Source organism: Salmo salar, chromosome ssa28 (assembly GCF_905237065.1).
Source record: "Salmo salar chromosome ssa28, Ssal_v3.1, whole genome shotgun sequence".
In the NCBI taxonomy this organism is placed as follows: domain Eukaryota; kingdom Metazoa; phylum Chordata; class Actinopteri; order Salmoniformes; family Salmonidae; genus Salmo; species Salmo salar.
Window position 1 is genome coordinate 12,769,575 of NC_059469.1, and position 144,179 is coordinate 12,913,753.

Sequence of the window (144,179 nt, forward strand, 5' to 3'; positions counted from 1 at the left end):
AATAGACATCCGTTGAGCCATTGAAACAGCCTGCCCTTTTCCAGATATCACCCTACCCAGAAACTGAACGGTTCTCCTGCAGCACTGCACTTTCTCCCTCTTGACTTTATATCCCTTTCTTGCCACAAGAGCTAGCAACGCTGCCGTTGCTTGTAAACAGGACTCTGCCGTAGGAGCCGCAAGTAGTAGGTCATCTACATATTGCAACAGCGTGACACCGTCTGGGAGGACTAGCTCCTCCAGGTGTTCCCTGAGGATGGAATTGAAGATTCCCGGAGAATCGCGGTAACCTTGTGGAATTCGAGAATAGGTGTACTGCTGCCCCCTGTAGGTGAACGCAAAAAGTGGCTGAGAGTCTTTATGCAAGGGTATGCAAAAAAATGCATTTGCCAAATCAACAACGGTAAACCAGTCTTGGTTAGGTGAAATATTCTGTAGTGCCAGATACGGGTCAGGAACTGGCCGAACATCTGGTAGGGTTACCTCGTTTATCGGTCTGAAGTCCTGCACCATCCTCCATTTACCCGTATCCCCTTTATTTACAGGCAAAATTGGCGTGTTCCATTGTGAGACAGTAGGGTAGATAACTGCATTTGTTACCAGTCCTTCCAGCGTAGGCTCAATACCCCTTTCCTTTTCTTCACTTAACGGATATTGAGACCTCCATACCGGAACCGTCAATCTGGTATCTTCTTTAACGGTGATAACTACAGGCTCGACATCCACCAGTCCCACATCCTCAGCACTGGTCGACCACAGGCTTCCAGGCAGATTGGCAAACATATTTGGGGTGTCGGGGTGGTCTGTCATCTCCCTCCCATGGTGCCTAGACCTTCTCACCACTTCAGGTTGTGATACATCATCCACATTTAGTTTCACTCTCCAGACTTTAACACCATCCATAGCAGCTCCCTCCATTCTGGGAATTGCTGTCTTTTCCCATTTCAGGTAGCTAGCCTTCCGTATCGCAGGTCCAAGCGACCTAGCCTCGTATCCAAACCCGACCATTAGGGTGACATGTGGGATTGATCCAGCCTGTGAACCTTCAGTGAGAGCAAACCAATTATCTTTAAGATCCACATCACCGTCCATTACCATACAGCTTGTAGCCACACCTTCCTTGAGTATGTACATGTGGTTGCTAAGCACCACTGGTCTTCTGTCCTCCATGTCAGTTTCCCATGCTTCGTCATATATTTCATCAAGCTCACTGGTATAATTCATGGTCACATGGGGTGGGTCTTCAGGTGGATAGTAGGCATTGAGCGTTTGTATCCATGGCTTCCATTGTTGGAATTCCCTACAGACCCTCGGTGAGTCCAGGTCTGGGCTGAGAAGCTTCAGCCAGTATACATAGGCCTGATCCTCCTCTTCATCCTCTTCGCATCTACCCATGTATAACATTCGTGTAGTTTGCTCAGCAAGGGTCTGTCCAAGTAATTCCATCGGGAGGGTGGTTGCAAGCAAACCATCGGAGCTACAGTAGATGCTCCATCCTAATTTTGAAAGGAGATCTCTCCCCATCAGTCCAACTGAACACTCAGGGTTATGTAAAAATTGATGTGTGACTTCAAGGTTATCCCATACTACTTCTAGTGGCACCGTAAAATGCTTTCTCATTATAGCCCCGGAAACCCCGGAGAAAGCCTGTGTTTTGTTGGTAAGTTGATATGCTGCTTGCACAGAAGACCACCTGCATCCGGTGTCAATCAGCATATTCTGCACCTTTCCTCCTATCAGGCACTTCACCACCGGCTCCACATTCGGGGGAAAGGTGTAGATTCTAGTGGAGGGGAGTTTGAGAGTTTCCGGGCAGCTTCATTGTTCAGCATTATATTCTCCAGCCCATGCCATGTTGGGGACTAGTGTTTGGTTAGGTACGGGCTGATATGGCCCCTGGTCTTGTGCTGGCGATTGCTGGTACTGTTGTACCTGACCACCACGTCCTCGAGGAGCCCACTGTCCTCGTCCCCTAGGTTGGCTCACATATCCTCCTCCCCTAGTCTGGTATGGTTGTCTTGGCTGGTTGCAATTTCTAACCATGTGTCCGAATGCTCCACAGTTGAAGCACCCTTCGTTCCAATACCCGGATGTGTATGGTTGGTCTGGTTGGTTTAGAAAAGGCATGTACGCTGTTTGTTGATACCCAGGTCCTGAATATACTTGGGGAGCGGGGTTTGGACCAGTATAACCCATATTTACGGGTGGTGGCAGGGGTTGATACGGAGCGACAGGTGCCCGTTCCAGTGCCATCAGACCTGCCATAGCCTGAACTACCGCAGCTACTGTTGCCGCATCTGGAGTGGGTGTTAGAGGCCCAGTCACAGGTGTACTGGTCACAACCATTTGCTTACCGGGCTTCTCCTCTATCAGTTGTTTCTTCAGCACCTTCCTTTGTAGCTGTTTAATTTCATCTTCTTCCTTCCTTTTACCTTCTCGCCATCTCTCCACATGATGTTGGGCTATATCTGTGAATTCCAATACACTCTTTGCAGTGATGCCTACCACTTTCTCACATTCAACTCTCACGTGTTCTGGAAGCCCGTCCAGACAGCTAGCCAAAAATAAATATTTTGTCGTTTCCTTTCCTGGTTCCTCGTTCCAGGCCTTTCTCCACAGGCTCTTGGCCTTTTTCATATACACTGGCACACTTTCATCCACATCCAGTGTCAGAGTTTTCATCAATTGAGGTCTTGGTTGGGTCGGGTATTTGCATCTTATGGTCTCCCATACCTGTCCACGGTGCTGATCAAATCGAGTTGCTGAAGCCACCTTTCCTCTCACTCCCCCTGTTCTAAAGATGTCCCGGCATTCTTGGTCGCCCATACATCTGTTCATCACTGTTGCCATGTCTCCTATTGTCAGTTCATCTGCAGCAGTTAAGCTTTCAAAAGCTTTGATCCATCTATCTCCAGATTCCTCCAGGGCAGGGAGAGCATCCACCAGGGCTTTAACGTCTCTATGGGCCCAGGGCTTATAAACAGCACCACCCCCTGGCGTGTCTCTCATCGGGTATTGGCCCCTGGATTCCTTTACCCGAGCTCTTGCCCGTGTGTGCATAGCAGGAGCATCGCATTGCTCCCATACATCTCCTTGAAATGTTCCACATATTATCTTGGGCTCTTCCCCCATTGCCTCCTCACCTTCTTCCCCCATGTTTATATAGTGCCTGCTGGGAGGTGTGACAGGTCTGTGTATCGGTGATGGAGTGCTCGCTCTTCTTCTTCTTCATTTCTTTTTCTCGCTCTGATCTCGCACAGTTTGTTCGAATTCCTGCAACTGTATCGCCCCTCGTTTTACTTCCTCTTCCATCTTTTTCACCTCCATTATCCTTTCTTCACGCTCCCTGTTCTCCACTTCTCTGTTCTCCTGCTCCATCGAGCTCCACTCCGAGTTCACCAGGCCCCCTCTTTCACTGTCACCGGTTAGCCTCATACCGTTTTCCTCTTCCTGCATTCTGGACATGTTAGTAACCCCTTCTCGTATTGTTCTAGCTGCTTCTAGCATTACCCTTACCTCCTGTCTCCGATCGCCCAGATCACTCACTTTCACCCACTTCTCCCCCTCTTCCTCATCTGACCTCTTGTGATATTGGACCTGTCCCGTAATATCCAGTGTTGGTGCCATCAGCTTTGGCGCTTCGTACGGGGGTGGGGCCGTAGGTAAAACTGGGTATAATCTGTGTTTTTCTTTCTTATTCTGCTTCTCCTCGTTACTTTGTTTTTCTTCCCATATTTTCTTACGTTTTTCCAACATCGCCAGTCCTATTCTCTCCTTTAGTCTGGCTTTCTCCATTGTTTCCTTGATTTTACCTTTTCTGGGTTCTCCTTCTTTCTTCCATTCCACCTCTGCCTTATGGGTTTTTCATTTCAATGTTCCCAGTATTCGCCCTGGCTCGCCTCCTGTGGGAACCCCATCGGGGGATAGTACCAAACCATCCTCTACCCATTCCTTATAAAGTTTCTCTCCCCGTCTCTTCCATTCTTTCCCGTCGTTTCCTCCGTTGCTCTCGAGTGTGGATTTTAGAGCCTTTAATATTCTCTCCGCTTCTACACTGGAAGTCATGTTTTTGTTTTACTGTATTATCCCCGTGTATATTTTACGACCAATTTAATAATCAGTCCGTTATGTGAAGTATGTTAACCTATTTATTTAAACCCAATCGTTCCACTTTATTCAGTTAAAATCGACGTCTATTACAACCTAAATATTTAAAACCGGTCTTATTCAATATAAACAACCATTCAGCATTAAACTAAATAATAATCTAATACTATATTTAACCCCAATGTCCAAAACCGTGTTTCCTCACGTCAAACGGCAACCATCCAATAAAATGATAGTCTAAATTATTCCACCCTAATTAATTAAATCTGTGTTATACAATGTCAGACAGCAACCGTCACATCGAAAAATTATCTAAATTAGTCCAATCCATTTGTTTAAATTCAGATTATACAGCGTTCCTCATCAAACATCAAATCATTTAAACTCAGTGTTGTACAGTGTCCGTCAATAAAACATCAAATACAATCAAAATCAGTGTTATACAGTGTCCGTCAATAAAACATCAAATACAATCAACATCCAAGTCATTCCATCCCTATTAATTAATCTCGGTGTTTTACCGTGTCAATCACTAAACACAAAATTAATTGATAAATCAACCCGCTACTATGTTCGTACATTAGACAAACAACAAATATCAAATAAATTGAGAAATCAAGCCGTTCTTCACCGTTTAACATTTAAACATTAAAACAGCAAATGAATTGATAAACCAACCCGTTCTATCCCCCCTTATTCAAACATGGTGCTCATGCACCGTCAAACATTGAACATTTGAAACACCAATAAATTGATAAATCCCTAGCAGTGCCCACGCTTACCCATCAATGAAAACATATACTCTACAACCATAACCACACCCTTAGTATCTCAAAATCAGTATTATCTCTCCGTTAGCATCAACATTACCCCACCATTCAAAACATGTACGTTGCATTCCTCGGCACGCCCGCAGTACATTCCTTGCAAATAGGACACAATTGTCGCTATCTAAAACATTCCTCCAGTCCTTTTATTACTTATTCGTTAATAATTTCAAACAGTAAAATCTCCCCTTTTATTCCACACCGAAATTCTGCATATTATATTATCCTTAAACTTCTATTATGCTATCCTTCCCTTGCCTTTAAATTCCTAATTTATTAGCCCCCTTTTATCCCGCCTACAATCCCACTACCATTCCCAAGAATTACTCTACCGAACCCAGTCGTATCCTTTATGTTACGAACCTTGCCGGGCACCCAGTATTCTTATCTAAAATTTCCCGATCTTTGTCGTGGTAATTCCTCGAACCTAACCGCAGTGCTATATTTACGAATCATTGCCGATACCAATTACAAACCAAATTATTCCCTATATCATCGAACCTAATCGTAACCTCCCTTACGAATCTCGCCGATACCATTAAACCCTATATCATCGAACCTAATCGTAACCTCCCTTACGAATCTCACCGATACCATTAAACCCTATATCATCGAACCTAATCGTAACCTCCCTTACGAATCTCGCCGATACCATTAAACCCTATATCATCGAACCTAATCGTAACCTCCCTTACGAATCTCGCCGATACCATTAAACCCTATATCATCGAACCTAATCGTAACCTCCCTTACGAATCTCGCCGATTGATTTCAGTATTTTCCCTGAACCTAACCGCACCTTTCATATTTTACGGCTCTCGCCAGATGAATAATACTCCAGGGTACCATTGTAATAACCACACATTTACCACAGGTTTGCATGTCACAATAGTGACTTTTTCAAATTTCTTATCTACTCATTATAATTCATAAATTTGTTCACTTACATCGAACAGGTACTTCACAAAATTAATTTGGTTAAAGCCAATATGCAGATCTTTAGTTATTATAACAATAGGTGTCTGCTTACCTGTTTTTAGTTGTCCGGACACTTTGAAAAGTACACCGTTTCCCCGAAAGCGAAGTCCAATTGGCTGATCAATACTCAGCGAAAACGTTCTATATACCAGAACGTCGGGGTCACCATGTTAATGTTGCGACAGTTCTTTTCTGGTAACAGAACAAAATAGTCAGCACATAGTAACTTCTGATTTAGCTGTACTTTAACCTCTATGGGCTAGGTGGGACGCTAGCGTGCCACCCGTGGTGCACTCCATCAACAGCAGGTGCATTTCAAGAGCGGCAAATTTGAATCCAAATAAATGTCAAAATTCAAATTTTTCAAACATACAACTATTTTACACCCTTTGAAAGATAAACATCTCCTTAATCTAACCACGTTTTACGATTTCAAAAAGGTTTTACGGCGAAAGCATCAATTTAGAGTATGTTAGGACAGTACATTTACAAGAGTTGTGTGTAATGTTTTGTCAAGTTTGACAGGTTCACCAAAACCATAAAACCAGCTAAAATGATGCACTAACCTTTTACAATCTCCATCAGATGACACTCCTAGGACATTATGTTAGACAATGCATGCATTTTTAGTTCTATCAAGTTCATATTTATATCCAAAAACAGCGTTTTACTATGGCATTGATGTTGAGGAAACCGTTTCCCTCCAATAACCGGCAGTCAAGTCAACGCCACAAATTAAATAATTAAAATTAGAAAACATTGGTAAAATATTATATTGTCATTTAAAGAATTATAGATTTACATCTCTTGAAATGCAATCAACTTGCCAGATTTAAAAATAACCTTACTGGGAAATCACACTTTGCAATAATCTGAGCACTGCGCCCAGAAAAATACGCGTTGCGATACAGACTAGACGTCATGTTGGGGAGATCTAAAATCGAAAATACTATGTAAATAATCCATTACCTTTGATTCTCTTCATCAGATGTCACTTCCAGGTATCACAGGTCCATAACGAATGTAGTTTTGTTCAAAAAAGCTCATCATTTATGTCCAAAAATCTCCGTCTTGTTAGCACATGATCTAAGCCAGCCGGACTTCTCGTCATGAACGAGGGGAAAAAATATATTTACGTTCGTTCAAACATGTCAAACGTTGTATAGCATAAATCATTAGGGCCTTTTTAACCAGAACATGAATAATATTCAAGGTGGACGAATGCATACTCTTTTATAACGTATTGGAACGAGGGTACCCAACATGAACTCGCGCGCCAGGTGTCTAATGGGACATCATCGTTCCATGGCTCTTGTTCGGTCAGATCTCCCTCCAGAAGACTCAAAACACTTTGTAAAGGCTGGTGACATCTAGTGGAAGCAATAGGAAGTGCCAAAATATTCCTCAGCCCCTGTGTTTTTCAATGGGATAGGTTTAAAGTCAATACAACACATCAGGTATCCACTTCCTGTCAGAAAATGTCTCAGGGTTTTGCCTGCCAAATGAGTTCTGTTATACTCACAGACACCATTCAAACAGTTTTAGAAAATGTAGGGTGTTTTCTATCCATATGTAATAAGTATATGCATATTCTAGTTACTGGGTAGGAGTGGTAACCAGATTAAATCGGGTATGTTTTTTTATCCAGCCGTGTCAATACTGCCCCCTAGCCCTAACAGGTTTTAATCAATGCAAACACGTGCGTGGTATATGTGTGGTTCGTATATATACGGTCTCGCTCTTTTGCCTCGCAGGGTAAAACAGAGAAGAGAACGACACATCCTATTGTTCTCGCTTTTATACTCTGACAGAGATAGTTCCTGCTCAATGCTGGCCTGTCAGAGGGAGGAGGAGCGTGGTTTAAACTTGCTCCTCCTATCGTTGGCGTGCAGGCTGGTCTCAGCCTAGTGACGCACTTCCTGTCGCCGGTTGTAGTTCTTCTTGTCTTCAACAGTTGATTTATCCGTAGTTCATATACTTAATATTGTAGCATAGCGTCCCCAGTATATTATATAATTTATGCATACAAATAGCCAGTTCAACCCTAACAAGATCTTATAGGCTACTTTGAAGCAAGGTAAAGACATGCCTCATAATATATATTAAAACGTTATGGTTTCAAACAATTAAGTATGTTTTCAAGATGCATATCCTACTGCCCACAGCTCATTGCAAAGTGGCATGTGATGTGCTGATGAAGCCTGCCTTCTGTTGCCATTTGAGATGCTGCAGCAGCAGCAGCTCTCACTGTGTCTGACCGATCTTCCGCTGAAAGGCTCTGTATGTATATACTGTATGGGTGTGATAAACAAGATACATAATGAATATACTGTAGCCTACACACGAGTCAATTTAATTCCAGTAAATTATGTAAATTAACCTATAGACCGATAAGCATGACCAGTAAAATATATTTATATCGACTGGTTTTACCGTCAATGAATAAGCTAAAAAGCATTGTTTCGCAATGGTTTTTGCAATTTTCTTCTTCTCCTGGACAATTGGCAGGTGCCAATTTGATTTATCAGCTTTTCTATATTTTTATAAGCCAAAAGTTAACGGAAACCCTGGTACAGAGTGACCTTGGATGGGGTTTTCTCTTTAGACAGACAGTGATTCAAACAGCCATCCAGCTCTATATATTCCATTGCTGCATATTGAGAATGCCAGTCAAACAGAGCCGAGCGATGTGCTCTCTGTGTGCTAGGATCAGATACAGTCATGACTAGGGCTGTTACGGAGACCGTATTAACGCCACACCGGAGGTCACGAGTCATGACAGCGGTCAAATTCCACGTGACCATTTAGTCACAGTAATCAGGCTTCTCCAAGCTCTGATAATGCTGATGGTAATTAGTAGCCTACCAAACTCCCTCTGATTACTCTGACAACAGTGCAAATGTAATCGAAAATATAAACACTTCATGAGAGCCCATGAGCTGATGTTGCACATCCTTTCTATAGGCTATGCATTTGCGTGACAAAACTGAGTGATCGCCTCTATTAAAAAGAGGAGGATCCCATCAACTTTCTATAGGTTAGGCCTACTGTCACACCCTTATCTGTTTCACCTGTCCTTGTGATTGTCTCCACCCCCCTCCGGGTGTCGCCCATCTTCTCCATTATCCCCTGTGTATTTATACTGGTGTTCTCTGCTTGTCTGTTGCCAGTTTGTCTTGTCTACTAGTGTTTTTCTCAGCTCCTGCTTTTCCCCAGTCTCTTTTTCTTGCCCTCCTGGTTTTGACGCTTGCCTGTCTGGACTCTGAGCCTGCCTGCCTGACCACTCTGCCTGCCCCTGACCCTGCCTGCCGTCCAGTACCTTTGCACCTACTCTGGATTACCGACCTCTGCCTGACCTGAACCGGAGCCTGCCTGCCGTCCTGTACCTTTGCCCCACCACTCTGGATTATCGACCCCTGCCTGCCTTGACCTGTCGTTTGCCTGCCCCTGTTGCTGTAATAAACATTGTTACTTCAACACAGTTTGCATTTGGGTCTTACCTGAAACGTTATACCTCCTATATTTATTTCTCAAATTTCCTAATATTAAGCACATTGCTTCTCTTTAGAAACTGGAGTATAGCCTACCTGGCTGGCATGAAAATGAACCACAGAAAAGTGTCCTCCATTCGCATTTAACTGCATAGATGACATGTATTTTTTCCGCTGCCCGTTTCAAAACAGGTGCATGATAATTGTCCATTCAAATAAATAAATAAAAAAAATCACACATATATTATTTAGTAAATGTAAAGACAGGATTAAATCAAGAATAGTGTGATGTGTAACGATATCAGACTATCACTTGTGAATGATATATTATCACTTGTGAATGATGCCCAGCTTAAGGCAAACAGCGCATGCTTTTTTTGGCGACTTTATCAAATCATAGTCGCACACCTCATGTAGCCTAGCCCAAAGGCCTATATGTTTTGAATCACAACTAAAGTGGCCATATAACATCTTAAAATGCAGCACATTAATCCGCTTTACAATGGGTGTAGAACCTAACTGGCATGCATAAGCAGCGAGTGAGTTTCAAGTTTGGGGAAGATCATTAGGGAATTATAATTATTATATTCAGCCAAGGGCACAACGGCCACTGGCCGCAAAAGGCATGGATTTATTTAGGGGGCATTATGGCCACACAAAGGGAATGAAGCCAGGCATTCAAGGCATTATCAAGTGCTTGTCAAATTGTGAATGAGACAATGATGAAGTGTGTACAGCCTGCTCAAAAAACAAAGCAGAGCTCATGCCTTTCATGCAACTTTCATCATTAGTGACATCATGCAGCCTTAAAATGTATTCAAAATCAAATCATATAGCCCAACATTTGATCACAACATAGTTACATAAATAACTCTAAATTAAGCATGTCGGAGTACCTGTCATAATCCACTCACACATACTTCTCCATCAGGCTTGGGGCTTGCTATCAACGTGAGATGCACCTTCCATTCCCACTCACACTCTCTGCCACGCCCTGACCAGGTAAAGAGGTCATTTGCCATAGTAAAATGGTCAGGGCGTGGCAGGGGGTTGTTTTGTGTGTTTATTATTTTTTTTCTATGTGAGAGTGTTCTAGTTTTCTATTTCTATGTGTTGTTTTTCCATGTTTGGCCGGGTATGGTTTCCAATCAGAGGCAGGTGTCTTTCGTTGTCTCTGATTGGAAGCCATACTTAGGCAGCCTGTTATCCTTTGGGGTTTGTGGGTAGTTGTTTTCCGTTTTAGTCATTGTACCTGACAGGACTGTTGTTGGTCATTTTTGTTGTTTTTTGGTTAAAGTGTCTTCATTAAAGATTAAGAATGAGCACTATCCACGCTGCCTCTTGGTCTCCATTCCACGACCCCTGTGACACTCTCTCTAAAAAAACTAATATATTCAAAGCTGATCAATCGCTTTCCATTTGAGGATCGATAATTATTTCGCATAAGTTGTCTTCAAAATACTTGATTGTGATTTTTTTTCCTGAAAGGGTCGTAAGGGAGATAAAAAACTGAACTTAAAAATAGTGTATTGTGGTTGATATGTACTTTTAAAACAGTATTACAATTTTTTTAAATCCAGAAAGATTGTGCTTTCGTGATCCGTATTAAGTTTTATAGAGTTTGAAACGGCAAAGCTGACAAATTGCACTCAGTGCTTTGAGCAGCGCTCTCCAAAGACAGACTTGGGAGAGCAGAGTGCCGATCACCCTACTAAAGCCAAGGGTAGCGGAGTAAAAGTTTGGATAAAACGCCACTCACCTTGATTCTTTCAGCGCTTGCCACAGTCTTCGCTGCTACCACTTCAGTCATGGTGATCTGCCACTGCTGTGGGAACTGTTCTGACATTCTCATATGCTTTGCTGATTCGAAGTTACTGTTGTCGACTTTCTCTTGTTTCCAAAAACATTTGAAAATTGTTTCGCACATTATTTTTGCTGGCAAATGAGATTGATTTCTATTCATTGTACTGCCTGTCAGCCATCAACAATCACCCATCATCTTCGCACGTGAAAACACAGACAGGCCAGGGGGGAAAAAAACGTTGTTGACGTGTGGTTAGATTGGCCCATTTTCCACAGTAACAGTGCAGTAATTGGTCAAAATTAGGAACCCGCATTCGATTGGACAATTTTATGCACTAAAAGTGAGGGGATTGATCAACATTGTGAGCTCTCGCATAATATGAACTGATTGGTTGATTTTGGTTGATTTTGCATTGTATTATGCGGTCGCAGAATCGCAGAATCCTGGAGGGACTGATTAACGGTCAATTACCGTGAGACCGGCAGCTATTTGCTTGACAATCACTGGCTGACAAAATTTCATGACCGCCACAGCCCTAGGACTCATGACCAAATTATTAGCACGATTGATAAAGATGAGCAAAAAAGACTATATCAAATAAATAATACAAATACTGAGCAACGAAAAAAATTGGTAACTTAAATTGTTTTATACTAATAAAATGGCTCAGAGAAAAATATTTTGTTTGAGAAGAAAAACATCTCAAAAAGATGGGGGTCAAAACTATTGTCACCCCCGTTTGTACCCTCCCCTTGCAAGGATAATGGCTTATGTGGAGCGATAGGTAACGATGCTTCGTGGGGGTCAGTTGTTGATGTGTGCAGAGGGTCCCTGGTTTAAGCCCAGGTTGGGGTGAGGAGAGGGATGGAAGCTATACTGTTACACTCAGTGCCGTTATCCTCGCAAGGGGAGGGTGCCGGAGTATTGAACACCGGGGTGCCAATCATTTTGAAAAGATGATTTGTTAAACAAAATCTCTTTCTCTGAGCAATTCGAGCAATTCGAATACATTTTTGGAGCATACAATATAGCTCAGTGTTTGTATTATTTATTTTATAACGTTTTTTTTGCTCATCTTTAGCAAGGGTGCCAATCATTTTGGTTGCGACTGGAGATCAAACTGGAGACAGAACCTGAAGACAGTCACGGGTTTCTTTATCTACATAGCCCAACCACAGGCTCAGGTTCACATATTTAATAGTTTCTACCTAGCCATATATACTGCAATGGACTGTTTTGACCCACATGCCCCGAGTTCATCTAACCACCTGTCCTCTGTACTTATTGAAGTATCAAATGGAATAGTAGTAGCTTTTTAAATCACATATCAAATTTGCAGACATTCCTCAATCCCTTACATTGGTTTCTGTCCAGCGCCTGAACAAGTTGGATGTGGGTATAGTATTTTTCCTTTCTCATTGATTATACCTGCTGTGCTGTAGGAGGTTAACTAACTAACTGACTCACCAGATTCAACCTGGCTGTGAGGCTGCTGGGGAAATAAGCATCAAAGATGTGTCAGATCCATAGACTGACTGACTGGAGCCTAATTATCTCAAAACCCCTGTAGAGATGAAGAGGAACTGGTAGGCTCCACATACACACCAGGCGGGAGGATTCTGTTATGTGTGGCAGTGAGAGTGTAGGCCACAGACCAGAGGTTACAAATGAGCGGAGAGAGAGTGAAGGAAAGATGGAGAGAGAAAGAGCGGTGGAGAGAGGCCAAATGGACACATTACTGTCATTATTTGAGGTAATGAATCTGGTTTTGATGTGACTGAGTGTGTAGGAGTGTGAGTGTGTGGAACCCCCCCCCGCCCTGGTTTCTGCAAAACATCAAGTGGGACACAAGGTTTGAGTTGACATATAAATACTCTCCTAGAGTTATGCCCATTGGTTGAAAGAAAGGAAAGTGATTATTGCACTAGTTAATCAGCAAGCATGGTGGAATTTCCTTAGAGTGCCATGCTCATTGGCTGAAGTTAATAGGTGAATGACATTCCTCACACTTGCTAATAGTAAAGGAGGAGGAAAGACGTGATGCTACGCTGACGAGGTAACATTATAGACACTACCATAGACACCTGCTACGCTGACGAGGTTACATTATAGACACTACCATAGACACCTGCTACGCTGACGAGGTAACATTATAATCATTACCAAATAAATGCCTGCTACGCTAATGAGCTAACATTATAAATGCTACCCTATAAATACCGGCTATGCTGTTGAGGTAACGTTACTACCTTATACATGCCTGCTATGTTGATGAGTGAGATAGGAAGCGATGTGAATTATGTGTTGGCTCACTAGATGAATAAAAAGTGAAGAGCCAGTTAGACCAGCCTTCCTAATCGAACTTTGTAAACTACATTACACTCATTGACTGTCCTCTCGTGTGTGTGGTTGACTAGACAGACTGACTCAACTAGGATACAGACAGACGGGTAGGAGGAGAGAGAGAGAGACACTAGAAAGGAGGGAGAGGAGGGGTAGCTACAATGTGAGAGTATCAGACTCTCAAAAGAGCATATCTGAGGATTGGCTCCGCATGCAGGAGTCTCGCGCAGCTGGAATTGCCCGCGGATATATTATCGGAAAGCCGGATAACCTGAGGATCTGAGGAGAAGTCGCCAAACATTGTGTTGAACGTTGGGGTTAAGTGCGTCTCCCATTCCCGTTTGCCATTATGGGAGGGATAGATCGGCAGCGGAGGGTATCCCTGGCTCTTACCTTGAACTTCCTCGCGCTGATTCTAGCCGTGTCTGCGTTGACTACCAGCTACTGGTGCGAGGGGACACGGAAAGTTGCAAAACCTTTCTGTACCGGACCGGTCACCACGAAACAGTCGTTCTGTATCAGGTTCAACAGCTCGAACATTAACGACAGCAGACTGGTCCAGTACATCTGGGAGTCCGGCGAGGACAAGTACATTATGAGGAAGTTCCACACCGGGATCTGGTTTTCGTGCGAGGAGAACGTCAATATGACAGGTAAGAGAGAGAAAGATGGTGCTTTCACGACAACTGTAAACTCTGGGAAAAAACAAGGTCAAATCATAACGTCAGTGATCTTCACTTCCGGACGGAGTTTCCAACTTGGAATTCCGAGTTGGATGACCGGTCAAAATGTTGTTTTTATTTCGGGTGTATCTTGTTTTTTCCCCCGCAAGTTTCCAGTTGTCTTGAACCAGGTAAGAGAAGATAACTTTTTCGCACGCCGCGCTGTGACCCACCTGCACGCATGTATAGACATGAAGGAAATAGCCTCGTTTTTAAATGGAAGGTTATAATTGGGTTCTCAGAATCATGGACGATGCAAATGTGTAGGCTATGCCTATGTATTTTTTATTGTCTTTTGGGAGAAATGAAATGTCCATAGTTGTTATGTGAGCTGTATTAGGTAATATGTTTTTCATTTTACTGTTTACTTTAAAGTTGAAATCTGAAATTCAAACAATAATAACGTTTTGTTAATTAAATAGCTGAGGGATGGGGTAGGGGAAATTTAACCACTCTCAAATTCATAGACAGGGCTATTATGGAAGCAAGGGCTTCATGATATTCATGATATCAACAACATGTTTCGAGGATGTTTGTTTACATTTAAATTACAAACGTTGGGGTAAATGAAATCTGTTTATAATGTGGGTTCTGATGGGATACGACAGTTAAACTAAACTCATGAGGCATGTTTAAATTATATTTTTTTCAAGAATCAATAGGTAGGCCTATATATCATTCATGAAAAAATAAAATAAAAAATGAAACAATCCCAGCTTGGTTAACTGTGACAAAGTTGCGTGCATTGCATGTGAAGGGTATTTGGAGCTATTGATAGAATTACAGTGTCCTTCTCTGAAATTACCCGTTCCTTCAAAAATATTGGATAGCCTAAGTGCAAGATTACATTCAACGAGAGCAAGAATGTCAAGCGTGAGAAATTACATCGACAGTTGTAACAATAGACCGAACAATATATTTTAGAACTGATAGCTGTTGCTGACCGGTCATCGGATTAAAAAATATATATATATATATATATATATATTTAACTTTTATTTAACTAGGAAAGTCAGTTAAGAACAAAATCTTATTTACAATGACGACCTACACCGGCCACACCCGGACGACGCTGGGCCAATTGTGCGCCGCCCTATGGGACTCCCAGTCACGGCCGGTTGTGTTGCCTCGAATCGAAGGCATGGTGTCTGTAGTGATGCCTCTAGCGCCATTTGGGATTTATGGCAGAAATACCCATTATGGCAGAAATACTGATAAATTCTGAACAGAATGGATGAAATAGCCTACTGATTTTTACCGTCTCGTAATTGTGCCATAAAATAGTCTGCGCGACAGTGTGAGAATAGGATGGAAATTCAATATGTTTGGTCTAAATCTTGTGTCACTGGGGTGGCCAACACTCGTCTCGAAGAGCTGCTGGGTATGCTACGAATGCAGGCTTTTCACACCTGAAAAACGTCCTGCAGAGTAGTAGAATCAGGTGTGTTTCAACAGGGATGGTGCAAAAGACTACACGGCTTTAGCCACCTTAGAAATATGATGACTGAGTGTTTGACTGTATTGTGTTTGATTTTGTGGGATATTCTATTTCAGGTGAAATCTGCAGAAGTTTCATTTATGTCACACCCTCACATGAAAGAGGTAGGTTTTGTGTAGTAACATGTTATTACATTGTAATTGATGTGTTATTAACACAATTTGCTATGCATCTGTGAATGGCTAAATTTGTTTTATTTTTATCAAGATTCCAGTCATCTCTTATATCAGGAATTGCAAGTGCAGCTCAAAAGGTGAAAATTGAACCCAGTCCCTTAATAATCCTGGAGTAGGTTCACATGCAGGGCTCAACTGAGATTTAAGTTATCCTTAAGGATTATTTGGATGTGTCAATTGAAAAGTGCAAATCTAACAGCATTTAAGAAGAGTAGAAACACTGCGTTGTCCTGGGGAGCTACTGTGATTGCAGGCTTTTGTTCCTGCCCAGCATTAACACACCTGATTCTGCTGATCTAGGTCCTGAGAAGCAGTTGATCAGTATCATCTGGTGTGTTATCCATGCTGTAGTCACTCATTCAAATCCAGCAGAGTTTGGACTTCTATAGGGCTTCAAAGAGGATAGATAGAAAGAGAGAGGATGAATAGATAGCGTCTCACACTGCCAATCAGACATCCATCATTCACACACAAACATACAACCTGTCCGTGCCTAATTCAGTACCACACGAAAGACTGTTGAATAGCTTCCTAACAGGACAAGACCAGACACACGCACTGGCTGGAATTAAATCTTCCTGTGACACTGACAGAATGAGAATGACAGACACCCGAAACTGATTGTGGTTTGGTTGTACCTTCACCTGTTCTATTTACCTATTTACCTGAGAGATGTGATTAAACATGTCCAATTGTGAACTCAATTGAGTCCTATGTCACTGCCTCTGCCTCTCTGCCCAAAATGGGCATTATTATGACTTACTTCCATAGGGCCCTTGTTGGTTTTATGATTTGATTTCATCCAATAAGTCCATACCTTTCTGTGTGCTTTTGTGATGGGGGATATGTTGGTTAGGACATTGAAGTTATTGAAATAGCTAAAGGGATACTCTCAGCTAGACAAAAAAAAAAAACGAAATGTGAAAGAGACACATACGTTAGATTCATTTGCATAAATCACAGGCTACCTTCATCTTTTTAATATGCATCTTGATCCTGCCGTGAAATTTTAAATGAACACCTTTGATTAATCATTGAAATCCCATGACGACCCCAGGAAGAGTAGCTGCTGCTTTTGCGGCGGCTGATGGGGATCCTAATAAATACCAATACCATTGAAGAATTTGGTCGGAACAAGTAAAAAGGATTGCTCTATCACTAAGAGAGAAGAATAAATTAAATTATTAACCGAGTTCTAGGCCTACTTTTAACTTAAAAATTGTAACTGTGGTTGGCAGCACTTAACATTCTACAGGTCTTATAGCAAAGTAGCTAACAGTGTTATAATCTATGTAATTACACTGTAATTGGTTAGTAATAACATGGATTTATTATTTATTATAAGTTGCCCCTTATTACTATATGACTACACAGTAATATAACTGTAGTAACAGCATAGTAACAGCATAGTAGTTACATAGGTATTGCTCAAATCAATCAAATCCAATTTTATTTGTCACATGCTTCGTAAACAACAGGTGTAGACTAACAGTGAAATGCTTACTTACGGGACCTTTTCACTTACGGATCTTTTTCCAACAATGCAGATTTAAATGGTAAAACATTTTGATGACCTATTTAGCAGTCTTGTATAGCAGTCTCATGGCTTGGGGGTAGCTGTTCAGGGTCCTGTTTGTTCCATACTTGGTGCACTGTTACCGCTTGCCGTGAAGTAGCAGAGAGAACAGTCTATGGCTTTTGTGGCTGGAATCTTTGACAATTTTTTGGGCCTTCCTCTGACACTGCCTGGTAAGGAGGTCCTGGATGGCAGGGAGCTCGGCCCAAGTGATGTACTGGGCCGTACTCAACACCCTCTGTAGCGCCTTGCAGCCGGGTGCCTTGCAGTGGCCGTACCACGTGGGCCCATTCCAAAACTTTTCAGCCTTCTGGGGTGGAAGAGGCGCTGTCGTGCCCTCTTCACAACTGTGTGGGTGTGTGTGGACCATGTTAATTCCTTAGTGATGTGGACAACCAGTAACTTGAAGCTCTAGATCCGCTCCACTACAGCCCCATCGATGTGGATGGGGGTGTGGTCGACCCTTTGTTTCCTGTAGTCCACGATCAGCTCCTTTGTCTTGCTGACGTTGAGGGAGAGGTTGTTGTCCTGGCACCACACTGCCAGGGCTATGACCTCCTCCCTATAGGTTGCCTCATTGCCATCTGTGATCAGTCCTACCCCCGTCGTGTCGTCAACTAAATAATGGTGTTGGAGTTATGCATGGCCATGCAGTCGTGGGTGAACAGGGAGTACAGGAGGGGACTTAACACACACCCCTGAGCGGCACCCGTGTTGGTGGTCAGCGTGGCGTATGTGTTGTTGCCATACTACCGCCTAGGCAGCCCGTCAGGAAGTCCAGGATCCAGTTGCAGAGGGAGGTGTTCAGTCCCACGGTCTTGAGCTTGGAGGGGACTATGGTGTTGAATGCTGAGCTGTAGTCAATGAACAGAATTCTTACATAGGTATTCCTTTAGTCCAGGTGGGTGATGGCAGTGTAGAGTGCAATAGCGATTGTGTCATCTGTGCATTTGTTGGGGCAGTATGCGAATTGGAGTAAATCGAGGGTGTCTGGGATGATGGTGTTGATTGGTGTTCTTGGGCAGAGTGGTCTGCTTGAAACAAGTTGGTATTACAGACCAGGTCAGGGATAGGTTGAAATTGTCAGTGAATGCTCTGAGTATGCGTCCTGGTATTCTGTCTGGCCCGGCGGCCTTACGAATGTTAACCTGTTTAAAGATCTTACTCACATCGGCTATAAAGAGCCAGATCACACAGTCGTCCGGAACAGCTGGGGCTCTCATGCATGGTTCAGTGTTGCTTGCCTCGAAGCAAGCATAGAAGGCATTTAGCTCATCTGGTAGGCTTGTGTCACTGGGCATAGTAATACCAATGTAACTACCGTTTAACTATTTTGTTACTACTGTGTAGTTACATAGTAATAGGGGCAACTTAATGTAAAGTTTTACCCTCCGTGGTCATTTCAAGGACCATTCACCCACCATCCATAGCCCATATCAAGGACCATTCACCCACCATCCATAGCCCAGGCAGCGAGTGTAGGTCAAGTGGTGTGTGTGTGTGGTGTGGTGTGCGGCGTGTGTGTCTGTCTTAGAGACAGATGCATCTTCTCTGTGACAGTGAAGGTTAATGATATGGGTGATGGGGTCACCTAACCTCCCCCACCCTCTTGCAATCCCCTCTCTCTCTCTATCTCTCTCTCGCTCTCTCTCTCTCTCTCTCTCTCTGTGTGTAGGAGTGCTGTGGCTGTGTATCGTTTCAGAATGTCTGTATATTCTCCTCCTGGCCACCGGAGGCATCCTCATGTCCATAGAGGCGTGTCACTTAGGAAACGTCATCGACGGCCTCAAACTCAACGCCTTTGCTGCCATATTCACTGTCCTGTCAGGTAACAACATACTTTACATGTTTTTTTTGTTTGCACGTATGCGTGTGCTTCTTGCTATTGAGTCAGTCCCTTTTCTCCTTTCCTCACTGTTTTCGGTTAGGGTTAGAACAATGGTTAGTTTGTGTCTCAACCTTTTGTTCCTGACTGGGACAATAGAAACCCTGCAGATCAACACGGTCTTCACACTGGCAGCTTTAGGCAGCTAAAACAGCTCACTGCTATCTATGGGGCTGCAGACTGGGCTACTCTTCCTATGTGGCTGTTTCCACCCAAGGAGCATTTGTCTTTTTCAGACGGCTGGTCTAGTTTTGTCTGGATTAGTATTGATCTGGTCCTAGTGGATGGATGTTGGTTATTAGAGGAGCACTTGCCTTCTGCAGACACAAGGCTTCAGTGTTCTGTTGGATAAGTGATGGTCTAGAGTAGACTCTGGAACCACGGAGCTGGTTTGCCTGCTCCTGGTCTATGCTCAAACACTCGTCAATCCAGGAGTAGGCTTAATCTGGATCCGGGAAACCAGACGATAATGTCTGAGTGGATGTTAGCTATCCTATCTGTCATCCAAACCTCAGTCTTGCATCCAAGTCATTTGCGATCGTTTGGTTTGCAGAAAAGGACCAAGAGGGAATAATGAAATGGCAAGAAACTCTTTATTTTATGTCCCCCTTTAATGGAATGGATGACCAAGCCACCTCAAATCAACCACTGATTTAACAGACATTTAAAAACCCAATTAAATTGTTTGCCAAAAAAAAAACAGTCTCATCTCAGGGGAGTTATCCTGTCCTGCTTACAAACAACAAATGTAATCAATAAAAGGGTTTACTGTTGTTCCTGTTTTTAATGTGTTAATATAGTTTATAGAGAGGCTTACACAGTTTACCTAGCTCAGCATCTTGTTGTAATGATTTCCAGAAGAATGCTAGAGGCCAGACAAACCATTATTCAACTTTTTTATAATGGGGGTGTATGGAGAAGGAAAGGGGGATACCTAGTCAGTTGTACAATTGAATGCATCTTCCGCATTTAGCCCAACCCCTCTGAATCAGAGAGGTGCGGGGGGCTGCTTTAATCAACATCATCGGCGCCCGGGGAACAGTGGGTTAACCGTCTGCCTCAACAGATTTTTACCTTGTTAGCTCAAAGATTCGATCCGGCAACCTTTCGGTTATTGACCTATTGCTCCTTCAGGCCAGGCTAGACTGGGAGAGAGGGAGTAAGGAGGGAAAGAGCGGGGGTGGCGTGGGGTGAAAGGAGATAGAGAGAGGGGGGTGTGGAGGGGAGAGAGAGAAAGAGAGAGGTTTTTGTCTTTGCACAAACAGCACATATGGGTGATTTAACTTTATACTTTACCATTATCAAGAAGAGAACAATTACTCCAAAATTTCAGCTTGGTTCACCCACCACTCTGGGAAATAAGCCTGGCTTAGTTTTAGGGAGGGAACATAAAGTTGTGTACTAGTAGAGGTGCTGCCTGAAGGAAGTTCTGAGTGTGATGGACGGAAGACGCAGTACGTTTACATGCACACTAATAATTAGATATTAAACGGATTATGGCAGTAGGCCTAGTATGCAATAGTCATGTAAACACTTCCCAGCTAGCACATTTGGTTCCTTGGAAGTTTTGAGAACATATGTTTTTGATTTCACATTGGTTGTGGGAACAAAGGCATAAGTTTCCTGACCGGTAAAACGGAACGTTTATTTAAACGTTCTGAGAACAAAAGTGCAAATTTCAATATGACTTTTAAAAACAATGCTATCTTATTTTGGATAAACTTTTTTTAATCATGCTAACACATTTACTTTTTACAGTGACACAGCGTCAGTGAGATTCAAACCTATGATCTTCTGTTCTCTATCCATGGAATGAATACACCAGAGACAGTGACAGAGAGAGAGTGACCCCAGGACGCACATTCCCTGGAGACCCATGGAGGGAGACAGTGGGTAATCCCAGGGAGAAGGATCACTCCAGCCCTGTGCCGCAGATATTAAAAGTTGTAGGCTATATTCTCCATGCCATTGGGGTCGACTGAGTGGGTGGATATCTGGAAAGAATCTTGATCTCTTGATTGGGTGACTGAGCTGTGCTTGGGAGAAAGAGATAAAGATTGGCAGAGAGGTGGTTGCCAGCTCATTTCCCGGCAGATTTTTCCCATTGGACCCAGGATTCGAACTGGCAACCCTTTGGTTGCTGGCTCGCCTCTCTAACCGTTAGGCTACCTGCCACCGTTTACTGGCAAGGATTTGCAGAGAGGGAAAGAGACTGGAGGTTTTGGCGGAGAGAGGGAAAGAGAGCAGAATTACAATTGTATGCAGCATGACTCCAAATTAGCCAACAGGCCAGTTAAGTGGTCATTCTGCCAATCCCATACACTGGCACAACTCTTCTCTGCTTAACCAAGTGCTCTAATCCAGTGGTTTCTAACTCTCATCTAGGAGAGCTGCTACAGGGGCAGTTAGGGTTTTGTTCCAGCCAAGCACTAACACACATGATTCAACTATCAACTCATCATCAAAGACTTTAGGATTAGGATTAGTGTCGCTGAATCTGGTGTGTTTGTGCTGGGATGGAAGAAATGTCTGCACACTGTAGCGCTCAAGGACTACGGTCGGTTCCATTATAGCTCAACATTGTCTCCCAGTGGTGAAGAATGGAACTTCACACACTTCTCTGTAATGCTCTGTTCTACAGCGCTAGACTAGTTTACAGTTTTCCCAATGGTGTTCACGATATTTTGGGATCTGCGCTGAAATGTATCTATAGCAAAACAGCAATGATCAAATGCTTAAATACATTTACATAACTTCTGATAATGTTCTTGCCTTTTTACCTTGCTCGCACATCTTAGACCATCTTTTGCTAATCTTTAAATACAAATGTCAGCAGTAAATACAGTGTTCGCCGAATATTTTCACATTGTTTTCATCAGAAGAGAAATGTGTGCAATTGTTTTCACTATTTCCGGCAATCAGTAAATACTACTACACACAATTCTAAATCATCCCATCAGTTTCATTCATTTAAATATTGCAGACATGCAGATATTCAGAGAATAGGAGTAACTTTGGGTTACTCCTAAATCGTCATCTCCAATGTTGTGACCTTCCATTTTAGAGCTTTGCTTTGGTGTGGATTGAGGCCTATACTGTACATTCATATCAGTTGTGTTCCTCCATTTGTATTCACCTTTCCTTATTTCTATTGTGGATTGTGTTTCTGTGCGCCAATGAAAAGTCTACAAAACTGTGAGGAAACCAGCCTATGTATTGAATACATGAATTTGGATTGTGGTGATACAGATGAACGAATCCTGCACAGTGTGCTTTTTATTTATTTTTATCTGGAATAATATTTGATTTGATGTGTATGAAATTGTTTGGTGAAATATGGATAAAAGGAGAGTAATTGCCCATAATTCTGCACCATTGGATAGATGTAGTTTCAATTTTGATCATCATGATTTAGTGACAGCAAAGAATATGTATTGATCTACTGGAACTTTCTGTTTTGTCTGCTTGGACTCGAGAGAGAAGTATGGTTGCGTTAATCTTTTTGCAGACAGTCGTGTTCTTTTTATCAATATATTAGCAATTTTTACATTATAATCTAGTTTAGATGAATGTATTTATGTTTTGAGAAGGCAACTCCATTTTGAAAACGCATTTACAGAGTTCTGTGTCTTGTGGACTCTGTTTAGCAAATCGACAACGTTGTTCCAAGAAATGCATGTACGTGACTGAGATGGGTTTTTTTTTACTTGACTTTCCAGGTCTACTCGGCATGGTGGCCCACATGATGTTCACTACAGCCTTCCAGCTGACAGTCAGTGTGGGGCCAGAGGACTGGAAGCCTCAGACATGGGACTACAGCTGGTCATACATGTAAGCACACACACACACACACACACACACACACACACACACACACACACACACACACACACACACACACAGAGAAAGGTTTTTAAATCGCTTGAAAAAAATTCATTTTGAGTTTTTTTTATTTAATCTCCCTCTCTACCAGTCCACTTCTATGCACCTGCCAATAAAGATTGGACTTTGACGTGTAAATGTTTCTGTTCATCTCCTTATTATTATTATTCATTCTCTCTATCTATCTATCTATCTATCTATCTAGCCTGGCGTGGAGCTCGTTCACAGCCTGCATGGCCTCCTCAGTAACCATCATCAACCGCTACACCAAGACCATCCTGGAGTTCAAACACAAGCGCAGGAACATCGAGAAGAACCTGAAGATCAAGCAGAAGCTTCTGGAGCTGGAGTCTGGACCAGGGGTTGGGGTGGGACAAGTTGGACATGTGGAACAGGTGTGGGACATGTACATCAGCTCAGTACCCAGCTCAGGCTGCACAGCAGAGGAATTGCTGGACTTGTCCAGTAATGGAAGGAAGCTGTCCAATGCTTCAGTGTTTCTGGACCTGAATGACCTGCCGGATCCGCAAAGAGAGGAGTACTGCTGAGGAGGGAACTAGGGGACTGATCAAGGCACGCACAAGTACGCATATACACACAAACAAAAACACATAGAAACAAATGATTTTCGTCATGCATTGCCACCCAATTTACAAACCAAATAGCATTAGCAACTGTGACTTCATGTTAGAGGAAATCCAACTCCAAGTTTCCCTGACGTTCCAAGCTGAGGTAGAGATGGGTTGAGGATGAGAGAAATGAATAGCAGAGGATGCAGTAATACATGGTAGAAATGGAAAGGCAGAGAGGAGAAATGGATAGAGGAGAGATGGATAAAGGATGATTTCAGGAAAAAAAGTGTGTGTGTGTGTGTGTGTGTGTGTGTGTGTATACACACACCGTGCCTTCAGAAAGTATTCATACCCCTTGACTTTTTGTGTTACAGCCGGAATAAATATTTTTCAACCATCTACATACAATACCCAATTATGACAAAGTGAAAACATGCATTAAGAAATGTTTACAAATGTATTGAAAATGAAATACAGAAATATCTCATTTACATAAGTATTTATACCCCTGAGTCAATATTTTGTAGGATCACCTTTGGCAGCGATTACAGCTGTGAGTCTTTTTGGGTAGGACTCTAAGAGCTTTCAATACCTGGATTGGGAAAAATGTTCCAATTATTATTTTTTAAATTCTTCAAGCTCTGTCAAATTGGTTGTTGAGCATTGCTATACAACCATTTTCATGTCTTGACATAGAGTTTCAAGTAGATTTAAGTCAAAACTGTAACTCGGCCACTCAGGAACATTCACTGTACTCTTGGTAAGCAACTCCAGTGTAGATTTGGCCACGTGTTTAGGTTATTGTCTTGCTGAAAGGTGAATTCATCTCCCAGTATCTGGAGGAAAGCAGACTGAACCAGCTTTTCCTCTAGGATTTTGCATGTGCTTAGCTCCAGTCAGTTTCTTTTTTTATACAGAAAAACTCCCTAGTCCTTAACGATTACAAGCATGCCCATAACATGAAGCAGCCACCGCTATGCTTGAAAATAATGGAGAGTGGTACTCAGTAATGTGTTGTATTGGATTTGCCACAAACATACCACTTTGTATTCAGGACAAAAAGTTAATTGCTTTAGTGCCTTGTTGCAAACAGGATGCATGTTTTGGAATGTTTGTATTCTGTACAGACTTCCTTCTTTTCACTCTGTCAATTAGGTTAGTATTGTGGAGTAACTACAATGTTGTTGATCCATGCTAAGTTTTCTCCTATCACAGCCATTAAACTCTGTAACTGTTTGAAAGTCACCATTGGCCTCATGGTGAAATCCCTGAGCGGTTTCCTTCCTCTCCGGAAACTGAGTTAGGAAGGATACCTGTATCTTTGTAGTGACTGGTTGTACTGATGCACCATCAAAAGTGTAATTAATAACTTCACCATGCTCAAAGGGATATTCAATTTTACCCATCTACCAATAGGTGACCTTCTTTGCCAGGCATTGGAAAACCTCCCTGGTCTTTGTGGTTGAATCTGTGTTTGAAATTCACTGCCCGACTCAGGGACCTTTAAATATAATGAATTGTGTGTGTGGGGTACAGAGATGTGGTAGTCATTCAAAAAATATGGTAAACACTATTACTGCACGCAGTGAGTCCATGCAACTTATTATGTGACTTGTTTAGCAAATTTTTACTCCTGACTTATTTAGGCTTTCCATAACAAAAGGGTTGAATATTTATTGACTCAAGACATTTCAGCTTTTCATTTTGTATTAATTGGTAAAAATGGTGAAAAACATAATTCCACTTTGACATTATGGGGTATTGTGTGTAGACCAGTGACAAAAATCCAAATAGTTTAAAATTCAGCTGTAACAGTCAATGGGTGTGAATACTTTCTAAAGGCACTGTGTATGTGTATATATATTATGTGGATAGAGATATATGGGATGATAAAGAGGAGAAATAGAGAAAGGATGAGGGTAGAGAGAATTCCCAGGCCATGCTGAGTGCCTTTGATTCCAGCTCCTGTCTTGTGATCAACTTCAAACAGCATGCAGAGCACTGAGTGGGAGACTGTTACAAAGTTACAAAGGCCAACTTCTATTCCTATTGTTCTCGCTCTAATGAGACACAGGAGATTCCATTATGTAGATCGTATATGTGCAAACAGCCAAAACTCAGCCATTATTATTTCCTGCTCTTTCTTTCCGTGTGCAGATAGATGTATTGCTTTTTTGATGATTTCTCGGAAATGAAAAGGTGTACTTGACAATTGTAGTGAAATACCGAAGGCAACAGATAGAAATGCCCCATCAATGTACACATTATAGACTTGAAGTTGAATAAACCAGCATCAAATAATTGTATTTCAAAACGGTATTGAAGATAATTATGATTTATACTTTAATAGTTAGTATAACTTACCTACAGTGACTTAAAGTTCATTTGATCATTTATTTCTGTATATAATGTGTATTACGTTTTCTTATTTATTTATTAACATTCAAATACATTTGTTTAATTTAACTGTTGAACTAAGTTACTCTTAAAGATATTTTACATTTTCCTGCCAAGTTAAATTTGTTCTTCCTTGTTCTCAAGGCAGAGATGGTTATGCTCCTTTTGTGTGTGTTGGTGTCATATTTGTAACATATTTGTGTAAAGTGCTATTTTGGTAACTTGTGTGTGTGTGTGATTTAACTGCAATGATTCATTTAAATTATAGGAATTCTATGTTAAGATGTACAGAAAATGATACATTTATATCAAAGATATAAGGGCAAATTATGAAGCATTAAATAAAGTAACTTGTTTATTGCCAAATGTAATTGTTTATATTGTTACGTACTAATAAGGTTCATCGTTGATAACAGAAATAAAATGATACATTTTCATACTAAATCTGTAAGCCTACCTTTTGTTTAATTGACTGATAACTTTAGCGTAGAAGTCAGACAAAATATTCATTTTTATTTGTTTCTTTTAGAGTGTATTTTTCTGAACTCAGAAGTGTGTACAGTTAAATTGGCAAAGGAATGGTCTGACAAATGATGTGAGAAGGACCCTACAGTGTTGGGGATTTGATGATTGGTGAAAGATGGCGCAGTTCCTCTAATATCCATTGCAGGTCAGTGGTTAATCATTTCTGTCGCTATGGCGGTCTGCCTTATTGCCGACTGAGCTCAATGGGTCCCACCAGCTTGTAGTCCTCAAAACCGGGAATGAGTTACCGCTGGTCAGTTCCAACATTCCTATGGGGGAAATGAATGGCAAAAGAAAGGAATTTGAATAAGGTCTGAGGCTTAGAAGATCTTCTATGTTTTGTTCTATGAGATATCAGTCAATTAACATGACCTTTATGAATTATGAAACCTTTTATATGCTTTCTGTGCTTGTTTTGATTACATAAATGCTTCCAAATTCACAAAAGTAACATTAGCTGATGAAGATTATCTCATAGAACGAAACATATAAGATCTGCTAAGCCTGTGTTTACCACAGACCTTATTTTCGTTTTTATCCCCCCCCCCCAAAAAAAACGGTTTATTTCCCCAAAGGCTTTGGCAAATGAGCCATGGCGGGGTTAGTGCCTACAAAAAGACGCAATTACTATTGCTCTCTATTCAGCTCAATTTATGAAGCTTTGTTCCTCTCTCACCCTCTCCCTCTCTCACTCTTCATTTTATACACACAACCACCGCATCTATTACAGTACAATAGTGTTGACAAAAGTACGAAGATACAATGTGACATTTGCTTCAAAATAAGTTTTATTGTCATTTTATGTTTTCAAACAAGTGCAAATACATGCAAATAGGAGACGGGTCCTACAGCAGCCCATAGGACCCAAAAAGCTTCTGTTGAAGAAAACACCAAATGAAACCAAAATATTGGTTTAAAGGTAGACTCAGCGATATGACGTAGATGCAGAAAGTAAACAGCATAGTGGGTCGATTTCTGCAACAACTAAGAGCGTTGAAGCCAAGCCTCAGGGTCAGTAGCTTCAGCCCAACATCACACACACACACACACACACACACACACACACACACACACACACACACACACACACACACACACACACACACACACACACATAAACACACATGTATTTATTTTGTCTCCATATTATGTCTATCTCCAATAAGCTACTAGGGAAAGGGCTAACAATAGCCCATATTAATATACAATGCATTCGGAACGCATTCAGACCCCTTGACTTCCACATTTTGTTACGTTACATCATTACATCGTTTTTTGCCCTCATCTACACACAATACCCGCATAATCACCAAGCAAAAACAAGGTTTAAGAAAGAAAAAAAAAATAAACTATCACATTTACATAAGTATTCAGACCCTTTATTCAGTACTTTGCACCTTTGGCAGCGATTACAGCCTCGAGTCTTCTTGGGTATGATGCTACAAGCTTGGCACACCTGTATTTGGGGAGTTTCTCCCATTCTTTTCTGCAGAACCTCTCAAGCTGTGTCAGGTCTCCCAGATCTCTGCCTTGACACAATCCCGTCTCGGAGCTCTACGGACAATTCCTTTGACCTCATGGCTTGGTTTTGCTCTGACATGCACTGTCAACTGTGGGACCTTATATACTAGATAGGTGTGTGCCTTTCCAAATCATATCCAATCAATTGAATATACCATAGGTGGTCTCCAATCAAGTTGTAAAAACATCTCAAGGATGATCAATGGAAACAGGATGCACCTGAGGTCAATATCAAGTCTCGTTGCAAAGGGTCTGAATACTTATGTAAATAAGGTCATTCTGTTTTTTATTTGAATACATTTGCAAAAATGTCTAAAAACCTGTTTCGCTTTGTCATTATGAGTTATTGTGTGTAGATTGATGAAGAAAAACAAATATTGAATCAATTTTAGAATAAAGCTGTAAGTCAAGGGGTCTGAATACTTTCTGAATGCACTGTATGCCGTTTTAGAAATAAGGCTAATGAAATCAATAAATCGGATAACATTCATATTCTGGCCATCTCTGAAACTCACTTAGATAATTCCTTTGATGATTCAGCAATAGCAATACAGGGATATAACATCTACAGAAAAGACAGGAATGGCAATGGGAGAGGTGTTGCTGTATATGTTCAGAGCCATATTTCTGTAAAGCTTAGAGAGGATCTCATGACAAATGTTGCTGAAGTGTTGTAGTTGCAAGTTCACCTGCCTCATCTAAAGTCTCTTCTTTAAGGGTGCTACTATTGGCCACCTAGTGCTAACAGTCAATATTTGATAATATGTCCAATGCTTGATAGTGTGTGTAATGTTAGAGGTCTGTTTTCTGGGTGACCTGAACATTGACTGGTTAGTAACTAGCTGTCCTCTCAAGAGGAAGCCTCTAACTGTGACTAATGCCTGTAATATGACCTAGCTTATCACTCAACCATCTAGAGTGCATACCAATAGTGTTGGATCTGTGACATCCCCTTGTATTGATCATATCTTCACTAATGCTGCAGAGCTTTGCTAAAAAGCAATATCAGTTCCCATTGGCTGTAGTGACCAAAATATTGGAGCAATAACAAGGAAAGCCAAAGTGCCAAAGGTTGGGCCTAAAGTAATTTATAAGAGATCATACAAAATGTTTTCCCAGGACTCTTTCGTGGAAGATGTAAAAAATGTATGTTGTCTTATGTGTATGAGGAAGTGAATCGAGATGCAGCACTGGACGTATTTGTACAGTTATTTATGCCAATTGTTGACAAGCATGCACCTGTTAAGAATCCCCCTGGATTGATGATGAATTGAACAATTGTATGGTTCAAATAAATTATGCAAAAGAGGTGACAAACAAGTGTTTGGCTGATTGGCTGTTTGGCTGATTGGTTGACATACTGTAAATTGAGAAATGTGAATAAACTTAACCAAAAGAAGAATACAAAATACTACCAAACAAAGATAATTGACATACTTTGGCGTACCTTCAATGATATCATGGGCAGAAAACCCAATTAATCTCCATTGTTTATTGAAGTTAATGGGTAATTTATAACAAAACCTTTCGATATTGCCAATCATTTAAATTACTATTTCACTAGTAAAGTGGAAAAACCCAGAAGTGAAATAACAACATTGAACAGTGAACCATCATAATTTTGTATAAATGATCTAACAATTAAAGAGAAGGCTTGATGTTTGGAATTTGGTCAAGTTAGTGTGGGAGAGGTGGAAAAACTGTTGTTATCCATCAATAATGATAGGCCAGCAGGTATAGACAAACCTGATGGGAAACTATTGAGAATAGTAGCAAACTGTATTACCATCCCTATGTGCTATACATTTAACCAAAGCCTAAAGGAGTGGGTCCACAGGCATGGAAGGAAGCTAAAGTAATTCCACTACCTAAAAATAGTAAAGCACCCTTTGCTGGCTCCAACACCCATCCAATCAGTTTGCTGCCAGTTCTTAGTAAACTGATGGAGAGGATTGTGTTTGACCAAATACAATGCTATTTGTCATTGAGCAAGTTAACTACTGACTTTTAGCGTGCATATAGAGAAGGGCACTCAACTTGTCCTGCACTGACTCAGATGACTGATGATTGGTTAAAATGGATAATAAGATGATAGTTGTATTGGTAGATTTCAGTGCAGCCTTTGATGTTATTGATCATAAATTGTAATCACCTGCCATCGCATGGTTGGAGAGTTATTTATCCAATAGAACCCAGAGAGTGTTCTTCAATGGATTCTTCTCTAACAAAAGATATGCACAGTGCGGTGTCCCTTAGGGTAGTTGACGTTACTTTTCTCTACTTTTACAAATGATTTGCCACTGGTCTTACACAAAGCTAGAATGACTATGTATGCGGATGATTCCACACTCTACATGTCAGCACCTAAAGTCAGTGAGCTCACTGAAATGATAAATAGGGATTTACAGTTCAATCAGAATGGGTGATTAATAATAAACTGATCTTAAACACATCTACAACTAAAAGCATTGTATTTGGTTCAAAACTTTCTCTAAGACCTAAACCTCAACTGGAGTTGTGTATAAAGGGTGTGACCGTTGAGGAAGATAAACTCCTAGGTATAACAATGGCTGGTCAATTATCATGGGCAAGTCATATTGACAAAGCTGTTGTGGTGATGGTGAGGAGTACGGCTGTTATAAAAACATGTGGACTAGTTGTTCAGGATCTGGTCTTGTCCCATCTTGATTACTGTCCAGTAACATGGTCAAGTGCAGCAAAGGAATACCTAGCAAAGCTGTGATGGCTCAAAACAGAGCAGCACGCCTTGCCCTTAACTGCACATACAGAACTAACATCAACAACATGCATGCCAGTCTTTCCTGGTTGAGGGTTGATGAGAAATGAACCGCCTCTATTCTAGTTTTTATGATGAATATTACTGTGATGAAAAATTCCAGATTGTCTGCATATTAAATAACATTCAACTCATACATACCCCACAAAACAAACCACCAGCGGTTTCCTCACAGTCCTCAAGTCCAAAAGGAATTCACGGCAACACACCATTTTGTACAGAGCCACTATCGCATGAAACTCTGTTCCATCTCCAATTACTCAAGCAAACGGCAAAATTACCTTTAAAAAAACGGATTAAATAACAACTCATGGAAAGGCGGGGACTCGGAGGGGACACACACAAACACACGCACACACAGACACACTAACATTTTAACATTTTTTTGTTGTTGTTTTGTTAGTATAATTTTTGTTGTTCCTATGTGGATTTTGTTGGGTCGCCCAAAAAGTTACATATTGCAGCTTTCAATTTGTGTGGCTGTCCTTGTCAAACAGTGTGTCAGTGTTTTGTTACTTGTCATGATTTGTGTTTTTTCTGGACCCCAGGAAGAATAGCTGCTGCTTCTGTAAAAGCTAATGGGGATCCAAATAGACAAACAAACGAGGCGTGAGGTTCAACTTCTCCGCTGTTTTGGTGCCCTGGCTACCACACTGTGAACAGTGTAAAGCAAACCCATGCACATGCATGGGCTCCCGAGTGACGCAGCGGTCTAAGGCACTGCACCTCAGTGCTAGAGGCGTCACTACAGACCCTGGTTCGATTCCAGGCTGTATCACAACCAGCCGTGATTGGGAGTCCCATAGGGTGGCGCACAACTGGCTCAGCGTCGTCTGGGTCTGGGTTAGGGTTTGGCCTGGGTAGGTCATCATTGTAAATAAGAACTTGTTCTTAACTGACTTGCCTAGTTAAATAAAGGTTCAATAAAAAATGTAATAAATAAATAAACATGCGCAGATACTGTGTGTGTGTGTGTGTGTGAGAGCGAAGTCTTGCATGTTGCTCATCTCAATATCTGCGGTGCTGCTTGTGGCAACGTCATTTCACTGAGTGTATCTTTAAGATGTCGTATTCACCCATGGTTATATTTTGGTTGTTCTCCTCTGGTGGGCTATCCAGGTTAGGATGAAGACGCCCATAGGCGCTGATCTAAGGTCAGTTTAGTGTTTCCTCCTCTTACGGTTGAGGTTAGGATTTAGGGAGTGTAAACTGATCCTAGATCCGTGCCTATGGGCAACCTCTACTTGGAAAGGGCAGATACATTTGAGTTCCTCCTAATCCACTTATGCACATTCATTATTCAACAATACAAAAACCACTCAGTCAAATCTGAGCACTTATAAAGATGCTACTCATACTTCCCCTCAATGCTTTCTAAATGAAAGACTCATCCTCCTGCTCCTGTTTTCCGTAATACTTGGGGATGATATTCGATATGTACTGACTGCCTACAACTCTTTTATTTCGTGACCTAAGTACTGAGTAGCTAAGATGTATTAAAAAAAGGAAGAGGAAGGTCATTCCCCATGAGGCATGGTAAGACATCCGTTTTGTTTTGTTTAGTGTTTCACTACTTTGCAGAAGCACCCACAGGACGTTGTTACTACTTACTCTACAGCACACATCAGGCCTACACTGCAGACTACACATCTCATGGCCATGTTCTTCACTCCTGGTGGGACACAGTGGGGTCGGGAGTTAAGCAGGAGCACTATCTAAGACATGAACGCCAGGTGTTTTCAAACACAGCTTAAACTTAGAATCCTTAATTGAAACAATAACAAGGTGGTCACCCAGCCTGTGTTTAGGTAAAAAGCTGAGGGATGGGTCTGGAGAAATGTAACCACTCTCAAATTCATAGACAGAGCTACAGTATGCTGCCCTACAAAGTCAAAACACATTAACTACGCCAACAATGAAGATGAGAAAAATGGCTTTAAAGTTTTTTGTTAGCCAGCCAAATATGATAAGCAGGGATTCTTTTGAGACGGATCCTATTTTCACTGTTTGCAATGTAAGAACTCTAAAAAAGTGGACTAGTTGTCCAAAAAAGTTATCAGTGTTAATTTGACTTGCCTCCTTTGTAATTGTCCTGCCCCCTAATAAAGGTCATGTGGAAATGTGCCTGATATTGTAAGAGTTGATTTGTTTTGGGCAAGCCCGGGGTTATGGTTTGCACAACATTGTACCCTAGCAACAGACCAATGCTGTTGCTGTGGTGAGAGAGAGAGAAGCGCACTTGAATCTCTCACATAACTAGAGTGAGATTCACTGGAATGAAATATTCTGAATACTACACCAGGAGAAGGCCTATACTTTAGCCACAGTAAAACAAGAGAGCGAGAGGCTTTTGGCACGAGCGCATCGGCCATCACCGGTGAGTGAGCTGCACATCATTGGCTGAGTCAGTGAAACTGGAAAACTTTTTTAGGAATATCATTTCCTCCTGATATTGTACAATATGTGTGTCTCCACACACCTAGGCCTAGGCTACTGATGGATTCAAGACATTGTTGTTTTTATTGATCTCAGATTCTCTGTTTGTCAGTGTCAAAGCAGCTTGTCATTTCAATCCTTTGTGCGGTTTTACAAAAGATTCCGTCATGTAAAATGATGTAGAATGTGTTTATAAAAGGCCACATGTTTCCCAGAGCCTAGGCTACAGAAAAAAAATCCCCATGTGTGCAACTTCTACAAGCGCCTCTACTGCTCTATGCCACTAAGCAAAAGCAATGATAATGCATGCAATGCTTTATTATAAAGGTGATTTTATTTCATGTGTTGCTGTACTTCAGAGTCCTCCAGGTCACCACCCTCTTGTGCTAACTTTTTGTTTCCGGCACCTCCCGATTTACAAACTAAGCACTGTAGATAAGTGATAATGCACTGACGTATCATCTTATTACGTAGTGATTTTTATGCATATCAACCATGACCACTGACTTGACCTATGACCCCTAAAATGCTGATACTGCACTCTGCCTTTGTATGACCTTAAACAACTAATGCAAAGGCAAAGTGAATTATCTACAATCTAAATGTCTTTATCCAACTTTCTTGTTTTTCTGTTTGATGGAAACAGTTTGAGATTGAGTTGTAACTACATTCTAACTGTATTTAATGGTGTAATGTAGTTATGTTTTCATGTTTTGTATGTTCTATTGTGATAACCCTTAAGGTAAGGACTATTTCCACTCGCAGAATGGTGATACTTCCAAAACATGCTTGACTTTGTGCAGTATATACAATCTGAAGGTATTTATCCAACTCATTGTTTTTCTGTTTGACTTTGTGCAGTATATACAATCTGAATGTGTTCATCCAACTCGTTGTTTTTCTGTTTGACTTTGTAGAGTCATTTATTTGACTTAGGGGTCACAAATCAGTGGTCATGGTTGTAATGCATAAAAAATGACTTCATAATAAGATAATGCATTATCACTTGTCTACCTACAACATATTTGGCTGGACAGCAAATAAACTTTAAAGCCATTTTTCTCAGTTTCACTGTTTGCATAGTTAATGCTCTTTGCCTTTGTATGGCAGAGCAGGTAACTGCAGTCAAAATATAGTGGAACAAAGCCAAAGTGCAGTAAATTCGGTTTTCCTGGGTTTTTACTTGGATTTTGCAGTTACTGCAAATGTCTCACTCCCATTTTCTCTAAATATTGAACATAATTGAACCAGGACACAATATCAAACAGATACTACAAAGCCTGATTTCAGTCTTAACTCAATTTTGACCAAATATGTACTTGCTGCGTTTTGCCTTTGTAGGCAAATTATAGTTTTAACCATGTTTTGAGGCTATGCAGTGTTTCTTTACATTTACATAGTTTACAAACATTGGAGTAAAACAAGCTTGTATTTTGGGTTCTGATAGGATATGACAGTTGAACTAAGCTCATGAGGCATTTATATGTTTTATTCTTCAAGACTCAATGGGTACTCTATCATGAATGAATAACTCCAAAAATGTATGTATTAACTAAAGATTCCAGCTTTAAGTGCCACTTTCTTGTTGTTGAACATCTATTAGATGCTGAAAGGGAACTAGCATAGAGATGGTCTTTCTGCACTGTCACCAATATTCAATCTCTGATATTTGTTTCCCTCGCTTCCCAGAGGTCTATCAACATTGGATTTAGTTCCTAGCACGGAGCCACTTCTATATCAACAGTATGAGCCTATGTCATTACTCTTTGCCCCAAGTCACAGTAACAGGTACAGAGTGCAAACTGAAGCCGACGGACAAACACCCCTCGGTGTCTTTGTTGCCATGGAATCATGTTTCACCTCGTTAACTCTACTGAGTCCTCATTGCCATCCAAAGTCCTGGCCAGCCATCTGGTAGAACCGCTGGTTGTGCGGCCTGTAGAACTCCCTCAGTCTCCAGATCACTTCAGGGTCGATGGGGGCGTGTGTTCGGCCTTTAGTCTTCCCCAGGCAGTGGGGCTTGCTGCTTCCCTCCGGTTTCTTCAGGCAGGGGAAACCTTTAGTCTTATTGAAGTAGAAGTGCTTGTCCGTCACAATCCTCTGGAGGCCCAGGAAGTCCTGGACCTTTCCTAGTTCTCCTGCCGGGTCGGAGATGAGGCCCTCCCCACTGACCAGGTGGATCTGGGCCCGGGGGAACCAGGCCAGCCAGCGCTCCAGGTGTTGGGCGTACAGTCCGATCCACAGAGGGCTCCATAGAGAGTCAATCTCACCTGGGATCAAGAAAAGACACCGTTACCTGTTTTAGACTTTGAAAGAGGGGACTGAAGACAGGACTAAAGAATATAGTCTTTGTGTGGGTACTGAATTAGGAAAAACTATGTTTTTGTGTCCTTGATTAATCCATCCAACCATGCTATCATTCATTCATTCATTCATTCATTCATTCATTCATTCATAGGTCTATACAATAAAAATGCATCATTATGATTCTGACCATTGGTGCGGTTCTTAAAGGCGAGGGTCTCGAAGGCAGGGATGTGGGGGGTCTTGGAGATGATCTGAGTGTAGTCAGAGATGGCCCGAGTCACAGGGTCTCGGACCACCACAATCAGCTTCACATCACGCGACATGGAGTGTACACGCCCTGGGGTCTCCACGGTAACAAAGTAGCGCGGTGTCTTCTCCATGACAACCTGGCCGTCCAAGGCCTTGGGCATCATACTCCTGGGGGATGGAGGGAGAGAAAGGGAGAAATGAAAGAAGAAAGGGAGAAAGGAAAAAGAAAGAGCGAGATATGTTTAGTGTTTAAATGGTGTAACTATGAGGATTCAAACCATCTGGAAAATGATTCTGATTGGGCTAAACAACCATGGAAAAGGCTTTACTTGTCTCTTACTGGCTACAGTCCGGCCTCAAGGCCGTTCTTATATGCATCAGTAATGGAGGCTGTCATTACACATGTACAGGCTACATCAATCATAGAGGGGTACTGAGATGCACACACACACACACACACACACACACACACACACACACACACACACACACACACACACACACACACACACACACACACACACACACACACACACACACACACACACACACAGGGCTATACAGGGCCTTCAGAAAATATTGACACCCCTTGACTTTCTTCCACATTTTATTGTGCTAAAGCCTGGATTTAAAATGGATTTAATTGAAATGTGTCATTGGCCTACACAAAATACCCCATGATGTCAAAGTGAAATTATGTTTTTTGACATTTTTTACAAATTAATAACAAATGAAAAGCTGAAAAGTCTTGAGTCAATAAGTATTCAACCCCTTTGTTATGGCAAGCCTAAATAAGTTCAGGAGTATAACATTTGCTTAACAACTCGCATAATAAGTTGCATGCTCACTCTGTGTGCAATAATATTTTAAAACGATTATTGAATGACTATGTCATCTCTGTGCCCCACACATACAATCATATGTAAGGTTCCTCAGTCCAGCAGTGAATTTCAAAAACAGATTCAACCACAAAGACAAGGGAGGTTTTCCAATGCCTCATAAAGAAGGGCACCTATTGGTAGATAAATACACATTGACCAAGAATATCCCTTTGAGCATGGTGAAGTTATTAATTACACGTTGGCAGGTGTATCAATACACCCAGTCACTACAATGATACAGGCGTCATTCCGAACTCAGTTGCTGGAGAGGATGGAAACTGCTCAGAGACTTCACGAGCCCAATGGTGACTTTAAAACGGTTGCAGAGTTCAATGGCTGTGATAGGAGAAAACTGAGGATGGATCAACAACATTGTAGTTACTCCACAATACTAACCTAAATAAGAGAGTGAAGAAGGAATCCTGTACAGAATAAAATCTATCTCCTATATATAAGACAAATACTTCAAAACCTTGTTTCTTATGATTAATTTGACTGTCTTTTTTTACATTTATGAATGTGTTATTCCATGTGCTTCTCTGGGTTATAGTAGTAAAGGCCAAATTCAATATGTTATCAAATAATTGTCTTATACATATTTTTTTATACCTAAAGGGGTCCTAAAATTCTAAATCAAACAGCTAAATGAGCCATGGGATGACCATCTTAAAACAATTCAGGACGGTTTGGGGACAGAGTTGGAGTGAGGGATGGAGTGATGGAGATATGGAGTGATGGAGGGAAGAGAGAGAACAGAGAGAGAACAGGATGCTCAGAGTGTCCTCTGGTATGAGCATGGATCAGGTTTCAGCTCTGAACACCCCCCCCCCCCCCTCCCTGAAATACGAACTTCTATCTATACATCAATATCCCAACCTGGCTCTATCACACACACACACAGAGAGACGGACGCAGACGCACACACACTATAGTCTTCATGGGAGGTGAGAGTAGTACTTAGCCTGAAGACTTCCCTGTTTACCCGAGCCATCAGGAGACACACAGTCCATCACACACACACAAACACACATTATTCAGTAATTATTCAACCATGTGCTATTGTTCTTCTGTCCTCAGACCCCTATCTCTCACACCCCTCCTCACACACACTGTGTGTGTGTGTGTGTGTGTGTGTGTGTGTGTGTGTGTGTGTGTGTGTGTGTGTGTGTGTGTGTGTGTGTGTGTGTGTGTGTGTGTGTGTGTGTGTGTGTATGCATCCATGCCTGCCAGTGCATGTGCATCTAGTGCAGCTAAAGGGATAGAAAGCCCATGCATGAAAGGAGTAGATGAGTCAGTCATAAAGGAGTGATGGAGTGATGGGTACAAAGGTACTTCCATTAGGCTGCTCTCATAGAGAAGCCTTGAAGCCAGTACCATTGAGTCAGCATGAAACAGAACTCCATTACCTTACCATTAAGATAGATGCAATTATCACAGAGCCCTGAGAGCATATTCTCTGTATTCTCCATACTGTTCTCATAGAGCCTACCCAGTCGCCCATGTGTATTGAGTGTTAAGGTGATCATGTCATCCATCTGTAGATGCCACGCAGCAGGAACAGACACCTTCTGGATGAAAAGAGATATTTTTACAATCTCTCTCCTGTTTGTCATCCACTTCCCTCTCTCCATCTCTCTGTGGAGTGTCATACCCCCACTCCTAGGCCAAGGGGACTAGCCCAAGAAGACCCTGTGCCGTGCAGAGCCATAGGTATTGATTCTGTAGGAGTGGGGGATAAAGTGTGTGTGTATGTGTGTGGGAGGAGGGGGTAGGGTAGGCCTGGGTCTCATCTGGGCTGAGGGTGGCAGGTGGGGTTTGGGGGAGCCTCTGGAGTCCCATCAGCACCGTGCTGTGTGTGTGTGTGTGTGTGTGTGTGTGTGTGTGTGTGTGTGTGTGTGTGTGTGTGTGTGTGTGTGTGTGTGTGTGTGTGTGTGTGTGTGTGTGTGTGTGTGTGTGTGTGTGATAACAGATGTGAGGCAATTACAGTGTCTATCACACACACACACACTCTGGGGTCAAAGACCATCATATGACAACGGAGGGAGGAGAGATGAGAGGGTAGATTAAAACTACATAAATGTTCATAGATTTGATAGAATAAACTGGCATCAACTGCTATGGATCGCCAAATCTATTTAGTCTACATACATTATAAGGATGCAATGTTTCAATGACAATAGCCATCATTTCAATGAAAAACAATGAAATTGTTCTCTTATTGATGTCCACACGGAGTGTGCATTCATGTGTGTGTATATGTATGTGTATATGTGACTGAGAGTCCATTCATCCATTTCTCTGCGCTGGGGACCATTAATGCTCTAGTCCATTGTAGCGTTGCCCTGTCCACTTCCAGCAGACATCCATCATAGTGGGGCCCAGACCCCCCCTGCCTCCCCTCTCCAACCCCCCAGAGAGTGCCTTAATGAGGGCTAGATCACCCCGGCTGTCTGGGCCTTATGGAGATCACACACATTACAGTACTGGATGGGTGGATGGGCCCCGATTTAATATAGAGATATTATAATACAGAGAAATATAAATGTGTGGGAACGCAAACACACATACGCACAAACGCATGCACAAATTCACACACATAAACAAGAAACACTAGTGTATTTCCCCTTTCTAACACAAATAATATGTAATAACAGAATTCAGATTCCCCTACACTTAGCCCAGTTTTTTCTCCCCCTATTCAAAAACCATGATTAAAAAGAATCCACAAGATTCCCTTTGATGTCAGACATGATCTCCTCTAACATAGCCATGCTGAAGATCACATGTTTTGGCAGCCATTCTTTAGCCATTTGCATGGCAATTATATTCCTGTGTAAAAACACAGGCACACATGCAACGTCAAGCCCAAACAAAGCATGGGATCCTTGGGTATGAATTGATATGCTGCTTTTAACGAGTTCATCTGAATTGCAAATTAACCACAGCCATGAGAGAACATCTGACTCTGTAAAGACCACTAAATTGGAATCTGTCATTTGAGTTCTGATGGGGAATGCGTTCTTCTCCAGATCAAAACGGAACACTTAGCCAAGCCTCAGAATGGCTACCATATTGAATTATTAGTAAACATCTCAAATTGATTGCAACACAGTCATCGTCTATACGTGATATTGCACTTAGTTAAATAAAGGTTCAATTAAAAATTAAAATTACACTATATGATTGGTAAAGACAGATGTATATACAGCATGTGAAACAAAATCACTATAACAAGAAAATGAGACGAACTCTACACTCCATTATAGGCTCCCCAGCTCTAGCAGTACCTCATGGTCAGTACTACATCAATACATCTCACTGCTACAGGAGAGAACGTTACCCTACAGCCTCACAGGAACACACTGAGGCAGCACTGAAGAACAAGCATCCAACATCCTGCTCTGGGAGTATAGAGTATAGCTCCTATGACATTCCTTTGGGTTGAGGAAAAGGTCAGTGGAGATGTGTGTGGTTGTGGTAACACAGAGTTCACCCTTTCACCTCTAATCTCTGCTTTTCATCTGCACAGTCACACCATCCTATCCTCAATATTATTTCTCTCTTCTTTCATTCGCACACAATTCATCATCATGTGCTATAGGAAGTGAATGCACAGCCCGGAGAGAGAGAGGGAGAGAGAGAGAGAGAAAGAGAGAGAGAAAGAGAGAGAGAGAGAGAGGGGGGGAGGATACAGACACAGACGGACAGACAGAGATTGAGTGAGACAGACAGACAGACAGACAGACAGACAGACAGACAGACAGACAGACAGACAGACAGACAGACAGACAGACAGACAGACAGACAGACAGACAGACAGACAGACAGACAGACAGACAGACAGAGAAAAAGAGAGATCCAGTCAGTCAGCGCTAGTGACTGAAACCTGACCTCTGCATACGTGAGAGGATTATTCCAATGCAGGATAAGACTTCCTGCTAACTGTAACTGAATCCTGTACTGACCAGAGATAACACACACACACACCAACCTGGTCTCAAAGCATTTCGTATTATTCTGTACGTAAATCCAGGACACTCCATTTAGTATGTTACGTTTCATATGGTATGTATTAATTTGTGGATGTCCATCAACCATTTCGTATGATATGTTACGAATTACAATTCGAAACAAATTTGAAAAGCGTACAATATGTTACGAATTTGCTAAATGTATTATATGTTAGGATTTTTCAAAACGTACAATTAGTTACGAATTTGCAAAACGTATGTTACGAATTTGAAAATGTACAGTGGCTTGCGAAAGGATTCACCCCCCTTGGCATCGTCCTATTTTGTTGCCTTACAACCTGGAATTAAAATTGATTTTTTGGGGAGTTCGTATCATTTGATTTAAACAACATGCCTACCACTTTGAAGATGCAAAATAATTTTTGGGGTGAAACAAACAAAGAATAAGACAAAAAAACTGAAAACTTGGGCGTGCATAACTATTCACCCCCCAAAGTCAATACTTTGTAGAGGACACCTAATGCAGCAATTACAGCTGCAAGTCTCTTGGGGTATGTCTCTATAAGCTTGGCACATCTAGCCACTGGGATTTTTGCCCATTCTTCAGGGCAAAACTTATCCAGCTCCTTCAAGTTGGATGGGTTCCGCTCGTGTACTGCAATCTTTAAGTCATACCACAGATTCTCAATTGGATTGAGGTCTGGGCTTTGACTAGGCCATTTCAAGACATTTAAATGTTTCCCCTTAAACCATTTGAGTGTTGCTTTAGCAGTAGACTTAGGGTCATTGTCCTGCTGGAAGGTGAACCTCCGTCCCAGTCTCAAATCTCTGGAAGACTGAACAGCTTTCCCTCAAGAATTTCCCTGTATTTAGCGCCATCATTCCTTCAATTCTGACCAGTTTCCCAGTCCCTGCCGATGAAAATCATCCCCACAGCATGATGCTGCCACCAACATGCTTCACTGTGGAGATGGTGTTCTCAGGGTGATGAGAGGTATTGGGTTTGCACCAGACATAGCGTTTTCCTTGATGGCCAAAAGCTAAATTTTTAGTCTCATTTGACCAGAGTACATTCTTCCATATGTTTGGGGAATCTCCTTCATGCCTTTTTGTCGAACACCAAACATGTTTGCTTATTTTTTTCTTTAAGCAATGGCTTTTTTCTAGCAACTCTTCCGTAAGCCCAGCTCTGTGGAGTGTACGGCTTAAAGTGGTTCTATGGACAGATAATCCAATCTCCGCTGTGGAGCTTTGCAGCTCCTTCAGGGTTATCTTTGGTCTCTTTGTTTCTTCTCTGATTAATGCCCTCCTTGCCTGGTCCGTTAGTTTTGGTGGGCGGCCCTCTCTTGGCAAGTTTGTTGTGGTGCCATTATACTTAAATTTTTTTATAAATGGATTTAATGGTGCTCCATGGGATGTTCAAAGTTTCAGATATTTTTTTATAACCCAACCCTGATCTGTACTTCTCCACAACTTTGTCCCTGACCTGTTTGGAGAGCTCCTTGGTCTTCATGGTGCCGCTTGCTTAGTGGTGTTGCAGACTCTGGGGCCTTTCAGAACAGGTGTATATATACTGAGATCTTGTGACACTTAGATTGCACACAGGTGGACTTTATTTAACGAATTATGTGACTTCTGAAGGTAATTCATTGCACCAGATCTTGTTTAGGGGCTTCATAGCAAAGGGGGTGAATACATATGCATGCACCACTTTTCTGTTTTTAATTTTTTGTAATTTTTTTAAACAAGTTATTTATTTGAACTATTTTGTGTATGTCCATTACATGAAATCCAAATAAAAATCCATTTAAATTACAGGTTGTAATGCAACAAAATAGGAAAAACGCCAAGGGGAATGAATACTTTTCCAAGGCACTGTCTGATATTTTACGAAGTCTAGCTAGGTGGCTAATGTTTGCTAGCTCGCTAACGTTAGCTAGGCTAGGGGGTTAGGGTTAAGGTTAGGGTTACGTTTAGGAGTTAGGTTAAAGGGTTAAGGTTAGGGGAAGGATTAAATAAAAGGGTTAAGGTTAGGGTTAGGTGAAGGGTTATCTAAAAAGGTTAAGGTTAGGGTTAGCTAACATGTTAAGTAGTTGAAAAGTTGCTAATTAGCTAAAACTATAAAGTTGTCCATGATGAGAGTCGAACTCGCAACCTTTGGGTTGCTAGACATTCGCTTTATTCGCCAACTCAACCACCCCTAAGTAGCCATCTATCTTATGTAACCATACCAAATATAACATATCATACTAAATGGAGTGTCTCATATTTACGTACAGAATAATACAAAATGCTCTGAGACCAGGCTGCACACACACACACACACACACACACACACACACACACACACACACACACACACACACACACACACACACACACACACACACACACTGATCGGGACTAATAGCTTTAGCGCTCATGGCAAGCCAAGGTCTTGGGAGAGAAGTGAAGCCATTGATTTGAGAAACAGTGTAAGGATAAAACCTCTGCTCCATCTCAGTCCAGCCCTGTCCTGTCCTCTTTCAGATATGATCTATCTCAGGTCTGCCTGCCTGGTTGAGAGTGGTTCCTGTCAGTGATAGAGATCTGAAGTGTCCTTATGAAGCAGATGAGAGCAGGGTGTACAGACAAAAAGGAAACATGTATTTCTTTTTTAATCTAAATGCATGTTTGAAAGTTAAAAATATATATACTTTTTGTGCACCTGACCATGCTCTTATCTACTGTACTTGCAATGTTTTTCGCAGACAGTTTTTTTTTCAAGCACCACATCCTAGTGGGCACAGCCGGTCTACACACACCATACACTGAGCTCTTCCTAACTTGACTTGTACCCAATGATATACCCCACTGTGTAATGAAGTGGTGTGACTGGGAGCGCATCATTATCTGTGAGGGTAAACTGACCTGGGGTCAGGATCAAGCTGACAGGCCTGACAGTGATATCAAGTGGCATGACAGTCAAGAAGCCCCATCTGGTCCTGGGGAGAGGGCAATCTTGTCACTCTGGGACATCATTGAGACATACACACACAAACGCACACACAGTGGAGATGTGGCACACCCTGGCACACCCTGGCATAATTTGTGTGTGTGCGTGTGTTTGTGTGTGTGTCAATAAGAGAGAGAGAGAGAGAGAGAGAGAGAGAGAGAGAGAGAGAGAGAGAGAGAGAGAGTGTGTGTGTGTGCGTGGGTGTGTGTGTGGGTGTGTGGGTGTGTGTGTGCGCGTGTGTGTGTGTGTGTGTGTGTGTGTGTGTGTGTGTGTGTGTGTGTGTGTGTGTGTGTGTGTGTGTGTGTGTGTGTGTGTGTGTGTGTGTGTGTGTGTGTGTGCGTGGGTGTGTGTGTGTGTGTGTGTGTGTGTGCGTGGGTGTGTGTGTGTGTGTGTGCGCGTGGTGTTTGTGTGTGTGGGTGGGTGTGTGTCTGTGGACCTCTAGGATGAGACCAGACCCAGCTGACTAAGGTAACATCTGGCCTCAGCTGCAGAGATGATTGCACTGTGAGAACTCATCCAGACCCTCCCTGCACATAAACACACAAACATGTACACACACACAAACACACAAACATGTACACACACACAAACAGACACACACACAAACAGACACACACACAAACAGACACACACACAAACAGATTGGCATAGCCAGATGGCTCTCTCTGTGCCTGTCACCTAATCCACTATATGCTGGCCATGGGTATGTTTGAGTATTCCAAAAACAAACAAGCATTATTCCTAGATCTATGTTTAGGCTGCGACACAGTGGATGCGCATTCAAATTGTTCTGTAAAATTCATTACCAACCAAGTCCACCATTCATCGGATCAAATGGAACAATACTTTCTGATACAGGTGCACGGAGTCAAAAGCATTTCTCAAACAAACAACATTCATTGGATAGCAATGCCCTTTGGAGAAATGTACACGTGCACGCATGATATGTACCTGTACCAGTGCAAGCCTCGTGCGTAATGCCGGTCAAAGAAGTGCGGCTCAGAGCCCAGCGCGCGGATGTCCGGGTGCAGCCTGAGAAACTCCAGTAAAGCCCTCGTGCCACCCTTCTTCACTCCTATAATAAGGGCTTGGGGTAACCGCCGGGTCGCCTTCCAATCTTTACCCGTGTTATCAGTCTCCAAACCGGGCGTCAGTGTGCTCCCCTCCCCGGTCCCTGGGTATCCATCTTCATCCTGTACTGTTACAACGTCCTTATAAAACGTCCCGTTTCTGTCATCGCTGGCGGGTCTGTCCGAGACTGAGTTTTCCGTTAGGTCCGACTCGCAGCATCCCGTGAAGAAGTAGAAGAGAGAGACACAGATGATTCCTAAAGATAGAATGATTATAAGTTTTTGGAGGACTCTCCTGATGTCTCTATCCGTTGGGTTGCTGTGGTGAAAAGTTGCCATCGCCTTCCCTCAGAGTCCCATCCGAGGAGGGCCATTCTACTGCAAACTCAGCTCACATAACTTCATCTCTGTGAAGACACGAAGGCTTTCTGAGCCGCTCAGATAGAATAAAGTCTCCACAGTGCCGCTGCGTCGATTCCACAAAACCCCAATAAAGTCGCCGGCGTGCCCGTGTCCCATCTTTCCCTTTGGCGGTTCATTCTGCGCGTATGAAATCCATTGAGTTGGCTGCTATCCTCAACGTGACCTCGCTTCTCCGGAGTCCCAAACGCAGCTCAGCCACCCAATCAAGAGATCAATACCTGTGTTCTGTCCAGACATCCACCCACTCATTCGACCCCACCGGCATGGAGAATATAGCCTACAGCTGTTAATATCAGCCGCGCAGGGCTGGAGTGGTCCGTTACCCTGGGATTACCCACTGTCTCCCTCCATGGGTCTCCAGGGACTGCGTGTCATGGGGTCCCGCTCTCTCTTTCTCTCTCTCTCCCAATTCTTTCTTATCATTCATTTGTTCAGGAAAGTGTGCGCTGCGCTCCGAATTAAATTGTCTTTGATTGGAGGGTCATGGCCGAAGGCGGGTCTAATCCCAACGGATTTTATTGGGAAAACGGAGATGAATTTGATGCGCATGCACGCAGAAGAGAAGAGAGAACAGTTATGTTGTGCATATTCGACAGAGCATGACCCCTTCTTGATGTAATACGTCAACATTTATCCAGTGATTGTATCTGTTGGCATTTAGTGTTTTATGTAGGGCTATTTTACTGTTTCTTCACAGCCAGTTGTGCAACATATTTTCATACCAGCCTATAAAGTTAACTACATTGTCACTTTGGAGAGCCAATTTACTATTTCAACTTGCAGAAAACAAAATGTTGTATTCACAAAAACACACAAAACCGCATTAGCCAATATGGCATATAGGGCAAATTTCCAACAGGGTTAGCTGGTCAACCATTATGTCTGACAGAGTTGATCACACCCTGATGGTGGTTAGTCCCTGTAAATCAGGAGGTGGCTGAGCACATAATTGGTTTACTGGTTAGTATTAGTCCAGTAACTGTGACTGAATGGCCAAAGCCTCCCGATCCTGATACTCTTTTGGTCTGTCTATCTGATGTCCAGGCATGACACTCCCAAGTCTCATGAGAATAACCTTAAAGAATAAAGGTTCCATTTAAAAAATCAATCAACAAGCATAGGATACGGGAGGAGACTGGTGTAAATGAACATAAATACTCTCTCATATCACGTTTAACTACACGTTATTTCAGTCCCACTCACCCACGAGGTTGGGGCTATTGTAGTAAAACAATATCAATCACAAGACAAAGATATCATTCAAAAATGTATTGTGAAATAACAGTGGACGTTAGTATGAAGCCAAGTGATTTATTTTATATCCTGTTTAAGCAGCTCTTTGTAACAGTGTTGATATTACAACAGGTTAGGGAGGAGCTACGGGGCATCGCGTTTTATGGTAGTAGAATAAAGGCAACTGGACTGAAGGTATGGTTAAGAGCTCATTGGAGAGTCGTTAAGGCTGACACACACACACACACTTTACGTTCCACATGGTTTATCCCAGTCATCAGCCCACAGCAGATGTGACCCAAGTCATTAGGTCAGAGGTCAGACCTGTCTTGAACAGTAAAAGTGTATAATAACCAATAACCATTGCAATATACATTTGTAGATGCGGTATTAAAAGATATGCACAGAATACATTCCCTTGAGTTGTATTATTTCTGTAAGAGGGTCCCAGCCAGGAAGACAACACAGATACGCAAACATTCATACATCAACAGATCAAATCTACTTGTTCTTTTTGGTGGAGGATTTGATTTCTTATTCCATAACTGAGTGATTCCTCAAGAAACCCAGACAGAAAGACCATGATTTTGGGGATTTTCACGAAATGTAATCCATAGAATAACTCAGAGTTATGATCCAATAAACCTTGCCAACATATTGAATGTGAATTTAATTTTATTTTTATGTTCGCCCTCTGTTGGTAATTTGCAGGATGTGCAATACATTGTTTACTATGCTAATTTCTCTGTGTAAAATGGGCCAGAATTTTTGTTTTGTTTTATTATCACATACGCTATAGCGGATAGGTTTCGGTGAAATGTGTTGTTTTACACTGTCATCCATAGTAGTGTGGCGCCCCTGGAACAAGTTAGGGTTAAGTGCCTTGCTCAAGGGCACATCGTCAGATTTTTTCACCTTGTCAGCTCGGGTATTCAAACCAGCAACTTTTTGGTTACTGCCCCAACCCTCTAACCGCTAGGCTACCTGCCACAGAACAAGCAGAGATCCCACTCTGAAACTTTGATAGGCACATAGAGTATATTATTTTCAACAATTAATGTTTATATTTTTCAATATCATAAATTCATGTAAAAAAAAAGATTTCCATTTTTATATTACTCGTATTACAGAGCAAACGGTAAAGCTTCATATGACACCAATGTCTGCTTTGTAGCATCTACAGATGAAACATTATTGAGTCTTAAAGGAGGCCGGGGTAAGGCCAAAATGTCATAAATATGGCAACTTTGATCAATTATTTCTCAACTATGCTTTTAGATACAAATGTAAAATATGTCAACAATTCTTCCTCCAGTATTATTCTATGGATGACATTTTGTGTCCCCAAAATCATGGTCTTTTTTTGACTGGGTTTCGTGAGGAATCACTCAACTGGATCATTTAGGGTTATGATAAGATTTGATTGGATCATGACAGAGTGACAGAATTTAGCCTAGCCTGTCAATATCCTATTTCCTGTTCTTATTAAGGCTTTATTGACAAGTCTCCATCATGTCCCCCATAACCAACAGACATTCATCATTTCTGGAGACAACACAGAGGGCCAGACTTACCTGACTGATAGCTTTTTCAATTTTTCCCCCTTAGCAGGGAATGAAAAACAAAACCAATCTATATATAAAATTGTACCTTTCTTAAAACTGTATTGTTCCACCTTTCATTCTGCCTTTTATGTTTGATCCCCTTTATGAATATTAAATACAATATCTTCTTTGTTAATTTGGCTATCAGAATATGGAGTAGAAAGACAGACACTCCTGACGACTGCACAGCAAATTAGCCGGTGTTACCTAGAGTTGATTTTTTTTGTGTAACATTTCTAGTGTTGATTCAAGAGTAAAATTAACTCTTTAAGAGTGAAATTAACACTCAGTTGTGTAAAAGAACCACAGTGTTGGTGTTAATAACCAGTGCCAAAATGTATCATATTTCCCAGCATGCTCAACTGCAGCTAGATTTTTTTGAGGATTGTTTTTAATACCTGTGATTTTGCATGTACATTGATTGATTGATTAATCTTATGCTACACAAAGCTAAAAAATATATTTTTTTCTAAACTAATCCAATCAGTTAGTTCGATTTATTGTATCCATTACTGAAATGGTTGTTGCAGTTTAAATGGTTTAGGTAGTTTTGTTTGTTTGAACTCCTAACCTATCACATCCTGACCATAGAGAGCTCATATTTTTCAATGGTATAGTAGGTCAGGGTGTGACTGGGGGGTTTTGTCTAGTTTACATTTTCTATGTTGTGTTCTAGTTTCTTTTTTCTATGTTGGGTTTTTTGTATGATTCCCAATTAGAGGCAGCTGGTCATCGTTGTCTCTAATTGGGGATCATATTTAAGTAGTTGTTTTCCCCCACTTGGGTTTGTGGGAGATTATTTTGAGTTAGTGCATGTTGCACCTCTTCGTCACGGTTTGTTGTTTTGTTTATAGTTTATTGTATGTCCTGCATAGTTATACAAATAAATAAAGATGTGGAGCGATACCCACGCTGCGCCTTGGTCTCCTTCATATGACGATCGTGACATAACCCTGACAACCATTCTGAATGCAGGTTGCAGTTGAATACAAATGCCAAATTTGGATGGATATTGATGGGCATAACACATCACCTTGCAAGCTAGCATAATGTCACTTGCAGGCCTGATGTGGGTGAAACTTGGCCATCAAAGTAAGGCCTTATGATATAAAACTCAGCAAAAAAAGAAACTACCCTGTCTTTCAAAGATAATTCAGAAAAGTCTAAATAACTTTACAGATCTTCATTGTCAAGGGTTTAAACACTGTTTCCCATGCTTGTTCAATGAACCATAAACAATTAATGAACATGCCCCTGTGGAACGGTCGTTAAGATACTAACAGATTACAGACGTTATGAAAACTTAGGACACTAAAGAGGCCTTTCAACTGACTCTGAAAAACACCAAAAGAAAGATGCCCAGGGTCCCTGCTCATCTGCGTGAACATGCCTTAGGCATGCTGCAAGGAGGCATGAGGACTGCAGATGTGGCCAGGGAAATAAATTGCAATGTCCGTACTGTGAGACACCTAAGACAGCGCTACAGGGAGACAGGAAGGACAGTTGATCGTCCTCGCAGTGGCAGACCACGTGTAACAACACCTGCACAGGATCGGTACATCCGAACATAACACCTGCGGGACAGGTACAGGATGGCAACAACAACTGCCAGAATTACACCAGGAACGCACAATCCCTCCATCAGTGCTCAGACTGTCCGCAATAGGCTGAGAGAGGCTGGACTGAGGGCTTGTAGGCCTGTTGTAAGGCAGGTCCTCACCAGACATCACCGGAAACAACGTCGCCTATGGGCACAAACCCATCGTCGCTGGACCAGACAGGACTGGAAGAAAGTGCTCTTCACTGACGAGTCGCAGTTTGGTCTTACCAGGGCTGATGGTCGGATTCACGTTTATCGTCGAAGAACTGACCATTACACCGAGGACTGTACTCTGGAGCAGGATCGATTTGGAGGTGGAGGGTCCGTCATGGTCTGGGGCGGTGTGTCAGAGCATCATCAGACTGAGCTTGTTGTCATTGCAGGCAATCTCAACGCTGTGCGTTACAGGGTAGACATCCTCCTCCCTCATGTGGTACCCTTCCTGCAGGCTCATCCTGACATGACCCTCAAGCATGACAATGCCACCAGCCATACTGCTCGTTCTCTGCGTGATTTCCTGCAAGACAGGAATGTCAGTGTTCTGCCATGGTCCGCAAAGAGCCCGGATCTCAATCCCATTGAGCACGTCTGGGACCTGTTGGATCGGAGGGCTAGGGCCATTCCCCCCAGAAATGTTCGGGAACTTGCAGGTGCCTTGGTGGAAGAGTGGGGTAACATCTCACAGAAACAACTGGCAAATCTTGTGCAGTCCATGGGGAGGAGATGCACTGCAGTACTTAATGCAGCTGGTGTCCACACCAGATATTGACTGTTACTTTTGATTTTGACCACCCCTTTGTTCAGGGACACATTATTCAATTTCTGTTAGTCACATGTCTGTGAAACTTGTTCAGTTTATGTCTCAGTTGTTGAATCTTGTTATGTTCATACAAATATTTACACATTAAGATAAACGCAGTTGACAGTGAGAGGTCGTTTCTTTTTTTGATGAGTTTATGTATTGTCATAAACAGTTTCATTTTGATGATAACATTCACCTAAAGTAGGAACTCACATGGTGAGATCCACAGAAATAAATTAACACATTCAATAAGCATGTCTCTGTCACTAACAAATAGGGTCATGGGTGGTAACTCTACAATTCACTTGAAAAGGCAAGACACACTGGGAAATGATATTGGAGGCGTGGCCTAGTGGGGGCGTGGCTTTCAAATCGTTATTTTTGGCCACCCGTTAGTGGGGGCATTGTCCCAGTTTAAATGGTCTACGGTTATCATAATTAAAGTCTGAGCATGTCTGCTGCCAATTTTTAAGTCTGTATAAATACTTATATAAATGTATGCGGTGATGGTCATTAGAGCCGGCTGGTTCGGCACAGCTCACCAAAAAGAGCCGCTGCTTTTGGCTCTTTTGTATTTTTTCAAGTCAAACAGGTTGTGATAGTTTGACTATGTTTGGTGTTAAAACAATTCTAATTAAATTATTAATTGAAATCATACTCTACCTTAACCACAATGTATTTAAAAATGCATTGGTTTGTTATGAAAAAGAATGCTATTAAACATTTGCATTTAAAGTATAACTTTTTTAATGTATATAAACAAAGTGCATATAAATGTAACCATTCAAAACAAATACAATTTCAACAACATAATAGAATATTGCAACATATCAAAGAAAAATAATTCAGAAATGCAAGCTGCCTCACTTTCGAGGGGCTGATGCGGTTTCTGCTCTCAGTAATTATTTGTCACGTTTTCGAGAAGACCTTCTCAGAGGGAACGGATGTGGCCACTATGCAGAGTCTCCCTGTCATGACTTTAGTAAGCCGTGGGTAGACAGAGGCCTTGTTCTTCCACCAGTTCAGAGGATCTGCAGATCCTCCAAATAGGATCGGAGCTCCATTATGGCATCTGCTGAGGGATTCCTTCGTGCTGCATCCCCAGTTGCTCTCTCGTCAAACAGCATCCAAACAGCAGACGTTTGTGGCACTACTGCTGGTGCTTCTGCTCCATCTGCTCCCTCTTCTTCCTGTTGCCCTGGTGCCTGAGCCAGCTGACTGCTGGGGCTGTCCCTCCCTGCTGCTGAGGTTATTCTTTGAAGAGCCTCAATCACTCTGGCATCACTGAAGGCTAACTTCTTCAACCTGGGGTCAAGTGCAGTGGTTTCTGATAGCACGTGATTATATTCCATTCTGTGGAACTTTCTGTCCATTGATGAACATAGGGTGTCCATCAACTCTGTCACATGTCCTGTGGTTACATTTGCTTCTCTCTGGCGGCTGGCTGTGATTCGCTGCAGACCCTTACACAAGAGTATCATTTTTGAGGCTGTCACATAGCTGAAAAGAGAGAACAGTAACTTATTAGTTCAGGTTCATGTTTTGTCTACTGATATTACATTGTCATCTACTGCTCATATACATATATAATACTGGATTAAATAATGATGTAGTAATAACTGCTTACCTGTACCTCTCTCCACTGATCTTGGGCTTGCTCCTACCTATCTTTCCGATTTGGTCCTGCCGTACATACCTACACGTACGCTACGGTCACAAGACGCAGGCCTCCTAATTGTCCCTAGAATTTCTAAGCAAACGGCTGGAGGTAGGGCTTTCTCCTATAGAGCTCCATTTTTATGGAATGGTCTGCCTACCAATGTGAGAGACGCAGACTCAGTCTCAACCTTTAAGTCTTTACTGAAGACTTATCTCTTCAGTAGGTCCTATGATTAAGTATAGTCTGGCCCAGGAGTGTGAAGGTGAACGGAAAGGCTGGAGCAACGAACCGCCCTTGCTGTCTCTGCCTTGCCGGTTCCCCTCTTTCCACTGGGATTCTCTGCCTCTAACCCTTTTACAGGGGCTGAGTCACTGGCTTACTGGTGTTCTTTCATGCCGTCCATGGGAGGGGTGCGTCACTTGAGTGGGTTGAGTCACTGACGTGGTCTTCCTGTCTGGGTTGGCGCCCCCCCTTGGGTTGTGCCATGGCGGAGATCGTTGTGGGCTATACTCGGCCTTGTCTTAGGACGGTAAGTTGGTGGTTGGAGACATCCCTCTAGTGGTGTGGGGGCTGTGCTTTGGCAAAGTGGGTGGGGTTATATCCTGCCTGTTTGGCCCTGTCCGGGGTATCATCGGATGGGGCCACAGTGTCTTCTGATCCCTCCTGTCTCAGCCTCCAGTATTTATGCTGCAGTAGTTTATGTGTCGGGGGGCTAGGGTCAGTCTGTTACATCTGGAGTATTTCTCTTGTCTTATCCGGTGTCCTGTGTGAATTTAAATATGCTCTCTCTAATTCTCTCTTTCTCTCTTTCTGTCTTTCTCTCGGAGGACCTGAGCCCTAGGACCATGCCTCAGGACTACCTGGTATGATGACTCCTTGCTGTTCCCAGTCCACCTGGCCGTGCTGCTGCTCCAGTTTCAACTGTTCTGCCTGCGGCTATGGAACCCTGACCTGTTCACCGGACGTGCTTGTTGCACCCTCGACAACTACTATGATTATTATTATTTGACCATGCTGGTCATTTATGAACATTTTAACATTTTAACATCTTGACCATGTTCTGTTATAATATCCACCCTGCACAGCCAGAAGAGGACTGGCCACCCCTCATAGCCTGGTTCCTCTCTAGGTTTCTTCCTAGGTTTTTGGCCTTTCTAGGGAGTTTTTCCTAGGGAGTTTTTCCTAGCCACCGTGCTTCTTTCACATGCTTTGCTTGCTGTTTGGGGTTTTAGGCTGGGTTTCTGTACAGCACTTTGAGATATCAGCTGATGTACGAAGGGCTATATAAAAATACATTTGATTGATTGATTGATCTCCAGAGTGACCTGCTCAAAGGGTTCCAGGACTCTGCACACCTCCTCCACCACCTCCCATTCCTCTTGGGTCAGAGCATCAACAGGTGCATTGACAATGGCCAGGGTAGAGATGATGGCATCCTTTGACTCAAGAAACCGCTTCAACATATAAAATGTTGAATTCCACCTTGTAGTGCAGTCTTGTTTAGGCCTCAGCTCAGGCATCCCCATCTGGCGTTGTGTAGACTTTAGTTTTTCAGCACCTACTGTGCTCCTGTGGAAGTATTTCACTTTGTACAGAGTGGGCTTTATCACCTTCAGAGCATCTCTTATAATCAGGTAGATTGTGTGGGCAAGACATGGATGATGGGTCCATTTTAACATTTTCATGGCTTTGGTTATGTTAGCTGCATTGTCGCTAGCACAACAGACCACTTTTCCATCTGCTTGCCATTCTCTGGCCACTCTCAACAGTTCCTCTGCCAAGTTCTCTGAGGTGTGTCTGTCCCTGAACTCAAAGCAGTCCAGAAGACAGCTAGACATCGACAAAATCTTCAATGAAGTGATATGTAACTGACATGTAAGAAGTGGTTACCCTTGATGTCCAGCAGTCAGTGGTAGCAGTCAGTAGCAGTCAGTACTGCAGAAGCTTTTTGGACTCTTTCCCGCGTTGAAGCCTGTGCTCTCGTACAGTTGTGGAATAAGGGATTTTGAAAGGGTTTTCCTGCTTGGAATTGTGTACATTGGATTTAGACTATTGCTATAAAACCTCTGTCCTCCATGATCGAAAATGGCTGGAAATCGGTGGCAATCATTTTAGCCAATGCAATATCAATTTGGCCTTGTTTTGGGACAGACATAGACTTTGGCATAAACTGGTCCATAGAAGACTCCATGTGTGGAGGTGCTGGCTCCACCACTATCACTAGCAGCCCGCTAGTTTCTCGAAGCTCCGCTACAGCTAGCTTCACAGTTGGGTGCACAGTTCGCATACGCCAGTGTAGGTTGTGTGCAAAACTGGCTTTATATAAGATTTTGTTTTGGCAAATTCTACACCGTGCTCTAACATTGTCTACATTATTAAAATGCATCCAAATGCTACTGTGCTTCCAACTCATTTTCCAGCTGTTGTTTTCACAGCTGTCCTTCCTCTCTCTCCTCGGCTGCTAAGTGTGTGACTGTGAGTGAATTGGCTCGGCCCTCCCTCACGCATCTTTGGTTCATTGGTTGAAACTGCGTGTCTGATTGACAGGAACAACAGGCGAGGCTGTTAGTCTGAGCAGACAATCAGAACGAATGTGTGTGCGCTTGAGCATTTAGGCCCATTTATTTTATTTATTTTTTAGTTCATTGAATTAGTTAATTCTATTCATTTGAATCTTTTGGTTATTCATATCTTTATTTTTTTATTTTTTAATAAATAGATTTGGCTCTTCTGATATGCGAGCCGGTTCCCAACGTTCACCTACAAGAGCCAGCTCTTAGAGCCGACTCGTTCGCGAACGACCCATCACTATGTGGTAATAAAGACTAGACTTGTAAATATTATTGTAATGTCCTGTCAAGAGATACGGACCTCTTGTTGTAATGGTTAAAATAATGCAAACTATATACACTTCCTAATGTTAAACATAATATGTATGGTGTTAGGGAATTAACACTTTCAGTGTTATGCAATAGCACTGACAAAATGTGACAGCATCAGCACTATGCTCAGTGTTAATTTCAAAAGTGCGGACCCATATAGACACTGGCCCAGTGTTAAATGTAACACTGTTGATTTAACACTGGAAAATTTGCTGTGTGTTCTGATCATGTATGATGATGTCACAGGAATGCAGGCAGTCATGTAGCAAGCCAGAAAAGCTCTTAACAACGCTCAACTGACCCTGAAATAAGACCGTAATCGCCAGTCAGATATTTCAATATCAACATCATCATATCCCCTTATCACTGCAACCTTTCAGTTGATTGACACACCATCGCTGAAACCAAAAAGATTATAGACAGATTACGGTCACAGATCAAATTGATTGAGATATGGTCAGTTTCCCTGTTGATGTGTTTATCCTGCTTCCATGGATGAGAGACCAAGGTCAGATCAGAGCAGGCATCCTGGGTGGGAGGATCAGGTTGGATGTCTTTTGTCTGCAGTCCTATGTGGAGCAGATTGTTCCGTTATGAAGTGTTCATCTGTAAAAGCGTGACCCTGAGGTCAGGGTTGGGTTACGACACAGTGATTTATGATCATACAGAGAGTAGAGCACAGAGAGAGGAGCCAGTTTCATCCACACGCTGATGAAGACATGATGGAACAGACATGGAACCATCAGGAGTTCTGAGTTCCATGACGGAGTGAGAAAGAGAAAGACTGTATGTCTATTTGTATGAGATCTAACCTGAAACCCGGATGTAGTTCTTATGCGACTCGAGATGAACTACGAAATGCTGTCATGTAGTTCTGGATTGGAATTATGAAATTCTTTAGGGTAGAACACTCCAAATTTTGCACAGTAGGCTGAACATAACCAAATGGTTATCAATCCCAATGTTTAAACATTAACTTATTCCAGGCATACAGTATATTTCTAGAACAACACAAGACGAGTAGGCTACAATACAGATGCCACTTGTCACTGTTTCAAACACCAATCGGTTAGATTTAGTTTTACCCCCCCCCCTCTCCCCCCAGCCCCCTGAGTGACAGCCTAATAAGACCTGAAGTAATGGTGTATGTAATCAAGTCTAAATTACAGCCATAACTCACCCAGCACAGAAGAGCAGAGCCCTATAGGCCTGCCTGGAGGCCAACCAATCAGACCGGAGAACTAATCACAGCCTCTATAGCAATACGGACCTAGAGCTAATGAACTTTGGTCTCTAGCTGATGACCTCACCGGACTGGTAATTTACATCAACCAGGAAATGTTATTAACTTCTCTTGGTGATCAGGCTGGAGGTGTGTGAGGGGGGGCAGTCTCCCATTTATTTCCATCGATAGGAGGCTGAGGCTGTTCCATCCAGTGATTGCTGCCAGAGAGACACACCCTAGAGCAGTCAGAGTGTCAGTGGGGGGAGGCTGCAAGCTGCACCTCACCTTAATTAGTCTCTGAGATTCACAGAGGCTTAGTGGAGAGTGTGTGCCAAAGAGTGTGTACTGTGTGCATGGAGTGTGTGTGTGTGTGTGTGTGTGTGTGTGTGTGTGTGTGTGTGTGTGTGTGTGTGTGTGTGTGTGTGTGTGTGTGTGTGTGTGCGTGTGCGTGTGTTTGTGTGCGTGCGTGCATGCCAGATGACCCTGGTGTGAAATGGAGAGATAAGAGACGCAAAGCAGATCAGGCCAGACACTTAAGGAAAGGAAAAGCTCTTCTTATACCACTGTGGGGGGGAGTGTGTGTGTACTTTTAGCCATAAGCATGTCCTTGGTGACCCTGTAGGTCCTGTCATCCACATCCTGTTTGTTTATGGTTGGGGTTTATAATGAGGGAGGTGGTCCTCTCTGACCCATTCATACTGCGATCCGCTGTTATGGTCTTATTGTGCTGTAGTGAAATACAGGTCATGGTCCAATGATCAATTAGGACGTTTCTGTTTGAACAAAGCTAAGGGTCATTCCTTATTTGTTGGGATGATAAATGAATGAATTTCACCACATAATCACAAGTCGTTCGTTACTATGGGCTGAACCCTAACTTGAGTTAGCATTTAGCCCTTATGGAACTACATCATCTAGTTCCTCACATCCTTCTTTATATCCTTCCTTCCATCCATCCTTCACTAGATCCTTCCTTCTTTCCATCATCCGTTACATCTCTCCCTTCCTACATCCTTGCTGAGTATATATATATCTTTTGTTTTGTTTTATTTAACCTTTATTTAACTAGGGTTGTCAGTTAAGAACAAATTCTTATTTACAATGACGGCCTAGGTAAATATGCCATTCTCCCGGACCTTAAAAAGCATTCCCAGCAACTCTACAAGTAGATGACCATTCTCAGAAGCCCGGTGGATCCATGACTCTTAGCCCATCTCCTCCAGCTCTCAAAGACAGACTGAAGGCTAATTGGCTAGGCTGACCTTTATTGGCCCGCTGCCAGGTGTCAGGCTATCATGGCTGCATCTCTAGGCTGCAGTAGGGCTGAGCTCCACTCGTCAACTTATCTGATCAGCGTTTCTGTGACGAGGTCCAGAGCCTTGAAGCATCAGAGCATGTAGAGTGTCAGATTCTGGATGGATCACACTGGAGTTTGTTCTACTCCTGAGGACAGATAAGGTTAGGAGCACCGCTCTCCTTTAGGTGGACTACTAGAACAGAATAGAATCATGATCTATTCAACATACACACTCCCTATCTCACTGTACGCACGCACGCGCATACATACACACACACACTCGTACCAGTAATAACTCAGCCTCCACCCCTGCTGTGTGTCAGTGGGACCCCATGCCGCCCTTGTGGAAAGCAGGTTCATGTCTCTGCCCGGCCCAGGGCTCAGAGCTCACTGCTCTCTGTTAAGAGCTCAATTAGAGGAGGATTACTACCTGCTGAAATGTCTGCCCTCATTTCCTGGGATTCCTAACACATCAGCTAGCATTGTTTAATGTTACTCTCCTGTTCAGAGAGGGGATTACAGGGAGCTCTGGGAGGGGGAGATTATGTAAGGACAAGACTGTTATCCCAGATACATCTGTTATCCTCCCTGCATTTGTTTAGGAAACTCACTAAATGGGATTAGTTTAGATTAGGGAGTGTGGCGATATGGGTGGAAAACTCTGGGTGTCCTCCTCTGGACTCACCTTTGATATCTCTCTCTCTCTCACACACACACACACACACACACACACACACACACACACACACACACACACACACACACACACACACACACACACACACACACACACACACACACACACACACACACACACACCTTTCCTCCCCTTTGTCTCTCTTTGAGCTCAGTGTCAGTGGGTGTATCAGCAGGACAGAATATTAAGATTACATACTCATCTCTTGGATTTAAAATGTTAAAAGTTATTTTTGTCTGTCTCTTTTCGCTTATAATATCCTCATAATTTTGTCTCATGATTTCAAATCCAGCAGATTAACACTTTTCCAACAAAGATTTTTGGTTCATTCATTTCCATTCCCAACCCCCACAGCCCAGCCCAGTACCCTATACTACACCCAGCCTCACTCATTCCACACCTCAGTTTCCATTTATCCCCATCCCGTTCTATACCCCCAGCCCCAACACCCACAGCCAATAACCCACCACCCAGCCCAACTAGGTCATCCGCGGTGGGGGGCTGTTTCATTGCTGCCCCCCTACCTCTCCACCCACCCACCCATCCCATCTCCTCCCCTCCCATCCTCAGTCCCTGACAGCAGCAAGTATCAGAGACTGATGACCCTGTTCATTTAGCCAGGCCCCGGGGACCTCCCCTCATTGTCCCTAATAGGATACGCAAGCACACACACACACACACACACACACACACACACACACACACACACACACACACACACACACACACACACACACACACACACACACACACACACACACACACACACACACACACACACACACACACACACACACACACACACACACACACACACACACACACACACACACACAGTGTTCCTAATAGGATGTGATCAACATCAGGCCACACTACAGGGGAGACCCCCAGCTCATTCTCTTAGGTTTCTCTTCATAATGACCCCCCACTAAACAAAGGCAGACACCCTCCTGTTCCTCCCCTGTCAAAATGCCAATTTTCCAGATTATGATATGTACTAATGTACTGTACAGTAGACAGGGTTTGGTTGTATTGTTTTGTCAGTTCTAGTATTGATAAGGTAATATATACTAATTGTGCAGCCAATGATTCACAATATTGCAACATCTATCAACCACATGCACACTTGACAGGAAAACACGCAAGGCAATTGGTCATATTTTGTATGAATCTATGATGAAGTACACACCCTCGCCAGTTACCGTGTCCAACCAACCATCCCTAATCATACAGTTGGACTATTCCCTGCTTGTTAAAGGTCCAATGCAGATGTTTTTATCTCAATATCAAATCATTAATGGATAAAAATGATGTACCTTACTTGGATTGTTTTCAATTAAAATGGTCAAAAATAAACAAAACTAGCTTCTTAGCAAAGAGCAATTTCTCAGGCAAGAATTTAGCTAGGACTGTCTTGGAGTGGTCTAATTTATCGTCTGGTGATGTCACCAGGCAGGCCAATACTCCATCCCACCAAAACATGCTGAAATTTCAATTTCAAACAGCTCTTACACTAAAAGGGCATTACCATCATTTTCACAATTTCACAGTATTATTCCAACCTCATATTATGGAAATATATTTATTTGCCTTCAGAAAGTATTCACACCCCTTGACTTTTTCCACATTTTTTTGTGTTACAGCTGTAATTTTAAATTGATTAAATTGAGATTTTCTATCACTGGCCCACACACAATATCCCATAATGTCAATGTGGAATTATGTTTTTAGAATTTTTTATGAATTAATACAAAATGAAAGACTTAAATGTCTTGAGTCAATAAGTATTCAACCCCTTTGTTAGTGCAGCCTAAATAAGATCAGGAGTAAAAATGTGCTTAACAAGTCACATAATAAGTTGCATGAACTCACTCTGTGTGCAATAATAGTGTTTAACATGATTTTTGAATGACTACCTCATCTCTGTAACTCACACATACAATTATCTGTAAGGTCTCTTAGTCGAGCAGTGAATTTCCAACACAGATTCGACCACAAAGACAAGGAGGATTTTCAATTCCTTGCATTGAAAGGCACACCTATTGGTAGATGGGTAAAAAACAAAAAAGCAGAAATGGAATATTCCTTTGAGTATGGTAACGTTATTAATACAATTTTCGATGGCGTATCAATACACATAGTCGAGGGTGCTGCACTGAAAAATCAGAATGAAAATAAATATATTAATAACAAAATAAAATGTCAAAAGTAGTGCACTGGGCCTTTGTCCTGTACTAGAAGACCGATATAGCCATCTGTAGTGCAGGCAAAAAAATTCTCAGCCCCCCCCCACCACTCTCGGTGAAAAAAATCACAACACCACCAACCCCAAATATCTTCCAGAGGCTATGCGGAGAATCACCTTGCAGTTATCTTTCCAAGAAAATTTACTTCATTATGATTAAGCTATAGTGTACTACATTGTGTGTAAATAAATATTGATAATGGAAAGAAGTGGAGGAACAATTCTTGGATAGCTTTTCAGAATTTGCCAATAAATTGGTCCACATGTAAAAAAAAATATATAAACGATTGGAATCAAGAATTAAAAAGAACTGATGTTGGCACAAGATGTAGGGAAAGTTGGAGCATAACTAACAAAATTAACGAAAATGTACACAGTATAAACCAATGTATATAATTAATTATACAAGAGACAAAATTCACAAATGTTACAGCACAATGGCAGAGTCATGTGTAAAACTAATAATGGCTCAATAAACCATGCTTTCTGGGAATGCTAAAGTACAGAAGTTATGGGTGGATCTAGAAAGTTGGTTTACAATGTAAACTACTATAAATCCATCTGTCTGCATGTTGCAACCTGGTCTCAGAACATTTGGCATTATTCTTTATGTAAATCTGAGACATTCCATTTAGTATGATATGTTACACTTGGTATGGTTACATTAGAAAGATGGTTACTTAAGGCAAAAACAAAAGTAAGGTGGTTGGTCGGGGGGGATGGGCGAGCATATAACGCGAATGTCTAGCAACCCAAAGTTGCGAGTTAGAATCTCATCACGGACATCTTTAGCATTTTAGCTAATTAGCAACTTTTCAACTACTTACTACTTTTTAGCTACTTTGCAACTACTTAGCATGTTAGCTAACCCTTCCCCTAACCCTAACCTTAACCCTTTAACCTTTTCACGAGTGAGTTTCAAATATCTCTAACAGTCGCTGCAGCATGAGATTTTTTTATGTACGATGTCAGAATGCACTCACTGTTCCAAAATGTGATTGTTACACAACAGGATAGTTAACCCGTTCTGCCCTCAAGCCAAGGTATGCAGCCTGCTAATTATCTAGAGGCTGTGTTTCAACTTGTCAATTTCAAATTATTTTCTGACAACTTTTATTTTCTAACATTTATGCTTGAGGCATTACTGAGACAGACAAACTTCTCTCTTCGATGAGAGCCCAAGCACTTCCCCAGTGTTTCCCCAGATCAAGTATGCAGACATTTGTGCATCTCCAGTCAGAACAGAGCCTGCTCAAACTTTTTCCACCTGGTAGATTTTCCGGCTGGCGCCCACATTGCCTTCATTGTAGTTTTCCTTACTAATAATAACTTTGGACACGTGTGGACACATGTGCGTTTCTATCAAAGTAAATGTCTTATTACGTTATAATTATAGTTTTTGTATATCATGCTGTTGTTTGTACTGTAGCACACCGTACATATTTATAATGTATGTACTGTGTTATTCACATATTTTCAAGTACTGGTGTCAAATCATGCATTCTGATTCTTGCATATATTACAATGGACACATATGATGTGTGTAAAATACTTTTTGTAACGATGTACTGATTATGATGAGCTAATGCGAAGCTAAATGTCAGCTATGTGTGGTGCCATGTTTGTTGACATCATACAATGCATTCTGGTTGTTACATAAACGTCTGTCAGACCAAATATGGTTAACTCGACTGACTTAGATTGTAACTATCCTTACTCAGGGTTGCCAGGTCAGACCCCTTTTTCCAAGGGTTTTATTTGTATTTACCTTATAAACTTCTCATGTGTTTGCCCCCCATTTATTGATTAATCCCACATTATAGTAATATTTCTTGACACCACACCCCCCCATGATACCATCCCCCGTTTCTACAACCTATGGACTTGAAATCCCCCGCAAATTAAATGAACAAATACATCGACTATTTCAAAAATGCTGAAAAGTGGCCAAACTAAGTTTATATTTTTCGTGCAATGGGCGCAGCCATCTTTGACCTTGTTTATTTGCATCTTATAGTGAATGGAATTCTGGGATTAGGGAGTTTTCACTTGTCCAACATAAACAAACATAGCTGCCGTCATAAAGAATTTAGCTGCAGTTAGCGTAGCTGCCACAAATTTATGGAATTAGTTTGGCTGGAGTTGGCATTTATTTTGACAACAAAAGGTGAAATGAAGGAATAAAGATGTGAAAACCTTTATTTCCCATCAACAACATTGTTTAGATGCTTTTCAGACAACAATGCTATTTAGACACGTTTGTTGCCTCATATGTTCTGTTGCTACTGTTCCAATCACATATTTGCAATGGTACACTACAGAGATCACTCAACAATGATCAAAAATATGTGATAATACAGTTAACCTAACTCCTAAACTTAACTCTTGTTACGCGACACAGGGGAACCCAAGAGCAGACTCAGATGAGGAAACAGGAATGAATGAACCAAAATATTTATTGTTACACAGGGAGATATGGAGTACAGATCTGGGGAAGCTCAGATGAGTTGCAGAAAAAACAGATGTGGAGACTGAGGTTGGAGTTATGAGTAGAACAGGGTAAACAGGTCCTGAGTGGAATCCAAGGTAGTGGTGGTGAGTAAAATCCAGAGCAAGGTAGGAGACAGAGCGGTAACTGCAATGAGAGGATAAACAGTGTCAGGCAGGGAAACAAGCACAGCAGAGTAACAGGATCTTGAATAATCATAAATGGCTAGAATCATGACTGACTGAGCAGAGATTACAATCTGGCAGAGTGGAAGTGGCAGGACTGAGTATTTGTAGAGGTCTTTATTATGGAACGAGTTGCAGCTGGTAGGGATCTGCTCTGACTCAGCACACCTGTCTCCAACCACACAATCACACAGAGAGGGAGAGGGAGAGAGAGTGAGAGAGTGTGTACAGGGGGAGTAATTGCAGGTCAAGAAGACACGGGATGAACACCAGAGGGCAGGAGCAGATGTGACAACCCTAACCTTAACCCTAACCCCTAGCCTAGATAACGTTAGCGTGCTAGCTTTGTAATATATCATAAGTTTTGCGAATTCGTAACATATAACACGTTTTTCAAATTCGTAACATATAACATGTTTTGCAAATTCGTAATGTATCATACAAATTGTAATTCGTAACATATCTTATGAAATGGTTGATGGACCGCCACAAATTAATACATACCATATACCAAAAACATAACATATCACACTAAATGGAGTTTCTCGGATTTACGTACAGAATAATACGAAATGCTCTGAGACCAGGTTGGCATATTTCAAGACCTGGCATGTGGGTGTGTCCTGACATACACAATGGTCTGGACGATTCTATTATTATCACGTATCTTGAAAAATATTGAAATAAAATGGGCGACCTAGAAAAACAAATTGGTACAATTTAAGGCAAAGTGGCAAACAATAATGCAGGCACTAGGGATGGGGATGTTTGCCACTTTGGCCAGATTAAATATAGTCATTGTTTGTGTGTGTCTGTAACTTGTTGTTCCTATGTGTACGTTTGTTTTTGGAGTGTGGGGGGAAAAAACAATATATATATATATATATATATATATATATATAAAAATACAAAAAAAAAGAAGTGTAGGGAGATACCTAGTCAGTTGTACAACTGAATTTGTCTTCCGCATTTAACCCAACCCCTCTAAATCAGAGAGGTGCGGGGGCTGCCTTAACATCTTCGGCACCCGGGAGTTAACTGCCTTGCTCAGTGGAAAAACAACTGGTTTTTACCTTGTCAGCACGGGGATTCGAGCCAGCAACCTTTTAGTCACCGGCCCAACACTCTAACCACTAGGCTACCTGCCTCCCCGATGGCCACTCAACCAACGTGAGTTGAGATGCAAACCAAAAATGTGATCATCATTGAAAAGGAAACAGCGCAATGCACACATACCTTTTCATTTTCAATAAATACTGATTAGCCATTTATTTGTCTCTGCCTGCAAATCGTCCCGCTCCTAAAAGGTAGGCTATATCCTATATGCAAAACGTAGCTCAAGAGCAAGTGTCCGCTCTCATCATTCTTGCTGCTTCAAGTTCAGTAGCCATCCCTGTAAGATCAAGTGCGTGTGTCGTCTCAATTAAATGAGTAGGCCTAGGCTATACTAATATATGCCATTTAGCTGACGCTTTCATCCAAAGCGACTTACAGTCGTGGGCATACATTTTACATATGGGGGGTCCCGGGAAACAAGCGCCATGCTCTACCAACTGAGCTACTGTACAAAGGACCACACTACAGCCTATACATGGACGGAGAAGCATGGGACAGTTATCTTTCCAATGGAAATTAAATTAAATATGATTAGGCTATTGTTTAATACATTGCCTACAAATAAATATTGATCACCCATATTTGTCTCCGTATGAAAATTGTCCCGCTCCTAAAAGGTAGGCTATAAAAAGTAGCTCAAGAGAAAGTGCAAGTGTCTATTCTCTCTCCAACTCTACTCTCTTCAAACTATGTCTAGCTTATTGGCTGATACAACCCAGTAATACCGATAGCCTAATATATTGGGCCATGTGAAAATCTCTTTTAATATAACAAAGCACTAATGCAATACTGTAAAAAAAATGTGGCAAAGCAATTCACGTTTTATCCTGAATACAAAGTGTTATGTTTGGGGCAAATCCAACACAACACATCACGAGTACATCTCTTCATATTTTCAAGCATGGTGGTGGCTGCATCATGTTATGGGTATGCTTGTCATCGACAAGGACTATGGAGAAACAGAATAGAGCTAAACACAGGCAAAACCGTAGTGGAAAACCTGGTTCAGTCTGCTTTCCAAAAGACACTGGGAGACAGATTCACCTTTCAGCAGGACAATAACGTAAAACACAGGGCCAAATATACACTGGAGTTGCTTACCAAGACAACATTGAATGTTCCTGAGTGGCCGAGTTACAGCTTTAACTTAAATCAGATTGAAGGCTTGAAAATGGTTGTCTAGCAATGATCAACAACCAACTTGACAGAGCTTAAAGAATAATCGCTGCCAAAGGTGATTTTAACATGCATTGACTCAGGGGTGTGAATACTTACGTAAATTAAATATGTATTTCATTTTCAATAATTCATCAACATTTTCTAAAAATGAGAAAAAAATATATTTAATCAATTTTTAATTCAGGATGTAACACAACAAATGTGGAATAAGTCAAGGGGTAGGAATACTTTTTGAAGGCACTGAAAAAATGCAAGAAAATCTCGTTTTTGACTGCACTGGGCTTTTAAGATTTTAAGAGCGAAGAGCATGCGTGTGTCTGTGTTTGTTTTCCCCTATGGAGGCCAGCTGTACGTAGTATATCCCCTGTGGGACTGACACGCATCTGACTGAGCTGTAGCATATGTCACTCGCCTCTAATGGACAGACACACACATGTACACACACACACACACACTCACACACACACACATATTAGGGAGGAGAATGGCTATTTAATCCTCCCTGTCTGTGTTTGCTGTTTTACGTGTCATCCTTCTGAAGCCTCCATGTTAGTGATAAACTGATAAAGGCTGATGAAGGAATGTTTGCAGAGCTTGACCCTATTGTGTCTTCAACACTGTTAGGATACTTAGTGACTGATTTACTGAGCATTTGCAACAATATGATGTGTTTTCTTACTTCTTCATTTTTTTTCTTGTTTATATGAAAGGCCAGCATTGAAAAACAAGCTCTAGTATCCAGCTAACGAAATTACTTATTGATGACATTGTGTGTTTACTAGGTATCAACACATGTACAAACACAAAGGCTGCATCTCGCTGCCTACTGACAGTTAAAGACGGGTCACACAGCCTGTGTAGCATAGCGTCCCCTCTATTCAGACACCCAGAATAACCCTTCCTGCTTACAGCATCATCAGGAGCTGACCGGCCAATCACACGCCAGGGTTTCTGACAGTGGAAACATGACCGTTACCCCATGCTTTTTTCATAACCAGTGGTCTGAGACCTGTTAGTGGCGGCATAAAGAGAGAGCGACACACACTCACGCAGAGACACACACACACACACACCACAGGACATGTTAGCTGTTGCATAAAGACAACCGCTAACAGTACATGGAGCAAGATCACAAAACCCCACACTAACAATCAGGTCCGCTTCTCCCACCTCCAGTCCCTAACTCCTGCCTACCTGGCTGGTACTCTGCACAAGGCCAGTTACCTCTTTTGAGCCTGTACAGCAGGGTTCCCAGTCTTTTTTGGCCCGCGACCCCATTTTGATATGGCAAAATTTGCACGAACAAACAATGTAAAAAAATAAGTAATCAACGGCCAATGTTTACTTTTTTATTTGGGCCTATGGCACTCTATTACAAATCAGTTTGACAGTACTTTTGACAGTATTTCAATCTGAAGGAAGTGACTGAAGTGCATCAGAAAGGTGTTGGGAAATTCAGAAGATCATCAGGCAATAAATAATGTTGTATGATCTTCTGTATTAGAAAAGAACATCATCATTGATGATGTCCTTTCCCCCAGTCTAATTTAGTGCCTGGTATTGTCCATTCTGTTCCGTGTGCAGATTGATGGTATTGTAGAGGGAAAAAGCAGACACATATGTGTTCCTGAAAGTTTTATCTTGCAGTGATGGGGTCATAACATTTTGTAGCTTAAACCGTTCAAAAGATGGAGCACATTTGTAGGAAGAAAACAGAAACCGCTCTGTTTATTACAACCACATCTAGCGGGTACCGACCAAGCGCAAGTTTCTCTTGCGACCTCATTTTCAAATCAGGCGACCCCACATGGGGTCATGAATCCTATCTTGGGAGATGCTGCTGTACACTTAATGGGCCATTTGTACAGACTTTTCACTGGGTGAGGGTAAGCTGATCCTAGATCTGTGCCGTTGGGCAACTTCTATGCTGAACGGGAGGTAGATGTGTTATGACAGGCCAAGCCGGCGACTGTCAAATGTACTTTGAGTCTCACCACGTCCTGCGCTACTGAATCAAAACATAGTCTTAAAGACTGCAACAGAGCAAGACCAGAGCAGACATTTACACATGCCTCAGTAGGAGTTCAGTAGGAGATTATTTTTTTTTTACCAACTTTTTATTTGTTTTGTCATTTTTTAGTTGGGGTAGTTACAGATACATTATCCATTTCAATTTGTAAGTTTATATACCCGTAGGCTGCCACTCAAAATAAAAATAAAATTAAGAAATACATATAGATTAAGTAATAATAAATTCTGTATAAACATGAAAATAAAAAGTGGGCCTCCACCCCCACCCAGCCAACATGTCCCGCACCCACTCCAGAAAACCATGTGTCCCACCCCTTCCCACCCCCACTAGCAAGTACGGTTGCTCGTCAGTCACCCCCCCAGACCACCCACCCCCCCCCCTCCCAGCGACCAGAGAAAACCCTCCCCATACCACCCCTTCCTCATGGGCCTGAAAGCAAAGAAAGTAAAAAAAGATTCAAATAGGTATCAGAAAGTATTCATACACCTTTACTTTTTCCACAATTTGTTGTGTTACAAAGTGGGATTAAAATTGATTGAATTGTAATTTTTGTCAATGATCTACACAAAATACTTTCTAATGTTAGGGGAAGAAAAAAAACATGTATGGGAAATAAAATACTAATACAGTGTATCTTGATTAAATAAGTATTCAAACCCCTGAGTCAATACATGTTAGAATCACCGATGGTGAAACGCATAGATTAGGGATTAATGAATTTATTTAAATGAACAGATTTCCTTATATGAACTGTAACTCTGTAAAATCTTTGAAATTGTCTCATGTTGCGTTTATATTTTTGCTCAGTGTATTTTTGTTCAGTATACAGTATCAGTCAAAAGTTTGGACATACCTACTCATTCAAGGGTTTATCTTTATTTGTACTATTTTCTACATTGTAGAATAATAGTGAAAACATCAATACTATGAAATAACACATATGGAATCATGTAGTCACCAAAAAATTTTATTATATATTCTATTTTTGAGATTGGCCAGAAACAAAGAACTTCTTCTGAAACTCATCAGTCTATTCTTGTTCTGAGAAATGAAGGCTATTCCATGCGAGAAATTGCCAAGAAACTGAAGATCTCGTACAACGCTGTGTACTACTCCCTTCACAGAACAGCACAAACTGTCTCTCTAACTAGAATAGAAAGAGGAGTGGGTGACCCCAAACTTTTGAACGGTAGTGTCTATATTTTTAAAATATATTTTCCCCTAAACCTACCATCCCTCCCCTAATTGGAGTAAACTAATGGACAACAACATTTAGGCTTCTACATCCAGCTTATACATACTAAACTCAGTAACAACAAAAAACATCCCTTTTAATTAATGAACATGCACCTGTGGAACAGTCGTTAAGACACTAACAGCTTACAGACGGTAGGCAATTAAGGTCACAGTTATGAAAACTTAGGACACTAAAGAGGCCTTTCTACTGACTCTGAAAAACACAAAAAGAAAGATGCCCAGGGTCCCTGCTCATCTGCGTGAATGTGCCTTAGGCATGCTGCAAGGAGGCATGAGGACTGCAGATATGGCCAGGGCAATAAATTGCAATGTCCGTACTGTGAGACACCTAAGACAGCACTACAGGGAGACAGGAAGGACAGCTGATCGTCCTCGCAGTGGCAGACCACGTGTAACAACACCTGCACAGGATCGGTACATCTGAACATTACACCTGCGGGACAGGTACAGGATGGCAACAACAACTGCCCGAGTTACACCAGGAACGCACAATACCTCCATGAGTGCTCAGACTGTCCACAATAGCCTGAGAGAAGCTGGACTGAGGGCATGTAGGCCTGTTGTAAGGCAGGTCCTCACCAGATATCACCGGAAACAACGTCGCCTATGGGCACAAACCCACCGTCCCTGGTCCAGACCGGACTGGAAAAAAGTGCTCTTCACTGACGAGTCACAGTTTTGTCTCACCAGGGGTGATGGTCGGATTCGCGTTTATCGTCGAAAGAATGAGCATTACACCAAGGCCTGTACTCTGGAGCAGGATCGATTTGGAGGTGGAGGGTCCGTCATGGTCTGGGGCGGTGTGTCACAGCATGATCAGACTGAGCTTGTTGTCATTGCAGCCAATCTCAACGCTGTGCGTTACAGGGAAGACATCCTCCTCCCTCATGTGGTACCCTTCCTGCAGGCTCATCCTGACATGACCCTCCAGCATGACAATGCCACCAGCCGTACTGCTCATTCTGTGCGTGATTTCCTGCAAGACAAGAATGTCAGTGTCCTGCCATGGCCAGCGAAGAGCCCGGATCTCAATCCCATTGAGCACGTCTGGGACCTGTTGGATTTGGTATTTAGGTATTCCCACTCAACTTCTCTCTGTTCCCATGGCCGCTAGAGCACTAGACGGACACTCCATTGGTAGTAACCCACAGCACGGTTCCTGTTAATCTACAAGTTTCAGGAAATCACAGTGATGCTATACAGGATTTTCTTGGCTTAAAATACACAACCCCGTTATTGTTTGGACCACAAGTTCAAACCTGGGTTGGAGTCCGTTTTGCCATTCCCATTGCCTCAAAGCAGCACAGCCTTCCCCGAGACAGCCTTCTCAGGGCTTAAGTCAAGTCTCGGAATTCTCTACCACGACCTCTTGGAGATTTTCAGCAAGGCACGGGCTACTTCTCTTCCCCCGCATCATCCTTATGATTGTGCCATTGATCTCCTCTCAGGCACCACACCACCTCGTGGTAGGTTATATTCTCTATCTGGGCCGGAGACCAAGGTCATAGAGGAGTCTCTGGCTACTGGGGCTGTCCATCTGCTTCTCCTGCCGTCGGTCAAGACCCTGCATCCGTGCATTGACTACCAGGGTTTTAATGATATTACAATTAATAATTGTTACCGCCTACCTCTCCTCAGCTTTTGAACCTTTCCAGGAAGGCCACCATTTTTCCCAAGCTGGACCTTTGGAATGCCTACCACCTGGTTCGGATACGCGAAGGAGAGCCAGCGAACATTATGAGTACGAGGTCATGCCGTTTGGACTCACCAACGCCCCCGCTGTCTTCCAGGCCCTGGTAAACGATGTGCTCCGGGACATGCTAAACCAGTTTGTTCGTATACCTTGACGACATCCAGTTTTTTCCCCGGTCTGCCCAAGAACATGTTCTGCATGTCAGACAGGTCATTCAGCGCCTCCTGGAGAACCAATTGTTCGTAAAAGCTGAGAAGTGTGAGTTCCACCGCTCTACCATCTCCTTTCTGGGATATGTCATTGCTGAGGGAAATGTCCAGATGGATCCAGGAAAGGTGAAAGCAGTGGTGGATTGCCCTCAACCCACATCCAGGGTGCAGTTGCAAAGATTCCTAGGCTTTGCTAACTTCTACCGCCGTTTCATTCGGGGTTACAGCCCGAATGAGGAAATGAACTTCCTAAATAGGCCTATGATTAGGCTATAGTTTACTACATTGCCTAAATATTGATCTATTTCTCCATCTGAAAAACGTCCCTAAAAGGTAGACTATAAAAATAGTTAAAGAGAAAGTACACGTGTCTCCAACTCTGCTCTCTTCAAACTACATCTAGCATATTGGCTGATATAGCCCTGTAATACAATGTAAGGGCCATGTGAGAATCTCAGGTAATTTAACCTATTTCTTAAGTTATTTTTGCGCATTTGATATTACCTATAGGGTCGCAAAATTTCTGGGACCATGGCTGGCAAGTGAGCTACGTCACATACGTCTATAATAACATTGCAGGACTGCGGTTGGGTTTGGGACCAGTTCTTGCAGTAGCGGGTGGGAGTCGGACAAAGACAGCAGATGCTGACTGGAGCAGGATGAAGAAATCAGTCCTACACAGACCTCCACTGTGCACCATGACAGTGAAGCCTGTAACTTTAGAGCTGTTTATAACTGTGTCAGTGTGAAAAGTAGGGAATTTGCTAGGGAAACTGACAGATCAATAACGTTACATTGACATACTGACTAATACAACTCACATTGATATTCTGACATTTTTTTTCAGTGCAATCTTCAATCGTTTGGCCGATGGTTTCATCATTTGATTCAGGTCTAGTTTGTGGCAAAAATAATAGTTAATGTAAGCCAACTTTTGGCCAGCTCTCTCTCTAACGGTACATAAAATTGCGAAAACTTGCCAGGTTAATTTACTTCTGAAACATGACAAAACAAAGGCTAGAATATATTTCCATGCAAACAACTGCTGTTAGATAGTAATAGCCACCTCATATCACTATCTGACAGATAATTAGAAGCTGGAGCTGACCTGGATGTGGTAGCTACACACAGGTGTAACTTCACCCTAATCAAGAGGGGATGAAACATTTGGGGGGGGCAAAAATATAATTTCAGAATGTGGGGGGGCATGCCCCCCGTCCCCAGTGAAATGTTTGCCCTGTTGTTCCTTTTACCCAATTGAGGGGGTGTCCTCATCATTGTCTTATCCCGAGGGCAGCATCATAGGCAAGGCTACGTGATTGTGCATGGATAGCATTCCTGAATATTGAGCCAGTCAAATTGGAGTTAGCCTTGATCTGTCAGCTCGTTCCCTTGTGTGTTGAGCTTGATGTTTCTCTAAGACGTTTTGAGCCTCCTTGGCAGTGGAAAATGTGTGTTGTATTTTGCCAGATGGATGAAGCTGCATCTCAGGTTTAGCTTGCATAGCTGTGATCTCACCTCGTTGTAAGTCGCCCTCTGTTTCAGCATCTCGGCACTCAGATCTAGGTATATGCTGAACCTTTTCTCAGCATAGGTCAGAGTCCCTGATACTGCTGCGTGGCCAACAATTTGCCCATTTGACTTCAAAACTGTGGATTCTTACAATCATACACCGGGACCCATTGCGGAAAGGACCCCGTGCGGTGCGCAATATTTATCAGCGGCATGGGACCCAGCTTCTCCTGCCCAAACAGTTCATAGAAAAGATTGCTCATGAAGGAAGTTGGGTTGCCTGCTTCCACATCAGCTTCAAGTCCTGTGACCCGCACATTTAATATACAGGAATGCTTTTCGAGTGATTCATTAGAAGTGAGCAGTGCAAGAGACTAATTTACCCGTTTTAATTTCAAGTAGAGGGGCATAGGTAATTTCCTCACGAACAATCTCTTGAATAGTAGTGGCCAATTATTTCTGTTGTCAGGTGCTGAGCGCTGCCATGTTCCCACAAGTGAATTGTGAATGGACAGATTGTGCTAGCTGCTGGAGCGAAATAGACTTGCTACAGTAGTTGTTCCTTGTAATACAGTGAACGTCCCACACATTAATAGTGTTATACACTGAGTGGACAAAACATTAGGAACACCTGCTTTTTCCATGACAGACTGACCAGGTCAATCCAGGTGAAAGCTATTATCCCTTATTGATATCACTTTCCATCAGTGTAAATGAAGGGGAGACAGGCTAAAGAAGGACTGTTAAGCCTTGAGACAATTGAGACATGGATTGTGTGTATGTGCCATTCAGAGGGTGAACGGGCAAGACAAAAGATGTAAGTGCCTTTGAATGGGCTATGGTAGTAGGTGCCAGCCGTGACGGTTTGAGTGTGTCAAGAACTGCAACAGCACTGGGTTTTTCATGCTCAACATTCTCCAGTGTGTATCAAGAATGGTCCAGCCTACTTGACACAACTGTGGGAAGCACATGGGCCTGCATCCCTGTGGAACGCTTTCCACACCTTGTAGAGTCCAAGCCCTGACAAATTGAGGTTTGATGTAGCTATAGCCATTTGACATGGTGATGTCTGTATTTCATAATATTTATTCCTATTAAGGCAACAATGACCTTCTGGTTCAACAAATTATAAGAATGTACACACATTATGCACAGATAATGCAGGATGACAACAGGTCAGGGTCATTGAAAGGTCACCATAAAAATAACTGCTCACGAGGTCAATAGCTGCGTGTAACACACACACACACACACACCATTTCCCTTTAAATCACTAAGACAAGATTCTAAAGAAACACTACACATTATGATAGGAATTTCCTTTCAGAAGACATGCCATAAACACCATTTAGACCATCTGAAAAGCTGCCTCAGAGTATTTTATGTTATTCTGTACGTAAATCGGAGACACCCCATTTATTATGATATTTACATTTCGTATGGGATGTATTCATTTGTGGATGTCCACATCCATTTCGTATGATATGTTACAAATTGCAATTAGTTGTGGCTAACGTTAGCTAGGTGGCTAGGTGGTAATGCTAAAAAGCTGGCTAACATTAGCTATGCTAGGGGTTAGGAGTTAGATTAAAGGGTTAAGGTTAGGGGAAGGGTTGGCTAAAAGGGTTAAGGTTAGGGTAATGGTTAGCTAAGTAGCTTAAAAGTAGTAGAACAGTAGCTAATTGGTTAAAATTCTAAAGTTGTCTGTGATGAGATTCGAACCCGCATCCTTTGGGTTGCTAGATGTTATACGCCCACCCATCCAACCAGTAACCTTCTGTCTTAAGTAACCATACCAAATGTAACATATCATACTAATTGGAGTGTCCCGATTTACATTTACTATGTTACGTCTAGTCTATGAGACCAGGTTGTTAAAACAGACAGAGACCAGAGTCTGGTTGGGATAACCCTAGCTAGATGAGGATTGGTTGAGGCCTAGGCATCCATCCTCCAGTCAGACAGATAGTTGTTCTACAGCAACCAGGCAGGCTCAGCAATGCCAGGCTTTGTAATCCCCAGGCTGCCCAGTGCCCCATCTGTTCAATTACCTACTCCTCCCGTTTCACCATTACCACCCCATCTCCCTTTCATTTGGATGTGTGTGTGTGTGTGTGTGTGTGTGTGTGTGTGTGTGTGTGTGTGTGTGTGTGTGGCAGCATTCCAGGGAAGATGAGGTCTGGGTTTTCCCCGTCTGAAATAGCAGCAGACCTAATGACCCCCATCTAATTGCACAATGTCAATATTGTTGCATTTTAAATCCCACAGCACTCATATATGTTGCCAGAGATCTCATAAAATATGCTAAGAGAGCTAGCTCAATACAGTGTGACTTGGAGAAGAGACGAGGATAAATGCATACAGACTCATTTGTCTATGCTTTATTTATACAGAATATTAGCAATTAAAGCCGAAGCAATAATGCTGGGGTAAAATGACAAATTCTCTCATTTGATTTCTCTGCTATTTGAGTGTCAACAAAAACACAAGAACAGGGAAACATTGATATCATTTAGATATCAAGGCAAATAATTTGAGAGAAAAAAAAGTAATTTGCTCAGACATTCGCTTCAGAAATGAAATTCATAACCTCAGTGAAAAAAAATAAAGTATCCGGATGACATTGGAAATTGAGCTGATATATAGATTGAGAATGAGTAGAAAATCAATAACAGACTCCAACGACATTAATGTCTCAGATTAGAATTTGCAGGATCAATACATTCACAGTGACACAGTAACACAATGACATTGTGATAGACAGTGCAGTGGCTCACTCTGAGTACAGCCATAACATTCAAAGCAGATCATTTTCTCATCCCTATTTTTCCCCTTCATGTGGGGGAACATGTTTATATTTGGATTTTTTTTTACCAGGTAAGTTGACTGAGAACATTCTCATTTACAGCAACGACCTGGGGAATAGTTACAGGGGAGAGGAAGGGGATGAATGAGCCAAAAGGAAGCTGGGGATGATTAGGTGGCCATGATGGTATGAGGGCCAGATTGGGAATTTAGCCTGGACACCAGGGTTAACACCCCTACTCTTACAATACGTGCCATTGGATATTTAGTGACAACAGAGTCAGGAGTCAGGACACCCGTTTAATGTCCCATCCGAAAGACTGCACCCTACAAAGGGAAATGTCCGAAATCACTACCCTTGGGCATTGGGATATTATTATTTTTTAGAGCAGAGGAAAGAGTGCCTCCTACTGGCCCTCTTACACCATTTCCAGCAGCATCTGGTCTCCCATCCAGGAACCAACCAGGATCAACATGAAATGGGTCCATAAAAAAATGCATTGTACATTGACAGGGTGGTTCTAAATTACTTCCATTTAGCAGCACTGATTTTGTCTATTTGCATAGGCCTTCCCCCAGATGTTGCACGTGAATGCTTTGACACCAATGTGCACACGCTCGTGATATGTTAGATGACATCGATGGCTGAACATCTTCCCACATTGACCACACTCAAATGATTTCTCCCCTGTGTGAATGTGCATGTGAACTTTAAGATGATTGCTAAAGAAACCTTTCCCACAGATGCTATAATGACATGATTTCTTCCCTGTGTGAGTGACCATATAATTGTGGGGGGCTATAACAACTTGAACAAACTTCCTCACAAATCTCACACTTGAAAGAAGTATTTTCTTCACCACCTGTATGCTTGTTTATTTTATGTTTCTTTAGTATTCCGGATTGGGTGACCTGTGTGAGTTATCTTGTGTCTTTTGACACTACCTGAAGAATGAAACTTTTTGCCACAAATGTCACAAGAAAAAGGTTTCTCTTCCTTGTGTGTCCTCATATGTTTATTCAGATGGTTCCTTTTGACAAAACATTTTCCAAACACATCGCAGACCAAACTTTTTTCTTTCGTTTCTCCAGGGTGTGTGACCACCATATGCTTTCTGAGAGCAGGTGCATCGCTGAAATGTCCTTTTTTTCTTTATGAGTCATGTTTTTTTTAAAGACACAGCGGTAAAGATCATCTTGCCACAGGTTCCACAGCAATAGTTCCTCTCCTCTGAATGTGTTTCCTCGTGATAAGCCAATACTTCTCTGGACTTTTAAGATCTTTGGGCAAAAAGAACAGCTAAATGTCTTCCATACAATGCACTTGTGCCTCAAGTCTTTTTCCTCTACAAACTTTCTTTCATAAACTGTGCATGTGACCGACTCCTCTTTTGTGACCCTCCGTGTGTGACTGCAAAGTACATTCATGGCAAAACACTGCATCACAATCGGTACAACTGAAGGCTTTCTCTAGGTCTTTAATAGAACATTCCTCAAGCTGTTTGGCCAGATAAAAACATTTCCCACACTGAGCAGCTGTAGGGTTTTGTATGGGACTGAAGATGTCTTGTCAACCATTTCTTCTTGAAACATTTTCCACAATGGGAACAGATGAGGGGCCCCTCATTGGCCGCAAGCCCACATTGGAAATCTTCTCCATCCCTACCTGGGTCTGATCCAGATGGGGCCTGAGGGTCAAGGTCAGGATCCTCACTGGGATCAAACTCAGGGAGCCATCCATCTTCCGATGAAAGTGAGGACAGGGGGGCAAGGCCAGGATCCTCTTCCTGATAATCTGACTCAAAAGAAGATCCCTCATCTGTAGCAGAGAGGGTCATTGTGGTTGTTGCTGTGCACATGCAGAAGAAACCAGTTTGATAAATCATCTGACTGTAGCAACAACAAAAAAACATTTTACAGTGTTGTGTTATTTATGTTACACAGGAAACAGAATAGTTCTGTTTTAAATGTGCACTGGGAACACACAACAATAAATGCACTCACCCTTTACTGCTACTTTTTGTGTTGCTACTCATAGCCACAGGAAGTAGGGCTGCTGTGAGTGCTGCAGCATCCCGAAAAAAATACATTATTTTGCCTCAAAATATGTTTTCCCCAAATTACATTACTCCTACCTGAACAGACATACAGTGCCTTCAGAAAGTATTCATACCCCTTGACTTGTTCCACATTTTGTTGAGTCACAGCCTGAATTCAAAATCAATTAAATCGATTTGTTTTTCTCACCCATCTACACGCAATACCCCATAATTACAAAGTGAAAACATGTTTTTAGAAATGTTTGCAAATTTATTGAAAATTAAGTACAGATATATCTCATTTACATAAGTATTTACACCCCGAGTCAATACCTTGTAGAAGCACCTTTGGCAGTGATTACAGTTGTCTTTCTGGGTAAGTCTCTAAGAGCTTTCCACACCTGGATTGTACAACATTTGCCCATTCTCTTCAAAATTCTTCAGGTTCTGTGAAATTAGTTGTTGATCATTGCTAGACTACCATTTGCAGGTCTCGCCATAGATTTTCAAGTAGATTTAAGTCAAAACTGTTACTCGGCCTCTTGGGAACATTCACTGTTGGTAAGCAACTCCAGTGTAGATTTGTGTATTAGGTTATTATCCTGCTGAAAGGTGAATTAAACTCCCAGTGTCTGGTGGAAAGCAGACTGAACCAGGTTTTCCTCTAGGATTATTCCCGTGCTTAGCTCCACTCCGATTACAAGGACACCCATAACATTATGCAACCACCAATATGCTTGAAAATATAGTGTGCCTGTGGCAGGCCGGGCGCAGTGCACGCTGACCAGGTCGCCAGGTGTACGGTGTTTCCTCCGACACATTGGTGCGGCTGGCTTCCGGGTTGGATGGGCGTTGTGTCAAGAAGCAGTGCGGCTTGGTTGGGTTGTGTTTCGGAGGACGCATGGCTCTCGACCTTCGCCTTTCCCGAGTCCGTACGGTAGTCGCAGCGATGAGACAAGACTGTAACTACCAATTGGATACCACGAAATTGGGGAGAAAAAAAGGGAGAAAAAAATCTATAAAAAATATGGAGTGTGATACTCAGTTATTAGTTGTATTGGATTTGCCACAAACATAACACTTTGTATTCAGGACAAAAAGTGAATTTCTTTGCCACATTTTTAGCAGTATTACTTTAGTGCCTTGTTGCAAACAGGATGCATGTTTTTGGAATATTTTTATTCTGTACACTCTTCTTTCTTTTCACACTGTCAATTAGGTTAGTATTCTGGAGTAACTACAATGTTGTTGATCCATCCTCAGTTTTCTCCAATCACAGCCATTGAACTCTGTAACTGTTATAAAGTCACCATTGGCCTCATGGTGAAATCCCTTCCTCTACTGCAACTGAGTTAGGAAGGATGCATGCATCTTTGTACACCATTCAAAGAGTAGTTAGTAACTTCACCATGCTCAAACCGATATTCGCTGTCTGCTTTAAAAAAAAATATTTTTACCCATCTATCTCTTTGCGAGGCATTGGAAAAACCTCCCTGGTCTTTGAGGTTGAATCTGTGTTTGAAATGCATTGCTAAACTGAGGGACCTTACAGATAATTGTATGTGTTGGGTACAGAGAAGAGGTCATTCAAGAATCTTGTTAAACATTATTATTGGTCCATGTAACTTTGTGACTTGTTAAGCACATTTGTACCGTTGCCATAACAAATGGGGTTCAATAATTATTGACTCAAGACATTTCATATTATTCATTTTACATTTTAGTAGACGCTCTTATCCAGAGCGACTTACAGTAGTGAATGCATACATTTCATTTCATGCATTTTTTTTGTTTGTACTGGCCCACCGTGGGAATCGAACCCACAACCCTGGCGTTGCACACACCATGCTGGCGTTGCAAACACCATGCTCTACCAACTGAGCCCCAGGGAAGACATTATTCAGTAATTTGTACGGATTTCAAAAAACAATCAAACGTTGTGTAGGCCAATGACAAAAAAAAAATCAAAATGTGATCCTTTTTCAATTCAGGCTGTAAAACATCTAAATGTGGAAAAAGTCAAGGGGTGTGAATACGCGCTGAGTTTCTACTCTATAAATTGATGTTGTTTGGTAAATGTTTGCTTCGTTTCAGAGACAAAAATGTCTTTCTACTTTTTAGCGCTAGGATACTTTTGGTTTGTTCCAATTCTAAATAAAACGTTGCTTCCACACAAGATTTGAACATATTTCTGACTTGCCTTAGTGGTGCCAAACTCTGACCATCAACAGGTGATTTGCTTAATGACCGACTTTATTGAGATGGATACTTAAACACAATGGACATCTGGTTTGGCGTTTAATGAAGTGCTAACAGACTGACATACCCGTCTAATTAGCTCGATTATCCTATTTAAGATCAGAAAGGTTGGGCCTTTTTACACATTTAAATTAACAATTCCAACAGTGTGCTTGCTGGCGTTACAAACAAAAATGAATGATGAAGCCTATTATGGCCCAGGCGTCCATCACCTCCGTCTCAGGCTGAACGATAGCCACCTGTGGTCACGTCTGCTCCCTCGGACTCCATCACGTCGTTGATTGCCTCCCCTAGATCTGTCACTTCCATTCCCGTGTCTGCGTTGATGTTATTTTGTTTCTCTTGTCCAGACGTTGTTCTTGTTTAATTTCATGTACATATTTATTATTAAATCCGGACCCTGTAGTTGCTTCCTGTCTCCCAGCGTATGTAGCATAAATGCCAACGTTTTGGAATGACAGTCGCATGGATCCTTGTTACAGCTCGAGCTATTGTGTTCTCATATTTTTGCGCCTCCAAAAAGATATGCTCATTCGGAGTCAATGCATGTTGTAGGGATCCCCTATGCACACGTATGTGTAAATAAAACCTATATCGAATATGCAAATATTTGGATATCAGCCGATTTCCCACTTTTAAATTGCCACAATAATAGCAATGACAACCTTGGGGGTGTAAATTCTGGGTCTGGAAAGCATTAGTGCTTTTACTGTGTCATAATATATAGGACATTGTGTTTGATGCAGTATGACCAATATGTAAAATGTACTGCGACACAACGTACAGAAAATGTTGTACGGTGCAATAGGCTATGTATGTCCGATATAAAAACGTACGGAACATCATGCAATACCAATGGGCTGAAAAACAATGGGATTTAAATGCGATATTTCTAAAGTTGATTATAATTATAACATTACTATAACAGTAGCATTATAAATGATGTTTTGTTATTCGTATTACTGTTGTTACCATAGCTATTTAATCATTCATATTAATGCTGTTGTCAATGCTATAACATTATTTGTGATATTAACTTTTCCGTTTGTTTTATATTGTTAAACAAAATTCTAAGTCTGCTGACATTTTCTAATAAATTGTTACCAATTTCTACCATTTGTATAATTGTTTTGCATCGTCATTGGGGGACTTATATTTTGAAGGGAAATTGCCGAGTTCACCGCCTTATCAAAGCGCTCCATAGTCATTCAGACGTCTGCATTGGCGTGAAGTATTTACGGTGATATGGCCTCTGCAGAAGTCAGGGCATTCATACTTCGCGGAGCAGCAGATCACTGTTGTGAAGTGAGTTTGTGTTTATGCAGTACCTCCCAGCAACCAATAATTTCAATGCAGAACTATACGCAACCCTCCGCATAGTTACAAAACTTGCGAGGAGCAAGGCGATGCGGTACAGAGCTCAATTTGGTCTCTTCGTGCCTCCAGAGCAGTGGCGACCCGTCAATTTTTGGGGGAGGAGGCTTGCCTGTTTTGCATGTTAGGTTGGCATTAATACATGTCACATCAGTTTGCAGACAATGTAAAAAAAAATATATCATTGAGTTGATACAGCCGCATACAAATATGGTCTCGTTTTAGTTTTCTTGAGTAAGGGAGCTCCAAAATGCAGGTGTTTCAGCCTAGCTCAGTGCTTTCTGTGGTGGTGGGACAAGCCATCAGAAAATACAGAACGGTTGAGCTGTGATTGGATCAGTGTTCTGTCACACATAGGGACACCATGTCACCGCCAAGTCTAAGGGTAGAGCTCAGAAATTCAAGCCCCTTGGGTGCTGCCATAGAGTAACAGAAGTGCCCATCGAAGAAGGCTCAAGGTCATTGGCCACAAATAAAATAAAGTCAAATCACATATCTACAGTGGCTTTGATTGGACTGATCATGTCAACATCATACCTTCAAAATCTTAGCTAGCAGACGACAATCTACTGGCAAATCCTTTTTAATCCTTGTCATATGAAGAGAAACTATAGATGGTGCTCATCGGTCATTCGACAAACTTTACACAACAAGTTGGAAATCGCAAATTCAACAATGAGTGGTTTGGAAGGAATCAGTGGCTAACTGCAAGCATTGCAAAGCAATCATTAGCCTGCTAGTCAGTGTAGTGGCTGTGTGGTCCCAAATCTAAGATTAAGGGTCTCTTTTCCTAGTTTGAAATTATAAACATTCAACATTGGCCATGCTGTCAATGAAGCATGAGTTGTGCCACGCTCAAAATAACTGGTATCGAACCAGTATCTGTAGTAAAGCATCTAGCACTGCGATGCGGTGCCTTAGACCGCTGCACCACGCGGGAGGCCCCTCAAAACAACAATTCTGAACTGCAGAATCTGACTTTAGTGAGTTCAAAACAACTGGGAACTCGGGGGGGGAAAACGAGCTACGACTGAAAATACGTTTTGAACTTTTATCCAACTCGGAATTGTAAATCGGGAACTCGGGCCTCTTTATAGAGCTACGACCTGAAGAACACGGACGTCATCATGATTCAACCTCCCCCCAGAGTTCCCAGCTGTCTTGAAAGCACCATAAATCCAGAGAATGTCAGACTTTGATGACAAAATTTGAGCACTAAGGACCGCCGCGCCACCTTCCTGTTCAAGTGAGTACAGCACAATAAGGTGAGTCCACAAATGTCTTGTATGCTGCTGCATAAATGATTTTGTATGCCAGGGAGACGTATACTGTAGCTAAGAAAGTAATACTAAGTGTATGTGGTGTAGGAAGCTGTTAGTAGCCCATGTGCCTCACCCTAATAATTTGGTCTATTTTCACCTCTTAAATTTTGCCTACTGTTCTGACTTGGTGATGCACACATAGCCTATAACCTGTTTTTGAGAAACATAATCAAATATTGTAAGAGCTTTCATTGTCCCATGTTCTGAATTATGTCGCTGTACATATCAAAAGTGCTGAAAAAAAAAGTTATATTAACGACGTCTGTCCTAGCTCGCTCATTAACGTCTTAATCAAAATTACAGATGGCCTCTTATCGTCCCCTTATGCCATAGTTAGTACATCTCAATTGTCAATAGAAACCACATTTGTTTAAGCAAATCAGCCATATCAGCTATGTTCTTTTTTTAAAAGGCAGTAAACGAGGCTGAATGAACTGTTTCGCTGCCAGACAAGGCTCCGCTGATAGCCAGGTGTAGCAGTGGTAAGGTGTTGGGACTGCTGTTGGGACTGCTTTATGTAGGCCCTAACATGTTATAGGACACCTAATGCAGTCCTATCAAGGGCCTCTATTTTGTGGAATTTGTTTGAACAATAAACATACCAAATTGGTCATAAGTATTTCAAAGAAACAGTAAAAAATTCAGATCTTGTGAGCTGACAATAAGGAAGAAGAGGGTGTTCAGAAAGTGTTACCAAAGCCAAATGCTGATACATGTGGTTGCCTTATATCATCTGGCTCTGTATTAGTTCATCAAAAGAGGACCATTGCGCTCTCCCAGTTCACCCATAACTTTGAGTGATTTTATCTTCTGATATTGTGCATTTTTTCTAAGAAAGGAAGATCTGTGGACACAGATTAAAGGGAAACAATACCACTCATTAAGTATAAACATTCAAGTAGAGAAGTTTGACTATAGAGGTTTATTTAATGTACTTAAGAGCCCAAAGCTAACTGCAATTGTAAAATATTCGATTTTTCCTAAGGTGGAATGTCACGCAGGTCACTTTTTCAACATAAACACCTTGAGGTTGTTTCATTTAGTTAAGTAAGTTCTTGAGCACCAATATTTTCACACTGTCATATTATTCAGAGGCCCTGTGCCATTGATCTTAGACCTGTTTCTTCAGTAATCCTCTGCACTGTTTCCAGGAGCTGGTTTCCAGTTGTACTTGCACTTGTGGACTTTTAGATTGTGTCTACAGGCATAGGCATTCCCACAGTCTTTGCACACAAATGCTTTGACACCAGTGTGCACACGCTCGTGAGATTTTAGATGACCTTTCTGGCTGAACCTCTTACCACATTGATCACACTCAAATGGTTTCTCGCCTGTGTGAGTGCGCATGTGAACTTTAAGGAAATTATACATAAACCCTTTCCCACAAACTTTACAGTAATATGGTTTCAACCCTGTGTGAGTGACCTTGTGAATTTTAAGTGAATGATGATACCTAAAACCTTCCCCACAAATGTCACACTTGAACGGTTTCTCTCCTGTGTGAATGCGCACATGCTGATCCAGAGAAACTTTCACATAGAAGGCTTTACCACAGTGATTGCAGACATATGGCTTTGGCCCAGACGGCTGAATTGGCCCAGACTGTAGCTTAGGGCCAGACTGCAGCTTTTCCTGAAGTGTAAGGTGACGTCTCTTGTGACTCCGGAGGGAGGAAGGTTCAAAGAAGGCTTTCTCACAGACATCACACTTGTAAGGCCTTTCACCAGTGTGCCTTATTTTATGGATCTTCAGGGTTCCGGACTGGGTGAACCTTTTACCACAAACGTCACAGCAATACAATTTCTGGCCTGTGTGAGTTCTCTTGTGTCTGCTGAGATTAGCACCTTGACTGAACTTCTTTCCACAAACATCACAAGAAAAAGGTTTCTCTGCCCCGTGTAGAGTCATATGGCTTTTGAGATGGCACTTTCGGCCAAAACATTTGCCACACACGTCGCAAACAAAATATTTTTCTTTTGTTTCTCCAGGATGGGTGACCACCATATGCTTTCTGAGAGCAGGTGCATCGCTGAAACGTTGGCCACATACAGTACAGCTATGATCCTTTTCTATATGACTCCTCTTATGGACAGCTAAGGTTGAAGTGGTAAAGAAAAGTTTGCCGCAGGTTTCACAGCAATACTTCCTCTCCCCTGAATGCGTAGCCTCGTGATCGACCAGTCTTCGTCTCCACTTGAAGGTCTTTGGGCAAAGAGAGCAGCTGAATGTCTTCTGTGCATCACCACTACACTTGTGCCTCTCTAGTCCTGTTTCCCCTAGAAACTTTTTTTCACAAACTGTGCATGTGACCGTTTTCTTTATTTTGTGACGCTTCATGTGTGACTGCAAAGCAGGTTTCTGGCGAAACACTGCGTCGCAATCGGCACAACTGAAGGGTGTCTCTCCAGAATGTGTCATGGAGTGTTCCTCAAGCCGCCTCTTCAAGCTAAAACATCTCCCACACTGCAAGCAGCTATAGGGTTTTGAATGGGTCCGAAAGTGTTTATTCAATAAACATTTCATCTTGAAATCTTTTCCACAATGAGAACAGCTGAAGGGCTGTCTGTCTCGTTTGTCTTGGTCTGTTACAGACAGGGTCTGGGGTTCAAGATCAACCTCGTCTTGTGGATGAAACTGAGGGAGCGAATCCTCATCTGATGCAGGTGAGGACAGGGGGACAAAGTCAGGTTGATCATCATGATGATTAGACTCAGAGACAGATCCCTCATCTGTAAAAGAGATGGTCATTGTTAATTTTGTTGTGGACATGAAGAAACCAGTACATACATAAAATTAAAGAAAAGACATCAAAATACAACAAAAACACTGCACACCTATGTCATAGTAGATCTCTAAACCATCTAGGCTGCGCTAACTAACAATACGCAGTCTACACTGTGTAGCAACAATTGTGTATCAAACGGCAGGGCAGAGAAGCAAACCCAGGTCGCTGGTGTGAAATGCAAACACCCTACGCATCCCGCCAGTAGGGTTAACCCACTTGGTGGCAATTGTAACGTGGGGGCCAGCATCCCGAAGTTGCCTCTTCACTGTTGACGTTGAGACTGGTGTTTTGCAGGTACTATTTAATGAAGCTGCCAGTTGAGGACTTGTGAGGCATCTGTTTCTCAAACTAGACACTAATGTACTTGTCCTCTTGCTCAGTTGTGCACCGGGGCCTCCCACTCCTCTTTCTATTCTGGTTAGAGTCAGTTTGCGCTGTTCTGTGAAGGGAGTAGTACACAGTGTTGTAAAAGATCTTAAGTTTCTTGGCAACTTCTCACATGGAATAAATAGCCTTCATTTCTCAGAACAAGAATAGACTGACGAGATTCAGAAGAAAGGTCTTTGTTTCTGGCCATTTTGAGCCTGTAATCGAACCCACAAATGCTGATACTCCAGATACTCAACTAGTCTAAAGAAGGCCAGTTTTATTGCTTCTTTAATCAGAACAGTTTCAGCTGTGCTAACAATTGCAAATGATCAATTAGCCTTTTAAAATTATAAACTTGGATTAGCTAACACAACGTGCCATTGGAACACAGGAGTGATAGTTGCTGATAATGGGCCTCTGTACGCCTATGTAGATATTCCATTAAAAATAAGCTGTTTCCAGCTACAATAGTCATTTACAACATTAACAATGTCTACACTGTATTTCTGATCAATTTGATATTATTTTAATGGATTTGTTTTCCTCTTTTCTTTAAACAATGACATGTCTGTCTGTCTGTCTGTCTGTCTGTCTGTCTGTCTGTCTGTCTGTCTGTCTGTCTGTCTGTCTGTCTGTCTGCATGCACAGTGGGGCAAAAAAGTATTTAGTCAGCAACCAATTGTGCAAGTTCTCCCACTTAAAAAGATGAGAGGTCTGAAATTTTCATCATAGGTACACGTCAACTATGACAGACAAAATGAGAAAAAAATATCCAGAAAATCACATTGTAGGATTTTTTATGAATTTATTTGCAAATTATGGTGGAAAATAAGTATTTGGTCACCTACAAACAAGCAAGATTTCTGGCTCTCACAGACCTGTAACTTCTTCTTTAAGAGGTTCCTCTGTCCTCCACTCGTTACCTGTATTAATGGCACCTGTTTGAACTTGTTATCAGTATAAAAGACACCTGTCCACAATCTCAAACAGTCACACTCCAAACTCCACTATGGCCAAGACCAAAGAGCTGTCAAAGGACACCAGAAACAAAATTGTAGACCTGCACCAGACTGGGAAGACTGAATCTGCAATAGGTAAGCAGCTTGGTTTGAAGAAATCAACTGTGGGAGCAATTATTAGGAAATGGAAGACATACAAGACCACTGATAATCTCCCTCGATCTGGGATCTCACCCCGTGGGGTCAAAATGATCAGAAGAACGGTGAGCAAAAATCCCAGAAGCACACGGGGGGACCTAGTGAATGACCTGCAGAGAGCTGGGACCAAAGTAACAAAGCCTACCATCAGTAACACACTACGCCGCCAGGGACTCAAATCCTGCAGTGCCAGACGTGTCCCCCTGCTTAAGCCAGTACATGTCCAGGCCCGTCTGAAGTTTGCTAGAGAGCATTTGGATGATCCAGAAGAGGATTGGGAGAATGTCATATGGTCAGATGAAACCAAAATATAACCTTTTGGTAAAAATTCAACTCCTTGTGTTTGGAGGACAAAGAATGCTGAGTTGCATCCAAAGAACACCATACCTACTGTGAAGCATGGGGGTGGAAACATCATGCTTTGGGGCTGTTTTTCTGCAAAGGGACCAGGACGACTGATCCGTGTAAAGGAAAGAATGAATGGGGCCATGTATTGTGAGATTTTGAGTGAAAACCTCCTTCCATCAGCAAGGGCATTGAAGATGAAACGTGGCTGGGTCTTTCAGCATGACAATGATCCCAAACACACCGCCCGGGAAACGAAGGAGTGGCTTCGTAAGAAGCATTTCAAGGTCCTGGAGTGGCCTAGCCAGTCTCCAGATCTCAACCCCATAGAAAATCTTTGGAGGGAGTTGAAAGTCCGTGTTGCCCAGCGACAGCCCCAAAACATCACTGCTCTAGAGGAGATTTGCATGGAGGAATGAGCCAAAATACCAGCAACAGTGTGTGAAAACCTTGTGAGACTTACAGAAAACGTTTGACCTGTGTCATTGCCAACAAAGGGTATATAACAAAGTATTGAGAAACTTTTGTTATTGACTAAATACTTATTTTCCACCTTAATTTGCAAATAAATTCATAAAAAATCCTACAATGTGATTTTCTGGATTTTTTTTTCTCATTTTGTCTGTCATAGTTGAAGTGTACCTATGATGAAAACAGGCCTCATCTTTTTAAGTGGGAGAACTTGCACAATTGGTGGCTGACAATACTTTTTTTTTTTAAGTCTACACACCCCTGTTAAAATGCCAGGTTTTTGTGATGAAAGAAATCATGTCAGAACTTTTTACACCTTTAATATGACCTATAACGTGAACAATTCAATTGAAAAACAAACTGAAATCTTTGAGGGGGAAAAATAAACTCACAACCTGGTTGCATAAGTGTGCACACCCTTAAACTAATACGTTGTTGAAGCACCTTTTGATTTTATTACAGCACTGTCTTTTTGGGTAGGAGTCTATTAGCATGGTACATCTTGATGTGGCAATATTTGCCCACTCTTCTTTGCAAAAGCGCTCCAAATCTGTCAGATTGCGAGGATATCTCCTGTGCACAGCCCTCTTCAGATCACCCCAGAGATGTTCAATTGGATTCAGGTCTGGGCTCTGGCTGGGCCATTCCAAAACATTAATCTTCTTCTGGTAAAGCCATGCTTTCGTGGATTTGGATGTGTGCTTTGGGTCGTTGTCGTGCTGAAAGGTGAACTTCCTCTTCATCTTCATCTTTCTAACAGACACCTGAAGGTTTTGGGCAAAAATTGCCTGGTATTTGGAACTGTTCATAATTCCCTCCACCCTGACTAAGGCCCCAGTTCCAGCTGAAGAAAAACAGCCTCAAAGCATGATGCTGCCACCACCACCATGCTTCACTGTGGGTATTGTGTTCTTTATGTGATGTGCAGTGTTGTTTTTGCGCCAAACATACCTTTTGGAATTATGGCCAAAAAGTTCAACCTTGGTTTCATCAGACCATAACACATTTTCCCTCGTGCTTTTGGGGGGCTTGGATGTTTTTCATTCTAAGAAAAGGCTTCCGTCTTGCCACCCTACCCAATTCATATGAAGAATACGGGAGATTGTTGTCACATGTAGCACACAGCCAGTACTTGCCAGAAATTCCTGCAGTCCCTTTAATGTTGCTGTAGGCCTCTTGGAAGCCTCCCTGACCAGTTTTCTCGTCTTTTCATAAATTTTGGAGGGACGTCCAGTTCTTGGTAATGTCTCTGTGGTGCCATATTTTCTCCACTTGATGATGACTGTCTTCACTGTGTTCCATGGTATATGTAATGCTTTGGAAATTATTTTGTACCCTTCTCCTGACTGATATCTTTCAACAATGAGATCCTCTCTGATGCTTTGGAAGCTCTCTGCGGACCATGGCTTTTGCTCTGAGATGCAACTAAGAAAATGTCAGGAAAATCCTACTAGAACAGCTGAACTTTATTTGTGATTAATCAGTCACTTTAAATGATGGCAGGTGTGTAATGACTTCTATTTAAACATGAGTTTGAATGTGATTGGTTAATTCTGAACACAGCCACATCCCCAGTTATAAGAGGGTGTGCACACTTATGCAACCAGGTTACTGTAAGGTTATTATTTTTCATTTTTCCCCCTCGAAGATTTCAGTTTGTTTTTCAATTGAATTGTTCACATTATAGGTCACATTAACAGTAGAAAAAGTTCTGACATGATTTATCTTTGTCTCATTCTTTTACATCACAAATACCTGGCATTATAACAGGGGTGTGTAGACTTTTTATATCCACTGTATGTATGTATGTATGTATGAATGAATGAAAAAATGAATGAATGAATGAATTTGAAGTCTGAAGTTTACATACACCTTAGCCAAATACATTTAAACTCAGTTTCACTATTCCTGACATTTAATCCTAGTACAAATTCCCTGTCTTAGGATCACCACTTTATTTTAAGAATGTGAAATGTCAGAATAATAGTAGAGAGAATGATTTATTTCAGTTTTTATTTCTTTCATCACATTCCTCGTGGGTCAGAAGTTTACATGCTACCAAATACTAGTTGAGTGTATTGCCTATAAATTGTTTAACTTGGGTCAAAAGTTTCAGGTAGCCTTCCACAAGCTTCTCACAATAAGTTGGGTGAATTGTGGCCCATTCCTCCTGACAGAGCTGGTGTAATTGAGTCAGGTTTGTAGGCCAACCTTGCTCGCACACGCTTTTTTAGTTCTGCAAAAACATTTTCTATAGGATTGAGGTCAGGGCTTTGAAGGCCACTCCAATACTTTGACTTTGTTGTCCTTAAGCCATTTTACCACAACTTTGGAAGTACGCTTGGGGTCATTGTCCATTTGGAACACTCATTTGCGACCAAGCTTTAACTTCCTGACTGATGTCTTGAGAAGGTGCTTCAATATATCCACAATTTTCTTTCCTCATAATGCCATCTATTTTGTGAAGTGCACCAGTCCCTCCTGCAGCAAAGCACCCCCACAACATGATGCTGCCACCCCCATACTTCACGGTTGGGATGGTGTTCTTCGGCTTGCAAGCATCCCCCTTTTTCCTCCAAACATATCGATGGTCATTATGGCCAAACAGTTCTATTTTTGTTTCATCAGACCAGAGGACATTTCTCCAAAAAGTACGATCTTTGTCCCCATGTGCAGTTGCAAACCGTAGTCTGCCTTTTTTATGGCGGTTTTGAAGCAGTGGCTTCTTCCTTGCTGAGCAGCTTTTCAGGCTATGTCGATATAGGACTCGATTTACTGTGGATAATTTTGTACCCGTTTCCTCAAGCATCTTCACAAGGTCCTTTGCTGCTGTTCTGGGATTGATTTGCACTTTTCACACCAAAGAACGCATCTCCTTCCAGAGCGGTATGACAGCTGTGTGGTCCCATGGTGTTTATACTTGCATAAAATTGTTTGTACAGATGAACGTAGTACCTTCAGACGTTTGGAAATTGTTCCCAAGGATGAACCAGACTTGTGGAGGTCTACAATTTCTTTTCTGAAGTCTCGGCTGATTTCTTTAGATTTTCCCATGATGTCAAGCAAAGAGGCACTGATTTTGAAGGTAGGCCTTGAAATACATCCACAGGTACACCTCCAATTGACTTAAATGATGTCAATTAGCCTATCAGAAGCTTCTAAAGCCATGACATAATTTTCTGGAATTTTCCAAGCTGTTTAAAGGCACAGTCAACTTAGTGTATGTAAACTTCTGACCCACTGGAATTGTGATACAGTGAATTTAAGTTAAATAAATCAGTCTAATTGTTGGAAAAATGACTTGTGTCATGCACAAAATAGATGTCCTAACCGACTTGCCAAAACTATAGTTTGTTAACAAGAAATTTGTGGAGTGGTTGAAAAGTGAGTTTTAATGACTCCAACCTAAGTGTATGTAAACTTCCGACTTCAACTGTATATATACACATATGTTTTTTAAGACAATCACGGTACCAATAATTGCTTCTTTCCAATGGCTTCAGAAAGTATACATACCCGTTCACGTATTCCACATTTTGTTGTGTTACAGCCTGAATTCAAAATTGATGAAATATATTTCTCACTAACCTACACACAATACTACATAATGACAAAGTGAAAACATGTTTGTAGATTTTTTGGCTAATTAAATACAAAATATCCAATTTACAAAAGTATTTACATCTCTGAGTCAATACTTTGTAGAAGCACCTTTGGCGGCGATTACAGATTTGCGTCGTCTTGGGTATGTCAAGGACTTTCACATTCTTGTTCTGAAGCCATTCCAGCATTGCTTTGGCTATATGCTTGGGGTCATTGTCCTGATGGAATGTACATTTATCCCAGTCTAAGGTTTTTTTTTAACTCTGCAGCAGGTTCTAATCAAGGACTTTCCTGTATTTGGCTCCATTCATTGTTCCCTCTATCCTTACCAGTCTCCCAGTCCCTGCTGCCACCACTGACCACAGAAATGTTTGCCTTATGCTCGGAGTCTTTCACGTGCCTTTTTGCAAACTCCAGGTCATGTGCCTTTATCCTCAGGAGTGGCTTCCGTCTGGTCACCTTCCCATAATGCCCAGATTGGTGAAGTGGTGTAGAGACTGACAGGTTCTCCCACCTCAGCCAAGGAACTCTGTAGTTCTGTCAGAGTGGTCATTGGGGTTCTTGGTCACCTCCAGGACCAAAGTCCTTCTTGTCCGTTGGCTCAGTTTGGTCTGACGGCCAGCTGTAGGCAGAGCCTGAGTAGTTCCAATGATTTCCCATTGATTGAAACCACTGTGCTCTGGGAAACTTTCAACACTCAGAAATTGTTTTATACCCTTCCCCAGATAGAATTGTGATGAGGCATACAGTATATCTCGGAGATACACGGACAGTTCAATTGTGACAACTTGGAGTCTACCTGTGGCCAATTCAATTGGTTTGGACATGATTTAGAAAAAAGTAAATGTCTATGTAAGTTGACAGTGGAGGTCAGAGCAGAAACTATACTTGTGTGTGTGTGTGTGTGTGTGTGTGTGTGTGTGTGTGTGTGTGTGTGTACACACACAGTCAAAAGTTTTAGAACACCTACTCATTCAAAGGTTTCTTTATTTTTACTATTTTCTACATTGTAGAATAATAGTGAAGACAGCTGCATTATGAAATAACATATGGAATCATGTAGTAACCAAAAAAGTGTTAAACAAATCAAAATATATTTTATATTTGAGATTCTTCAAAGTAGTCACCCTTTACCTTGATAACAGCTTTGCACTCTTAGCATTCTCTCAACCAGCTTCACTTGGAATGCTTTTCCAAAAGCCTTGAAGGAGTTCCCATATATGCTGAGCACCTGTTGGCTGCTTTTCCTTCACTCTGCGGTCCAACTGATCCCAAACCATCTCAATTGGGTTGAGGACAGATGCTTGTGGAGGCCAGGTCATCTGATGCAGCCATCCATCACTCTCCTTCTTGACCCTTACACAGCCTGGCTGTTTGTTGGATCATTGTCCTGTTGAAAAACAAATGATAGTCCCACGAAGCACAAACCAGATGGGATGCGTATCGCTGCAGAATGCTGTGGTAGCCATGCTGGTTAAGTGACAGTGTCACCAACAAAGCACCCCACACCATCTCCTCCATGCTGCATGGTGGGAACCACACATGCAGAGATCATCCGTTCACCTACTCTGCGTCTCAGAAAGACACGGAGCCTGGAAAAAATGTCACTAGTCTAATGTCCATTGCTAGTGTTTCTTGGCCCAAGCAAAGTCTCTTATTGGTGTCCTTTAGTAGTGGTTTCTTTGCAGCAATTCGACCATGAAGGCCTGATTCGCGCAGTCTCCTCTGAACAGTTGATGTTGAGATGTGTCTGTTACTTGAACTCTGAAGCATTTATTTGGGCTGCAATTTCTGAGGCTGGTAACTCTAATAAACTTATCCTCTGCAGCAGAGGTAACTCTGGGTCTTCCATTCCTGTGGCGGTCCTCATGAGAGCCAGTTTCATCATAGCGCTTGATGGTTTTTGCAGTTGCACTTGAAGAAACTTTCAAGATTCTTGAAATGTTCCAAATTGACTGACCTTCATGTCTTAAAGCAATGATGGACTGTCGTTTCTCTTTGCTTATTTGAGCTGTTCTTGCCATAATATGGACTTCGTCTTTTATCAAATAGGGCTATCTTCTGTATACCACCCCTACCTTGTCACAACACAACTGATTGGCTCAAATGCATTAGGAAGGAAAGAAAATCCACAAATTAACTTTTAACAAGGCACACCTGTTCATTGAAAGGCATTCCAGGTGATTAGCTCATTGTTAAGATAATGGGCATAATGCCAACCCAGAGATGGCGCTAGTGGGGTACCTATCTAGGACATATAAACAGGTGAGAGTCTGATTAGGATTGTCGTGACCTGTAACATGTAATACCTGAGTAAAGGATTATGCTTGAATTTGACCAAACTCTCCGACGTGAGTTATTCACATAATAGCATGGTCTCAGAAGTGGGGGCTCTGGCAGGTGAGCTCTACCTGGTGGTGGATGAGTCTGTTAGACCAGTTCAACAGCTTCCCCACCAAATTCCCATTCCACTGAAGGAAAATATACAAAAGGCTGTTGATTCAAACGATGAACAGGGCGTCATTACGAAGGTCACCGAACCTACTAAGTCAATAAGCAACATGGTTGTGGTGGAAAAGCCTGGCAAAATAAGAGTCTGCCTCGATCCAAGTGCCCCAAACAAAGCCTTATGTAGGGCACCGTACTAAATGCCTACCATTGAATAGATATTGCCAAGCCTGGCAAAAGCACAAATCTTTTCAGTTATGGATGCAAAAAATGGTTACTGGCAGGTACGTTTGGATGAAGAGAGTAGTTACCTCACCATATTTTGGACCCCCAATGGTAGATACCAGTGGACAAGGTTAGAGCCTTTGAGTGAAACCAGCTGCAGAGAAATATCCCCAAAGGCAACATGATGCACTTCAGGGACAGCCAGGAATAGGTGTCATAGCTGATGACATCCTGGCATACAGCTGTTGTGCTACAATGGAAGAAGCAATGCAGGACTCCCACAGAGAGCTTCAGCAGCAGTCCTGTACAGCGCTTAATGTCTCGACGCACTCGCTCTCTGTTGCCAACAGTTCCCGAGCTCCTTGCACCATAGGTCATTAGGGATGTTCAGGCACACAAACGTGCACGTCAGAACAACTCAAAACATTACTATGACCAGGATGCAAAAGATTCTGCCTGTAATAAAAAAAAGGTCAAGCTGTCAGAGTGCTCCTGTCACCTCACACCAGGGATGCCATATAGGGTCTTGGCACATGCATAGGGCACATCAGCGCAAGGTCATATGAAGTGGAAGGGCCGAAAGTATGGAAGGAACCAAAAGGACATACGCCCAGTTCAGGAGAGCATAGGGCACAGGAGGGCCACATGGGAAGACTGAATATCCTCTGGATGGTGTGGGCAGGACACATAATGAGGAGACGGGGAAGACCCCACCAGGGCAGTTACCTCTGCCGACCGTGCCTACACAATTTCAGGAGGCTGACGAAGGAGAGGCCCCGAGACTCCCAGAGGTGCCAGGAGAAAACCAGAGGATCCCAGAGGTGCCCAACATCCCAGAAGTGCCAGGAGAGGACCTGAGGATCCCAGAGGTGCCCAACGTCCCAGAGGTGCCAGGAGAGGACCTAAGGATCCCAGAGGTGCCAGGAGAGGACCTGAGGATCCCAGTGGTGCCCAACGTCCCAGAGGTGCCAGGAGAGGACCTGAGGATCCCAGCGGTGCCCAACGTCCCAGAGGTGCCAGGAGAGGACCTGAGGATCCCAGAGGTGCCCAACATCCCAGAAGTGCCAGGAGCGGACCTGAGGATCCCAGAGGTGCCCAACGTCCCAGAGGTGCCAGGAGAGGACCTGAGGATCCCAGCGGTGCCCAACGTCCCAGAGGTGCCAGGAGGGGACCTGAGGATGCCAGAGGTGCCCAACATGCTACCAGTGCGACACACTATGTTCCTTAAGAGATGGAAAATGATTTTGTTGATCATGTAAATAGGTATTTTCACTGTGGTATTAAAATGGTATGAAGAGCTCGAGCTAATTCTATATGAAAAGGAAGATATTAAGATAATGGGCATAATGCCAACCCAGAGATGGCGCTACTGGGGCACCTAGCTAGGATATATAAACAGGTGCATTATGAGTGTCTGATTAGGATGTCGTGACCTGTAACATGTAATACCCGAGTAAAGGATTATGCTTGAATTTGACCAAACTCTCCGATGTGAGTTATTCACATACACATAACACTCATGAAGCTGGTTGAGTGAATACCAAGAGTGTGCAAAGCTGTCAACAAGGCAAAGGGTGGCTACTTTGAAGAATCTCAAATATAAAATATATTTTGATTTTTTAAACACTTTTTGACTGGAACTATATATTTTTGAAATGACTAATGTTACTGTCCCCACTACAGAAACAACAAAAACAAAATACTTAAAATACATGTAATTTTGTCCTTAAAACATTTAATGTAAATACTGTAGAATTCCATTCATTCCTATGGAGGACTGCTCTTACTGGGGAGTGCCAATATGGCCGACCGGTGGTTTCAAAGCCTCAAAAGCATCAGTATTCCAAGGTTTATATACGTAATTCACTTTAACCCACCTGGTGGGAATTCTAACATGACTCATATAGCGAGGATCGATATAATATTGATGTTCCACATATTAATCTTAGGGATAGGCGTCCCGTTGACGGGACAGTTGTAAATCAATCAGCGCTTTGTGTCACGATCGCAGATTTTAGAGAAACAACAAATGTCGGTACATATAAGTGTCTTATTTCGGCTGAAAGCTTAAATTCTTGTTAATATAACTGCACTGTCCAATTTACAGTAGCTATTACTGCGAAAAAAATGCCATGCTATTGTTTGAGGAGAGCGCCTAACAACAAAACACTTTTTTCACTGCAATAGGTTTGATAAACTCACATCTGAAGGTGAAACTTACATAATGAAATCTTGCTCTGATTTATCATCCAAAGGGTCCCAGAGATAACATGAAGTGTCATTTTGTTAGATAAAATCATTTTTCATATCCTAAAAAGGTCCATATAGCATGCACGATCGATTTTGTATTTCCACTCGTTCAATTTGCAAAGAAAGGAATCTGTGAAAACCTAACCCTGAACATTATTTGACTGGTTGAAACAATGTTCGTATGTATTCCTCAGAGATCCTAGAACGTAACCAGACTTCACTATATCATTAGGGGTGTAGTATATCCTATAGGACACGAAATTTGGTCAGAGAGCGATGCCTTCATGGCACGCCGATGACGCGGCCGGTCTTCATTTGATCGACTGTATCTTTTGATCGACTGTATCTTTATCAAATAAGCACCAATCGGGGTCATACAAAGCTAACTAGATAGCCAATGAGCTGGGCTTTATGGGAGTATCCGGAAACCCTGTATATGTCGCAAAATGTAGGTGCTAACCTTTTGCGACAGCATGCCTTTTCCTTTTGGACAAAAATTATAATATTCATTGTCATTAAAACTGGTTGTTTTGCAAATGTTGAACTTATAATATGGCTACTAATACTGGAAAAGCTAAATCAAAGTCCAAGTATACAGATTTGACAAAAGTCAAATGTCTACTTCACGATTTGCCCAAATGTACCTGTGTGACTTCACAGTAAAATGTCATGTAGTTTGCTCATAATTCAAGTTATTTGCACATACACTGTTGCCATCTTGTGGACACCATCGGAATTACAACCAGAGTGATGGCTAGAACTGGGACCTTTCTCTTGCATTTCAAAGATGGTTGTAGAAAAAAAACTGGTTGTTTTTCTCTTTGCATTTTCTTCTACCAGATCTATTGTTATATTCTTCTACATTCAATTCACATTTCCACAAACTTCAAAGTGTTTCCTTTCAAATGGTACCAAGAAAATGCATATCCTTGCTTCAGGGCCTGAGCTACAGGCAGTTAGATTTGGTATGTAATTTTAGGCAAAAATTGAAATAAAAGGGGGCTATCCCCCGTTACACATGAAACTGAAATGTTGATTCAACTGTCACTGTGTGCTCCTTCTATGGTACCAGGGACATAACCAACATGAGCAAAATATGTTACATGCTCACCCCTTTGTGGTTTTTCGTCCGTCCTCCCTCCTGCCCGACGGAGAGGCCTGTTTTCAGCTGTTTTCTCCACCGCTCTCACTTCCGATTCGACCACGTACGTTAGCAGCGCTATTTTCTCTATCGAGGTTTTACTCAACACCTCCATGAATGATGCAAACTTTCTCTGAAAGATTAAGAGTAATTGAACTTAGTGATACCGTTACTGAAAATCCAAAACACACTCACTGCCTCATCGTCACTGCCTGAAGCTTTGAATAAATGACAGTTAATTGATGCACTCACCGTGTTGGTTTTATTCACGCGTGTCATTTCTCTCTTTAGCAAACTATTCTCTTCATTTTCCATAACAGCAACAAAGCACTCGTCTAAGAGTCTCGACACCTCTCTTACTGCTGATTCAACGAATATATCCATAATAGTACATAATTGTGTCTGAAAAACCTCGTTGCTCGACATGGTTGTTAGCGCCGCTCTGAAGCCAAGCCAGCAATAATAATTTAGTACTTCCGGGTCACGGATTTTTTTTTCTTCTTCTATGGCATTATAGTGGTCCGCAAACAACGTTAGAGGTGCAAGCCGCCAGCTACTGGATGGGGTGAAAACTGATCCTTAACAAAATATTAGGGAGAAGAGCAGAATAAAATATAATTCTAATATTCCAAAGTAAACAAAAACAAACAAAAAACCAAAACTCCTTCAGTCAGATTCAAATGTTTAGGTTGTAAAGACATGAGTAAGGTTTTTAATCAAGTCAACACTCACCAGGCTGCAGGGCCAGAGGTATTCAAGGGCCTGTTCTCAGAGCATGCGCAGAACAGCTGGCAGGCATATGCATTGTCATTTTCAACCTCTCTTTGTCCCAGTCTGTAATCCCCACATGTCTCAAGGTGACCACCATCCTTCCTGTTCACAAGAACTCTAAGGCTACATGCCACAATGACTACCGCCCTGTAGCACTCACATCTGTAATCATGAAGTGCTTTGAAAGGCTGGTTATGGCACACATCAACTCCATCATCCTAGACACCCTAGACCCACTCCAATTTGCATACCGCCCCAACAGATCCATAGACAACGCAATCTCAATTGCACTCCACACTGGCCTCACCCACCTAGATAAGAGGAATAGCTATGTGAGAATGCTGTTCATTGACTACAGCTCAGCGTTCAACACCATAGTCCCCGCCAGGCTCGTCACCAAGCTTTGGACCCTGGGACTGAACACCTCCCTCTGCAACTGGATCCTGGACTTCCTGACGGGCCGAACCCAGGTGGTGAGAGTAGGCAACATCATCTCCGCCACACTGACCCTCAACACGGGGGCCCCACAGGGGTATGTGCTTAGTTCTCTCCTGTATTCCCTGTATTCCCTGTTGACCCACAACTTATTATTATTAAAAAAATGTTGCATTGGAACATGACCATGGACATGTTTAATAAAATGTTCACATTCAATCCCAATAAAATTAGATTTAACAGATTTTCATAGAAAGAATACACAAAGTTAGAGATGATCTTTGGGTCTTTACACGTCGCCGGAGGCCCCGGGCTGAGGAGCGTCACCGGAGGCCCCGGGCTGAGGAGCTTCGCCGGAGGCCCCGGGCTGAGGAGCGTCGCCGGAGGCCCCGGGCTGAGGAGCGTCGCCGGAACCGGTCTCACCAGACTGGGGAGACGCACAGGAGACTGGGTGCGCACTGAAAGGAGAGTGCGAGGAGCAGGCACAGGACGTACTGGACTATGGAGGCGCACTGGAGGGCTGGAGCATATGGCTTGCACAACTCGCCCTGGCAGAAAGAGGAGCGTAGCCGGAGGCTCCGGGCTGAGGAGCATAGCCGGAGGCTCCGGGCTGAGGAGCGTAGCTTGAGACTCTGGGCTGAGGAGCGTCGCCGTAGGTTCCGTGCCTTGGATCACCACTGGAGGCTTTGTGCCATGGATCATCACTGGAGGCTCCGGGCCATGGATTATCACTGGAGGCTCCGTGCCATGGATCATCCCTACAGGCTCCGGGCCATGGATCATCACTGGAGGCTTCATGCCATGGATCATCCCTACAGGCTCCGGGCCATGGATCATCACTGGAGGCTTCGTGCCATGGATCATCCCTACAGGCTCCGGGCCATGGATCATCACTGGAGGCTTTGTGCCATGGATCATCCCTGGAGGCTTCCTACGGGGAGCTGGAACCGGTCTCACCAGACTGGGGAGACGCACAGGAGACTGGGTGCGCACTGAAAGGAGAGTGCGAGGAGCAGGCACAGGACGTACTGGACTATGGAGGCGCACTGGAGGGCTGGAGCGTATGGCTTGCACAACCCGCCCTGGCTGGATGCTCAACTCAGCTCGACAAATGCAGGGTGCGGGCACAGATCGCACCAGCCTGTGAATGCACCCTGACGACACAGTGCGCATCACCGCACAACACGGTGCCTGCCCCGTCACTTGCTCCCCACAGTAAGCACGGGAAGTTGGCTCAGGACTCCACCCTGACTCTGCCCAACTCCCCGTGTGCCCCCCCCCCAAAAAAAAATGTTGGGGGCTGCCTCTCGCACTTGCCTCTGGGTGGATATAGCGCCTCATAGTATCGCAGCTCCGCTCTCGCTGCCTTGACCTTCCCATTCGGACGGCGATACTCCCCAGCCTGCCTCCAGGGTCCTTTCCCGTCTAATATCTCCTCCCAAGTCAATTTTTCCGCTGCTCCATTCCACGCTGCTTGGTCCTTTGTTGGTGGGTGATTCTGTCACAGGCGTCGAAAGGATTAGACCAAGGCACAGCGTGTTGAGTGCTCATCTTTACTTTTAATGAAAACACTTCACAAGAAAAGATAAACGACAGCCAAACAGTTCTGTCAGGTACACTAACAAGCTAAACAGAAACACAAGACCCAAAGAAAAACAGGCTGCCTAAGTATGGCTTCCAATCAGAGACAACGAAAGACACCGGCCTCTGATCGGAAACCATACTCGGCCACACATGGAAAATAAAACACGGAAACAGAAAACTAGAACAAATTCCCCTAGAAACAAACCAACCCCAAAACAACCCCCTTGCCACGCCCTGACCATTCTACTATGGCAAAATGACCCTTCTCACTGGTCAGGACGTGACACTTTCAAAAATTTTTGCTTCTTTAGTTCCTTACTGCGTATAATGGCGATAGACCTTACATTGAAGTTAAATATTTCCCAGTTACTTTCATGCTTTGGTTCTAAATCATTTGAGTTAAACGAGTCTATGATCAACTTCTTTATGCTCTTGTTAAAGACTGGATCATTCAGGAGTGAATTATTAACTTTCCAGTATCCTTGAATACCACTGGGTTTTTCAGAACATTCTAACTTCAATAATATAATTTTATGATCAGTCAAAGGAGCATGTTCATGATTTACTTCTTGTACATACTGTAAAAGTGTGGGAGAAATGAGAAACAGATACATTCTGGATCTGACAGTCATTGACCTATTACACCAGGTGTATTTGTTTAAATTCGTATTAAAGAAGCGCCTTGTATCGATCCCTGTCAGCTTACTGCAAAATGAGGTGATGATGCCACTATTCTGAGATCTTTGAGCTATTCTAGGTGGAAATCTATCCAAAGAGTTATGAGGTGTTTCATTAAAGTCTCCAGCTATTATAAGCCATGCATTTGTATTCTTGTTTTGCAGCTCAGTAAGCTTATCAGCAAGGTCCAAAAAGAAAGTCTTACTTGAGGTGTAAGAGTTGTACCCATAAACATTGCATATAATAAAACAAGCATTATCTAGTTTTGAGATCAATATAACCCATCTCCCATCTTTGGACATACAAGACTCTGAAATATCACCTCTAAACGTATGAAGCAGTATCATAGTACCAGCTGAGTGGTTAGTCCAGTGACTATAATAAACATTATTTCCCCATGGTGATTTCCAAAAACTAGAATTTTAAATCGCAAGAGTGAGTCTCCTGGAGTAAAATGAAATCTGCATTCGAATGTTTACAAAATCATTTAAAAATTTAAAAATGTATGTTTCATAAACCACTGGCATTTAGAGACACAATATTTAGTGCACTGAATTCAAAACGTTGCATAAACTTACAAATGTTTTATTAAAATAAGACAAATACAGTGTAGTGACATTAATAACTGGTTAACTAGTTGAACTAGTAAGCTAGGTAGATAATAAGGAAACCTGAGCTTAGAGAAAGAACTGGACTACCCTAAACAGAGACAGTTATGATCAATATGATGAACCCGTATTCACATTTATGAACCTGGTGATATAAAAACGGGGTGAATGTAAAAATGGCAATTGATGCATTAATTCAGGTAATTTAGCTAACTCTTAACGTTTTTATTTGACTTAGAAAGAATAGGATATCAATTTTAAGTTAGTGTAGCTACAGTTGAAGTCGGAAGTTTACATACACCTTAGCCAAATACATTTAAACTCAGTGTTTCACAATTCCTGACATTTAATCCTAGTAAAAATTCCATGTCTTAGGTCACTTAGGATCACCACTTTATTTTAAGAATGTGAAATGTCAGAATAATAGTGGAGAGAATGATTTATTTCTGATTTTATTTATATCATCACATTCCTAGTGGGTCAGAAGTTTACATACACTTAATTAGTATTTGGTAGCATTGCCTTTAAATTGTTTAACTTGAGTCAAACTTTTCGGGTAGCCTTCCACAAGCTTCCCACAATAAGTTGGGTGAATTTTGGCCCATTCCTCCTGACAGAGCAAAGGACCTTGGGGACAATGACCCCTTGGGCACACTGGCTTAAGGACAACAAAGTCAAGGTATTGGAGTGGCCATCACATAGCCCTGACCTCAATCCTATAGAAAATGTGTGGGCAGAACTGAAAAAGCGTGTGCGAGCAAGGAATCCTACAAACCTGACTCCGAAGCTTTAACTTCCAGACTGATGTCTTGAGATGTTGCTTCAATATATCCACATACTTTTCTTTCCTCATGATTCCATCTATTTTGTGAAGTGCACCAGTCCCTCCTGCAGCAAAGCACCCCCACAACATGATAATGCCACCACCGTGCTTCACGGTTGGGATGGTGTTCTTCGGCTTGCAAGCCTCCCCCTTTTTCCTCCAAACATAACGATGGTCATTATGGCCAAACAGTTCTATTTTTGTTTCATCAGACCAGAGGGCATTTCTCCAAAAATTACGAGTTTTGTCCCCATGTGCAGTTGCAAACTGTAATCTGGCTTTTTTATGGCGGTTTTTGAGGAGTGGCTTCTTCCTTGCTGAGCGGCCTTTCAGGTTATGTCGATATAGGACTCGTTTTACTGTGGATATAGATACTTTCGTACCTGTTTCCTGCAGCATCTTCACAAGGTCCTTTGCTGTTGTTCTGGGATTGATTTGCACTTTTCGCACCAAAGTACGTTCATATCTAGGAGACAGAACGTGTCTCCTTCCTGAGCGGTATTACGGCTGCATGGTCCCATGGTGTTTTTTACTTGCGTACTATTGTTTGTACAGATGAACATGGTACCTTCAGGTGTTTGGAAATTGCTCCCAAGGATGAACCAGACTTGTGGAGGTCTACAATTGTTTTTCTGAAGTCTTGGCTGATTTCTTTTTATTTTCCATGATGTCAAGCAAAGAGGCACTGAGTTTGAAGGTAGGCCTTGAAATACATCCACAGGTACACCTCCAATTGTCTCAAATGATGTCAATTAGCCTATCAGAAGCTTCTCAAGCCATTGCATCATTTTCAGAAATTTTCCAAGCTGTTTAAAGGCACAGTCAATGCCTTTATGCATGCTTCTGTCTCGCTGCTAGCATCTGAGGTGATTAGCATCTGTTCAGTCATGCCTTGCCCTTTTCAGTTTCTTCTGCCATGTAGTCGTGTGATCACCGTGTTTTCCAATCATCTTCTGTTACTTCATATAGGCAAGGGTCAGTTTACCCCCCAAAAAATATTAAATCCTTGAGTATTGATCATAATCTTCCTGGTTTATCGGGACGTACGTTCAAATACACCCACTCAAAGTGGCGCCATCTTGGACCCCCAAGACGACTTAAGCTGTGCAGCTATTCATGTTGACCCACGACTGAGTGGCCACGCAGGACTCCAACATCATCATCAAGTTTGCTGATGACACGATGGTGGCCAGATCACCGGCAATGATGAGACAGCCTACAAGGAGGAGGTCAGTGACCTGGCAGTGTGGTAAGACCGAGGAGCTGATTGTAGACTACAGGAAACGGGGGTGAGAATGCCCCCATCCACATCGATGGGGCTGTAGTGGAGCGGGTCGAGAGCTTCATTCCTCTGTGTCCAAATCACTAAGGACTTAAAATGGTCCACACACATGCACACAGTCATGAAAAAGGCGAGACAGCGCCTCTCACCCCTCAGGAGGTTAGAAACATTTGGAATGGGCCTCAAAAAGTTCTGGACTACTGAGAGCATCTTGACTGGCTGCATCACGGCTTGGTATGGCAACTGCAATGCCCTTCGAGCTCATCGGGGCTCATCCCTGCCATCTAGGATGGTGTGAAAGGAAGGCCTGGAAAATTGTTAAAGACTCCTGCCATCCAAACTATAGACTGTTCTCTCTGCTTCCGCACAGCAAGTGGTACAGGAGCAATAAGTCTGACACCAACAGGCTCCTGGAACAGCTTCTATCCCCAAGTCATAAGACTGCTAAATAGCTACACAGACTATCTGCATTGACCCTTTTATCACAGGACTCTACACATACACTCATCATATGTGCTGCTACTCTATCATACTGTATATTCTGATGCCTAGTCACCTTACCGCTATACATATCTACCTCTACCACCCCAGCTAACAATTTTAGTGAGACAGAACATTTTTGTAATGTTACCCATAATTTTCCCCTCACATTTGACTGTCCAGTTTTCTGTAAGTTAAGTGAACAGTGTATCTATGTTAGCATTTTTACATTTTGGTCATTTCGCAGATGATCTTGTCCAGAGCAACTTACAGGAGCAATTAGGGTTATGTGACTTGCTCAAGGGCACAGACAGATTTTAAGTCGGCCCAGGGATTTGAGACAGCAACCTTTTGGTTACTGGCCCAACACTCTTATCCACAAGGCTACCCGCTGCCCCAGCAAATACTTTCTGAGAACCATTTTAGTATGTTTTGGGGTTAAAGTTAGGAGAACATTCCTTTAATAATGTCAAGCAGAACTTATCTAGAACGTGGTTACAATGTTCTCAGAATATACAATATTAATGTTCTAGACGTGTTTTATGGGATGTTGCAAGAACATTCCTGTGTCTAGTTTTCTGAGGGTTAAGAGAATATTCCATCAACATCTCCCCAAACATATACAGAACATACACAGAACATGGTGCCATATTCTCAGAATGTAAGACATTAATATGTACATATGTACTTATACAGAACATGGTTGCCATGTTGTCAGAATGTAAGATATTAACCTTTTACTGCAGTGGGCTAAATCAAGATTACACAGAGTGATTCTTGGTAGTCAAACAAATCTACTTTGAAACAAAAGTATACACCTCACACACATGCTTGGGGTCTTAAAAAAAGAAGACACCTGTTCCATGTCAGATATAGAGTTGAAATGTATTACATTTTGAGTTTGGATCCCAAACATCACAGAAGACTGAAATATAACAAAACTGTTAGACCAAGAAACACCCGATTTTCGTTGTTTAACATTCCACCCATGAGGCCAAATAGGGCGTGTTGGTCATTGACTGCAGGAAAGGGCTACTGTTCTATCTACATATGTACATATCTACGTCAATTACCTCGTACCCCTGCACATCGACTCGGTACTAGAACCTGTGTATATAACCAAGTTATCGTTACCAGGGTTGAGTAGTGTCACGCCCTGGCCATAGAGAGGGTTTTATTCTCTATTTTGGTTAGGCCAGGGTGTGACTAGGGTGGGCATTCTATGTCCTTTTTTCTATGTTTTGTATTTCTTTGTTTTGGCCGGGTATGGTTCTCAATCAGGGACAGCTGTATATCGTTGTCTCTGATTGGGAGCCATACTTAGGCAGCCTGTTTTCCTTTGGGTTTTGTGGGTGGTTAATTTCTGTTTAGTGTTGCTTACCTGACAGAACTGTTTGGCTGTCGGATTTTGTTTCTTTGTTTATGTGTTCTCAGTACAATAAATACATGATGAGCACTCAACATGCTGCGCCTTGGTCTACTCCCTGCAACAGCCGTTACAAGTAGGTTACTTTCTAAATGTAATCCGTTACGGTTACTAGTTACCTGTCCAAAATTGTAATCAGTAACGTAACTTCTGAATTACCCAAACTCAGTAACGTAATTTGATTACTTTCCCCTTAAGAGGCGCAGGTTAGCATTTTGCATCATGAATCTTCTTCTGGAGGCAGCTCTGCTGAGTGGTCACTAGCTGGCACAGCCACAAAGTCATAAAATCAGATTATTTTAAACCTAACCTTAACCACACTTAACCACACTTAACCATAATGCCTAACCTTAAATTAAAGCAAGTTTTTGTTTTCATACATTTTTACAATAGCCAATTTTTACTTCGCAGCTGGCACAACTTCACCGCATCTAAGGGACGATGGACGGGGCCATGTACTGTCAAATCTTGGGTGAGAATCTCCTTTCCTCAGCCAGGGCATTGAAAATGGGTCATGGATTGGTATTCCAGCATGACAATGACCCAAAACACACGGCCAAGGCAACAAAGGAGTGGCTCAAGAAGAAGCACATTAAGGTCCTGGAGTGGCCTAGCCAGTCTCCAGACCTTAATCCCATAGAAATCTGTGGAGGGAGCTGAAGGTTCAAGTTGCCAAACGACAGCCTCAAAACCTTAATGACTTGGAGAAGATCTGCAAAGAGGAGTGGGACAAAATCCCTCCTGTGATGTGTGCAAACTTGGTGGCTAACTACAAGAAACGTCTGACCTCTGTGATTGCCAACAAGGGTTTTGCCACCAAGTACTAAGTCATGTTTTGCAGAGGGGTGAAATACTTATTTCCCTCATTAAAATGCAAATCATTTTATAACATTTTTAACATGTGTTTTTCTGGATTTTTTTTCTCTCACTGTTCAAATAAACCTACCATTAAAATTATAGACTGATCATTTTTTTGTCAGTGGGCAAACGTACAAAATCAGCAGGGTATCAAATACTTTTTCCCCTGACTGTACCTATGAGCAATTAAAATATACAGTGCCTTCAGAAAGTATTCATACCTCTTGACTTATTCCACATTTAGTTATGTTACAGCCTGAACATGAAAACATGTTTTTGACATTTTTGCACATTTATTGCCATTGAAATACAAAAATATATAATTTACATACAGTTTTCTGACCCCGTGACTTTTTCCACATTTTGTTAGAATACAGCCTTATACTAAAATGGATAAAATTATGTTTTGCCCTTTATCAATCTACACACAATACCCCATAATGACAAAGCAAAAACAGTTTTCTTTTTACATTTTTGCAAATGTATTACAAAAAAAAACGGAAATATGACATTTATATAAGTATTCAGACCCTTTACTCAGCACTTTGTTGAAGGACCTTTGGCAGCAATTACAGCCTCGAGTCTTCTTTGGAGTTTCTCCCATTCTTCTCTGAAGATCCTCTTAAGCTCTGTCAGGTTGGGTGCACAGCTATTTTCATCTCTCCAGAGATGTTTGATCTGGTTCACGTTCGGGGTCTAGCTGGGCCACCCAAGGACATTCAGAGACCCGAAGCCACTCCTGCGTTGTCTTGGCTGTGTGCTTAGAGTCGTGGTCCTGTTGGAAGGTGAACCTTCGCTCCAGTCTGAGGTCCTGGATGCTCTGGAGCATGTTTTCATCAAGGATCTCTCTGTACTTTGCTCCGTTCATCTTTGCCTCGAACTCACTAGTCTCCCAGTCCCTGCCGCTGAAAAACATCCCACAGCATGATGCTGCTATCACCATCCTTCATCGTAGGGATGGTGCCAGGTTTCCTCCCATACGTGACGCTTGGCATTCAGGCCAAAGATTTCAATCTTGGATTCATCAGACCAGAAAATCTTGTTTCTCATGGTCTGAGAGTCTTTAGGTGCCTTTTGGCAAACTACAATTGGGCTGTCATGTGCCTTTTACTGAGGAGTGGCTTCCGTCTGGTCACTCTACCACAAAGGCCGGATTGGTGGAGTGCTGCAGAGATGGTTGTTCTTCTGGAAGTTTCTCCCATCTCCACAGAGGAACTCAAGAGCTCTGTCAGAGTGACCATTGGGTTCTTGGTCACCTCCCTGACCAAGAACCTTCTCCCCCGATTGCTCAGTTTGGCAGGGCGGCCAGCTCTAGGAAGAGTCTTGGTGGTTCCAAACTTCTTCCATTTAAGAATGATGGAGGCCGTTGTGTTATTGGGGACCTTCAATGCTGCAGAAATGTTTTGGTACCCTTCCCCAAATCTGTGCCTTGACACAATCCTGTCTCGGAGTTATACGGACAATTCCTTTGACCTCATTGCTTGGTTTTTGCTCTAACATGCACTGTCAAATGTGGGACCTTATATAGACAGGTGTGTGCCTTTACAAATCCTGTCCAATCAATTGAATTCACCACAGGTGGTCTCCAATCAACTTGTAGAAACATCTCAAGAATGATCAATGGAAACATTGATCAATTGGAAACATGCACCTGAGCTCAATTTCAAGTCTCATAGCAAAGGGTTTGAATACTTTGGTGAACAAGGAATTTCTGGTTTTTATTTTTAATACAGTTTAAAAACTTTTTCGCTTTGTCATTATGGGGCATTGTGTGTCGACTGCTGAGGATTAAAAAAAAATGTAATCCATTTTAGAATAAGGCTGTAACGTAACAAAATGTGGTAAAAGTCTAAGGGTCTGAGTACTTAAGGAAGGCACTGTATATCAAGAAGAGTATGGTAAGATTATGGAAGACTATGTTTTACTCATTGTATCAGTTCCCTGTTAATATGCTGAGTGATCTATCTTTTTTTATATTTATGTGAGGAACCATTCTACAAAATGTAGATCTGTGAACACTGGGGTTTACAGAAGATTATAAAACGGGTGGGTCTAATCCTCAATGCTGATTGGTTAAAATCGCATTCCAGACGGTGTCTATTCCACAAGTTACCACCGGCTACATCTATGATTGTAACAGTCGTCGTACGTAGTGGACCAAGGCGCAGCGGGTTGAGTGCTCATAGTGACTTTATTGAACACTGAACAAACAAAACAAGAAAATGATCGAACGAACAGGATTACAGGCTACACACACAGCTATGCAAACAACAACTTCCCACAAAGGGACAGGTGAAACAGGGCTACCTAAGTATGACTCTCAATCAGCAACAACGATGTACAGCTGTTCCTGATTGAGAGCCATACCAGGCCAACACAAAGAAATACACAACATAGAAAACCATAGAAATACAAAACAAGAACATTACCCAAAAACCCCGGAACACATAAATCAAACACCCCTCTTACATAAATACATATCCCATTAAACCCCGAACCACATAAAACAAATACCCCCTGCCACGTCCTGACCAAACTACAATAACCAATAACCCCTTATACTGGTCAGGACGTGACAATGATGGTACAATGGCTATTTAATCTGTTCCATCTGACTGCGCAATCCACTGTCTCATCAGCCCAGCCAGGCAATTTATAAAACTTGATCTCCATTATAAAAAGCATCTAGACATTATCCCACATTTCTTTTAGACTAACATTTAATTTTCAATAGTGGAGATTTGTATAAACCTTACTGTCTGTCTCGCCGACATTTGCAACATTGTTTAAATTCTATCTCCAGCTGTAACGATGTGCACTGAGAGTCAGGAAGTTCAAGGAGTGCATAATTTAATAAACAAATGAACAAAACAAGAAACATGAACAACGCAGACAGCAAACTGAAACAATAACGCCTGGGGAAGGAACCAAAGGGAGTGACATATATAAGGAAGGTAATCAGGGAAGTGATGGAGTCCAGGTGAGTGATGACGCGCAGGTGAGCGTATCGATGGTGACAGGTGTGCGCCATAACTAGCAGCCTGGTGACCTAGAGGCCGGAGAGGGAGCACACGTGACAGTACCCCCTCCCCGACACGCAGTTCCAGCCGCAGGACACCGACCAAAATGACGATCACGGGGATCAGGAGCGGACCGGTCACCTCTGCTGAGGCGCGGGAAACTTGTCAGTCCGGCTGAGATGCAGGAGCATGGTGACCTAGAGTGCCGGAGAGAGAGCATACTTGGCTTTACCTCCTCCCCGGTGCGTTCGGCTCCAGCCGCAGGACGCCAACCAAAGGGACGATCCCGGGGCTGAGGAGCGGACCGGTCACCCCCGCTGATGCGCGGGAACCTGTCACTGGCTGGAGCACGGGAACCTGACAGACCAGCTGAGGCAGAGGAGCCAGGCGATCCGGCTGAGGCATGAAAGCCCGACGAGCCGGCTGAGGCAGGGGAGCCTGGCGATCTGTCTGAGGCATGAGCGCCCGGACACAACGCCCGGACACAACGTCAATCCCATCGAATAAAAAAAAAAAACTCACTTCCCTTAAGTGAGTCGTTATTCTGTAACGATGTGCGATGAGAGTCGGGAAGCAAGTTCAGGGAGTGCATGTTTTAATAAGTAAACGCAACATAATACAAAACAATAAACACTAACAGCACACAGACAAGAAACAGAAACAATAACGCCTGGGGAAAGAACCAAAGGGAGTGACATATATAGGAAAGGTAATCAGGGAAGTGATGGAGTCCAGGTAAGTCTGATGACGCGCAGGTGCGCGTAACGATGGTGACAGGTGTGCGCCATAACGAGCAGCCTGGTGACCTAGAGGCCAGAGAGGGAGCACACATAACACCAGCTGTCGCATAGTAATGAACGTGTCGTGTCGGGATGCGATAGACAGGCAGCTTTTCTCAGCCAGTTGAAATCATGAATCAGCATCATTTTTATGGACGTATACAAATAACTATCAATAGAAAACAGGTAAAACGAAACGAAGTCCAGCTAGTTTGCAGTCTTTCCATCTTCAGTTTAAAGTGGTTGTGTTAGCTGTGTTGTTGGCTAGCTCCTCTGAACAACAGTGTCCTGACTACTAGAGAGCACATTTTCTATGCCAGGTGAAATCGCATATTGTTATGGATGTATCCAAATAATTGTCACTAGAAAACAGCTTAATCAAATGCAAATGGAGCTACATTGTTGTTATTCGGGCTGCACTGTTTGACGTGACTGTAAGTTAGCTGTTGTTGGCTAGCTAGCAAGCAAGGGATAAGAACGTTGCCAGCCAGTATGACAATAGAACATTTAGAACGAACAACTGGGTCGCGTCCATAGATACAGAACAAAAAGACTTGGCGACTGGGTCACATCTCTGGGAACCGAACCGATAGAACGAAGTACCAGCTGGCTTGGGTAGCAACCCTAAATTTGTGTCGGTGTCATAGGCGTCGTAAGAATAGGACCAAGGCGAGAGGATAAAGTGCTCATCTTCTTAATTTATTTAAAGAAAACACTTAAACAAAATAAACAAACGACGAAAATAGTTCCATAAGGCTCCCAGGCTATACAGAAAACAACCACCCACAAAACACAAGTGAAAACAAACTCCACTAAATATGGCCTCCAATTAGAGACAACGACAACCAGCTGCCTCTAATTGGAGGTCATTGCCAAAAACCCAACATTGAAATAGAAAACTAGATATACACATAGAAATAGAAAATATAGAACATAAACCAAAACACCGAAACACACAAAACAAACACCCCCTGCCACGCCCTGACCAAACTACAATGACAAATAACCCTTTTTACTGGTCAGGACGTGACAGTCGGAACTATATCTTGTGGAAGGATCAAATTGTATGAATAAATTCATCAAAGTAAAGTCTATGAAAATATGTCAATTATTATTTGAATATGTTGGTAACCCATTGTAAAAATGTCACACCCAGATCTGTTTCACCTGTCTTTGTACTTGTCTCCACCCCCTTCCAGGTGTCGCCCATCTTCCCCATTATCCCCAGTGTACTTATACCTGTGTTCTCTGTTTGTCTGTTGCCAGTTCATTTTGTTTCGTCAAGCCTCCCAGTGGTTTTTCCGGTGCTCCTGTCTGACTCTAGTTCCTGTTTTCTAGCTTTCCCGGTTTTTGACCATTCTACCTGCCTTGACCCTGTGCCTGACTGTCGTTCTGTACCTTGTTATACCACCCTGGTTTACTGACCTCTGCCTGCCCTTGACCTGTCGTTTGCCTGCCCCCCTGTTTTTGTAATAAACATTTGTTACTTCGAAACTGTTTGCATCTGGGTCTTCTCCTGAGCCTTGACAAAAAGTGATAATGACCTCGAAGCTGGTGTTTTGAGGATATATTGGCATGGTTTGCTAGACTTCGTCTCGGGCCTAACAACACCCGTGCCAATGTCCTCCAAACACCGGCTTTTCAGACATTATCACTTAATTAGAATCTTATTTCAAGATTAAAGATGTATTCTGTAAAGAAAACAACAATCACTGTATGATGCTGAAAATAGAGAAAAGGGAGGCATGTTCTTATAGACGCATCATCTGATGGAACAGACATTGACATTGTGAGAACCCATTAAGAGTGAAAGAGAGTACAAAAGGGACAATGCTTGTATTTTCCTCACGTCTTATAGTCAAATAATAAAAGCACTCGTGTTGTCAGTATCAGATCTGTTAGCTACTCTAGGCCTAGTAGCAAACCTAGCCCGCTGGTGTTAAAGGTTTTGTGTAGACAAAGGTTTGGGCAATCATTGCACTGGGCACAGACGTCAGTTCAACGCTAAGTTTTGATTTACATTTGGTTGAGTTGTCAACTAATGTGAATTCAACAAAAAATAAACAAAAAATGTCACCATGTCATTGGATTTAGGTTAAAAAAAATGGGGCGAATTTTTTTTTGAAATTCTCTTTCGTTGATGACTTTTTTCAATTCCATTTTTCACATTGATTCAACGTCATCACAATGACATTTTGGGTTGAAATGACGCAGAAACAATGTTGATTCAACCTGTTTTTATTCCAGTGGGATTACCGTGCCCCCTACATAATCGGCATAACTCAAGATAGTGTTAAAAACACAGGACTTTAAATATTGTTAATTTATTTTATTTTATTTAACCTTTATTTAACTAGGCAAGTCAGTTAAGAACAAATTCTTATTTACAATGACGGCCAACCAAAAGGAAAAAGGCCTCCTGCGGGGACAGGGGCTGGGATTAAAAATAAAAATAAAATATAGGGCAAATCAAACATCATGACAAGAGAGACAACACAACACTACATAAAGAGAGACCAAAGACAACAAAAAAGCAAGGCAGCAACACAGCATGGTAGCAACACAACATGACAACAACATGGTAGCAACACAACATGGTAGCAGCACAAAACATGGTACAAACATTATTGGGCACAGACAACAGCACAAAGGGCAAGAAGGTAGAGACAACAATAAATCACGCAAAGCGGCCACAACTGTCAGTAAAAGTGTCCATGATTGAGTTGTTGAAGGAAGAGATTGAGATAAAACTGTCCCGTTAGAGTGTTTGTTGCAGCTCATTCCAGTCGCTAGCTGCAGCGAACTGAAAAGACGAGCGACCCAGGGATGTGTGTGCTCTGGGGAGAATGTGACTGGCAGAACGGGTGTTGTATGTGGAGGATGAGGGCTGCAGTAGATATCTCAGATAGGGGGGAGTGAGGCCTAAGAGGGTTTTAAATAAGCATCAACCGGTTGGTCTTGTGACAGGTATATGGAGATTACCAGTTTACAGAGGAGTATAGAGTGCAGTGATCTTTTTTATTTTACCTTTATTTAACTAGGCAAGTCAGTTAAGAACAAATTCTTATTTACAATGACGGCCTAGGAACAGTGGGTTAACTGCCTTGTTCAGGGGTAGAACGACAGATTTTTACCTTGTCAGCTCGGGGATTCGATATAGCAACCTTTCGGTTACTGGCCCAACGCTAGGCTACCACTAGGCTACCTGCCGCCCAGGTAGCCAATAAGGAGCATTGGTGGCAAATCTGATGGCTGAATGGTAAAGAATATCTAGCTACTCGAGAGCACCCTTCCTGCCTTTCTATAAATTACGTCTCCATAATCTAGCATGAGTAGGATGGTCATCTGAATCAGGGTTAGTTTGGCAGCTGGGGCGAAAGAGGAGCGATCACGATAGAGGAAACAAGTCTAGATTTAACTTTAGCCTACAGCTTTGATATGTGCTGATAGAAGGACAGTGCACTGTCTAGCCATACTCCCAAGTACTTGTATGAGGTGACTACCTCAAGCTCTAAACCCTCAGAGGTAGTAATCACACATGCAGGGAGAGGGGCATTCTTCTTACCAAACCACATGACTTTTGTTTTGGAGGTGTTCAGAGCAAGGTTAAGGGCAGAGAAAGCTTTGTTGTGGAGCGTTTAACACAAAATCCGGGGAGGGGCCAGTTGAGTATGACTGTATCATCTGCATATAAATGGATGAGAGAGCTTCCTACTGCCTGAGCTATGTTGTTGATGTAAATTGAGAAGAGCGTGGGGACTAGGATCGAGCCTTGGGGTACTCCCTTGGTGACAGGCAGTGGCTGAGACAGCAGATGTTCTGACTTTATACACTACACTCTTTGAGAGAGGTAGTTAGCAAACCAGGCCAAAGACCCCTTAGAGACACCAATACTCCTTAGCCGGCCCACAAGAATGGAATGGTCTACCATATCAAAAGCTTTGGCCAAGACAATAAAAATAGCAGCACAGCACAACATTGCTTAGAATCAAGGGCAATGGTGACATCATTGAGGACCTTTAAGGTTGCAATGACACATCCATAAGCTGAGCGGAAACCAGATTACATACCAGAGAGAATACTATAGACATCAAGAAAGCCAGTCAGTTGATTATTGACAAGTTTTTCCAAGACTTTTGATAAACAGGGCAAAATAGAAATAGGCCTATAACAGTTAGGATCAGCTTGATCTCCCCCTTTAAATAAAAGATGAACCATGGCTGCCTTCCAAGCAATGGGAACGGGTGATCACCTCCCTCTCCTACAGCCCATTCCTGAGGGGGTAGTATAAAGGTGTCTCTCCTGCACTGTGTCATTCATGGCTGATATTTAAGACATGTCACTTCACATATCACTTTAGGACAATCACTTCAGCACTGTTCTATTATGATCTACATATTACACAGATCAGAGTGGAATGACGAATGAATGGGGAGAGACTGTAAATGTGTGATTTGTCTTTAGTTGTCATTGCATCCAACTGCACAGTATATCTGATTCAGTAATTCAATGCTGTTCACCGGTTATTGACACTAATTTCAAAGTCACAAAATACCTAAATATGCATAATGTAATTCCCCATACATGGTTGACTCTCACTCATGAAAAATTGATAAGTGAATTATACAACCTTTATTACATACTATAAAACATACATAATTCCACCATCCTTACATGACATAGCATATGTAAATAACTCAGATCAAAACAATTTGGAAAGTCCAGCTGAGCACTCAAATAAGTTTTTACATTTCAAAATCTCAGCGAGTTGCATTTAGGAGGGAGACAAAAGGCTTAGATATGGGATTATAATGATGACAGAACTATGTGAGTTTTTATTTTGAATTTCGTGGTCGCACATTCAGATTCATGGTTGCAAGTACGATTTTCAAATGTGTAATGTAATTTCACAAGCTTGTATCATGATGTGTGAAAGATTTAACTATGGTCACAAACGTGTAACTTGACATTTGAATAAATTCAATAAGATTTGCAAATGTAATTTATATTCAGAATTATTGTAAATCCATTTACGACTATGAATATTCTGCTGTGAATCAAAAATACACTTGCAGATTTCTGTCGCTGTTGTCACATTGTGTGTATGTGTGTGTGTGTGTGTGTGGTGGTGGTGGGGGGGGGGGTGCATGACAGTGGTTTGTTTATCATGTGAAATATAACAGTACATTTCAGACGAACTCCAGACCAGCATTGACAGCCGCTGCTGCGTTAGCTTTCTGGCCTTTGACATTCATTCTAGCTTTACCATCAACTGGCTAGCTTTATCAGACAACTTTAGATATGAGGGGAAAACCAATATATTTGCTAGTTAATGATCTGATTGATAGTTTATATTATGCAATTTAACGTTAGCTAGATAGCTAGCTAAATTGAAATTGCTGGGGAAAGGTATGTAGCTAACTTCAATCACTACTACGTGTAGCAAATGTTAGCTCGGTTTCTAGAAAATAAAAACTGTTAACTATAGCTATATTTGCTAGCTAGGACTTGTTACTGACTTTTGAACACTTTTTGTCAAACTGCTTCATTCTACTGCCTGTTTATTAATTGGCATGACAGTAGTTTGCTTATCACGTGATATATAACAGTATATTTCAGACCAACTCCAGACGAGCCATTGCATTAACAGCCGCTGTTGCGTTAGCTATCTGCCCTCTTACATTCATTCTAGCTTTACCATCAACTGGCTAGCTTTATCAGGCAACTTTAGATACGAGGAGAAAAACAATATATTTGCTAGTTAATGATTTGATTCATAGTTTATATCGATGCCATTTAACGTTAGCTAGATAGCTAGCTAAATTGAAACTGCTAGGGAAAGGTAGCGAGTTTACTTCAATCATCACTGCAGTGTAGCAAATGTTAGCTAGGTTTCTATATAGCTATATTTCAAAGACTTGTTACTGACTTTTGAACACTTTTTGTCAAACTACTTCATTCCACTGACTGTTTATTAATTGGTGACTGAAAAAGTTGGCAAGAAAAATGCAAATAGACTACTAGGCGTTAGTGGTTGGGTATCATTTGGCTGATGTGCACATTTACAAATGTTTTAATTACCGTAATTTCCGGACTATTAAGCGCACCTGAATATAAGCCGCACCCACTGATTTACATTTTTTTATTTATTTTGAACATAAATAAGCCGCACATGTCTATAAGCCGCAGGTGCCTACCGGTACATTGAAACAAATGAACTTTACACAGGCTTTAACGAAACACGGCTTGTAACAAAAATAAATAGGCTTTAATGAAACACGGCTTGTAACAAAAATAAATAGGCTTTAACGAAACACGGCTTGTAACAAAAAATAAAAAATCAGCAGTAAGCTTTAGTTGTCTTTTTGCACTGAGTCAATTCCTCACGCTGCTGTTTCCAACTTCTTATCATCGACTCATTAAGACCAAGCTCCCGTGCAGCAGCTCTATTTCCCTTTCCAACAGCCAGATCAATCGCCTTCAACTTGAAAGCTGCATCATATGCATTTCTCCGTGTCTTTGCCATGATGAGGGTGACAAAATGACTACCGTAATCAGAATGATGGGAAGTTTGAGAGCGCTCGATTTAATCTAAACAGTAAACAAAAAAGTTGTTTGACCTTAACCCGTTCGGCAATTTCATTGGTCTAATGAAAGCTTCATGCCGCCAAAAAACTGAGCACGTCACAGAATGTGTTTTTTTTTAAAGCTTTGGTGAGGAAAGGTACATAATGAATTTGTCATCTCCCTATCAGGCCACTGCATGCTGTGACAAGGGCCTGGATGGTGACACATCTGCTTTATGCTGCCTGACTGAATACGGGCCTTCAGTGGTACCTTCCAGTGCTGCTCTAGAGTTCCATGGCCCAGTCGACTCACCTGGGAATAGGGGATGACATGTTCGTTTTTATAAAAGTATGGGAGACTTAAGAGGGAGGAGAGTGCATGAGTTGAGTACAGTGAATCCAACCAGTGGCCCTGGATAATTAAGCAATAAGGCCCAAGGGGGTGTGGTATATGGCCAACAGCTAAGGGCTGTTCTTATACAGGTCGTAAAGTGGAGTGCCTGGATACAACCCTTAGCCGTGGTATATTGGCCATATACCACAAAACCGAGGTGCCTTATTGCTATTATAAAATGGTTACTAACGTAATTAGAGCAGTAAAAATGTTTTGTCATACTTGTGGTATAGTCTGATATATCACGGCTGTCAGCCAATCAGCATTCAGGGCTCGAACCACCCAGTTTATAATATGCTATATGTCATCACACAGACCGCCATAGTGAAGGAGGTTTACATAGTGCATAAAGTATTTTACCACCAGCAGACCTTACTTATCTGTGCTCAGGAGAGATCGCAGGTAGTTGGTCTGAAGGCCCTTGGACTATACGGCTTCTGTAGCACCTGTACAGAGATGGATAAAGTTACTGAATACTCTTGAAAGAGAAAGCAATAGTTAACATTTGCATTGTTGATTAAGGACTATGTCACACCCTGATCTGTTTCACCTGTCTTTGTGCTTGTCTCCACACCCCTCCAGGTCTTGCCAATCTTCCCCATTATCCCCACTGTATTTATACCTGTGTTCTCTGTTTGTCTGTTGCCAGTTTGTTTTGTTTCGTGAAACCTACCAGCGGTTTTCCCCTTGCCCCTGTCTGTCCTAGTTCCTGTTTTCTAGTTTTGTTCCGGGTGTGACCTTTCTGCCTGCCCTAACCCTGAGCCTGCCTTCCGTTCTGTACCTTGCCACACCACACTGGATTATTGACCCCTGCCTGCTCTGACCCTGAGAATGCCTGCCGTTCTGGACCTTTTTGCACCCTATCTGGATTACTGACCTCTGCCTGCCCCTGACCTGTTGTTTTTCCTGCCCCTGTACTAGTAATAAACTTTTGTTACTTCGACAATGTCTGCATCTGGGTCTTACCTGAAACGTGATAGTATAAGGGTCCAATAAGACAAATGGATGTGTAAAAGACGCAGCAACTCAATGGTGTTCAATAGGGGGGGACTAGGGTAGTGTTGCGCTGTCCATCAGAAAAGATGCAAAGACTATCCATCAACCAATTACAAACGTAAAACAGTGTTTTTTCAGAACCAAACAGCCTCGTTGGACATGCGTTTCATGCATTTTGGTTTGAAGGTAGCCTTACTCTGTGGTTCAAGCTGTATCTTCATGTCTCTAATTTTGTTCTCACTCCCTCTGACCCCTAAGCCCTCCCCTGACCTCCCATTGGCCCAGGGCCTCCTGGAAAACCCTCTAATTAAAGTATCTCTGAAAGGGAGTTACTCCAGGAGAAGACAGGTTTATGGTGCATAGCGTTTATCCACTCATATGATTGGAGTATTAGCTATACATGTATTTATTTATTTTTTAAATATGCATGACTTACTGACATGGAGTGCTCAATGTTTCTGCTGATAGCAGGCCTCAACCTGGATGCAGGGAAATGTCCTGCCTTGGAGTATTGTTGTATTCAAGCGCCTGGAAATCACATGATTTAAAATACAGCTATAGTTTTTGTTATCTACTCTGCAGTGATGTTGGGAGTAAACTCGCTACCTTTCTCCCAGCAGTTTCAATTTAGCTAGCTATCTAGCTAACGTTAATGCCATCTGTATAAACTATCAATCAGATAGATGGTTATTAACTAGCCAATATATTGATTTTCCCCTCATATCTAAAGCTGCCTGAAAGCAAGCCTGTTGATGGTAAAGCCAGGATGAATGTCAGAGGCCAGATAGCTAACGCAACAGCGGCTGTAAATGCAATAGATGGCCTGGAGTTTGTCTGAAATGTACCATTATATTCAGTGGTGAAAAAAAGTACCCAATTGTCATACTTGAGTAAAAGTAAAGATACCTTAATAGAAAATGACTCAACTAAAAGTGAAAGTTGTCCAGTAAAATACTACTTTAGTAAAAGTACGTGGTTTTAAATATACTTAAATACCAAAAGCAAAAGTATAAATAATTTCAAAGTAAAATATTAAGCAAATCAGACGGCACAATTGTCTTTTTTATTTATTTACGGATATCCAGGGGCACGCTCCAACACTCAGACATAATTTACAAACTAAGGATGTGTTTGGCGAGTCTGCCAAATCAAAGGCAGTAGGGATGAGCAGGGATGTTCTCTTGATAAATGTGTGAATTAGACCCATTCTTGTTCTGCTAAGCATTCAAAAAGTAACGAGTACTTTTGGGTGTCAGGGAAAAAAGTTCTAAAAAAATGTAAAGTAAAGTACAGATACCCTAAAAAAAAAAACTACTTAAGTAGTACCACTGATTATATTTCTTTTTTATATACTGTAATGAAACAGCTGGGAGCAGGTCTCGAACCCTCGACCTTCTAGCCCGAAGTCCAACGCGCTATCAACTGTTCCGCAAAAGCACGCTCGTGCGGCAGAGTCGATTTCCGCGTTTATAAACCCAGGGTCGTTACAGTATTTTCGATTCACAGCATAATATTCATAGTCGTAAACGGATTTGCAATAATTCTGAAAATAAAATACACTTGCAGATCTTGAATGTGTTCAAATGTCAAGTAACAAGTTTGCGACCGTTGTTAAATCTTTCACACATCATGATACAAGCTTGCGAAATTAAATTACACAGCGAAATTATAAATAAAAACTCACGTAGTTCTGTCATTATAATCCCATACTTAAATCCCTAGAGAGCAAGTGACGCGCAGGATTAACACACATGCAGGCCAGCTGGACCTCAGACTGGGCCATACAATTAAACAGATACACACACATGCAGATTTCGAGATGAGGACCATTCTCGCGGACTCCTTAATTTACATGACAATATCACAGGGAGGGATCATCGCAGAAATAGTTGTCACATGACTGTGCGTGTAGTGAGTGAATGTGCGACGCATATCAATACTAAGTATCTATTACTGCTAGACATTTATGTCATAAACAATGTCAATGAAATCTAAATATTTATATCAATGTTTTCTATAAAAATCACAGACAAATAATGTAATTCATATGGACAAGTGTATTGGTCAAATGAAAAGACAACATTAACGATCACCCACAAAACAACACGAGGCCATATATTCCAATTATGGTTAGGCTAAACATTGAAATATCCAATAGAAACAATGTTTAAAGTGAGAGCAAAAGTTAATTTTGATAGTGGTGGGTGGTGCAACTTTGGCATCCTTTCTGCACAGGCATGACATAAGAATACAAGAACAGTGAACTGCTGCCATCTACAGGACCCAAGGCAAACTGCAATGACATCAGAGGCCATGTACATGTAGCATAGGCTTCTAAATTGCCACGAATGGTTAGATTTCATTGCATTATGCCATAATACACTATACATTCTATTGTCCTTCTTTAATTTTCTCTTCTTCTCTCTTCCCTTCCTTCTACTGCATCTGTTCTGCCATGGCAGAGTCCTTCACTCCAGCAGCAACCACGGCAAAGAAGAAAGAGGGAAAGAAGGAGCGGAGGTAGAGAGCGACCCTGGGGATGGGGTGGGCCAGCAAAACCTCTTTCTTCTTCCTGCTCACCGTTCGCATTATCTCATTGGCCAGATCGGCCGGGCGCACGCCAACTGAGGAGAGAAGGAGCAAGACACGAGTTAGCGTAATCTAACAGGGTTTGATAAAAATTAATGTGCTCAAAATATTCAAACATAACAACAACAACAACTGAAGACCTCAGAATAATCATAATGAATATGCATTTTTTGTTACTCGCTCAATATATGCTATATTGCCTAATGATTTAGTCTGAAAATCATTATAGACTCAAGTCTATGAATGTGTATATGTGTAAGTCTGCACTCATATACTGCCCGCCCTCATTTTGTTTGGAAGTCATTAGGTGTATATGCATATGTTTGCAGACACTAGACAGAGAGAGCTGTATGTACAGTATGTGTGTATGTACTCACATGTGGGCAGGCCCTGAGGTTTAGCAGGAGGGGTGGACGGTACAGCTGCGTTGATGAAGGTGTGGCTGATAGTGCTTACTATTATCCCATACTCCTCCACCTCCGCTCGCAGGCAGTCAAAGAACGCCTGCACAGCATGCTTTGAGGCCGAGTCTGAAATAACACATGCACACACACATAAACAGGACGCGACTCACCCATTGCTGAGGCTTATTCCATACGTTGCAGAAGAGATACTGTGCCTAATCCTTATCTTGAACTGTACTGTTCAGGAATCCTGTGCATCAGACTGTGAGAACTACAAATCCTTCTTTGAAAGTGCAACAGGTTTTTAATCTCATACAAGGTGTTTGGATTGCAACAGGGGAATATGTAATGCAGCCATACAGGAGGTTCTGAAGGGGATAGCCAGTCTGCCCTGGATGCTGTTGACCAATAGAATGTGACCAGACCTCCTAGACATCATAACTGGAAGCACACCTGCAACAGCAATCAATCAATCAATCAATCAATAACTGAATCAATCACTTGCAACACAACATGCGTTTTCCTCCTGTGAAAAGTCCTTCATACCTTTGGCCAAGGTGCTGGGTCCAAAGTAGTTGATGTCCATGATGTTCCTGTCCAGCTCCAGTGAGACAGTATGTACGGGGGCCTTCAGCTTCATGCTGCTGTTACACACCAGAATGTCCACACAGCCGTAGCACTCCACCACCTCATTCACCACCTCAGGCATACTGTCCATGTCACTGAAGTCCAGCAGCACCAGCTTGGGAGGGAACGTCTGAACAGAGGAGAGAGGGATGCAAAAGAAAAGGACATATGTATGAGAGAAGGAAGGACAGGGATTTTATACTGTTATGCAGACTTTTACAGTAAGCAATACAATAGAAACATGGGTGTGAGGGTCTGAAGACAGCCAACACTAAAGTATGTGGTTGTGCTTGAAAGGATGATTTAACCGCTAACTCGAACTTTAACCTCCTCTTACACATTTACCTTTTACACTAACACGCCAAATAGCGTATGTCTTTGCTCATCATCATATCGCCCTTTTCTAGTGTTCATGTTGGTGACATCTGTTATTTTTCTATGAACTGCTTTGCCCTGTGCAGGAGAGATACCCAGAGGACAGTGCACTGTCAGAGGGGATATCCTGCCATTGTCTGCCACCAGAAGAAGAACCAGAAGCGGTGACTGCCGAGACAACTGGCGAGCACAAAACTATGATAATAACTAACTGGAACTTTCCTTTTGCTCAAGGCCACCAAGGAGGGCACCTATTAGTGTTACTCACCACTCTGGGGTCAGCCCCGCTGGTCAATGTGTCGTACAGCGACTCCATCTTGTCCCAGCTGGCCCCACACAGAATCAGCCTGGCACCACCCTTATGGAAGTGATGAGCACACTCTGGACAGAGGAGAGAGGAGCGGGAGAGAAAGATTGAGAGAGGGATGGATTTAGTCAACGGTGGCATTTACCCAGTCCTCTGTTTCAGAATTGAACAACATTACATTGTTGGCTATACAGTCAAAACATTAATAGACTTATTCTTCGCAGGCTATTTTTGAATGGTGATGCATTTATACAGTCCATTCAAATATCCCCATTTGAATTGAGATTGAATTACAAATAAGAATATAAAATCCTCACCACTTCCCACTCCTGACACAGCATCAGTGATGACCACCACTTTGTTCTTGACCATGGACTTGGACATGTACTGGATGATCTCGTTGTAGATGTAGTAGATCCCAGCAGCCACCACGATCAGCATGGGCAGCACCATCACAGTGGGGAGCGCCATCTTCTGCGAGAGAGAGAGAGAGAGAGAGAAGGAGAGAGATAGGGAGGCCATCAGTAAATTGTGTATTTCAGTCTCTGTGGTTTGTGATGTACGATATTTTAACTTCCAATCACGTGTCTGTATCATTGACAAACAGAAATCATATCTCAACGTAATGTTATCAAATAACAAAATATTTCAACTGTAGTAAACGCAGTGTAACAAGATTTATACATTTGAAGAATGAACCTGGGGCTATGGAAGAATGCTGGTGTTGCCCAGATCAGCTGTCTACCACGGGACAACATTAAACACCTCTTCCTATAAAAACGTAAAGATGTGAATGAGGATGACAGAGAAATGTGAGGGTCACGTTTCAGCATGTGGAGGCAGTCATATGGGTTTGACGCTGAACCCTTCCCGAGGATAGCTGTGCCCACTTCTAAGCCTAGGCTCTTGGTATAGATCTTCAAGGATTGGATCGGTGCAAGCACATGGTGAAGACACCACTTAACCCCCTAGAGAGCAAACACTTCTACTTTACTCCTCACACTGACAATATAACTGAAGTATAGCCAAACCAGTAGCCACAATCATGTCAAGTAGCTCTAGGCAAAAGACAATACACAGAACATTTCCCCCCTCTAATCTATGTATATCTGTCTATCCCCTGTGCATGTGAGCATTCAGGGTTTTGCAGGGTGAGTCTGGTAGCACTGCTGACAAGTGTGGCCATATAAAGAGTGTCTGAGGAAGACAGCTAAATATACTCTGGGCCAGACCAACCTGCCTGTCACCACTAAATGCCTTGCACTGTGTCACCTCCAGGATAGTCACTGGATACCCCAGCAAATGGGGACACAAACATAGCCTACAGTATGACCGTACCCGCCTTATACAATAAGAAATATAACTTATCGTGACACCAATTCTCATAAGCAAAAGGGATATTTGTGCTCTGTATGCAGGCACCACAGGCACACAACAGCACAGCCAAGGCATGGGTAGGTTGACAAGACCTAGGGATCTGTCTGGGTTATCACCTGGTTAACAAATAGACGGCTACAGCACACACAAACAAATACACACACACGTAATCTGGGTTATTCTCGGATCACTTACAGCGCGCGTAAGGAGCTAATCTTCTGTTGTTCTCCAGGTTCAGTTAGGTAACTGAGAAGTATCCCTTCTCTCGCCCTCTCTATGCCTCTATCCCTCCGTCCATTCACACAACTCCCCCTCTGTGTTTCTGCCGGACCCACTGCTTAGGTGTGGGAGCGGGTTGCTTATAATAGCATGTGGGGGAATCAGCCATTAATACTCCTATGTGGTGCCCATAGTATCTTAGTCATGCCACCATGTTGCCAAAACGAATGGGGACAATTGGTGTGTGTGTGTCCCCAATATACTTAAAATAGGACCCTGGTGAACTGGCTGTGGCAAAGCTAGAGATTAATATTTAAAAAAAAAACAGAAGAGAGGATTTTGACCAACCAGTAGCAATATGTAGTCATTCAGCAGGTTAGGAATAGATTACATAGAGGTTACAAGTTAATGCCACTTACGATTAAGGTTTGTATCTTAAAATGGTTCAATATTTGTAAGTGTATTAACTCTGTTAGACAGAATTAACACAACAAAATAATGAGCCATGTTTTCAGAATATAATATTTTAAAATGTTATAGGCACGTTTCATGGGAATGTTGCAAGAACATTTGTTGTCAGGACATCACCTGATGGTCCCAAAGAAAAATTCTCCAAAAAGATTCTAAAATGGATTAAATACTTTTCCCCCCCCTCAATCAATCTACACACAACACTCCATAATTCCAAAGTAAACAGTTTTTTCGAAATGTTAGCAAAAATATATTCTAAAATAAATGGAAATATGACATTTACATGAGTATTCAGGCCCTTTACTCAGTACTTTGTTGAAGCTCCTTTGGCAGCGATTACAGCCTTGAATCTTCTTCGGTATGACGCTACAAGCTTGGCACACCTGTATTTGGGGAGCTTCTTCCATTCTTCTCTGTAGATCCTCTCAAGCTCTGTCAGGTTGGATTGAGAGAGTGTCACTGTACAGCTATTTTCAGGTCTCTCCAGAGATTTTCGATTGGGTTCAAGTCCGGGGTCTGGCTGGGCCATTCAAGGACATTCAGAGACTTGTCTGAAGCCACTCCTGTGTTGTCTTGGCTCTGTGCTTAGGGTCATTGTCCTGTTGGAAGGTGAATCTTGGTCCCAGTCTGAGGTCCTGAGCAGGTTGTCATCAAGGATCTCTCTGTACTTTGCTCCGTTCATCTTTCCCTCGATCCTGATGCTGCCACCACAGGGATGGTGCCAGGTTTCCTCCAGACGTGACGCTTGGCATTCAGGCGAAAGAGTTCAATCTTGGTTTCAGCAGACCAGAGAATTTTGTTTTTTATGGTCTCAGAGTCCTTTAAGTGCCTTTTGGCAAACTCCATGTGGGTTGTCATGTGCATTGTACTGAGGAGTGACTTCCATCTGGCGACACTACCATAAAGGCCTGATTGGTGGAGTGCTGCAGAGATGGTTTTCCTTCTGGAAGGTTCTCCCATCTCCACAGAGGAACTCTGGAGCTCAGTCAGAGTGACCATTGGGTTCATGGTCCCCTCCCTGACCAAGGTCCTTCTCCCCCGATTGTGTGTAGATTGATGAGGAAACTTTTTTTTTTAATCATTTTTGAATAAAGTTCTAACGTAACAAAATGTGGAAAAAGTCAAGAGGTCTGAATACATTCCGAATGCACTGTAAATGATTACATTGTGCATGTTAATTTATACAGTAATTATTAACATGACCTCACCTGGGATTTGAACTCTGAACCCCAGTTCACGGCATTCAGATCTTCCTGCTACGCCACCATGTCTGTTAACAGTTAATTTGGCCATTCTGTCATTTATTTGATTTACTTATTAATATATGACTTATGGAGTAATATAATGACTTACTATCTTCAAATATTATTCATTACTTTTTCAAATAACCCGTATATTACTTTCAGAAGCATATCTCTACCGCCTTGATATATATTTAAAGCCTTGTCTCATGCTAATGGTTTTCATGCTTTAGGCTAACCCGTTTTCCAATAGGCTATCGTAAAGCCTATGGCAGCTGTGTTACCCACGCTTTTAACCTTTTCCTTGTGGAAATGCTCCCATTATTTTGAGTTAATCGAGGAGAAAGAATTGTAGTCAAATATAAACTCTGAAAAAGCATCTGGAGGTCGTGCTCAAAGGCACAAAACTCTTAGCCAAAGTTCCAGAAATGCGTTGTTATCACATTGTGATAAACAATATTTCCAAGTGTTCTAATGAAATGTCCATATAAACAATCAAAATGTTGGATAAATGCAATCAAAACGGCAATGACAACCTATTTATAGCGTAGAATGTAAGAGTATGGTGACTCCCCTAGTGGGTCTCAAACCCAGGCCACCAGCACCAATGATGAACACCCTAACCACTGAACCAATAAGGGCCATGTGTTTATTGGGCCAGTATAGTTAGGCCCAGTCCAGAAGCATAAACCCTCCTCCCTTGGCACTTGTGTGGATCTGAAACAACTTGATCAGTGTAAGCAATAGGGTGAGTGCACTTTGAAGTTAATCTCATCTCTGTTGAAAGTACACTTAAGAAAATATCTTATTGATCATAGTGATTCAGGAATATCATTAAAAAAAAACAGGTTAACATGCACACCAACATTACACAGCTATACAGAAAGCCCTTCAATTGCTGAAACAAATAAATAAAATCAATGATGAGAATAGTCCGATTAACTCATACATGACACGGACATGGTGGCGTAACAGGAAGATTGAAGTACAGTGAATCAAGTGGTTGTGATTTCAAATCCCAGTTTACTGTATACATGCACAATGTAATCATACACTAAATTACCAAATGTATGTGGACACCTGCTCGTCGAACATCTCATTTCAAAATCATGGGCATTATTATGGAGTTGGTCCCCCCTTTGCTGCTATAACAGCCTCCACTCTTCTTGGAAGGCTTTCCACTAGATGTTGGAACATTGCTGCGGGGACTTCCTTCCATTTAGCCACAAGATGTCGGGCACTGATGTTGGGCCATTAGGCCTGGCTTGCAGTCGGCGCTCCAGTTCATCCCAAAGATGTTTGATGGGGTTGAGGTCAGGGCTCTGTGCAGGCCATTCAAGTTCTTCCACACCGATCTCAACCAACCATTTCTTTATGGGCCTTGCTTTGTGCACGGGGTCATTGTCATGCTGAAACAGGAAAAGGACTTCCCAAAATGTTGCCACAAAGTTGAAAGCATAGAATATCATTGTATGCTGTAGCGGTAAAATGTCTCTTCACTGGAACTAAGGAGTGTAGCCCGAACCATGAAAAGCTGCACACTAATGTTACTGCATGATTGTATCAGGTTTTCTAACGCGTTAGTTTTATTACTGTAGCTATGTTGATTATGACATTACTTTAGCTAATATGGTGACAACGATGTAAGTTGTGTGTAGCGGTTATGATATGGTTTGGCTTGGAAAGTTTTTTTTCGCCTGGTCACATGCTGCTGATGTGTTGTGCATTGAAGTCCACAAGCGAAGGGAAAAGGTGAGAGGAGGAGAGCGCATAGATGTGAGAAGGAATACGACGTGGCTGCTATGAAAGTGAACTGTGTTTGCACATGATCAGGGGTGTATTCATTCTGCCGATTCTGTTGAAAAACATTTCTTAAACAGAAGCAAACGGAACAAAACAGGGATAAACATACCTGAATTTGTCCAAACTAAACTCTTGTTTGCAAATGTTGGACTACTGATTACTCCCTATATCAGCTAGATGCACGCAAGCGTGTGCAAGGCGGTATTGCATGTGTCTCTGTCATCTCAAATTTCTCGACTTGTGTGCACCTACATTGTAAACTTTCATTCATAAGCTAGGTTGTAGCAACCTCATGATGGGTATAGGGAAAATGCAAGTATCATGTAGTAGCCTAAACCCATCACTTTTACATTGAACTGGGTGAATGGAATATGAATGCCAGTCATCCAATATGTTGTAAAAATGGTCCTCCCTCATCTTAAAAGGCACTGTCCGCAACTGGTTTTGAATGCATGTTTAATTCCCCCAAAAATATTTGGATCAGCAAAGGTCCTTTTCTCGACAGTTTACAAGGTCCAGAGAGGCATATTAGCAGGCCTGTCATAGTGAATATTTTGTCAGGATGTATTGGCGTTAACAGATAGGCCTACCATCGAAAACATGGCCTTCTCATGAGCTGTTTGTCGTGGAACATCTTTCTCCCAAGTGTCCTATAATTAACAAAATATATATATTTCACCTTTATTTAACCAGGTAGGCCAGTTGAGAACAAGTTCTCATTTACAACTGCGACCTGGCCAAGATAAAGCAAAGCAGTGCGACAAAAGCAGCATAGAGTTACACATGGAATAAACAAACATACAGTCAAACACAATAGAAACGTCTATATACAGTGTGTGCAAATGAAGTAAGATAAGGGAGGTAAGGCAATAAATAGGCTATAGTGGTGAAATAATTAAAATTTCGCAATTAAACACTGGAGTGATAGATGCACAAGTAGAGTTACTGGGGTGCAAAGGAGCAAAAAAAATTCAAAATAACAGTATGGGGATGAGGTAGTTGGATGGGCGATTTACAGATGGGCTATATACAGGTGCAGTGATCTGTGAGCTGCTCTGATCTGTGAGGTGCTTAAAGTTAGTGAGGGAGATATAAGTCTCCAGCTTCAGTGATTTTTGCATTTTGTTCCAGTCATTGGCAGCAGAGAACTGGAAGGAAATGCAGCCAAAGGAGGAATTGGCTTTGGGGGATGACCAGTGAAATATACCTGCTGGGGCGCATGCTACGGGTGGGTGCTGCTATGGTGACCAGTGAGCTGAGATAAGGCGGGGCTTTACCTAGCAGAGACTTATAGATAGATGACCTGGAGCCATTGGGTTTGGCGACGAATATGAAGCGAGGTTCAGCCAACGAGATCATACAGGTCGCAGTGATGGGTAGTATATGGGGCTTTGGTGACAAAACGGATGGCGCTGTGATAGACTGCATCCAATTTGCTGAGTAGAGTGTTGGAGGCTATTTTGTAAATGACATCGCCTAAGTCAAGGATCGGTAGGATGGTCAGTTTTACGAGGGTATGTTAGGCAGCGTGAGTGAAGGATGCTTTGTTGCGAAATAGGAAGCCGATGTGGCCACCAACATGCTCACACATGCGCAGTTATTCAGGCATGCTTACCACAGTGCGCTCTGCCTTCTCTCTTCTCCAAGCAGCACCTATAATCAAGAACGCTTCAATAGAACGAGCTTTTGATTGATTGTCAATGTTTTATGGTTGGAGGGACCGGGAAGAAAGTGACCTAAATGATAGCTCTAGTTATTGTTCTCCACTCGTTTTGTAGTTAGCGTAGTAGTGTGAACACTGCTGTTCACTTGAATTTGAACGATTTTTTAAATCGCTATAATTAAGTGTTGACGTCCCTTAACGAGTCCTAAATCGCGCAAAAAGTTTCAAAATAAAAGCATTCCCTTTACTTGAGCACAGTATCACAAATCGTAGTATGTTTAGCCTGCTTCAATATGCGTTCTTTTTATCTGATCCTACCCTCTCCTTTTGATGCTAGTTTGGTAAGTATTGAGGCTTATTGTTGAGTTCTGGTGGTTATTTGTAAATAGGTACTTTGCCAAGGTGGGTAAATGAAATAAAATATTCAATCAGTACATGTTAATAAGGGGACATCGAAATGTGTATTAAACAATGGTAAATATGAATGTGTTGAAAAGGAATTAATGATATAAAGTTCAATATTCTTCATTAAATAATATCTGGAATAATATTTGAATTATAATTCCACTAGATGGCAGTGTTCCCCATGTTGTTCCCAGTCAGGAGTCTGAGGATTCAAAAACAAAATAGTTTACGCTCTTTGAAACGCATCCGTGCATTGGTGGATGTGCTGTACATTGTTATAAACAGTTATGTTGCAGTGCTATAGACTTATTACAGTCATTGATTGTTATAGAAACGTAAAATATTAATTATTATTACACTGTTAAAACAACAGACCTACACTGTGAAGTTCTTTCGTTTTCAAATGAATATTTGTGTGGAAGGTTTACGTCAACTGGACAGACAGCACATGTATCTGTTTAATTATTACCTGATTTGTGGACAGAAATAAGGGAAGGGTATTGTCTGTATTAACCAGTGATCTACTATAATACAGGGTATTATGTCAAGTTATAATAATACAGGTTATTATTCAGAGGTTCTACAGCTGCACCATCGAGAGCATCCTGACTGGTTGCATCACTGCCTGGTATGGCAACTGCTCGGCCTCCGACCGCAAGGCACTACAGAGGGTAGTGCGTACGGCCTAGTACATCACTGGGGCCAAGCTTCCTGCCAGCCAGGACCTCTATACCAGGCGGTGTCAGAGGAAAGCCCTAAAAATTGTCAAGACTCAAGCCACCCTAGTCATAGACTGTTCTCTCTGCTACCGCACGGCAAGCGGTACCGGAGCGCCAAGACTAGGGCCAAGAGTAATCTGAACAGCTTCTACCCCCAAGCCATAAGACTCCTGAACACCTAATCAAAGGGCTACCCAGACTATTTGAATTGCCCGCCCCCACCCCCTCTTTTACGCTGCTGCTACTCTCTGTTATTATCTAATCAGTCACTTTAATAACTCTACCTACATGTACATATTACCTCGACTAACCGGTGCCCCAGCACGTTGACTCTGTACCGGTACCCCCTGTATATAGTCTCGCTATTGTTATTTTACTGCTGCTCTTTATTTGTTACTTTAATTTCTTATTATTTATTTTTGTAGGTATTATTGTTTATTTATTTTAACTCCATTGTTGGTTAAGAACTTGTAAGTAAGCATTTCACGGTAAGGTCTACACCTGTTGTATTCGGCGCATGTGACAAATACAATTTGATTTGAATTGACTGACAGTAGGCTATTGGAACAATATGATAGTGACTGTCGTAAAAAATAAAAAAAAAATACAAATAATTGTCAGTGGTGGCTGTAGCTTTCTGCTGAAAAAAATACTATTGATGCAAATATGAATGTTATGACACTGGATCCTGTTTGCAGAGTGTCTAAGGATTCCAAATCCCCCCCCCCATATTTGAGTCAACTTCTATAGAATTAGCAGTACATTGGCAAAAGCCTTTATATTGCTATAATGAAAAAAATTATAATTGTAACAGTTGACAGTAGGTTTTTTTCCCAAAAAGATTAAATTACACAAATCTTCATGGCATGACACCAGATCCTATTAGTATAGTGTTTGAGGATTCCAAATCATCTTCTTTATTGGAGACAACTTCTATAGAATTAACAGTACAGTAGAACATATCTGTATAGTGCCATAATAAAAAGAGGGTTTTGGTAACAGTTGACAGTAGGTTTTCCGCAAAAAAAATATTGAATGACAAAACTTCCTGGGATGACATCAGATCCCATTAGCACAGTCTTTGAAAACGTGTATAGTTCCAACAGTACAGGAACAAATAGCTGTATAGTGATGTCAGAGGCTTTCAGTGAAAATCACAGTTTTTGTCAGTGGTGGAAGTAGCTTTCTGCTGGAAGAAATACCATAATGACGCAAACCTTGATGGTATGACACTGGATCCTATTAGTAGAGTGTCTGAGGATTCCAAATCACCCCCTCTTTATTGGAGACAATTTGTGTAGTTCCAACAGTACAGTAACACATAGCTGTATAATGCTGTAATGAAAATACGGTTTTGGTAACAGTAGGTTTTCCTCCAAAGAACTATAGAATGACGCAGATCTTCCTGGTTTGACACCAGATTCTGTTTGTAGTCTGAGGTTGCCCTGAAAAAAAGTTACCCTTGAACGGGGAAAATGTGAAAATGTTTTCTTCAAAACATGTTCTGTTAAGAGTTGACAGTAGTTTAAAACCATGAATACTTCCAGCAACAGTGTTGGTATTGTTGCATCATTATAATTTATAGTTAAAAAAAAGTTATATTAGACAGTAAATCGATCATTATTAATTGATTCCAATAATACATTGTTCGTTTTTTCAATAAATGTATATTTAAGTCAATTCAAACTTTAATATTTGTGATTTTAAAATCAGAAAAAAGTCAAGTAAAACAATTACAGTGGGACTTTTATTTAGAAATGATGCCGTACGATCACGTGACCGTAATGTCACTAGGTTCACAATGCCCAACAAATCTGAGCTCGCGACCTCTCCACAGGGAAACATTTCGCCTGAAAATAGGAAGAAAATAAACCAGGGGAGCAGCTAGCCGAGCTGGTTATCAAAACACAACCGAAGAAGTCGTTGATGCTTCAATGATTCTGCGAGAGGCGCTTTGTCCGTTTACTATGTGTCAACGGGGAGTGAATTTCGCTGAACATTTATATTCTGGACCGTTTTAACCCAAGCTAAACAGCTAGGCGAGAGGATTTCTAGCTCGCTAGCTAATTTACTACTATAGCCAGCGAAGAAGCAGTGGTGGTAGACTTTGCAAAGAGCAACTGCTAGCTACAATCGTAGCTAGCCAGCTCTTGATAGCCAGCTACCTCCACTTTTGCGATTTTCTGTCAAATGGGTACATGTTATAATGTGCAATTGCTGTTTTTGCAATTTGCACAATAACGTCAATGATTACAAAAACCAAACTAGCGAGTTTTTTAATCGCTTAGCTAACGTTACTCGTTCGGCTTTGTGAATTAAGTGCAGGCCATGGACTGAATAACGCACAAGAATGGTGTCTCGTTATCTTGATGACTAGCAGTCATATATTGGATCATATAAATTGGGTACAACTAAACAATAGAAACCTTGCATTTGGTTTGTGTGTGTAAAACTCAAGACCACTAACGTTAGTTCGCCAATTTAGTTATTTGGATCATCATGCGTTGGATTGCTGGGCCCTTGTTCCAAATTGGATGAAAGAAACGCAGAGAACGGATTATCCAGACGTCAATTTTGAATTAATTTGCATTTACGGTGAACGGAGGCGATATACAATGTCTACAGCGAAAGAGAACCCTTGCAGAAAATTCCAGGCGAACATTTTTAATAAAAGTAAATGTCAGAACTGCTTCAAACCTCGAGAGTTGCATCTCTTGACCGATCAAGATCTGAATCAGGTAAATAATTATTGTGATGTGGCCACATTTCAGTTCACATGTTACAAACACCTATGCGACAATGTGACCATTTGGGCGTCTCGAGTTTGCTGTTACTGTCAAGTTGTGTAACAGTCCAATTTTGGCAATATTTTTGCCAGCTACCTAGTCACACTTCCACTTAGTGTTCTAAAGCTTTTAGAAACTGACAGTCACTTCATGCTGTCTGCTTTGCCATCCTCAAGTCTGTTAATTGGAAGTGTCTGTGGTTATAGTTCAGCATGTGTGTGTCATTCTGGTTGTGTCCTCATTCAGTGACCATTTGTTGAAGACAGACTCCTTTAGAGATGAACCAATGGTGTGTGTGTGTATGCATGCATGTATGTATGTATGTGTATGTATAATCTCCTGCTTCAGTCTGACAAACTAAGGCGTGGTCTGCTAGGAAGAAAAACAGCGTTTCTCACGATCAGCCACTGGTTCAATATGAGGAATCAGCTGTAATAATAGGACCCTGGTATAAAGCCACAAATGAACATTAGATTTGGATAGATTAATTGGATAAAGGGAGGTTTGACCAGCTTCAGGTTAGGAATAACATTTATTACTGGCAAATAACACTATCCTCCCAAAATGAGGAATCAGCTGACCCATCATGGAGCCTGTCCAATTTTTGGGAGACATTGTCCTGAAACATCCATATGACTGGCAGGCAGGGTCACCAGCTGACTTAAGGGACTGTGCTGCCACACTCCGATAACTGTGGCTGCAAACAAGAAGATTGTGCCCTCCTGAATGTGACCCCAAATTCAACTTAAGTGTAGGCCTACACAAAGTCCTCACGTCAATCAAATGTATTTATAAAGCCAAAGTGCTGTACAGAAACCCAGCCTAAACCCCAAACAGCAAGCAATGCAGGTGTAGAAGCACGGTGGCTAGGAAAAACTCCCTAGGAAGAAACCTAGGGAGGAACCAGGCTATGAGGGTTGTCCAGTCCTCTTCTGGCTGTGCCAGGTGGAGATTATAACAGAACATGGCCAAAATGTTCATAGATGACCAGCAGGGTCAAATGATAAATCACAGTGGTTGTCAAGGGTGCAACAGGTCAGCACCTCAGGTGTAAATGTCAGTTGGCTTTTCATAGCCGATCATTTAGAGTATCTCTACTGTTCCCACTGTAGCTCAGTTGGTAGAGCATGGCGCTTGCAATGCCAGGGTTGTGGGTTTGATTCCCACGGTGGGCCAGTATGAAAAAAATGTAATAAAAATCTATGCACTCTACTGTAAGTCGCTCTGGATAAGAGCGTCTGCTAAATGACTAAAATGTCAAATGTAAAAAAATTTTTTTTCCTGCTGTCTTTAGAGAGTTGAAAACAGCAGGTCTGGGACAAGGTAGCACATCCGGTGAAATACTGTATGTGTACTCAAGTCGCATTATAAGTCCCCCTGGTTTCCTTCACCCAGTGAAGTAGTGAATGAGAGGATTTCTATCTCTGAGATCATTAGCTAGTTTCTGTTGTATCCTATAATTGATCCCATGCGATGAGGTCCAGATGGGCCCTTGAACATGGCTTAAGAACAGCAACGCCAGCAAGCATCCTCTCCTCCACAAAATGTGTATGTGTTTCTCTGCTTGTGTATTAGTGAGAATGTGTTTCTCTGCTTGTGTAGTGTATGAGTGAGAAAGTGTGTTTGCGTTTCTCTGCTTGTGTGTATGACAGCCTGCTTGTGATTACTGCAGGGTTAACCCCTTCAGACCTGGACTCCTGACTCAGGACTAGAATCTTAAAGCGATTACATCACTTCTTTAATCCTCCTGAGACCCAGCCTTGCCCTCTCCCAGGGCCTTTGACGTCACCAGTTGAACCAGAGATGCTTCTATCCGCTGCTCTATCCATATAGGGCTAGTAATGAGTTGTCTCATACCGGGGAGTCTGAGAGTTTAAACAATACGCTACAGCTAGCTGGTTCTAATCTCAAAACAAAACAACCCTTTTTAAAATAAGTTTAGCCCAAATCTATCAAAGGAACTAGTCATGACATTGACTGCCATTTTGGACAGGAAAATGTAAACACTGAAGAATGTAGCCTATCTGCGCTCTCATATTCTGTAATGACGTCCTTTGCGATGAGTGGACGAAATGAAAACAGTAAAGTGGAATTCATAAGTGAAACAGAGGGTGGTTCCACTTCCATGAGCTGGGCCTCTGGTTAGTAGATGCACCCTGGCTGGGTTAAGTATCTTAATGCAGTTTGAATACTATGCATGGCTCCAAGAGAGGCGCTCATTAGTCTAACTGAATTTGAGCCCTAAATTTAAAGCGAGTTATTCTGAATTTGGAAGTGGAAGTTGTTTAACTCAAACTTTCACACTCTCCAGTCATTTGGTCACGCCTCCCTCATGAATACATAATTGAAAGAGATGCCTAGCCCACATGGAAAAGTTATCTGAAAGGAAATGAATGTGGAGGAAGAGTATGTTTAAATTGCAATCTTTGTTTTACACACCAAGGGATCGGGGGTGTCAGCAAATTCTTTCTATTACAATTTGTTTAGCCTGAAAAATAATGTCCTGAAAATGTAGACCTAAATGTCTGTAAACTCAGTGATGCTGGTATATTTAGTTGGTCACGTGATAGTGCAGTGTTTCCCCTAGCATTTTTCCAGCAGCGGTGGAGTCAGGCAAGGTTGTTCTAGATCAAAACAGAGTGTAGGTGGTAGCCCAACCACGCCCCTGACAAGGCCGTTGGCTTGGCATAAATCGTTCTGGAATTGGAGGCGTAGAGAGATGTGGCGTTTTTCAGCTCATTTCCTGTAATTCTCAAAAAAATGTCCATGGAGCTGAGATTTTTCTGCAGCGTGAAAGCTAATTTCCTACAATCCACACTCATTTTGCCATGGCTAATTCTGTTTTCTTATCCTCAAACATAATAAAACCAATGGGGCCCCCTGGAAATGTGCCCTATCAGTAGTCCAGCCATGCAAACAAATACTCATTCGTTTTTAGAATGGTCTATTATCCCTGACTTTCTAGCTTTTATTTTAGTAATTTCTAGTTCTCAAAGATCATATTATTAAAAAAGTTTTTACATTCTGCTGGGAGAGGACGATAGTTTCAAAGGTATTTTTTCTGGATCGAGGCTATTGCTGAGCCATGCTGCTCTGTAGTTCCCGAGGCATCGGTGAGATAAAGAACCCACTCAGGATAGAAGGTGGGAGGCAGGGAGGAGGGAGAGTGGGAGGCAAGGAAATGGTGGAAATACAGACTGAGGGTAGTGGGTGAGAGAGAACAGTTTGGGAGCGATAGTGGGGGATGATGGGAGTATAGAGGGAAGGAGAGCGAAGAAAACCCAGGGAGAGAGAGGAGGCACGGGGGTATGGAATGATTTGAGGGAGGAGAGGAAGAGCTTGTGAAAGAAAGTGCGGGGTTGGGATTGAAACTGGAACAGAGTTTCTCACAGGTTACTCTCACCAGTGGAGCCCAGAGTTCTCAAATGAACGTACATAGATCTCAATTCCACATGGTCCAAAATGATGTGTTAGACCTATAAGTTCCAGTTCTATCTATACTGAACAAAAATAAACATGCAACAATTTCAAATATTTTACTGAGTTACAGTTCATGTAAGGAAATCAGTCAATTGAAATAAATTCATTAGGCCCTAACCTATGGATTCCAAATTACTGGGAATACAGATGTGCATCTGTTGGTCACAGATGCCCTAATAAAAAAAAAAAAAGTGTATGGATCAGAAAGCCAGTCAGTATCTGGTGTGACTACTATTCGCCTCATGCAGAGCCACACGTCTTCTTCGTAGAGTGTTTGTCAGGCTGTTGATTGTGGCCTGTGGAATGTTGTCCCATTCTTCTTCAATGGCTGTGCGAAGTTGCTGGATATTGACGGGAACTGGAATACGCTGTCATATACGTCGATCCAGATCATCCCAAACATGTTCAATGAGTGACATGTCTGGTGAGTATGCAGGCCATGGAAGAATTGGGAAATTTTCAGCTTCCGGGAATTGGGTACAGATCCTTGCGTTATGGGGCCGTGCATTATCATCTTGGAAACAGGTGATGGAGGCAGATGAATGGCACAGCAATGGGCCTCAGGATCTTGTCATGGTATCTCTGTGCATTCAAATTGCCATCGATAAAATGCAGTTGTGCTCGTTGTCTGTAGCTTATGCCTGCCTATACCATACCCCCACCATGGGGTACTCCCTTTGCAATGACATCAGCAAACCGCTCTCCTACACGACCCCATACACGTGGTCTGCAGTTATGAGGCCAGTTGGATGTACTGCCAAATTCTCCAAAAACATTGTCGGAGGAGGCTTATGGTAGAGAAATTACCATTCAGTTATCTGGCAACAGCTCTGGTGGACATTGCTGCAAGTCAGCGTGCCAACCGCACGCTCCCTCAACTTGAGACATTGTGGTGTTGTGTGACAAAACTGCACATTTTAAAGTGGCCTTTTATTGTCCCCAGCACAAGGTGCACCTGTAATTATGCCGTTTAATCAGTTTCTTGATATGCGACACCTGTCAGGTGGATGGATTATCTTGGCAAAGGAGAAATGCTCACTAGCAGGGATGTCAACAAATTTGTGCAAAACATTTGAGAGCTACACTTTGTGTGAATGGAACATTTCAGGGATCTTTTATTTCAGCTCATGTAACAATGGACCAACACTTTACATGTTGCGTTTTATATTTTTGTTCAGTGTACAATCACCAAGGCTCTGCATTGGTTTTACTTGGCTAGGAGGAGTAAGGTGAACTTTCAGATGGGTCTACCTTACGTTTGAATGGACCTTTTGGCATGAGTCCTAAATGAGTGGAGGAGAGAGCAGCGTCCAGGCCTCCCTGGATTGTACTGGGGAGGCAAGAGGTTAACGCGTGATAGAGGACGCAACTTTCTGTTCGATTATGGCATCTGAGAGTATTAGCATCTCCATTTTGAAGTAGTCAATTTTCTTCTACTACTATGAGTTGGTAAACAAACTGAAAGGGTGCATACTGGCACTTGGAGTGTGTTGTTTGAACAGGTATGAAGCCAAGGTTGACGATTTACTGCCACCTGCAGTTACGGAATGTTTTCTCACAAGTATAATTCATTGGTTAATCCCTCCTGATGACCTGGATGGAATGATGTGATCCTCCCTTAACCCATAGGAAGTCCCACCCAGTTTTCTACTGCAACATTGTGAAAGTCCCCAATAGCGCTGCCCATGCTAAAACAGACTTTTGGGCACTAGAGTCCTCTATCTCTATGGGTTAACCTCACTGCTGGTGGGGTTGGAGGTGGGCTGGAATGGAGGGGGAAGGTAGGTCTGTGGGAGAGAGCTGAGGGGGGAGGGCGAGGTCACAGGAGGATCACTATAAAGGAAGTGAGGCTTGTGTGTGTGGAGGGAGGAAGGGTGCAAGGGTGTGTCCCTCCTCTCCAGGTCTCCTGGTTCCTCAGCCCACCAACATCGCTACAGGCCACAGCTGCTCGCTTACACTGCCTCTCCTTGTCTCGCTCATTCTTTCCTGTCCAGCTCTTTCTCTCTGCCTCGCTCTCTCTTTGGATGTTTTGTAAGAGAAGAATGGATGTTTTGTAGGAGAAGAATGGAGAAATCAGTTATGCATTATAGCAAGACCTGTGTGATATTTGCTACTTTATTGATAACATTGCCCATATAAGATCTGAGATCAGGAAACATCCATTTTGGATTGTAGCCTAGGCGTAGACTTCAGTGCTGCAGATAATCAGCTAATCATCAATAAATAAAACCATTAGTCATAATTGCTGCCTAAATGGTAGACTTATCAGATTTCTTAGGACTAGGTCACGGCACGTTTATCTCCTCAGTCACCCCATCACCTGTTAAAAGTAACCAACTAAATGTCTCTATAGGCAGTCAGTCTATGCAAGCGGAAACAAGGCACATATAGATTTGACAGACATGCAGGGACACAGGCTAGCTAGTGACAGCCAGGGCCAATACCCATAAAGTCTTAATAATCGTACACTCCTCTACCGCGTGTAAGACGCTAGTCTGGATTTTGAGGTAAAGGTAGGAGGGATGTTTTATTTTGCAAAACAAGCCTGACAGCTGCTTCTTGGTAATGTTTAACAGTAAAAGTTAGACCAAGACAAACAAGTTTAGAGTGCAAAGAGCAGCCATTTTTAACAGCCACCCCCTCACCGTGGGAGCTCTGCTCCATGTTTATACATTTCCACATCTTTTGAACTTTTGTGTTTTCATTGGAAACATGCAGGTTTTTGGCTCAAACAACTTCCATGAGGTGAATGTAGGTTGATAAACGGGCTGTTCTCATTCACAAATCTTCATTTAAACGCAAGGCAATGGTGTCTATCAAACGATGCTAATTAGGCCGACAGGCTTGCTAACTGGTTTTGTGGTTTGAAAACTGAACATCTGGACCCCGAAATGGGTCCTCTCCTTGCTGACTGCTTCCCCCCCTCCCCCCAATTTTAATGATTGTCTAAATCACTCTGTTTTACAGGCCAAACCTATTTACGGCGGATGGCTGTGCTTGGCCCCCGAGGGAACAGACTTTGACAACCCCATGCAGAGATCCCGGGTAAGAGCAACCATGAGGCGTATATTTGTGCACGCGCTCACATGGAATGGGGGATGGGTTAGTATGTTTGTTCCCTGTTCTTCCATAGCACTGTAGTCGAATGATAAACATTAGACAAACACCATTCCCGGGCAGCAGAACCTCAGTGAGAGGGGGATGGGTGAACATTGACCATCCGGATGTTTTCATCCACTTGGGAAGTATGCTTTGAAGCGCTTGAAACACAGCCCTAGCGTATAGTCAAATGGTCAGAGAAATGGGCTCTCGATCTGCAGAGGTATTGTCCTTTTCATGGCAATTCGCCTGGTGCTATACGTCACGATGATTAGAGCGCACATACGGGTACACACAGTGTCGTGAAGGAGCCGAGCACTCGCTCATGTCCGGATCATGGAATCTATTCAACAAACTGCTCTAAGCCAGATGGGCCATGGCGCCATCTTGGGGGCAAGTCCACTGGGGCTGCATCTGCATAACAATGGATAACTGTGAACATGGGTTTACACCTTTGACGGTTAACACCTCACAACAACTGTTTCGATTATGCAGAGGTTGTTGATCCTGCTCTTCAGAAGTTCTCACTGTCAGCCCTAGCAATGTGATAAGGCAGGTTGCCTATTTTGAGTGCACTGGGTGAGGTAGGTGACGCAGTGATCCTGGGTTAGAGGATAAGGAGAGAGACTTGAGGTTTTGTTTCAGGGAGTCGGTGCTCCGGTTTTATTTCCTCCAAATCAAACTTCATTTCCATTGACTTGTGCTGACAGTAAACAAAAACATTTCAGCATATTTGATCATAAACAATTACTTGTCACAATCTGAGCCAGTAGTCAAATGATAAATATAATTTCTCCAAAGCAGTAAAATAAATATTCATTTAAGGTACAAATTAGATCCTTTCAATATGCAAATATTTCTAACAACATCCTACCGCTAATAAACAACAGTGCATCTTTAAATGCAGATCAATTGAAGAATGTAAATAATATTGCGGGTTACTTACGTTTGGGTATTGGATTCACAGATAACAGAAATTAAAGGATACATGTTGGAGAGGTTTTGTACTAGTGCTTAGATTGTTTGGCACTGAACTAAAAGACAAAGGAACTCAGGTATTTAAGAAGTGAAATTGGTTGCAGGTGTGCTCAGAGCATAGAGATGTACAAAGGGTCTCTAGTGCCAAAAAGCGTGTTTAACATGGGCAGCGCCATTGAGGACTGATACATTGTGATCTCTATACATCTCTATGGCTCAGAGGTGTCTGCAGTTAAAGGGACAGTTAACAAAAAATGCAATTTAAAGGAAGTGTGAACTAAAAAGTCTAAGATCAATAAGAGCCTTTGCTACACTATGGAAACACAATTTCCTATAACATCAGGTTGTATACACTATTATAAACTGGGTGGTTCGAGCCCTGAATGCTGATTGGCTGACAGCTGTGGTATATCAGATCGAATATCACATATGCCAAAATATTTATATTTACTGCTCTAATTACATTGGTAACCAGTTTATAATCGCAATAAAGCACCTTGGGGGTATATGGCCAATATACCACGGCTAAGGGCTGTATCCAGGCACTCCGCGTTGCGTTGTGCTTAAGAACAGCCCATAGTGGTGGTATATTGGTCATATACCAGATCCCCTCGTGCCTTATTGCTCAAGTATAACACTGGCGTTACAGTTGAAAAGCAGCAATAGAGAGTACTAGTGTTGTCATGATACCAGAATTTTGACTTCGATACCAATACTCGATACCAAAACAATAACAAAATGATACCACTGCAAAAAATAAGCCATATTACCAGGTCACAGAATGGCACTTGATCCAGACAGATAAACTCAGCTACTGCTCTGTTCAGTCATTGGGCATCTTTTGAGTTCAATATCATTACGTTATAAAAAAATGTACGTCCATATTTTTCAGAGACCATACATTAATGAATCAATTATACAATCAATTTGACTTTTTACCATTCTAACTTCATTTTTTCATTTTTTTTTTTTACCTTTATTTAACTAGGCAAGTCAGTTAAGAACGAATTCTTATTTTCAATGACGGCCTAGGAACAGTAACTGCCTTGTTCAGGGGCAGAACGGCAGATTTGTACCTTGTCAGCTCGGGGATTCGAACTTGCAACCTTTCGGTTACTACTCCAATGCTCTAACCACTAGGCTACCCTGCCGCCCCGGTAATAATTTATTTTGAATGGTAAATCTTTATTGATTAACTGGGTAAATCAAGATGTAGCCTAGGCCTATCCACAATACAGGTGAATGCATATTCAGTGTGTGCATGCATTGAGTTATTGAGCTTGTTTTGGCTGATTTCATTGGGCTACAGATGACAAACAATCTGTTTCCCTTGCAAGGGCTCCCGAGTGGCGCAGCCGTCTAAGACACTGCATCTCAGTCTAGAGGCGTCACTACAGACACCCTGGTTTGAATCCAGGCTGTATAACAACCGGCCGTGATTGGGAGTCCCATAGGGTGGCGCACAATTGGCCCAGCGTCGACCGGGTTTGGCTGGGTATAGGCCGTCATTGTAAATAAGAATTTGTTCTTAACTGACTTGCCTGGTTAAATAAAGGTTACATTTATTTTATTGTACTGATCAACAACATTTGTATAGAAGTAGCTTATTTTATACAAATGTGCTCCGTCTCTTTAACAGAGTTCGCTGATCATCTTTGGGAGAGATGTGAGCGAGAGACCGAGTTAATTAATAACGTTTTTGGTGGCAATCAGCTTTGAAATCAGCATTTTTTTTTAATGTTATCTTTAGCTGTCCGCTACCAGTGTCTTCTTGCATTGTAAAGTGTTCTAGCATGTATAGACATTGTTTTACGAACAATAATCATGTTTAAAAATCTCTACATGCCGTGTCACGTTATTCAAATGTGTTGACTTATGTGCGGCATGATGATGTAACATGATGCAGCCCAGACTTTCAGTGCGCGCTATAATAAGGGCTCGGCTGCGCTGATAGACGAGCTTGATTCTTGACACATTTTGACAGGAGTACCGAAAGTAACACATTCTAGTATCGGAAAAAGTACCGTGCAGGTTGGCTAAGACTAAGTACAGTAATGGATGTTACTGTTTCATCAGGGAGCCACAAAGGTGAAGTAAACAAATGTAATCGCTGAATTCATGTCATGGTTGCTATTTCAGCCACAGAGTAGAAAGAAGCGAAACAAAATTTCCATTGTTTAAAGTTGAGACACGTCATTCACGCAAAGTAAAAAAATTGGGTGTTTAAGTACGCCTTCAGCATAATGTAGTAAAGTTGGCCTCGTATAGGCCCTTGAACAAATAATTGATTGGGCGGCAGGTAGCCTAGTGGTTAGAGCGTTGGACTAGTAACCGCAAGGTTGCAAGATCGAATCCTTGTGCTGACAAGGTAAAAATCTGTCGTTCTACCCCTGAACAAGGCAGTTAACCCACTGTTCCTAGGCCGTCATTGTAAATAAGAATTTGTTATTAACTGACTTGCCTAGTTAAATAAAGGTTAAATAAATAAAAATACCAAGGACATCCATAATCCATCAGATTAACAGTTTTTAATGAAGCCAGAAACGCAAATAATTAATCTCAGTCATTGATAGTATATAGGTATTATTGCATGTTGACTAACCAATCACAGTGACATGAGATTAAATCTAGTCATGATCAGTTTCAGGTAAGCTTAGTAGATTGGAGGTCAGAGACTTGGCAGTGTGGTGCCAGGACAACAACCTCTCCCTCAACGTCAGCAAGACAAAGGATCTGATCGTGGACTAAAGGAAAAGGATGGCCGAGCACGCTCCCATTCACATCGACAGGGCTGTAGTGGAGCGGATCCAGAGCTTCAAGCTCCTCGGTGTCCACATCACTAAGTTCTACAGCTGAACCATTGAGAGCATCTTGACTGGCTGCATCACCGCTTGGCATTCAACCGCAAGGCGCTACAGAGGGTAGTGCATGCTGCCCAGTACATCGCTGGAGCCAAGCTCCCTGACATCCAGGGCCTGTATACCGGGCAGTGTCAGAGGAAGGCCCTAAAATTGGTCAAAAACTCCAGCCACCCAGGTCATAGACTGTTCTCTCTGCTACCGCACGGCAAGCGGTACTGATGCACCAAGTCTGGAACCAACAGGACCCTGAACAGCTTCTACCCCCAAGCCATAAGACTGCTAAATTGATATTTAAATAGTTAAGGGAATAGCTAACCGGACTATCTACATTGACCCTTTTGCACAAACTTTTTTTCGACTCATCACATATGTTGCTGCTACTGTTTGTTTATTATCTATCCTGTTGCCTAGTCACTTTATGCCTAGTTATATGTACATACACGTAGGTTGGAGCCATTAAAACTCATTTTTCAACCACTCCACACATTTCTTATTAACAAACTATAGTTTTGGCAAGTCGGTTAGGACATCTACTTTGTGCATGACACAAGTCATTTTTCCAACAATTATTTACAGACAGATTATTTCACTTATAATTCACTGTATCACAATTCCAGTGGGTCAAAAGTTTACATACACTAAGTTGACTGTGCCTTTAAACAGCTTGGAAATTCCAGAAAATCATGTCATGGCTTTAGAAGCTTCTGATAGGCTAATTGACATAATTTGAGTCAATTGGAGGTGTACCTGTGAATGTATTTCAAGGCCTACCTTCAAACTCAGTGCCTCTTTGCTTGACATCATGGGAAAATCAAAAGAAATCAGCCAAGACCTCAGAAAAAAAATTGTAGACCTCCACAAGTCTGGTTCATCCTTGGGAGCAATCTGTTCAAACAATAGTACGCAAGTATGAACACCATGTGTCATACTGCTCAGGAAGGAGACGCGTTCTTTCTCCTAGAGATGAATGTACTTTGGTGCGAAATGTGCAAATCAATCCCAGAAAACAGCAAAGGACCTTGTGAAGATGCTGGAGGAAATGGGTACAGAAGTATCTATAGCCACAGTAAAACGAGTCCTATATCGATATAACCTGAAAGGCCGCTCAGCATGGAAGAAGCCACTGCTCCAAA

The 144,179-nt window shown here is 42.1% G+C and overlaps 5 protein-coding genes across 9 annotated transcripts in view; 2 read left to right on the top strand and 3 right to left on the bottom strand.

The window, feature by feature from the left end:
- The first annotated feature begins 13,628 nt into the window (after positions 1–13,628).
- Positions 13,629–24,605, top strand: gsg1l2b (gsg1-like 2b). The gene is made up of 5 exons (XM_014179557.2): positions 13,629–14,203; positions 15,827–15,874; positions 19,198–19,350; positions 23,127–23,238; positions 23,495–24,605. Exons 1-5 carry the CDS (start codon positions 13,900–13,902, stop codon positions 23,835–23,837), a joined length of 960 nt encoding a protein of 319 aa, XP_014035032.1. The 5' UTR covers positions 13,629–13,899; the 3' UTR covers positions 23,838–24,605.
- A 5,143-nt stretch (positions 24,606–29,748) lies between these two features.
- On the bottom strand, positions 29,749–45,868 carry hs3st3l (heparan sulfate (glucosamine) 3-O-sulfotransferase 3-like). The gene is made up of 3 exons (XM_014179558.2): positions 44,892–45,868; positions 36,032–36,261; positions 29,749–35,807 (listed from the first exon to the last, which is right to left on the bottom strand). The coding sequence occupies exons 1-3, from the start codon at positions 45,347–45,349 to the stop codon at positions 35,419–35,421; spliced, it is 1,077 nt and encodes a 358-aa protein (XP_014035033.1). The 5' UTR covers positions 45,350–45,868; the 3' UTR covers positions 29,749–35,418.
- A 17,279-nt stretch (positions 45,869–63,147) lies between these two features.
- Positions 63,148–97,438, bottom strand: LOC106589500 (gastrula zinc finger protein XlCGF57.1). 2 transcript variants are annotated; one of them, XM_014179560.2, is made up of 3 exons: positions 97,195–97,438; positions 96,913–97,075; positions 63,148–63,313 (listed from the first exon to the last, which is right to left on the bottom strand). In XM_014179560.2, the coding sequence occupies exons 1-3, from the start codon at positions 97,366–97,368 to the stop codon at positions 63,222–63,224; spliced, it is 429 nt and encodes a 142-aa protein (XP_014035035.1). In that variant the 5' UTR covers positions 97,369–97,438; the 3' UTR covers positions 63,148–63,221. The 2 variants fall into 2 exon arrangements, with proteins under 2 accessions (XP_014035035.1, XP_014035034.1); XM_014179559.2 differs by lacking the exon at positions 63,148–63,313 and adding an exon at positions 83,052–84,877.
- A 22,243-nt stretch (positions 97,439–119,681) lies between these two features.
- Positions 119,682–123,751, bottom strand: dhrs7cb (dehydrogenase/reductase (SDR family) member 7Cb). 2 transcript variants are annotated; one of them, XM_014179561.2, is made up of 7 exons: positions 123,517–123,751; positions 122,262–122,418; positions 121,906–122,018; positions 121,182–121,392; positions 120,996–121,088; positions 120,609–120,761; positions 119,682–120,266 (listed from the first exon to the last, which is right to left on the bottom strand). In XM_014179561.2, exons 2-7 carry the CDS (start codon positions 122,413–122,415, stop codon positions 120,079–120,081), a joined length of 912 nt encoding a protein of 303 aa, XP_014035036.1. In that variant the 5' UTR covers positions 122,416–122,418; positions 123,517–123,751; the 3' UTR covers positions 119,682–120,078. The 2 variants fall into 2 exon arrangements, with proteins under 2 accessions (XP_014035036.1, XP_014035037.1); XM_014179562.2 differs by having other exon boundaries at positions 122,262–122,415; positions 123,517–123,676.
- Positions 123,752–131,633: 7,882 nt separating this feature from the next.
- The window catches only part of LOC106589502 (myosin phosphatase Rho interacting protein), a 75,167-nt gene continuing 62,621 nt past the window's right edge, over positions 131,634–144,179 (top strand). For 2 of the 3 annotated variants that reach the window (XM_014179564.2, XM_014179563.2), the window contains exons 1-2: positions 131,634–132,580; positions 139,076–139,153. In XM_014179564.2, coding sequence (XP_014035039.1) covers positions 132,377–132,580; positions 139,076–139,153 — 282 coding nt within the window. In that variant the 5' untranslated portion in view covers positions 131,634–132,376. The remainder of the gene's footprint in view (positions 132,581–139,075; positions 139,154–144,179) is intronic. The other variant, XM_014179565.2, reaches the window with a different exon arrangement.

Excerpts from the sequence above, each read along its gene's own strand:
- gsg1l2b (XM_014179557.2), top strand. The coding sequence starts at position 13,900 with ATGGGAGGGATAGATCGGCAGCGGAGGGTATCCCTGGCTCTTACCTTG. Across the intron at positions 19,351-23,126 it reads CATATTCACTGTCCTGTCAG|GTCTACTCGGCATGGTGGCC; the intron begins GTAACAACATAC and ends TTGACTTTCCAG. Across the intron at positions 23,239-23,494 it reads GACTACAGCTGGTCATACAT|CCTGGCGTGGAGCTCGTTCA; the intron begins GTAAGCACACAC and ends CTATCTATCTAG.
- hs3st3l (XM_014179558.2), bottom strand. The coding sequence starts at position 45,349 with ATGGCAACTTTTCACCACAGCAACCCAACGGATAGAGACATCAGGAGA. Across the intron at positions 36,262-44,891 it reads CGAGGCTTGCACTGGTACAG|GAGTATGATGCCCAAGGCCT; the intron begins GTACATATCATG and ends TCCATCCCCCAG. Across the intron at positions 35,808-36,031 it reads CTTTAAGAACCGCACCAATG|GTGAGATTGACTCTCTATGG; the intron begins GTCAGAATCATA and ends TCTTGATCCCAG.
- LOC106589500 (XM_014179559.2), bottom strand. The coding sequence starts at position 97,368 with ATGTCGAGCAACGAGGTTTTTCAGACACAATTATGTACTATTATGGAT. Across the intron at positions 97,076-97,194 it reads GCGTGAATAAAACCAACACG|AGAAAGTTTGCATCATTCAT; the intron begins GTGAGTGCATCA and ends TTAATCTTTCAG. Across the intron at positions 84,878-96,912 it reads GGACGAAAAACCACAAAGGG|ATGAGGGATCTGTCTCTGAG; the intron begins GTGAGCATGTAA and ends TCTCTTTTACAG.
- dhrs7cb (XM_014179561.2), bottom strand. The coding sequence starts at position 122,415 with ATGGCGCTCCCCACTGTGATGGTGCTGCCCATGCTGATCGTGGTGGCT. Across the intron at positions 122,019-122,261 it reads TGTGTCAGGAGTGGGAAGTG|AGTGTGCTCATCACTTCCAT; the intron begins GTGAGGATTTTA and ends TCCTCTGTCCAG. Across the intron at positions 121,393-121,905 it reads GCGGGGCTGACCCCAGAGTG|ACGTTCCCTCCCAAGCTGGT; the intron begins GTGAGTAACACT and ends TCCTCTGTTCAG.